At 51.5% G+C, this 132480-nt stretch overlaps 10 protein-coding genes and 1 non-coding gene across 28 annotated transcripts; 6 read left to right on the top strand and 5 right to left on the bottom strand.

Moving 5' to 3' along the window:
• Nucleotides 1-7363: 7363 nt before the first annotated feature.
• Nucleotides 7364-10436, bottom strand: Cend1 (cell cycle exit and neuronal differentiation 1). The gene is made up of 2 exons (XM_041666107.1): nucleotides 10281-10436; nucleotides 7364-8915 (listed from the first exon to the last, which is right to left on the bottom strand). The coding sequence occupies exon 2, from the start codon at nucleotides 8817-8819 to the stop codon at nucleotides 8370-8372; it is 450 nt and encodes a 149-aa protein (XP_041522041.1). The 5' UTR covers nucleotides 8820-8915; nucleotides 10281-10436; the 3' UTR covers nucleotides 7364-8369.
• A 333-nt stretch (nucleotides 10437-10769) lies between these two features.
• Slc25a22 (solute carrier family 25 member 22) lies at nucleotides 10770-18810 on the bottom strand. 8 transcript variants are annotated; one of them, XM_041666967.1, is made up of 11 exons: nucleotides 16380-16430; nucleotides 15654-15843; nucleotides 15211-15393; nucleotides 14957-15082; nucleotides 14647-14702; nucleotides 13676-13766; nucleotides 13048-13166; nucleotides 12766-12940; nucleotides 12529-12683; nucleotides 12364-12439; nucleotides 10770-12278 (listed from the first exon to the last, which is right to left on the bottom strand). In XM_041666967.1, exons 3-11 carry the CDS (start codon nucleotides 15228-15230, stop codon nucleotides 12125-12127), a joined length of 972 nt encoding a protein of 323 aa, XP_041522901.1. In that variant the 5' UTR covers nucleotides 15231-15393; nucleotides 15654-15843; nucleotides 16380-16430; the 3' UTR covers nucleotides 10770-12124. The 8 variants fall into 8 exon arrangements, with proteins under 8 accessions (XP_041522901.1, XP_041522902.1, XP_041522907.1 ...); XM_041666968.1 differs by lacking the exon at nucleotides 16380-16430 and adding an exon at nucleotides 15945-15980; XM_041666973.1 differs by lacking the exons at nucleotides 15654-15843; nucleotides 16380-16430 and adding an exon at nucleotides 18792-18810.
• Nucleotides 18811-19326: 516 nt separating this feature from the next.
• Pidd1 (p53-induced death domain protein 1) lies at nucleotides 19327-29469 on the bottom strand. Of its 3 annotated transcripts, none has more exons than XM_041666780.1 (16): nucleotides 29336-29469; nucleotides 24578-24963; nucleotides 23735-24151; nucleotides 23230-23439; nucleotides 23093-23147; nucleotides 22792-22993; nucleotides 22598-22723; nucleotides 22308-22487; nucleotides 22082-22229; nucleotides 21853-21988; nucleotides 21625-21775; nucleotides 21407-21530; nucleotides 21208-21326; nucleotides 20483-20596; nucleotides 20181-20380; nucleotides 19327-19953 (listed from the first exon to the last, which is right to left on the bottom strand). In XM_041666780.1, the coding sequence occupies exons 2-16, from the start codon at nucleotides 24885-24887 to the stop codon at nucleotides 19695-19697; spliced, it is 2751 nt and encodes a 916-aa protein (XP_041522714.1). In that variant the 5' UTR covers nucleotides 24888-24963; nucleotides 29336-29469; the 3' UTR covers nucleotides 19327-19694. The 3 variants fall into 3 exon arrangements, with proteins under 3 accessions (XP_041522714.1, XP_041522715.1, XP_041522713.1); XM_041666781.1 differs by lacking the exon at nucleotides 29336-29469 and adding an exon at nucleotides 25559-25708 and having other exon boundaries at nucleotides 21455-21530; XM_041666779.1 differs by lacking the exon at nucleotides 29336-29469 and adding an exon at nucleotides 25559-25706.
• A 2568-nt stretch (nucleotides 29470-32037) lies between these two features.
• On the top strand, nucleotides 32038-34996 carry Rplp2 (ribosomal protein lateral stalk subunit P2). Its single transcript, XM_041666918.1, has 5 exons — nucleotides 32038-32180; nucleotides 32379-32502; nucleotides 33335-33383; nucleotides 34645-34743; nucleotides 34878-34996. The coding sequence occupies exons 2-5, from the start codon at nucleotides 32380-32382 to the stop codon at nucleotides 34952-34954; spliced, it is 348 nt and encodes a 115-aa protein (XP_041522852.1). The 5' UTR covers nucleotides 32038-32180; nucleotide 32379; the 3' UTR covers nucleotides 34955-34996.
• LOC121458185 lies at nucleotides 33413-33544 on the top strand. Its single transcript, XR_005975823.1, has one exon. It is a non-coding gene; the product is annotated as a small nucleolar RNA SNORA52 (small nucleolar RNA).
• Nucleotides 34997-38883: 3887 nt separating the features above from the next.
• Nucleotides 38884-43788, top strand: Pnpla2 (patatin like phospholipase domain containing 2). The gene is made up of 9 exons (XM_041667120.1): nucleotides 38884-39155; nucleotides 40970-41202; nucleotides 41286-41351; nucleotides 41711-41920; nucleotides 42121-42181; nucleotides 42278-42445; nucleotides 42561-42693; nucleotides 42881-43003; nucleotides 43102-43788. The coding sequence occupies exons 1-9, from the start codon at nucleotides 38969-38971 to the stop codon at nucleotides 43379-43381; spliced, it is 1461 nt and encodes a 486-aa protein (XP_041523054.1). The 5' UTR covers nucleotides 38884-38968; the 3' UTR covers nucleotides 43382-43788.
• Nucleotides 43789-44250: 462 nt separating this feature from the next.
• Nucleotides 44251-50602, top strand: Cracr2b (calcium release activated channel regulator 2B). 5 transcript variants are annotated; one of them, XM_041666710.1, is made up of 12 exons: nucleotides 44255-44365; nucleotides 44777-44874; nucleotides 45517-45610; nucleotides 47575-47763; nucleotides 47841-47952; nucleotides 48312-48468; nucleotides 48889-49035; nucleotides 49145-49235; nucleotides 49471-49563; nucleotides 49729-49895; nucleotides 49974-50045; nucleotides 50238-50602. In XM_041666710.1, the coding sequence occupies exons 4-12, from the start codon at nucleotides 47602-47604 to the stop codon at nucleotides 50413-50415; spliced, it is 1179 nt and encodes a 392-aa protein (XP_041522644.1). In that variant the 5' UTR covers nucleotides 44255-44365; nucleotides 44777-44874; nucleotides 45517-45610; nucleotides 47575-47601; the 3' UTR covers nucleotides 50416-50602. The 5 variants fall into 5 exon arrangements, with proteins under 5 accessions (XP_041522645.1, XP_041522644.1, XP_041522643.1 ...); XM_041666711.1 differs by lacking the exons at nucleotides 44777-44874; nucleotides 45517-45610 and having other exon boundaries at nucleotides 44251-44365; XM_041666709.1 differs by lacking the exons at nucleotides 44255-44365; nucleotides 45517-45610 and having other exon boundaries at nucleotides 44692-44874.
• Nucleotides 50603-51368: 766 nt separating this feature from the next.
• Cd151 (CD151 molecule (Raph blood group)) lies at nucleotides 51369-55807 on the top strand. 3 transcript variants are annotated; one of them, XM_041666718.1, is made up of 9 exons: nucleotides 51369-51483; nucleotides 52430-52562; nucleotides 53349-53439; nucleotides 53562-53753; nucleotides 54073-54147; nucleotides 54374-54478; nucleotides 54564-54722; nucleotides 54851-54937; nucleotides 55024-55807. In XM_041666718.1, the coding sequence occupies exons 3-9, from the start codon at nucleotides 53356-53358 to the stop codon at nucleotides 55081-55083; spliced, it is 762 nt and encodes a 253-aa protein (XP_041522652.1). In that variant the 5' UTR covers nucleotides 51369-51483; nucleotides 52430-52562; nucleotides 53349-53355; the 3' UTR covers nucleotides 55084-55807. The 3 variants fall into 3 exon arrangements, with proteins under 3 accessions (XP_041522652.1, XP_041522653.1, XP_041522654.1); XM_041666719.1 differs by lacking the exon at nucleotides 51369-51483 and adding an exon at nucleotides 51520-51805; XM_041666720.1 differs by lacking the exon at nucleotides 51369-51483 and adding an exon at nucleotides 51903-52203.
• Nucleotides 55808-56644: 837 nt separating this feature from the next.
• Nucleotides 56645-59045, bottom strand: Polr2l (RNA polymerase II, I and III subunit L). The gene is made up of 2 exons (XM_041666721.1): nucleotides 58833-59045; nucleotides 56645-56912 (listed from the first exon to the last, which is right to left on the bottom strand). Exons 1-2 carry the CDS (start codon nucleotides 58925-58927, stop codon nucleotides 56804-56806), a joined length of 204 nt encoding a protein of 67 aa, XP_041522655.1. The 5' UTR covers nucleotides 58928-59045; the 3' UTR covers nucleotides 56645-56803.
• Nucleotides 59046-59088: 43 nt separating this feature from the next.
• On the top strand, nucleotides 59089-78850 carry Tspan4 (tetraspanin 4). 3 transcript variants are annotated; one of them, XM_041666717.1, is made up of 8 exons: nucleotides 59089-59300; nucleotides 68282-68361; nucleotides 75233-75424; nucleotides 76482-76556; nucleotides 77201-77302; nucleotides 77403-77534; nucleotides 77606-77689; nucleotides 78319-78850. In XM_041666717.1, the coding sequence occupies exons 2-8, from the start codon at nucleotides 68299-68301 to the stop codon at nucleotides 78385-78387; spliced, it is 717 nt and encodes a 238-aa protein (XP_041522651.1). In that variant the 5' UTR covers nucleotides 59089-59300; nucleotides 68282-68298; the 3' UTR covers nucleotides 78388-78850. The 3 variants fall into 3 exon arrangements, with proteins under 3 accessions (XP_041522651.1, XP_041522649.1, XP_041522648.1); XM_041666715.1 differs by lacking the exon at nucleotides 59089-59300 and adding an exon at nucleotides 60122-60206; XM_041666714.1 differs by lacking the exon at nucleotides 59089-59300 and having other exon boundaries at nucleotides 67916-68361.
• Nucleotides 78851-81473: 2623 nt separating this feature from the next.
• On the bottom strand, nucleotides 81474-120940 carry Chid1 (chitinase domain containing 1). The gene is made up of 13 exons (XM_041666708.1): nucleotides 120819-120940; nucleotides 112600-112753; nucleotides 110927-111076; nucleotides 109978-110110; nucleotides 108800-108844; nucleotides 107881-107987; nucleotides 106529-106590; nucleotides 102663-102755; nucleotides 96087-96188; nucleotides 94640-94795; nucleotides 82081-82161; nucleotides 81855-81897; nucleotides 81474-81651 (listed from the first exon to the last, which is right to left on the bottom strand). Exons 2-13 carry the CDS (start codon nucleotides 112708-112710, stop codon nucleotides 81553-81555), a joined length of 1182 nt encoding a protein of 393 aa, XP_041522642.1. The 5' UTR covers nucleotides 112711-112753; nucleotides 120819-120940; the 3' UTR covers nucleotides 81474-81552.
• Between the last annotated feature and the right edge of the window lie 11540 nt (nucleotides 120941-132480).

Below are 132480 nucleotides of genomic sequence, written 5' to 3'. Positions count from 1 at the left end.
ACAGGTTTCTTTGTAGCTTTTTTAAGAGCCTGTCCTGGAACTAGCTCTTGTAGACTAGGCTGGCCTCGAACTCACAGAAATCTGCCTGCCTCTGCCTCCCGGGTGCTGGAATTAAAGGCGTGCGCCACCACTGCCCAGCCCGCCTTTTACTTCTTTAGCTGACATATTGGGGATGCGTGGCCAAGCCTAACTTGTTAGGACTGTCACAGGCCAGACTTTGAACCAAACAAGTCCGGAACAATTAGTTTAGTAAGGCTGCTGACGCAAAACAGGACTTTCACTTCAAAGTGAGTAAGAAATGTTTATTCTGAACCAAATATGAGTGATCTTGGTCCAGGAACACCAGTCAGGTTGCCCTGAATGGGTTCCAGTGTAGAAGTGGTCATATGAAGTATAATTACCAAACGAAAAGTCATCAATCAGGACATTTGCCAGATATATTGGTTTGGGAGCATCAGGTAGTTAGGTCACTGAGAAATCTCTGCTGTAGATTTCAGATGCTGTCAGATAAGGTTCTTAGCTTTTGAGTTGGTAGAAGTTAGCGTTAGTACAGTCCAAAGGTTCTTCCTGATAGAAGGAAGTTAGGTCATGTGCAGAGATGGGCAATGAGTAACTACAAAGGGAACTAAAGAGGGCCCAAAATAATCCAGATCCAGAACACACACAGATGACCTCTGCACACAGATAACCATGAGGTTCTACTCATCCAGTAAACCTTGAAGAACCTTTTATTAGTGATTTTTATTTTATGTGCATTGGTGTTTTGTCCGTGTGAGGGTAGCGAATCCCCTAGAACTGGAGTTACAGACAGTTGTGAGCCACCGTGTGGGTGCTGGGAATTGAACCCTGGTCCTCTGGAAGAGCAGCCAGTGCTCTTAACCACTGAGCCCTGTCTTCAGCCCTGCCTTGTAGAATCTTTAATGTAGGTGTAGCTTTTTTTTTCCTGGAATCTTGAGTTTGCAGGTCTAAGCAAAGTCGGCCTTCCTTTCCTCCTGTCTCCCTTTCTCCTGCCTACGTCTACGGGAAGGCTGAGAGGCGATCCTGTTCAACTGAGGAGGCCGTCTGGGGTGTGGTTCCCTACATGAGCTGCACATGAGTGCTAGAGAGACCTCCAGTCTCCAGTGTCCTGCGGGAGCCCCATGCCTGTCAGTGGCTCAGGACAGGGACAGGAGAACTGCTTTGTGTTGCCACAGTGCTCAGAAGACACAAATATCGATGGCCAGAGCTCTCTCGGGCGGCACGAGCCTGACAGTGTAGAAACAGGTTCTCAGATGCTGCTTTCACTGAGCCTGTGAGATGGCTCAGTGGGCCAAGGCCCCCACGCCTGACACCCAGAGCTCTGTTCCAGGACTAACATGAAGGGAGAATGGACTCCCTTCCACAAGTTGTCCTTGGCCTCCATATGTTCATACATACACAAAATAGAAGTAATTTAAAAATTAAAAAAAAAACTTTTTAACTGCTGGGCGGTAGTGGCACACGCCTTTATTCCCAGCACTCGGGAGGCAGAGGCAGGTGGATCTCTGTGAGTTGGAGGCCAGCCTGGTCTACAGAGCAAGTTCTAAGGTAGGCTCCAAAAGTACACAGAGAAACCCTGTTCTCGGGAAAAACAAAAACAAAACAAAAAAAAAAACCTTTTTAATTCAAAAGCATCCCCTCCTTGGGCCCACAAGGTAACCATGATGATTAATTTTTATTGTCTTGATAGTTTTTTTTTTTTTTGAGACAGGGTTTCTCTGTGGCTTTGGAGCCTGTCCTGGAACTAGCTCTGTAGACCAGGCTGGTCTCGAACTCACAGAGATCTACCTGCCTCTGCCTCTTGATAGGTTTTAAAATCACCATGAAAACAAGCCTCTGGACATATGTAAGAGAGTTTCTAGAGGCTAGGAAAATGGCTCAGAGGTTAAGAGCACTAACTGCTCCTCCAGAGGTCCTGAGTTTAGTTTCCAGCAACCACATGGTGGCTCACAACCATCTGTAATAAGATCTGGTGCTCTCTTCTGGTGTGCACCAAGACAGGTCACTCATACCTAAGATAGATAGATAGATAGATAGATAGATAGATAGATAGATAGATAGATTTTTTTAAAAAAAATTGGGTTAACTTATGCGAGAAGATCCATGCTAAATGGGGGAACATATTTCCTAGGCTGCCCCCAACTCTGAGAGGGGCAAAGGGAGCTGAGCAGCAGCATTCATTGCTCTGCTTCTTGACCGGATGCAGTATGACCTGCGGCCTCACACTTCCTGCCTCTCCCGCCATGATGGACTGCACCCTTGAACTGTGTGCCAGAATAAACCCTGAAGTTACCTTTTCAGGTCTTTTGCCACAGCAGTGAGGAAAATCACTAACACAGTAAGCGGATGAAGACGAAAGCCTGGCATCTCTCTTCATCCCACTTTCACGTTGGGTCATCATGTCGATCACCAAGAGTATGTGTCTACCCTCTTGTCTTCAAGTCATGGGCCTAAACCTAGAATCTCAGAAGATCAAACCTCACAGGATAGAAACCCCAGCTCCAGGAGGACCAGGCTGCTCCAGTCGCGGAAGTGAGCACTCCTGAGAACAGCTCTGCCCCTCATGCACTCACTTATTTGAACCCCTTTGCAGGACCAGAGATGAGCCAGTGGCAGAGGGACTACCTCTAGACCAGAACTGCTTAGTTATGCACACATTTTGCTCCTTCCCCAGTTTTTTTTCTCTCTCTACGTAAACATAAAGCTTGTGTCAGTATCCCCAAAGGACTTGAGGGTCCCTGGGCCGCTTTATCGCCTCTTCTCCCCACCATGACTGACTGAATCTCCTCTGTTTTCATCATCAGTTACTACTTCAACGTCCAAGCAACTGAGCTGGCCCATTGGGGGATGTTTGAGCTGGAACTTTTGCCTCCAAACAGGAGTGACATCCTAGGGTCACCTCCAAAGCAGGGCTCCCTCCAGCAGTGTCCAGCCTGTTGGACTCTAGCGTCCAAACACCACCTAGAAGGAGTCGCCCCCAGAGACCATCTCACATACCACAGCCGATGTAAAAGCATGAGGATTTTATTAATTCTGTCATGACAGGGTCCCCCAGCATTTGGGAAGCCGAGGGACCTCGAATAGCTGGTTACAGTCTACTTTTAAAGGGGCCACAGAAGCAAGTGGGGTTGTTCTTTGACTATTCTGATTGGCTTATTTGGTTCCTGTCCTGGAACTAGCTCTTGTAGACCAGGCTGGCCTCGAACTCACAGAGATCTGCCTGCCTCTGCCTCCCGAGTGCTGGGATTAAAGGCGTGCGCCATCACAGCCCAGCCTTATCAGAACATTTCTGTTCCGTGGTTCTGTATGTGATTTAGCATACATAAGCATGTTTTTAAAAATGTACTGAATATTTTCTATACTTACATTTTTTGACTATGAAAGTTGTGGAAAAAAGTAATTTAAATAAACCCTGGGACTGCTGAGAGTTGTGGGCCTTTTCTTCCGCTTCTGGAAGGGTCCTTACTGTACTTGAGTTTAAGGTCCTGCGGAGGATTAGAGCCTGGCCTCTGGGACCTCTGCCTCCTGGTCAGGTGTGTGGTTTCCAGTGCTAGAAACTGAATCTCAAGCCTGGCTCATGGCAGCCAGTTACTCCAGTGCAAGTCTACATCTCAACCCTCACCTTTTTTGTGTTTTTGTTTTTTTGAGTCAGGGTTCTCTGTGTAGCCCTAGCTGTCCTGAACTCGTTCTGTAGACCAGGCTGGCCTCAAACTCACAGAAATCCACCTGCCTCTGACTTCCAAGTGCTGGGATTAAAGGTGTGCACCACAGCCCAGCCCAACCCTCATTTTCACAGGGATTTCACTAAGTTTCCCTTTTATAGTTCCTGCCTCCCTTGCACTTATTACCTTTCTGACTTGGCCTTCCTGGAGCTTGTGCCAGCAGGTCCAGCTTTGGCTGTTTTTGTTTTTGTTATTGTTATAAAATGCTCTCATGTTGTAGCCCAGGCTATCTAAAGCTCTCCACCCTCCGACCCTGCCTCCCGAAGGCTGAATTTACATCCATGTGCCTCCGTGCTTATCTTGCTCCCTAGTTCTAACGCCCCTCTGGAAGTGAAGAAAGAACCCCCAGAGCTGTAGTCACAGGTGGCAACTGCAAGCTTACACAGGCTGTACAAGCCGAGCAAAGGAGATGGGGTCACAAGTGGGTAGCAGGGGCCTGTCTGCTCTCTGAGGCTGGGGCCATCTTGGCTCCGCTGAAACAGAAACACCTTGAGAGCCCTGGCTGATCACCCACAGGGAGTCTAGGCACCTGCCCAAATGGATTAAGTGAGTATATGCTGAGATTGTTGGACTAGATAACGTGGCAGAGTCTCCAGAAGATTCCAGAAGGTAAAGGGACAGAGTGACGTGACGGACGGTTGGTAAACCTTTATGCACCAACTGAGAAACTATTTGCAATAAACAGCAGCATTGAAGGCTTAGAAGGCAAAATGAATAAGAAAGGAAGGGAGGGGGAGGATCTCAGTCGGACTAGAAAGTTCCTGAATTGGATCCCCAGAAACCACATCAAACAAACAAACAAACAAATAAGCCAGGCAGTGGTGGCACATGCCTTTAATCCCAGCGCCCAGGAGACAGAGATAGGCGATCTCTGTGAGCTCAAGGCCAGTCTGGTCCACAGAGCAAGTTCCAGGTCAGTCAATGCTGCTATACAGAGAAACCCTGTCTTGAAAAACCAAAATGAATGAATGAATAAATAAATAAATAAATTGAAATTTTAAGAAAATTTAATTGAAAGACAAACAAGGTAGATAAACAGTACCTAAGGTTTGGTACCCAAGTTGACCTCTGGTCCCCGCCTCCCATTTGTAAGACTGGTTTTAGCCAGGCATGGTGTTGCAAGCCGGTAATTTCAGTGCTGAGCCAGGAGGTATAGATTTGAGGTCATCCTGGGTTACATATTGAGATCCTGTATATAAAAACCAGGCACACAGGCTGGGGAGATGGTTCAGTGGTTAAAAGCACTTGCTTCTCTTGCAGAGGACTTGTCAGCACATACACAAACGGTCACTCACAACCGTTTGTAGCTGGAGTGCAGGGCGTCTGATGCGCTCTTGCCCTCCACAGGCACCATATATACGTCCAGTGCATATACATACACGCAGGCAAACATTCAATTGATTTTTTTTTTTTTGTTTTAAGGAAGGGTCTCTGTGTAGCCCTGGAATTCACTCTGTAGACCAGGTTGGTGTTGAACTCACAAAGATCAACCTTCCTCTATTTCCCAAGTGCTAGGATTAAAGGTATATGCAGCCATACCTGGCCTAAAAATTAACAACAGGCAAATAACAGCAGATAAACTCCCCCTTGGTGACAAGAAGTCCCACCGCCTTCCAGTAGCACACCAGCTGACAGCCATGCCTGTACTACAACAGTGCCTGTAAAGACCGTTCCAGGTCCAAACTAGGGATTTTCATTTCTGCCTTGTCTAAGGTGCCAGTATTTTCTTTTACTGAGATTTATTTTTTTATTTTATGCACATTGGCATTTTGCCTGCATGTGTATATGCCCTATGTATGTATGCTCAGTTCCCTGGGGCTGCAGTTACAGGTTGTAAGCTACCATTCAGGTACTGAGAATCAAACCCAGGTACTGAGAATCAAACCCAGGTCCTCTGAAGAGCAGTCAGTACTCTCACCTACTGACCATCTCACCAGCCCCCAATATTTTAATTAATTTTTACATGTGTGGGTGTTCTGCCTGTATTCACGTCTATGTATCATGTGTGTGCCTATGGCCTGTGGAGGTCAGAAGAGGCTATCAGATCCCTGGGAACCTGTTACAAATGATTGTTAGCCATCACACAACTGCTGGGAGTCAACCTCAGGTACCCTGGAAGAGCAGTTAATGCTCTCTACGACTGAGCCATCTCTCCAGCCCCAGGCACTAGCATTTTAAAAACAAATCTCAAGGTGTTTTAATAGAGAACCATAAAGGAGCGAGAGCATGAGAACACCACGTGGAAGAGCCAGCTCTCAGTGGCTCGCCACAGCGGAAATGCACGGTCACTGCTGCAGCCTCCCCGTGCAATACAATGCCTGGAAGTGCTCGTGTGCTTTAAGGTGCAAGGCAAAGGATGGACAGATGTGAGTACTGGATGAGGAAGTGAATGTCTAGGCAGGCAGTGCAGCCTTAGCCCCTCCAGTGCAGAGGAGTCAGAGGTGCCCCATGTATTCAGCATGTCCACAGCAGCCTGTCTTCAGGAAGCCCTGGCTCAGGCGGGTGTCGGCCTGGACTTGAAAGAGGCACTTTATAGTGACAGTGGTCAAAGAGAAACCAGGAAGAGTGGTCTGAGCAAGGACAAGTGGTCCGCTTGTGATGTCCTCACCCTGTCCGAGTTGTCCAGAGTTGAATGGAATGTGTTATGTGGGCAGAACTACTACTGAGGAGGGTGGGCACCAAGAAATTGGAAAGAAAAAACACAAACTCAAAGAAAGCCTCTGGGAGGGAGGGGTGGTCAGCAAGCTCCTGCATGCCAGCCTCAGTAGCCCCTAGCATGCGGGGGGGTGGGGAGGAACCAGGATGATGTATTCCAAAATGAGCCTTGCTCTTTGCAGCCCGCTACCCTACAGCCTCACAGCTGGAGCCATGAACAGTTCCCATGTGCTGAACACCAGGTCAGAATGGACTGAGAGCTGTGGGAGAGAAGTGACCAGAGGAGGAACCCTGCCTCCGCTCTGCATTTCATGGATGAAGGGGGCCCTCCTTGGTGACAGGCAGGATTTTTCCTTTTAGTTTTCCAAAACAGAGTTTCTCTTTGTAGCCTTGGCTGTCCTAGAACTCGCTCTGTAGACCAGGCTGGCATCTAACTCAGAGATTCACCTGCCTCAGCCTCCTAAGTGCTGGGATTAAAGGTGTGTGCCACCACCTCTTGCCTGGCAGGCAGTTTCTTTTTCTTTCTCTTTCTTTTTTTTTTTTTTTGTTTTGTTTTTCGAGACAGGGTTTCTCTGTGGCTTTGGAGCCTGTCATGAAACTAGCTCTGTAGACCAGGCTGGTCTCGAACTCACAGAGATCCGCCTGCCTCTGCCTCCCGAGTGCTGGGATTAAAGGCATGCGCCACCACCACCCGGCCTGGCAGGCAGTTTCTAACTGAGGAACGATTCCAGTGCACTGTGGGCAGCAGCCCAGGTTGAAGGGGGGTTGCATTGTGAAGTTTCTGGATGTCCATCTGGGTTCAGGCTCCCACAAAGACCTGGGAAAGGGGATGGAACTGTGGGTGCCCATAGCCCAGAAGGATCAGGGCATGAAGGAGGACCTAGGACTTCCTGGAAAGCCCATAGGATGAATCTGTGACCCACACAAACTCAAGTAGGAAGTCTCTGTCCCTCCCAGTCCCATGCAGGTGAGGACACCAGCCCAGCCTTTATATTGTAACAGTTTATTTCACACTCAGCCTCCACTAAGGTCCAAGGTCCCTACAGCCACTGGCCAGGTGAGGGCAATGTTTCCTTAGAGCCCACTGTAGCCTTCTGGAAACCTGCCCACTGTCACCACACCAAGGGGCAAGCTGGGGCCAGACGCACTATGAGGGGCTGCACAGCAGGTCTTCCTGCAGGCAGTGGGTGATTGTCACCCACTGGGCAGTTCTACTCTACCTGTGTTATTGCATTTATACGCTGTGAGACTCAAGGGGGTGTTGGGTGCAGGCAGGCAGGGTAGTCTTTTGGGGGGTATTGGGCTGGCACAACTGTAATGTAGACCCTCCATATTTCCTACCTCCACGTCAGGCTTTCAACCTCCCCCCCCCCAAAAAAAAAAAAACCAATTGCTGCTCTGGGCATGGAGTAAGGTGGTCCTAGCCTCAGGAGCTCTCCTGGGGCACATACTGAAAAAGGGAAGGGGGATCCCACCCCAAATTTAGCTGTTAAGCTTGGCGTTTTCACTCAGCTAGGACAGGGACAGTGGGTGGAGGTAGCTCTGCAGATTTGAATTCCCACCGCAGGTCGGTTCCCCTGCATCAGGCCCAGACAGACAGCCCCCAGACGCACAAAATAGAAGTGGGGAGAGTAAAACAGCTGTGCCCTTAATGTCCCCACAGGGCCAGTCTCCTCCACCACTTCTCTTTCAGTGCCCCACCCAGTGACTGTTCCTAGTCCAGGCTATCCCTGCTGCCCCATGCTAGTGCTTCCTGCAAACTGCAGAGCTGGGCTCTTGCCCCAGCACTTGGGAGAGAGTGTGCTGGGGTCAGTGGAGGTGGGTTCACTGTCGGTCTCTCTCCTGCTGCGTGGATGTATGTAGCATACATATACGTGTGTGTGTGTGTATAGATAAGTATCTAGGACCTTGCATGCACTATATATTCAGGTCTGTACAGAAAGTGGCTCTGTGCCTCCACCTGGACACCAGGCATCATTTTTTCCGGGCTAGGAAGACTACACCAAGAATTAGGGCCATGGTGGCCACAGCCACACCCCCAGCCACTAACAAAGGGGTCAAGTTCTCACAAGGCCAGGGACCTCGGGCTCCAGTGTTGGACTCATCCTCCTCTGCCCCATCCCCAGGACCCTTCGGCTCTGAGGTTGCGTCAGGACTGCTGGGGGCTGCAGGCACTGTGGGTGTTGGCTTCAGATTGCTGTGATTGTTGAGAAGAACAGGGTCTGCCTTGGCCGGTGTCTTCTTGGTAGTTGCTGGCCCAGGGGCTGCTGGTTGCTCCTGCTTCTCTGTTTGGGTGTCCTTCTTCACAGGCTTGGTCGAGGGGACTTTCCCATCAGCAGCTGGAGTGGCCTTGGCCTCAGCTGTGGCCTGAGGCATCTTGGTGTCTGGCTTGGGGCTGCTGGCTGACTTTCCTCGGGATTCCATGATGATTTGTGCTGGCAGCTGGCTTGGGGCTTGCGGGACTGGCAGGCACTGGATCACAATGTCTCAGGACAGCTCACCTCTGGGCATTATATGGGTCTGGAGGGAGATACAACAAGGTGGTAACAGGGACGAGGCACCTTCTGTATAGCTCTCCTGGCCCTGCCTCTGCCCCTGCCCCTTGGAGATACCCTTCTCAATCCCCTGGACTCTCCAGGGGCTCCAACCAAGGAGTATCCTGGAAACCCAGTCCTTCCTCTTCCTAGGCCTTGCCTCTGTTTGCTTCTGAGCATTCTTGGAGAAGCCCCTACAACTGCTGAAAAGTTGGGAAGGGGGAAGAACCAGAGGCCTCAGTTTCTTCACCTATAACCTAGCTTTGTTTCACATACACTGTCTACCCCACACTGTTGCAGACAAGGATCTAAGCCGGGAAACTGGAAGAGAGAGTATTTGCTCAGGGGAGGCAGGAAGGTGTCATGGTGAGCTCCGGCAGAGCTGAGTGCTGCGTGCTATCTCAGGAGCTTGTTGTGTTTCACAGAACGGGATGCTCTGGGGCCTTGGTCTCAGCCTGACCAGAGTCCGAGAGGAAGGGAAGGCCAGGGAAGGAGCCTAGAATCTGGGTTCTCAGATTCTGTCGGGGGGAGAGTGGATCCAGGTCACCAGGACTATCAGAACAAGAAAGGGATCAAACAGAGGCAGAAAAACCATTTGGGAATCTGCTAGCCTATGCTTCTGGTCAGCCATCTGCCCCACCCAGCTTAGATCTGGTGCTTTTTCCTCAGCACAGGCCTCCGCCTCATCCAGCTCAAGGGCAAGCATTCCTTGCTGTGCTACGGTAGCGCAGAGGGTCCCTGGCAGTAGCACAGAGTGGGGGTGACACAGAGTATGGTCCCCTCACCTTGATTCTCTGTGTCCTAGCTGGGGAGACTGGGGCCTGGCTACCCTGTCCCACAGGGGCTCCTGTCTGAAAGACTCAGGACCACCTGTCTCCCTCCATCCTGGGAGGAAAATTGGCCCATGTACAGGGAGGGGGAGTCACTGCGAGAAGCCAGATCTCAAGCTCCAAGTCCCCCTCCCCACCAGGCAAAATGAACACACCGAAGGTCATTTGAAGGTCACAGCATGCGGAGATGACCAGTGTAGAAACCCAGATGCTGCCCACCTCCCAAGAAACCCTGGCGTCCCCTCCATGCCACAGTACTGGAGAGACCTTAGCCTTTGGGCATCAAGTTGGCACAGGGCAGATCTGCCCCTGGTTATCTTTGACTTGCACTTACATCCCTTTCTTCCAATTGCTTCCTCGGCCTCCCCAGGGCTGCTGAGCCCGGGAGACCAAGGTACTCACGCCACAACCCCAGTGACCTTCAGGGCCAGAGCTCTACTGCTTGGCCACTAGATCCAGCGCCCCCATTCCCACCCTACTTCCCCTTCCCGGCCCGCTCTTGGAAGGGCCTGTCGCCTTACGTCTTCCTTCGGGCCTCCAGCTTCTCGCTGCGCACTCACTGCGCACTCGCTTCGCGGGTGGGACGACAGCGGGCGGCGGCTGCAGATACTGAGGAGTGCTCAGGAGTTTCCCACAATGCACCACTCTGAGCGCAGGACCCAAGGACCAGTGGCAAGGGGAGGGGCGGATAGCAGTGACAGCGGCTGCGTCAGCGGGGCCACGCCTGCCTGCTCCACCCTGGGAACCCGGGGGCGGGGTGGTAGGGTGTCCCTATGCCTAGCTCCATTTCTCACATCTAAGGAGATTGAACCGGAAGACTGGGCAAGGTTGCCTACCTGCACCCTATCTAGACTGTGCGGTAGGAAGGAGGCGGTTGGAACTGCAAGGGTGGTGGATCTACAAGGGTGAAGGCGTGGGCAATGCGGGTCTGCAGAGGAGAGAGCCCGGCTAACCGGCTAACCACTCATGCACTCACTGTCCCACCCACGCACAGACTCTGAAAGCAAGCATTTATTTAGAATATTTATTTATCTTTTACATGACAAGACACAAAAATTACAACTTCTTAAACTCTTCAAAAGAAAAAAATATAATTCTGTAAGCAGCAGCAGCAGCTTTCAAGGTACAGACATGATAAGGGGGGAGGCTCCCAGGAGCAACCGTGAAGGAGGGATGGCCCGGACTGGGGCCCCTGGTAGTGTCACTGGGAAGGGGCCTCCATGGAGGGGGTTGGGCTTGAGGGACACAGCACCAGCACTTCAGTCAATCACCAAACACAATCACATGGCCAGGGCAGGGGATGAGGACTGCTTTGATTCAGAACAGAGGATCCAGGGCTGGAAGGGTGTGGCTTCTCAAAAATGGACAGAGGCCCAGAGAGCTGCATGGCCCAGGCTTCACACTGGCCTTCGTGCTCCCCTTCCCCCACAAGCAATCTCTGTCCAGGAGTAGGGCTCTCCCAGAAGTTTCCAGGCTGGAGAACTAAACTACTGGACGGGTCAGCAGAAGACCTGAGGCACACACAGCACACAGCACACAGCACGGGGCGCCTGACTCCATCGGGAAAGGCAACTGTGCCCTTGAGGGCACATCCCCGTGCAGCCTGGCCAGCCAACTGCTAGGGGGTGGGGGGCAACCTGCCCCATCACAGGCACACAGAGACCTCAAGCAATCCAGGTCCCACATGGGGTGGGGGCCCAAAGGCTCACCAGGAAGAGTATGTGTGGGGTGCCTGGGATCAGGATTGAATGTGGCAGCACACCCAGCCTAGGAATCCTAGCTTAACACGAGGATAGAACTTACTCCTGTAAGGCTGGCTGGGGAGGCAGAGTGGGGTCCTGGTTGAGGCAGAAAGAGCAGCAGGGCAAACAGACTGATGGACGGAGGACAGGCAGAGCCACGTGGGCACAGCAAATTCAATAAATAACTTTGTGTGTGTGTGGGGGGGTCCCCTTCATAGACCAGGAGAGCCTCGGAGACCGGAGCCAGTGGACTACAGGGTAGGGTCTGCCTGCCCAGACCAGGCCTGGGGGCCCCAGCCCAGAGACCAGCTCTGTCTTAGGGGGTGTTCAGGCCAGGTAAGACTGGGTTAGGGTACAGGGATGGGACAGGACTGGCTCAACGGGACTGGCTTAAGGAATGTACAGATTTCTGCATTTTCTACATAAATAAAACCTTGATCCCAATTTTTTGTCCCTCAGGACCCCATGGGGGCCTATGTGTGCACCACCCATGTGGACCCTGCACCCTCCCCCTGCCTTCTTGTTTGACGGGGAGGACTGGGGAGAGACCAGTCCTCCTCAGGCTTGTGCTGGTCACCCTGTTCTGGCCCCAGCCCATAGGCTAGGGAGATGCAGCCACGGGCTCAGGCCTGGGGTTCTTGCAGCAGCCCCAGCAGGGACTCAGCAATGCCCAGGAAGTAGACCACCTGGGCGATGCCAAACAGCGGGGCGATGACCAGTGCCCGGCAGTAGGCACCTTTCAGGAAGGCTGAGGGGCCCTCATGTCTCCAGATCTTCCTGTAAAGGAGCAGAAGGTCAGAACTGATGCCCAGCCCAGCCCAGCCCAGCCCGGCCCTGCCCCAGCTCACGGGACGTGGCGCACCTGGCACAGTCCAGAAACCCCGAATAAGTGTCCTCATTGACGCCTCTCTCAAGTGACTGAAGTCGAGTCTTCACCACTACAAGGAACATATGAGTCATTAGGGGAACCTAACCTCCCCCCACCAACCCCCCACTGCCCAACTGGGGCCCAGATCCAAGCACTGACCATCACAGGGGTTGACAGCCACGGCAGCTGCGCTCCCAGCCACACAGCCTGCCAGGAAGGACACATAGAAAGGTGACTTCTCCTCAGAAGATGGGCGGCCCAGCTGGTTCAGGTTGGCAAACAGGGGGAAGTAGACAATGGAGAAGGGGACATCCCTGTGGGGAAGGAGGGAGGCGGTGATGCTGGTGCTAGGGACCATCCCGCAGCCCCCTTTCTCCCATATGCCCATCTTTCCACCTGAGCAGTGTGGCCCCCAGTCCCTTGTAGAGGCCAGCGATGCCGTGGTTCCGCAGCAGGTCACGGGTCAGCTGGGTGGCAGTGGGTCGAGGAGCAGCTGGAGCCTCTACAGAGGGCTGGGTACCTCCCTGGGCGGAGAGCTGAGCCTGAGCAGCCAGAATCTTCCTCTGAGCAGCTGGTGAGAAAGGATCTCTGGTCTCTTCCTCCTGGCTTGGGGAAGGGGCAGGGGACAGGGTCTAACTGTTGTCCCCACCCGGGTTCTGTCCCCTCCCTGCACCTTACCAATGCGGCCTGCATCTTGCAACTGGATCTTCAGCATCTCCATGGGGGTGGTCACAATCACCTGGCAGGTGCCAGCTCCGCAGCCTGCTAACATCTCCTTAGGCAGAGTCAGCTTCTGTCTGTAGGGAAGGGGCAGGGCTGTGAGCGAGGTGGTGAGAAACAGCTCCCTACTTGGGGCAGAGGTGTAAAGGGGGATGGGAGCTGTGGAGGTCCCATAGGAGCACAGCCTGGGCTTTAGACCCTTCAGCAATAGGCATCCAGCCCAGAGGACAGATGATCTCATATGCAAGGGCTCATAAAGAGAAATGGGGGGGGGGGGCGGAAGGGGCCAACCTTGTAGCCCCATACCCTAGTGATGGGATGGCTGCTTAGTGCCCCCAAATTCTAGCAGCAGACAGTGGCTGGGGGCCAACAGCCACTGACTCAGCAGCTGCTTTGTACCTCCTCACGTGGGAAGCAGGGAAGTGCCTGCCCTCACAAGGTCAGGGATGTTGAGCAAAGGGACTGAGATGGAAGAGCCTCTGGGGGTCTGATACCAGCTTAGGGGACTGCTGGGGCAGGGGTGGGATGAGCAACACACCCTTCCTTAGGACCTGGGCCCCAGCACCAGGGTGGCCGAGCCTCTCACCCATCCTTAGAGAGCTGATGTCTGAAGAAGTCGTTAGCCGCCAGCTTGATGGCCTTCTCGGGGGTGACCAGGGTCAGGTTCACTGCTGCTCCTGTGGGGGGTGACCAGGGTCAGGTTAACTGCTGCTCCTGTGTGTGTGGGGGGGTGACCAGGGTCAGGTTAACTGCTGCTCCTGTGGGGACACAGGCACGTCAGGTGGGGAGAGACTTGCTGGGTAGCTTGGGTTAGGGAGGCTTTGGGATAACACTTTGCTCCACACTGGCAAAGCCTGCCTGGCACTCCTTGGCTGCAGCCTCCTGCCCTCTCACCCACATATGGGCTTGTTTTGTGCCAGGCAGGCGGGAACCAGGCAGGATGGGGTGGCGCTGTGTCCTCCCTCCCCTCTTTTTGCCCTCCCCAGAATTCCACCTCCATCTGTCTCTGATTTTGGCAGAACAGACCTCTCCTTAAAGGCAGTGAGGAGCAGGCCCCCAGAGACTGCAGTGGGCCTCCTTCCTGGGTACAGGTGTTTCCACTGGTGGGAGCAAAGTGTGGGTTTAGGCTCAGGAAAGGCTGTGAATGGCCCAGAGCCGAGGGCTCAAGCATCTGGGCAAATCCACCCTCAGGGATTGTTTTCTAAGCTGCTTTGCATAAGCCCCCTGCCCTACTCTCTTTGTGGTCCTGCTCATCACATAAAGTAGTGGAGGAGATCTGAGCCACTGAGAGAGAGAAAAAGAAACACACCCTGTCCTGCTCTTAGAGTAGGAGATGGATAGGAGAGTATTCACATGAGGGTGGAGACCCACCACCCTGCAGAAGAAATCCCCTCAGACATCCAATTCCCCCAGCACTAAGGGTTGGCAGTGGTCCCCATCGCACCCAGATGCTACCAGCAACACATAACGTGTGTCCATACTTACAGACCAAGCCCAGGCATGCACCTCTGACCCTCCTCCCAGTTAGACCCGCCTGTCGCCCCTGCCAAGCCTCACCCCTGTACATGCCGAAGTAGCCCTCAGAGCGGATTGTCTTGATGAGGCAGTCAGACCTGTAGCCAAGAGGATGGCAATAAGCTGTGGCCAGCTGGACCCTGGCCCTGAGTCAGGCAAGGGCAGCCAACGCCTTCTCTGCCCAGTATGATCATCCAGGGCCCACAGAGAAGCCAAATACTCTGCCTGCCAGGGCTAGGCTCTCCCTCAGGCGCACCCTACCCTGTTGCCCCTCCATCAAACCCAGGGGTGTGGAAGCAGAGATCAGAGGTGGAAGCTGTGCCCTCGTCCCTCCTACGCTCTTCTCACTCACATGCTGGCATACATGCGTTGGCCATTCTGCTGGTTCTGCAGCCGTGTCTTAGCCAGGTCGATGGGGAACACGCAGGTGACCCCGATCAGCCCAGCGATGCCACCATTGATGAGCTTGGCCGGCAGGCTGTGTATGCAGGGTCAAGTGTCAGGACTACCATACTCAACCACAGGATGGGGGGATGGGGAGGTCATGCTGGGAAGGGGGTGAAAGCCAAGACCAAAGCCCAGGGTTGGGGGGGGGGTCCCTCTGACCTGATCTGCTTATCAGCCATTTACACCAAGTGAAGCAGGAGGCTGACTCAGACCAGACGGTGTGTTAAGTGGAGGCACTGGTGGGGAGGGGCTGCTGAGGACAATGAGGGTGGCTGGCGGTGGTGGCTGATGGTGGGGGAGGGGATGTCCTCACCTTCAGACCAATTTCAAGACTTCTGCCACCTGAAAGAAAGAAGGGACAGAATGAGTGACAGATGGTGGCTGATCAGAGAAAGTCGCCTCCCCACCCACCGACCATCTCACAAGGGCACGAAGCCCCTCACTCCCCAGACCCCGTGCTGCAGGCTGCAGTCATTAAGGCGCCCTGGGGATAAAGGGGGGAGATGCGGGAAGGAAGAAAGGGAGGCCACCCATCCCTGGGGCCACCTGGCTTTCCTTCAATGCCCTCCCCGTGGCGTCCTCCCAGGCAGCCAGGGACTCACGCTCAGGCGCTCACGCTCACGCACAGAAAGCAAGCTCCAGCTTTTAAAGGGCCAGGTGCCTTTTAGTGCAGTGGTACTCGGGACCCTGGACTTGAGCTGCAACAGCCAGCTCCCAACCTTGAGCAGAGGCAGCTAGCATCTGCCACTGTCAGCGGGATAGGGCAGTGGTGGTTCCTCCTTTGTGGAGCTCCTGGGCAGAGCAGACTCAGTTCCATAGCAGCTCACCCTGGGCCACAGAGCCCCTTCCCACAGAAAAGCAAGATTCTCACCCACCCCGAGCTGATTGCCCACCTTCCTGTCCACTTCCCAAGGGAAGTGTTTCACTCCCGACAGACGCAGCAATCTAGGGATAAGGACACGGGGAAGACAGGACAGAAATAAATGGTACGAGGAGGGAAGTAGAGGGATGTCTGTCTCCCAAGGCATCCGTGATTGGTACACCCCATTCCCTTAGGGTGGCAGAAAGGCCTCTCCTATCAGCTGCAAGGATGGGGATCCGGGAGCCAGCCTCTTTATCCCCTGAGGGACACAATCATCAAAGCTGAGCTGGGGTGGGTTCCAGGAGTCCTGAGTCCTGTGTATCTCCCTGAGCCCTCAGAGGTCGCCTGTCACACACAGGCCAGTACCCTCAGTGCTGCCACGAGGGCTTACATAGCTGTCTCACACTAAAGAGCCCCTGGACCCGTTGCCCACCTCTCCCCATACAAGCTGCCGGGTTCTGCTCACCCTGAGCGCACCCCAGAGTGCGCACAACTGCTGCTCCGCGGCTGTAGAGCTAGCGCGCTCGCTGAAGAGATAAAGAGGCCGGCCGGGGAGGGAGGAGTCGAAGGGCTACGGGGATTGGCCGTGGGGCGGGGCGGGGCGGACCTGGGGGGGGACTTTCTCTTTCACTTCGGGCTAGGTGATAATCTCCGCAGCTTTGGGAAAAGACAGGAGTAAGACAACTTCTGGGGGTCTGGGGCTGGGCCTAGCCTAAGAGTTAAGAAGGGACAAACTAATCATAAGAGCCTACCCACAAGGACCCCAGGCCCAGGCCACCACGTTTGCAGGCCACTCGGTAGGTTTCTGTCAGCAGCCTATGGGATGAGCACAGCTGTCTATAGCCCTGGAACCCCAGTGAATGAGACACCCTGTTCGGATCTGTCAACATGTGCCCTTGAGAAGTGGGTCAACACCCACTGTGCTGCGAGACCTGGGTGTACCCATCAGGGAACCTTAGGTTGGGGCACGAGAAGGTATACCTGTTCTCTGGGAAGGTCAAGGAAAGGATGCTTAACTTTCAAAGGCCACTGACAAGCACAGGCCCTGCTCACCTAGCAGGTCCAGAGGACACGGGGGCGGCACTCCAGGCGCCCTCTGCCCTCTGCCCCAGCTCTGCACACCAGGGGCCTCAGTGGAGGAGTACCTGTCCTTCCTAAGCCTGGTATGTGCCGAAGGACTGAACTCTGAACTGCAGTCTGATTACCACAGCAGCTCTCCCTGCTGCCCCTTCTCCAGAGGAAGTCCATCCTTCCCTATGCCTCTGCCCTCGAGAATAGTGAACCTGCTGTCCCTCAGCTGCTATTTCCCCTCACAGCTGGGATCTGGGCACCTGGCTGATGTGTGTGTGTGTCCTGGAAATCAGACTATCTGAAGCCAGTACGGAAGAGCCAGGCAGACACTGAGATCCCATGGACTGAGTCAGCCCTGCACCAGAACCAGAACTAAACAAAACAGGTTAACACCAGGGAGAACAGTTGCTGAGCAGAGAGTGAAGGGTTCCTGAAACAGCAGACAAGGGGAAACCCTCTGGGCTGTTGTCTCTCTCACCCAGCCCCAGGATTTTTGTTTTTTTGAGACAAGATTTTTCTGTGTAGCCCTGGCTGTCCTGAAACTCCCTCGGTAGACCAGGTTGGCCTTGAACTGGGTGCTGCCTCTACCTTGGGTGCTGGGATTAAAGGGCTTTTTATTGTGGACTCTCATTAGTTTGAGACAGCTGTCAGGGCTCCCTCAGCACCCTCTATGTTACCATAGAAACCTGATTGCCCAGTCTAGCCGCTGAGAATCCAGAGCTTTCTGCCTAGCTGTCCCAGCCTTCCCCAGTCAGGCCAACTGAGAAAGATCAGTTCAGCATACAGAGGCTAACAGCTTCTTCTGCATTTCCATGAATGAAGCTACCCATTTCCTGCCTAAAAGAAAAGCAGCCAGGCAGTGGTGGTGCTCACTTTTAAACCAAGCACTCGGGAGGCAGAGGCAGGCGGATCTCTGTGAGTTCAAAGCCAGCCTGGTCTACAGAGTTCCAGGACAGTCAAAGCCACATAGAGATCCCGACTGGGGGCGGGGAGGGGGAATAGAAAGAAAGAAAAGAAAAAGAAAAGTGACTGGGCTGGGGCTGAGCCCCGCCACCAGCGTGCCCCTCCTCCCAATCCAGCCCCCTCAGCCCTTCCTCTTAGGGAGGTTAGCTTCGCCATGCTAGCTAGAAGGGTCATAAAGAGGTCATCTACTGCGAGATACCCCAGCTATCCTACAAAGAAAAACCAAGGATGGGGGTACATCCTCTGCTCCAGGGCAGATCATATCCTTTACCCCACGGTCAGGGCTGAGCTGGCCTCGCTATCTCCATCCGGACGACGCGGATTCTAACTATGTACGTGCCCACGCACATCCCGCGGGTTCCCACGTGTGTGGGGCCCCCAGCCCCAGAGGAAAAAAAAAAGACTAAAAAAAACCAAAAGACAACCCAGGTCCAGCTCTGGGGCTTCCACACTGCTGGGACACGTGTGCGCGGGGAGCGCGCCCGGCAGCGCCGAGACCGAGCACGGCCTTCCACACCCGAGACAGCCGGTCGAGGTTACCGTTGGTCCAGGCTCTGCCGGAGACGCGGTGTCTGAACAGATGCCACCTCTCCCAGCCACCAATGCCACCCTTTTCCTCCCCGCAACCCAGCCAGATCTGGGTGGGCGCCACAGAAACTGGCCGGCTAGCACTCACCACACGGCCACCGCCGGAATCGCCTCCCCGCTGTGCCGCGCGCGGGGCCTGCACCTAAGCTGGGAGGCGCGTCTCTCGGAGGCGCGCCCGCTCCGCCCTAAACTCGCTGCTGTCGGCTCCCCCTCCCGGCCGGCGTGGCCACTGCCACCAGCCACAGCCTCAGGCTACCTTTGAGGGGGCTTTCTGGCGTATCCCGAGGCCCTCTTTGATCTTCCCACCTCAAACCGGGATAGAGACGAAGTACCGGGGGCAGGCAACGTGTGGTTGGGATGGCCCGGGGGAGGTTTGGTCCCAGAGCACCAAGATAGATGCTCCTTAGACACCGCCCACAGATACTGGTGGGCGGGGCTTATGCACCAGTCTGTTACAGATGACTTTGTATCCACACCTGCTGCAGGGTTACTATGTAGAATGGCTCCTCCCCATCCCTGAGGAAGAGACACAGGAGGACCTAGAAATGGCTCACTGGGTAATGGTGTTTGCAACTAAGCCTGGTGATGCCCGAATTCATTCCCAGGGAGCACTTGGAAGGGGAGAAACGGGAGAACAACCTCTGCAAAGCTTTTCTCTGCCACACACAATAAATAGGTTTTATTTTATGTATATGGATGTTTTGTCCGCATGCATGTCTGTACACCACATGCGTGCCTGGTGCTGTGGAGGCCAGAAGCCACCATGTAGGTACAACTTGAGTTACAGACTGTTATGAGCCACCATGTAGGTACTGGGAATTGAAACTGGGTCCCTCAGAAGAGCAGCCAGTGCTGTTAACTGCTGAGTCATCTCTCCAGGCCTTTTCTGCCCTCATCTTAACAGGAGGACTAGGCTTCCGATCACTTAGGCACCCCTCCCTCTATCCTATAAGTAATCAATCTCAGAGGTACACGGGGAGCTGGAGGCTAGCTTGGGCTAGACAGTAAGACCTATCTCAACTTGTAAATATACCAAGCTTTTAAAGCCATGAGGAGTTTCTGTATGCTGGGGCACTGTGCCACACAGGTGAGGTAGAAGGATAGGGGAGGGCTCTGCCCCACTGGTCAAGGAAAGTCAAGGGCCAGCTTAAGTCTGAGCCTAGACCTGGGCAGACTCTGGGATCTGTGAAGCTGAGGTGCCAGGCAGAGGCGAGTCCTCAGGGGCCAGTCCTGTGCGCCTGATGCTGTCCTGATACTTGTGACGGCCGAGCTCCAAGATGGCACGCACCTCTTCAGCCACATCCTGCCGGTCACTCTGCTCCAGGGCCTGCACCAAGTGTCCCACAGCCCCAGGCTGTCCAGCCTGGCGCTCAGCCCAGGAGAAGAGCATGTGGCGGATCTGCCCATCCAGGTCGTCCCTGGGGGGGAAAAGAGCGGTGATGAAGGCATTCTGCCCAGGACCATATACCACATACAAAGGCTCAATGTTTCAAAAAGGAGTTTCTTGCTCCATGGGCTGATGACCAGACCCTCCGTATCCAGGCTGGTGTTTGCTCCGCCTCCATCTTTGAACGCTTTCAGCTACTGTGTGTGTGTGTGTGTGTGTGTGTGTGGGTTGTGAAGTTGATGGGCGTCAGAAGCTCACCTGAACTCATGCCGGATACGCTGTAGCTCACGGTAGGGCATACCTAGGTGCAGGGCCACGGTTGGCCAGTCAGGACCTAGGCGTGAGGCCACACTCAACAAGTTGCTCTGAGTCAGGAAACCAGTTTCTGCATCACCCAGGTTCAGAGGCATCAGGGAGAAGTCTGTCCCCTGCCCACTTCCCTGGGGCCCCCGGAGTCTCTGTCAGGAGGCAAGGATACAGTAAGTTTGAACCCATCCTCTTGTCTTTGCTCACCCAGGGACTCTGTTTCCTCCTGTCAGCTCACGCCTCTCCAGTCTCACCGGCAGCTTGATGGGCAAGGTGGCCATCCACAGTGCATCTGTGCCCTTCCTCTGCCGGGCAGCCTCGGCTTCCTGAGGCACCTCCACGGGAAGTGAACCCCGATAAAAGGACACCTGGGGAAGGATCAGGTGGGTGCTGAGGAATATCCCTTTACGCTGTATGAATATATGTTGCTGTGATTGGTTTAATAAAGAAGCTGACTGGCCAATAGCTGGAAAGAAAGAGACTGGGCAGGGGAACCAGACTGAGAATGCTGGGAAGAAGGGCAGAACCGGGGCTTTGTCAGTCAAATGCAGAGGGAGCAGAAGATGAATGTGCCATGCTAATACAGGTACCACCAAGTGGCAGAGCATAAATAAGGAATATGGGTTAGCTTAAAAAGAGCTAAGCCGGGCGGTGGTGGCACATGCCTTTAATCCCAGCACTTGGGAGGCAGAGGCAGGCGGATCTCTGTGAGTTCGAAACCAGCCTGGTCTACAAGAGCTAGTTCCAGGACAGGCTCCAAAACCACAGAGAAACCCTGTCTCGAAAAACCAAAAAAAAAAAAAATTGTAAGAGCTAGTTAGTAATAAGTCTGAGCTTTGGCCGGGCATTTGTAATTCATACTAAGCCTCTGAGTGATTATTTGGGAGTGGCTGCATGATAGGAAAACTCTGTCTACAGATGGGCTTCAGAACTGTAGCCTTAGTCCAGGTACCTTGGGGGTCCTGACACATCAGCCCACCTGGCCTCGGACAGCCTGAGCTTCCCGGTCCAAGGCTGTGGTGATGTACACCTCCTTTACATTCTTCAGGTGTGAATAGAAAACAAAGCAGATTCTGCCATCCACGCAGTCTGGACGGTCTGTGGAGGGAGGTGGGTGTGAATTCAGTAGGGGGGGGTCAAGGGATCACACCCCAGCGCCCCCTGGAGAAGAGACCTACCAGCATCTACATCAATGCCCCGCTCAAAGGCTGCAAAGAACTTCTCACCCTCAAACATCTCCACGGTGTCAGAGGGTTCAGGGCCACGGTATCGATCCATCAGCCGACACAGGGTGGCATCGACCTGTGGAGCACCCACAGGGATTAGAGGTCAAAACTCTGTAGCCACCCTAGCCTTCAGGTCACACCCCCCCCCCACCGCCTTCCTGCTGCCCCACCTTGTTGCGGGGTAGGCACTGCAGCAGGACCTGCTCAGGGTCCCGGCGCCTCTGCAGTGCAATGAGGTTCACGCGGTGCAGCCGCAGCCGTTCCCAGGCCTTCCGTGCCAGGCCCCCTACACAGGTTTTGGTGGTATACCAGAGCCAGTACCTGGAAGTGCTGGAGTTGAGGTGTGGCCATACCCATGAAGGGCAGAAGGGATGCTGAGGAAGCTAGGGGACACTGACCAGGAGAAGTGTGTGACCTGGAAGCGTGCGTACAGGTGGGTGAGTTCCAGCGCCACCTGAGTGGTGATGTCATCCCAGGTGGCTATCGAGGGTGTTCGGTAGAGCAGGTGTAGGTGGGAACGGTCCAGACTGAACCCTGGACAGGAAATAGCAAACGGCTGAAGCCCTCTCTAAATGTAGCTCCCACTTCTAAGCACCCAGCTCTGGTCCTGAAGCAAGCAAGCCTCACCTGTAACACCAGGAGGCAAGGGCAACTGCACAGTGACTGGCTGTAGGAAGCTGGGGGGCCCGCTCTGTGAGAGGCACAGCAAGGGGCTCACTGATGCCTCTGACTCTTCCAGGAGGTTTCTCAGCTCTAGACCAGCCATATGCACTACCTGGACAGAGAACCATGAGTGTCTTCCTGTATGCTGAGGCACCCCCTGCCACCCTTGGCACTGGCCTGACCACTATACCTGCATGGAGACTTGGCGAGGCTCTTCTGTGGCCCCAGAAGGAAAGGTGACTTTGACCCCAGGATGACCCGAGGAGCACAAAAGTGCTCCCTCTGGTGGCAACAGGCAAGTGTTGGATACTGGGCGTAAAACGACAAGAAACCAGGAGAAGTGGGGCACCTGGCATCGAGCCCAGAGCCTCTGGAACACATGGGAGGAAAGGGTCAGGGCAGAGACGATGGGCAAGGGTGGGTGGTGTCAGGGCAGGCTGCTCCTGTCCCCTCACTCCCAAGGGCCTAGGCAGCTGTCACCTTGGGTGCCTCTTCCTCCAGGTGGGTCTCTAGGTCAGTCCAGCTGTCGTCACTCCGCGTCCTTACAACTACCTCACGGCAGCGTTGGACTCGTGGGGGGACGAACAGCAGCCATAAGCTCACATCCTGTCAGGCAATGGTGGTGTGTGAGAGAAGGCCAGCCTACACCTGCCCCCTACCCATCCTTGACACACCTGCTGGAAAGCCACCCCATGGGGCTGCAACTCCAGAACACCACTTAGCAAGAAGTCATGAGGTCCCAGGGAGACCAGGTGAGGCTCCGGCAGCCACAGTCGATAGTGGATGGTGATGGGCGTGGTGGTGGCTCCTGCTGGGAACTGTAGGCGGACACCACAGGCCAGGGTCACAGAACAGCCATGGGGAGTCACAAGGAAGCTGAGTGAGGAAAGAGATATGAGGGCAGACAGACAAGGTGCCCCATGTGTCCAGGGAGACAGGGTAGACAGATGTCTCAAGCCACCTTCCCACTGATACCTGTCCAAATCCGAGGTTAGGAAGAGCCTGGGCATTTCCGGAATCTGGGATATGTCTGCACAAGGGGCAGGCTTGTGGTTACAATGATGACATGCCTTTGTCCTCTTATAGCCTGACCATGCCCATGCCAAGCCTACCTGGGGGACTTGGGGGTGCTGGAGAGGCCTCACCCAGAGGGTTCCCCTGCACGCGCACAAAGGGGGCGTCTAGGAGCTCAGCAGGCAGGTCCCGGAGCTGGTTGTCCCTTAGGTCAAGCCGAGTGATCAGTGGCAGGTGGGCCAGGCCAGTGGGCACTGAGGTCAGGAGGTTGCTGTGCAGAACAAGGAGCCGCAGGGACCGTAGCCCCGCTGCAGGCAAGTGCTGGTTTAGGGTTGGCTCTGGGCACCTTGACAAGATACTCACACTAAAGGCTTCAGGCTCTATCGTGTGGTGGGACAAAGATGGATATGAACTACGAGGAGCCAAGGAGGCAGAAGCAAAGTCAAGGGGCCACCTGGGAGCAGTGAGGGTTCACATGCCAAGGCAATCCCAAGACTTTAGGGTTGCAGGGGCCCTCAGGGCAGTGGAGGTATGGGCACTGGCTGTGGGGGAGGGGCACATTGTATTAGCTGGTGAAACGAAGCTGGTACCATGGTTACTCACCAAGGGAGGCTGGGAGATTCTGCAGTCGGTTGGAGGCCAGATTGAGCTCACTGAGGTTGCTCAGGTTTCCAATCTCAGAGGGTATGGTGTCTAGAAGATTCTCAGAGAGATCAAGACGCTGAAGTGCAGACAGGGACCCCAGGGTTGCGGGTAGCTTTTCTAGGCAGTTGTGCCTCACAGAGAGGAAGGTGAGGGCAGGCAGGGCCCCCAGGACCTCGGGCAGCTCCGAGAGACGGTTGTGAGAAAGCAGCAGTGCATCCAAGCTGCGTAGCTCCAGGATGCAGGGCGGCAGCGTCTCCAGTCTGTTGAAGCTCAGGTCCAGGTGGGCCAAGCAGCAGGCCAAGTCACTCAGGCCAGCAGGCAGAGTGGTCAGGGTACCACGGAGGCAGGCACCCAGGGCGCCCCGGCTCTGGCCGCCTGGAAGTGGAGGAGAGAGCTGTGGCCCTCAGAGTTGGAGTCTTAGTTCAGCCCTGACTGCCAGAAGAAGTAGTAGGGAGGAAGAAGCTTCCCTGTGAAGCCGGCCATTGGGATAGAGAAAAACAGAAAAGCAGACAGAGAAGACCACCAGTGCCTATCAGATGACAGCATCACCCGACAACAACTGGCATCTGCAGAGACCCAACTGGGCACCTTCAGGGTCCTCGCTGGCAAGACAGAGCCCAGCCAGCCGCACTGTGGGGAGGAAGGTGATAGGGCTGAGGACAGAGAAAGCAAGCCGTGGGGTAGGTGTTCACACCTAGGTGCAGGGAGAAGAGAGATCTGGAGCTAGGGTTGGGACAAGATGGCCTTTGTGGACCAAGAAGCAGAGGCAAAGCAGGACAGGGTCAGAATAAGGGTACTCACCTTTGAGGACCAGGGAGCGAAGGTGCAACAGACTCCACGGAACCTGGGCTAGGGTGTCATCTAGCAGTCGAGGGTCCTCGTGGGTACTGAGTCGCAAGAACTCCACCTGCAGCAGCTCTGGGGGCTGCTGGGAACACAGGTACTGCAGCCGATGGCAGCCCCCCGGGTGCACGTCTAAGTTCAGCTGGTTCCCAACCAGGAGAAAAGGTGCCCCGGGCCTGGATTCCACAGCCTCCACAGCGGATCTTGCAGCATCCTCTGCAGCAGCTGCAGTTTCCTCCGGCTCCAGCCCCTCCAACACTGCAGCCATCACCCATGGAAGGTCCTCGGGGACCAGACATGTCCCAGCTTGCCAAGCAAGCCTGCTCAGGCAAGGCCGAGGAAAGCTGCAGAAGCAGGGGGAGAAGTGAGCTTTAGAGGACCAGTTCCTCCTTCCGATCAGAGTAACAATAACTCAGTCTGGAAGAGGGAGCTCTTGAAACCACTGGTCCAAGAATTCAGGGCCTGAGGGATACAGAGTGGTCACTGCAGCCCAAGGACCTACGTCTGTGCTGTTAATGAGAACTAGATCCTCCTGTCCCAAGGGCCACCCGGGAGGGAGACTTTGTGAACAGTCAGGGGAGCTCTGCTAGATCAAGGACAAGGGTAATCTGGCCACGTGACCCAGACCCCACCTACAGGGCTATTGAAATAAGGGCCCACCCCTAACCTTTACACTCGTCAGTTTGGGGAGGACCCAGGACCCTCTTCCACTACAGGCGTCGCTGTGCAATAAAGGGTCAGCAAACAGTGCAAAAGGGAGCCAAGAAAACTTTGAGTTTCCAGGGCTTGAATCTCACATCACGGCCCCGTGGAGAAGCTCTCGCGCCACAAAACCCAATTCACACCTCCGTCATATGGGAAATGTATAGAGGGGCTCCGTTGGCGTGGAGTCGCTTTGGTCCCGCCTCTGCAGCAAACTTCCCACCACCCACTGAATACCTGCAGCGACGATCCCCGCGCCAGTATAGGCGCGCTCCACGCCGGCTTCCCGCCGGCGCGCTTCCGGGCGGGCGCTCGGGCTCCGCCCTTCCCCATTAGCCACTAGGGGCTCCTGGGACGCTGACTCCCACCTCCTGTTTGGTTGCCGGCCCTGGAGAGGCAGGCGTCGCGCATGGAAACTGACATTTTCAGCCCTCCACAACCCCAGACCTGCTGTGGCACTGCATAGTCTGGGCACCAAGTGCATTCTGAGGCAGAAATTTCGGGTAGAACTTTAGGGTATTGTCGCACTCCTTGTTAGAAGCTCAAACTATGAATGCCCAATGTGCAGCTAGCACCAAGGGCTTCCTGTGGGAACCCTGTAGGACAGCAGTTCTCGACTTGTGAGTCGCAAACCCTTCGCCAAACCTTTCTTCAAAAATATTTACATTTGGGGGCTGGAGAGATGGCTCAGAGGTTAAGAGCATTGCCTGCTCTTCCAAAGGTCCTGAGTTCAATTCCCAGCAACCACATGGTGGCTCACAACCATCTGTAATGAGGTCTGGTGCCCTCTCCTGGCCTGCAGGCATACACACAGACAGAATATTGTATACATAATAAATAAATAAATAAATAAATATTAAAAAAATATTTACATTTGATTTATAACACTAGTAAGAGTACAATTATGAAGTAGCAATAAAAATAATTTTATGGTTAGGGGGTCACTTAAAACGTGAACTGTATTAAAGGGTGGCGGCATTAGGAAGGTTGAGAACTACCGAGTCTAGGGCCTCCTTCCCAGGCTCTGCAGTGAACTCTAGGCTATTGGACCTTGGATGTCCTCGCTGAACATCAGGACCAGCTGCGCTGAGAATGAGCTTCCTGGCTATGCCTCTTTGAATCCTGTGGATCTCACAATAAAAAACAAAAACATAAAAAAAAACAAAAAAAGTTGCCCAAGTCCTTTAACTGGTGAATAGCAAAGTTAACACTCCACATCCTTTTTTTAAAAAAAAAAAATATTTATTTATTTATTATGTATACAAAATTCGGTCTGTGTGTATGCCTGCAGGCCAGAAGAGGGCACCAGAACCCGTTACAGATGGTTGTGAGCTACCAAGTGGTTGCTGGGAATTGAACTCAGGACCTTTGGAAGAGCAGGCAATGCTCTTAACCTCTGAGCCATCTCCCCAGCCCTGTTGTTTTGTTTTTTGAGACAGAGTTTCTCTGTGTAACAGCCCCAGAATTTGCTCTGTAGACCAAGCTGGCCTCAAACTCACAGTTTGCTTTCTTTTTTTATTTTTTCTTTTCTTTTTTTTATATTTATTTATTTATTTATTATGTATACAATATTCTGTCTGTGTGTATGCTTGCAGGCCAGAAGAGGGCACCAGACCCCATTAAAGATGGTTGTGAGCCACCATGTGGTTCCTGGGAATTGAACTCAGGACCATTGGAAGAGAAGATAATGCTCTTAACCTCTGAGCCATCTCTCCAGCGCAGCACTCCACACTCTCAACAGATCTGGTGAACTGGAAATGAACAAGAGGACCATCAGTCAACAGTCTATGCCTCTATGCAACGGGCAAGCCCCCCGTGGCCTCTGGGCTTCCATTCTTCCTAGTACCTGTCTCTTTTTCACTGTTTTGACAAAGCTGCCAGAAAGATCCTTACAAAAACCAGTCCCACTGTACAATACAAGAACTTCTGGGGGGCTGGAGAGATGGCTCAGAGGTTAAGAGCATTGCCTGCTCTTCCAAAGGTCCTGAGTTCAATTCCCGGCAACCACATGGTGGCTCACAACCATCTGTAATGGGGTCTGGTGCCCTCTTCTGGCCTTCAGGCATACACACAGACAGAATATTGTATACATAATAAACAAATAAATATAAAATATAAAAAAAAGAACTTTCGGAGGCATCACAATCTCTGACTTCAAACTCTACTACAGAGCTACAGTACTGAAAACAGCCTGGTATTGGCATAAGAACAGACAGGAGGACCAATGGAACTGAATAGAAAACCCAGATATCAATCCACAAATCTTTGAACACCTGATTTTTGACAAAGAAGCAAAAAAATATCAAATGAAAAAAAGAAAGCATATTTAACAAGTGGTGCTGGCATAACTGGATATCAACATGTAGAAGAATGAAAATAGACCCATATCTATCATCATGCACAAAACTCAAATCCAAATGGATCAAAGACCTCAACATAAACCCAGCCACACTGAACCTTATAGAAGAGAAAGTGGGAAGTACACTTGAACGTATTGGCACAGGGAACCACTTCCTAAATATAACTCCAGCAGCACAGACACTGAGAAAAACAATTAATAAACAGGACCTCCTGAAACTGAAAAGCTTCTATAAAGCAAAGGACACGGTCAACAAGACAAAACAACAGCCTACAGTGTGGGAAAAGATCTTCACTAATCCCACATCAGACAGAGGTCTGATCTCCAAAATGTACAAAGAACTCAAGAAATTGGATACCATACGTGGCGCACGCCTTTAATCCCAGCACTCGGGAGGCAGAGGCAGGTGGATCTCTGTGAGTTCGAGGCCAGCCTGGTCTACAAGAGCTAGTTCCAGGACAGGAACCAAAAAGCTACAGAGAAACCCTGTCTCGAAAATTCAAAAAAAAATTGGATACCAAAAGAATACAAAATCGAATAAAAAAAATGGAATACAGACCTAAACAGAGAACTCTCAACAGAGGAATCTAAAATGGCTGAAAGACACTTAAGGAAATGTTCAACATCCTTAGTCATCAGAGAAATGCAAATCAAAACAACTCTGAGATTCCATCTTCCACCTGAAAGAATGGCCAAGATCAAAAACACTGATGACAACTTATGCTGGAGAGATTGTGGGGAAAAGGGAACACTTCTGCATTGCTGGTGGGAGTGCAAGCTGGTACAGCCCCTTTGGATGTCAGTGTGGCGATTTCTCAGAAAATTAGGAAACAACCTTCCTCAAGACCCAGTAATACCACTTTTGGGTATATATCCAAAAGATGCTCATGTGCTCAGCTATGTTCATAGCAGCTTTGTTTGTCATAGCCAGAACGTGGAAACAATCTAAATGCCCCTCGACTGAAGAACGGATAAGGAAAATGAGGTACATTTACACAATGGAGTACTACACAGCAGAAAAAAATAACGACATCTTGAATTTTGCATGAAAATGGATGGAGCTAGAAAATATTATTTTGAATGAGGTAACCCAGACACAGAAAGACAATTATCACATGTACTCACTCATAGGTGGTTTTTAACATAAAACAAAGAAAACCAGCCTACAAACCACAATCCCAGAGAACTTAGACAACAATGTGGATACTAACAGAGACTTACATAGGTCTAATCTCCATGAGAAGTAGAAAGTAGAAAAAGACAATATCTCCTGAGTAAATTGGGAGCATGGGGACTTTGGGGGGTGAGGTTGAAGAGGGGAGAGGAGAGGCAGGGAGCGGAGCAGAGAAAAATGTAGAGCTTAATTAAAATCAATTTTAAAAAAAAGAAAAAACCAAACCAGTCCCAGCTGGGCGGTGGTGGCGCACACCTTTAGTTCCAACACTCGGAAGGCAGAGGCAGGCAGATCTCTTGTGAGTACGAGACCAGCCTGGTCTACAAAGCAAGTTCCAGGACAGCCAGGACTATTACATAGAGAAACCCTATCTCAAGAAAACAAAAATAAATAAATAAATAAATGGATTGATTAATTAATTAATTAAAAACCAGTCCCGAAGCTTAGTATAATTGTGCTCACCTGCAAGCCCAGGACCTACCTGAGATGGGAGGATTGTCATCTTAGGCTGTACAGCAAGACCTGTCTCAAAAGCAATAATTGTACAACTGTTATATAACTTTATACTACTGAGCTTGGTAAGCTGGTACATGGAATATAAGGTGTAAAAGTGTTCTTCACCATAGAGCAATCTCACCAGCCCTGTTATGTATTAGAGTTGTGTTTTTGTTTTTTGTTTTTTTAAAAGTCACAGCATAGGGCTAGAGAGATGGCTCAGAGGTTAAGAGCACTGACTGCTCTTCCAGAGGGCCTACCTTAAATTTCCAGCAACCACATGGTGGCTCACAACCATCTGTAATGAAATCTGGTGCCCTCTTCTGGCCAGCAAGCATACAGACAGACAGAGCACTGTATACAAAATAAGTAAATAAATAAATCTTAAAAAAAAAATCACAACATAAAAAAAAAATCATGTCAGGTATGGTGTGCATGTGTTTAATCCCAGCGCTCTGAAAGTAGAAGCAAGTGGATCTCTGTGAGTTCCAGGCAAGCCAGAGTTTCATGAGTCACTGTCTCAAATAAAATAAAATAAAATAAAATAAAAGAGAAGTCTGGAGAAAGGGCTCAGCATCCTCATTAGGCATCTTTAAGGTTGCCTTTTTTTTTTTTTTTGAGACAGGGTTTCTCTGTACCTTTGGAGCCTGTCCTGGAACTAGCTCTTGTAGACCAGGCTGGCCCCAAACTTACAGAGATCCACCTGACTCTGCCTCCCGAGTGCTGGGATTAAAGGCATGCGCCACCACTGCCCAGCTCATATCAGGCATCTTACTACTGCCTGTATGTCCAGTTCCAGGGGAACTGTTGCTAAATTCTGGCTTCTGAAGGCACTGCACACATGTGGTACACATACAAACAAGCAGACATATACACATTCCCATTAAAAGAAAAATCAACCAGGGCTAGAGTGATTGGCTCCGTGTTTAAGAGCACTGGTGGTTCTTTCAGAGGACCTGAGTCACGTGGTGGCTCAGGACTGTCTTTAATGGGATCTGATGCCTTCTCTCATGCAGACATGGAGGAAGACAGCACTCATCCATAAATAATTCTTCCAACAGCAACACCTAGTCTGGACTCATTCTAGTAATGTGAGGCACTACACACAAAGTAAGGTGACACTGTCCTGGAGGTTGTCCCCCACAGTTGGCTTCTGCCAGCATGACCTATTTCAGGCCAACTTGTACTGTAGTCTTGGCAGGGTTAGAGAAGGCTTCTCATTTCTCAGCTCAAAGTTACTACTTGTGAAGATTTACTGGTCTTGTAAGACAAAGACTTTTTTTTTTTTTTTTTTTTTTGGTTTTTCAAGACAGGGTTTCTCTTGCAGCTTTGGAGCCTGTCCTGGTACTAGTTCTTTTAGACCAGGCTGGTCTCAAACTCACAGAGATCCACCTGCCTCTGCCTCAGGAGTGCTGGGATTAAAGGCGTGCGCCACCACTGCCCAGCTAAAACAAAGACTTTTTTCTTTCTTTTTTTTCTGCATTTATTTATGCATTCATGTCTGTGGGTTGGAGGACAATTTGTGGGAATACCTAACTTCTTTCCACCACGTGAATCCTGGGATGGAGCTCAGATTGTCATGCTTGGTCGCATGTACCTTTTACACGCTACACTATCTTGGGAAGATAGGGGCAAAATAAGCCTGCTAACTCAGGCTTCATCATTACTCAAGGGCATGGGTACCTGTTCCAACAGCATTGAAGCACTGGTCTCTAGTGCCAGACTCTTCTGGCCTAGCCGGGAAGAAAGGTAGGCTCTCAGAGGCGAATGTAGAGACACGCTTTTGGTTTTTCTAAACAGGGTTTCTCAGTGTAACCCTCACTCTCCTGGAACTCGCTCTGTAGACCAAGCTGACTTCAAAATCAGAGATCTTCCGCCTCTGCATCACAAATGCTGGGATTAAAGGCGTGCGCCACCATCGCCCGCAGAGGCACCCTATGCTGGGATTAAAGGCACCCCCCCTTTTTTTTTTCCGAGACAGTCTTTGTCCCGGCTGTCCTGGAGCTCAGTGATCCACCTGCCTCTGCCTCCCGAGGGCTGAGATTAAAGATGTGCTCCACTATGGCCCGCACACTAGGGTAGAAGAGGCAGACGGATCTCTGTGAGTTCGAGGCCAGCCTAGTTTACATAGAGATGCCCAGAATAGTCAGAATTATATGGAGAAACCCTGTCTGGGGAAAAAAAAAAGGTGTCACCAGATATGGCTGCAGACACTAACCCCCCAGACAGATAGCCCACCACCCCCGGGCCAGCTGAACATGGGATCCATTATCCCTGTCAGACTTCGGACCTCTGGTGCCTAAGGCCAGAGGACGATTCGCACACAACCATAATTTGAACCTCCGGCCCCACATCTAGCCCACGTGCAACAAGAGAAGGCCAAATGGGGGCGCACTTCCGGTGGCAAGCTCCACCTGGCAATGATGCATCATGGGACTTGCAGTTCACTCGGGTGGGACCTCAGCACTGCATGTTGGGAGTTGTAGCGCCGCGTGGCATGTTGGGAATGCGAGGCGTTAAAGGGGTTTGAAAACTCTTGGAGGTCCTTCCTCCGTGCCCTCATGGGTCTCGGGGGACTCTCGCCCACATTACTTGAGCACCTGGCCCCCGAACAACCTGCTGTCCTTGCTGGGGTGAACACCTGACTTCAGTCAGGGCGATGGCTTCCTTCCGGTTGCCCATTTCGTCACTGGGAGGCGCCCCCGTGCGGCGCCGTGCGCGTCCCGGGGGCTTCTGGGTAGCGGTTTACCCCCGCCCACTGCGTCAGCGTCTTCCTTTCGCCGCCTGACGCCGCCGAGGTCGCACGCGTGAGGCCGGTCCGCAGCAGCCGAGTGAGTAGACTTGCCTGTCGGGCTGCCAGCTGGGGTTCAGACTGAAGGGTGGGTGGCGGCGGGGATTCTAGAGGTGCGCCGCCTCCCATGGTTGGAAGTTTCGGGCCGCACGTGGCCTCACGTGTTGCCTAAAATGGAGGGGTAAGCAGTAGGCCTCTTGGTAACACCGCCGCTGTTTCCTCTCTCTGTCCCGTTCAGCATGCGCTACGTCGCCTCTTACTTGCTTGCCGCCCTTGGGGGCAACTCCTCTCCTAGCGCCAAAGACATTAAGAAGATACTAGACAGCGTGGGCATCGAGGCGGACGATGACCGGCTCAACAAGGTAGCTGACTGCTTTGCTTCCCTTTGGTCCGGGTACAAATGTCGGCCCGTGGCGGCCCTTACCGTATTAGATCAGGGTCTTAACTAAAATGTGAATGGCTTGTTGGAAATGGAGGGAGGGAGGAGGCCTAAGCCGGACTTAGTGGTGGTTTCTTTTTAAATACCCTTTTTTAAGGATCTTGTTCAGGCCAAGAAATGAGTGCAAGACAAAAGCCTGGTCATCATGCTTTTGTGGAAGTTTAGTACGACTTAATTTGTGTAGTTCTAATAATTTTGAGACAAGGTCTTACTGTGTAGTTCTAATCAGGAACTCGCTCCGTAGACCAAGTAACTTTATTAAGTGTTCTTATTAATTACGGTGTGCAGTAGGTGATACACATGAGTGGTTGCTTCAGAGGCCAGGGGTATCTAGATTTCTCTGGAGCTGAGATTAATGCTGTCTGACAGATGGAAGTGTGGGGCATGACTTGGGAAGGGTAGCCACCCAAGCTACAGTGTGAAATCCTGTCTGGAAAGAAAAAACAAAACAGTAGTACATGGAGTTATCAATAGAGCTACTCTTTGCCCCTAAAATGTTCTAGAAAAGTATTTTACACTCTTTAGGCTGCAGGGATGGAACCCAAACTCCCGTCATGAGCCTTTGAATGCTAGCATTTGAAACTTAACCACTGCCAGCATTATTGTTCAGAGGATTCAGTCCTGTGGCTCTTGGCCAGCTACTGTGACAATGGTGTGGGTCTAGAACCTTCAGAACACTTGGCCCCTATGTTGCACCACCAATTGTGGCTAGGGATGTGTTGATACTGACCACTAGGTGTGGTTGTCTACCACAGGTCATCAGTGAGCTGAATGGAAAAAACATTGAGGATGTCATTGCCCAGGGTGAGTTCATTTATATGCATATATGTTTGTGGTCCATCCTAATCCCTGCTGATCAGTCAGTGATCTGCCAGGCTTCGCTTGTGGACCAGAGCATCCTAGAAGCCCTGCCAGAGTTAAGCGAGGCCTTTTTAGGCTTGTGCCAGTGGCACTTCTGAACACATTCAGGAGCTGGCAGTGGGAGCACTCTTTTACTCCTTCCAGGATGTCAAAAGCTTTTTCTGTGGGCAGGGGCTGGGGACCCTAAACATTGGTACAGGTGTATAGGCTTGCCTCTGCTGGGATTAAAGGCATGCACCACCACCGCCTGGCCAGTCTTTAATTTTTTTTTTTCTTTTGGTTTTTCGAGACAGGGTTTCTCTGTAGCTTTGGAGCCTGTCCTGGAACTAGCTCTGTAGACCAGGCTGGCCTCGAACTCACAGAAATCTGCCCGCCTCTGCCTCCCGAGTACTGGGATTAAAGGCATGCGCCACCATCGCCCGGCTCAGTCTTTAAATTTTTTAAGCTCTGAGTAGCCCTGCTGTCCTGGGACTCCTTGTGTAGGCCAGGCTCAGATCCACCTGACTACGGGTTTATAATGTATCACTGTCTGTGAAATTTGTTCTTATGTTAATTGGTGAGGATGTCAGATCCCCTGAAACCAGAGTTTCATGAACTGCCATGTAAGTGCCATGAATTAAACCTGGGTCCTCCAGAAGAGCAGTAAGTGCTCTTGAGTCCTGGGCCATCTCTCATTCCTAGCTTGTTTGTTTAAAGGTTTGTTTTGTTTGTATAAGAGGAGCCTGGTCTTTTTTTGTTTGTTTGTTTGTTTTTGTTTTTCTCGAGACTGTTTATCTATAGCTTTTGTAGCCTGTCCTAGAACTAGCTCTTGTAGACCTAAACCAGGCTGGCCTCAAACTCAAAGAGATCCACCTGCCTCTCTTGTACTGGGATTAAAAGCTTTCCCTGCCACTGCCTGCCGACTTTTTTTTTTAATACAAAGTTTCTTTATATAGTTGCGGCTGATCTTGAACTTAAGATTTTGTTGTGGTTAAAGCCATGCACTCACTATACCTGGGTGGTTTGTCTTTTTTTTAATACTTCATTTAACTTTATGTTTCTTGGTATGAAGCTGTCAGATTCCCTGAAGCTGGAGTTTGAGACAGTTGTAGGCTGCCATGTGGGTGCCTTGGTTGGTCTCTATGTGGAAGAGCTTCCTTGGCTGGACCCCTGTTCTGTTCTCATGTGTTTTTTTTTGTTTTTGTTTTTTTTTCTGTTTATGTAGGTGTTGGGAAACTTGCCAGTGTGCCTGCTGGTGGAGCTGTGGCTGTTTCTGCTGCCCCTGGCTCTGCAGCTCCTGCTGCTGGTTCTGCCCCAGCTGCAGGTAAGTAGAAGTCTGATGGGTGAGTGGTGATAAAAAGGGATTGGTACATAAGACTTGGTGTTGGGTATGGCTCCCAGGGCAGGGCAGCCTGAATGACTTCTTGGAGCAGTGCTTACTTTGGTGTTCCTCTACAGCAGAGGAGAAGAAAGAAGAGAAGAAGGAGGAGTCCGAAGAGTCGGATGATGACATGGGATTTGGCTTGTTTGATTAAATCTGTGCTCCCCTGCAAATAAAACCTTTTTATGTATCTTGAGTGGCCTTTACGTGTATTGTCAACATGTGTCATCCATGCTGTGTCCTTAAGCCAATCTCCACCCAGAGAGCTGGGTAGGGAGGAACTGGACCTCCTATGTGTCCTTTACTTATCTTAGCAGGGCCATTACTTGGAAGAATTGTCAAGCCCTGTGAGAGAATAGATAAAGATTTTACTTAACTCAAGCTTGAAGGGTGAAAATGATCTAGTTTCCTTGTAAGGATTGTGGTGTGAGATAGATGGCTTCCGTCATTAAGCTTTTCATTGTGTTCTAGCTAATGACCCATCCTCTACATTGGTCATATGTGGAAATGTGGGTGAAGGGTTTTGTGCTGGCTGTAAACTTAATCCTGGGGTGGGCAGAGTCTGTCTCACAGGCTACTCTGGAATGTGAAGCCCAGGCCTTTTTAACTCCCTCCACAAACTGATCAACAAGGGGTCGCTAGGTCTGCCTTTTAGGAGACATTTGAGTGTCAGAGGGGCTGGAGGCAGTCGCTCTGGTCCCAGGCTGTGGTGACACAGGCCTTTAATCCCAGCACTTGGGATGCCGAGGCAGGTGGATCTCTGAGGCCAGTCTGGTCTACAAGAGCTAGTTTCTGGACCACTAGGGCTGTTAGAGAAACCCTGTCTTGAAAAACAAAAATAGGGACTGCATGAAGCCGGGAAAGACAGTGGGTATAGAAAAGATCAGAAGCCATAGCTTCATAACTGGAGTGAGCTAGCTACAAGGGAGCAGGTAAAGCTATGTCTAGGGACAGGAGGGTCTATACCCTGAAGAAAGGAGCCTGTCCTCATAAGGCTGCTAGTGGGAGTTACCCGGTTTCAGCATTCTGAGAAAGGCCAACCATGTTCTTGGCACCAGCATCTCCCAGGGGCCTGAAAGCATGTGTACTCAAACAGCCTGATGCACTGTGAAAATAAGAGCAGAGGTCCTACTGAGCTGGGGAGGCACTGTCCCTTGGGCCTGTTACTGGAAAAAATTGTAGGGAGGATCTTAAATCTTATGACCACCATGGTAGTAAGCCCTAGGCTTGCTGGCTCTAAGGACTTGTTCCTGTAGTGTATCATGCCTCTAAACTGCATACCATATTTCCACCTTGAGAGCATTTGTTCTCAAATTCACTTATGTGGCCCAGGCAGTATGGGACAGATTTGCCTCGAGTGAAGGATCTTTAAAAGTCAAGTGAGCCAGGTGGTGGTGGTGGTGCATGCCTTTAATCCCAGTGGAGTTCAAGTTGAGGCTGGCCAGGGTGGTTACACAGAGAAACCCTGTCTCAAAAATTTGGGCCAGGGGTAGTATAGTGGCAGAGTACTTGCCTAACACCTAGGACCCCCTGGGTTTAAACCCCAGAATTAAAGGCATTTCCCCCACCACCGCCCTGCTAAAAGCACTGTTCCCAGTATCCACATTGGGTGGTCTGGTCAATCACAACTGTAGTTCAAAGGGATCTGACTTCTCCAGACTCTGGGCACCTGAACTCAGGTGCACCTACCCCTTCTACATAAGCATAATTGAAAAAGTAAACCATAAGCTATGTGTCGAGGTCCACTTGAGAGGTAGAAATGAGTATATCTGAGTTCCAAGAAAGCCAGGGCTGCAAACACTCAAAAACAAAATAAGGGGTTGGCGATATGGCTCAGCGATTAGGAGCACTGGCTACTTTCCCAGAAGACCAGGGTTCAGTTCCCAGCACCCACATGACAGCTCATAACTGTCTTTAACTCAAGTTCCAGGGGATCTCATACCTTTACACCAATGTATCTATCTTAAAAAAAAAAAAAAATTCAGGTGGTGGCAGCACACGACTCAAATCCTAGCACTCAGGAAGCAGAGGCAGGCGGATCTCTGTGAGTTCAAGGCAGCCTGGTCTACAAGAGCTAGAGCTGTTATACAGAGAAACCCTGTCTCGAAAAAAACCCAAGCCAGGCGGTGGCGCACGCCTTTAATCCCAGCACTCGGGAGGCAGAGACAGGCGGATCTCTGTGAGTTCGAGGCCAGCCTGGTCTACAGGAGCTAGTGCCAGAACAGGCTCCAAAGCTACAGAGAAACCCTGCCTCGAAAAACAAACAAAAAACAACCAAAAGTTCTATTACATTTTCCCTGGACTCTGTTTATCTGATTGTTTGCCAAAGCTCTACTCAGTAATCCCAGGATACCTTACTCACTTTGACTCCAGTGTGCTGGGGCACTGTTGACCTCACCTTGTTAGCCTGTTCCTATACCCATGCCTGAGCTGAATTGTGCTGAGTGTGAAATGGCTCCATCACAACCAGGATGAACAGAGAAATGTCTCCTGTGCCCTTGCAGCCACACAGCTCTCCATTCCAGATGCTGGGATCCCTTCTCTGCCTTCACTTCTTTCCCTCCATCTACCACCATGTCTCCTGGCTTCATGCCCTGGAGACCACCAGAGGGATTTTTAAAGCCAGCCCTGGCACCCATTCACCCAGCCTTCACTCTGCTGGTGCACATTTCCTTCTCTTGATGGCTGACATCCAGGGGTTTTCAACATTATTGACCAGACCACCTGCCAAAGAACTGTACTCCCTTTTCTGGGAAAACCTCACAAAGTGACTAATAAACTCAACTGCCTCAATCCCATCCTCCTCGTGACATGTGTAGGATCCCTTTGAGTGTTTACTCCCTACACACTTCCTTCTCCAGCTGCAAGCCTGTATGGTGTACCTTTTAAAGGCTCTAATCCCAGCACTTGAGAGGCAGAGGCAAGTGCAAGACTTCAAGGACTGAAGTCCATAGATAAGGAAAAAAGTGTATCAGCACTCCTTTAGCTTATATCTAAAATCAGTTTATTTCTAGATTAAACAGCTTCAAAATCCCTCGAAGTTGCACACATGGCTACTGCTCAGGCAGGTAGGCACATTACTATGGCTGGTGCTTGGCTCTTGAGTGCCTGCCTCTCATTTGTATGCTTAATAAACTAACTTCATTCCTACTGGTTTTGGAATTCTTTGTGGTTCATGTCAAGGACCTGGGTCACCTGAGTAAGAGTCACTGTGGCTCAGAGATCTTCTGGCTGAGTTGTTGGTAACTCATTTGTACTACTGCTGTTGTGACAGGCCTAAAGTTGAGTTTCTGGGAGTGAGAATTTCTGGGCACAAAGACACTGTCACCCATCGCCCCAACCTGGGCCTGCTCCTTGTAGGGCTGTTCCTGGGTCTAAGCTAGCCAGCCTGTCCCACAGCTGAGGGAACAATGCGGGGGAAAAAGGGCGGGAGGATGACAATATCCAGGAGTTCACCGCCTCCTGGGACAACTAGTTAGGGTGAGGTCTTAGTCTGAGAACAGGTAGACCTCATAAATTAGGAGCCAGGATCATCAGATAGCTATAGGCCCAGGAGCCAGGGTATCGAGGGACCCCCTTAGGGTGAGTGGGACTTGTCTGTGGCAGCGTTTGTTTGCTGGGCCAGTGCCAGTCTGCTGTTGGGCCCATGGGTTTTGGGAGCTGAAGTCTGAATGGCTCAGGTTTTCGGGTCCAAGGGGGTTCTACCTCTGCGTTTTCACCCAGGTCCCAGTACTTTTGTGTCTGCGTGGGTGTCCCTGGAGAAGGGGGAGGCTCCTGTTCACAAACCAGAGCTCTTCTTAGCTCCAGTACCCAGGTCTGTATGGAACTCTCACCTCTCTACTTACTCAGGCCATACCAAGGCCAGCGGCTGCCCACGCTGTGGGGTCGAAGGAAGGAGGCCAAGGAGTTAGGAGGCCCTCCGGATCACTCAGCCGGCTTGGCCCAGCAGGTGTCGTGGAGAGGCGGGGCCTCGGGGGCGCGGCCGTTCCCGGCGCGATCCAGTTGGGTCGCGCGCCCAGGTCCTGCCCCCTGCCGACCGGGCTCCGCCCTCGTCCCGCACTAAAACACCTCCTCCTCTGCCTGCCGGCACAGCGTCTCCGCCTCCGCCGGCGGGGACCCCAAGCTACCGCGACTGCGGGACCCACAGCCCGCTGGACACTGAGCCACGATGTTCCCGAGGGAGACCAAGTGGAATATCTCGTTCGCTGGCTGCGGCTTCCTCGGCGTCTACCACATTGGCGTGGCCTCCTGCCTCCGAGAGCACGCGCCCTTCCTGGTGGCCAACGCCACGCACATCTACGGCGCCTCGGCAGGGGCGCTCACCGCCACGGCGCTGGTCACTGGGGCCTGCCTGGGTGAGCCGAGTTGCGCGGAAGTTGAGCAGGGTGTGGTGGGTACCGCGCGGGCCCGGGTGGATGCTCTAGCGTCCCACGCCCAACCCGCGTAGGGAAGCTGATCCAGCAGCTAGCACAGTAGGCGCGGTGGAGGGGGCGTCTCTGCTCGTATCCCGGAACTACTACCGAAGGTCCAATTTTGAGTCCTGGTCGGGGCGGGTTCTGTTTTGTTTTGTTCAGAGTGTCTAGGGTTTGGGGTGGGGGCATGGCTCTATCCTGGCTGGTGGCATTCCCTCTGGTGCCCGCGTAACCCACCTCTAGGGGCACAAAAGTTGGTGACAGGCAGGTGCTGCCAGACTGTGTTATTGGAAAGAGAAAGTAAATAGTGGGCGGGACCGGCAGAGAGAGAGAGAGAGAGAGAGAGAGAGAGAGAGAGAGAGAGAGGAGGGGCATACTTTACCCGAACAGGCTGCCAGCGGTCACTGCGTCCTGAGCCTCTGCTGCTGCAAAGTGCTGTGCTTCTGGGGCCTAGTACAAGGAAGGGTACCTGGAATGGGCATCTGGACACTGTGGTATAGTCCCTAAAGGGACCCCTGAAGGCAGAGTCCAGCTGGAGTCAGGGCTGGGCATAAGTGCTTCCACTGTCCATGGTGTAATGACAGCCTGACTCCCCAGCTGTGGCCAGCTGACCCACTTGGGGGGGGGTGGCCATACTTCTGTGCTCTGACCTGTTTCAAGAGTACAGAAATGGAAAGGGGGGGCTGGGTCTCCAGCTACTGCCATGGTACTTCCGGCTACCACGTGGGTTGTTGTTTACAGCACACAACGTTCTTCCTCCTTAAGAGTCCTGGGAACTGCTGCCCATCCCCCCATCCCATAGGTCAGCCAAGGTGACCAGGGAGTCCAGCTCAGCTGGGGCCTCTCTAGGGTTCTCTGCTGTCTCTCTCCCATCACCTTTGCCCTAAGGAGGGAAAAGGAGAAGTTCCTGGTACCTTGGGAGTTCACCCTGTGATCTTGCCCACTGGCTCTCATGGAGGCCCTCAGAAGAGTGGGTATAGTGGCTAGTTGGTTTCAGACATACACCAAGACTCCACCTGAGTTGGAAATGAATTAGGGATACCAGTCTCACAGAACTACTTACTATCAGTACGTCTCACAGGTGATCCTGAGCAGTAGAACCATGACACTGTGGCAGGTGGCAGCTGTGAGCCCTTGGTCTGTGTATATTCCATGCCTGCTGTGAGGGAGTCTTAGAGGAGGCCATAGATGGCCAGGGAAAAACACTATACTCTCCTGTCCCTGGTGACTCTTCTTCTGGGTGGGCCAGCACCCATGGGCTCCTAAGAGTGTTAGAGTGCTTGCTATTGGCTGAAGTGAGACCATCGTATCCTCCCAAGAGGTAGGATCCCCATTTTAGCTTGATATTCTCGAGGTTGTGCCTCCTGGGCTGAACTGGGCTTTGTGGAACTGCCCACCCACCCGTATCTGGTCAAGTAGGTGAAGGTTGAAGCAGGTCAGAGTTGACCCTATGTCCCCCACTCTCTGGGCCACGTGCCATACCATGTTAGGCACAGTGACTCATGGGGACAGACAGTTGGGAAATACCAGGCATAGGGCAGGTTCCAATCCCAGCTTGCCATCCCCAGGGTGGTGGCCTGCCTCTTTCCACTTAGGTGGCAAAGTCCCAACTGTGAGCCAGTCCCCAGTGTGGACATGGGCGTCTTAAGGATCAACAGACTGTCACACATCTGAGTACCTCCTGGGTGTGGAGTCCTGGGGGAAGCATGATCACTAAACTGGGAGAGTTATCACTAATCCTGGTCCTGCTGTCCCAGGTGAAGCAGGTGCCAACATTATTGAGGTGTCCAAGGAGGCCCGGAAGCGATTTCTGGGCCCTTTGCACCCTTCCTTCAACCTGGTGAAGACCATCCGTGGCTGTCTACTGAAGACCCTGCCTGCTGATTGCCATGAACGTGCCAGTGGACGCCTGGGCATCTCCCTGACTCGGGTTTCAGATGGAGAGAATGTCATCATATCCCACTTTAGCTCCAAAGATGAGCTTATCCAGGTAGGCCCTGAAGAAATGGTGCTGGGGGGGTATGGGATTAACTCAAGGCCGGTACTACTACTGCCCTGGATCTTGTCCTTCAGGCCAATGTCTGCAGCACTTTTATCCCTGTATACTGTGGCCTCATCCCTCCTACCCTCCAAGGAGTGGTAAGTATGTATCCCTGCTTAGCCCTGCCCTGGAATGACAAGCATCATCTACTGTCTAGGCCGTAGGATAAAGGGGTGGAGGAGAAAGGCCAGCAGGGCACCTCGCTCCTCTCCAGTCCCTCACTGCCTACTGCCTGTTGCCTCACTTCCCATGACTCAAGATGCAGGGCAGCCCTGGGGAGATGCACACTTCCTGTGGCTGGTGCCCATTTCAGTTCCATCTGTTTGCCCGTTTGCTGAGTCCCCAGGGGCCAGTGCCTAGTGGGCAAAAGGCTCAAATGGAATAGCTACCAGATAGAGCTTCCAGAACACCCAGCGGGCCCCTAACCATGTGGCTATGAATGTGTGTTCTTGCAAAGCGCTATGTGGATGGCGGCATTTCGGACAACTTGCCACTCTATGAGCTGAAGAACACCATTACAGTGTCCCCGTTCTCAGGAGAGAGTGACATCTGCCCACAGGACAGCTCGACCAATATCCATGAGCTTCGCGTCACCAACACCAGCATCCAGTTCAACCTGCGCAATCTCTACCGCCTCTCAAAGGCTCTCTTCCCACCCGAGCCCATGGTGAGCCAGCACAGCTAGTCCTGACTGCGCTGGGGAGAGAGCTGCTGGCAACTTCTCAGCGCTGGGACAGCGCTGGGACTCGTGTATGCTTTTCTAAGCCAGGCCAGGTTGTCCGCGGAAGCAGCTGTTTCAGGGACTTACCTGTTACAGCAGGACGTAACTGCGCCGGGTCTGGACTGATGTATCCATTCCTCTCACAGGTCCTCCGGGAGATGTGCAAGCAGGGCTACAGAGACGGACTTCGATTCCTTAGGAGGAATGGTGTGTGGGCAGCTCTGGGTTGGGAGAAGCTGGCTCTGCAATGCCCCCTGCTGACCATAAACTCTGATGGCATCTGTCACCCCATTCCCAACCCAGGCCTGTTGAACCAGCCCAACCCCTTGCTGGCGCTGCCCCCAGTTGTCCCCCAGGAAAAGGATGCAGAGGAAGCTGCTGTGTCTGAGGAGAGAACTAGGGAGGAGGACAAATTGCAGCACCATGGACAGGATCGAATTCTAGAGCACCTGCCTGCCAGACTCAATGAGGGTGTGCCATGGGGAGGGAGGTCGGGGGGAAGGAACAGGGTCCTTTTGGAGAAGCTTGGCCAGGAGGTCTGGGAGGCTTCCACTGCCCTAACTGGCTACCGCCTTCCTACCTGCAGCCCTTCTGGAGGCCTGTGTGGAGCCTAAGGACCTGATGACCACCCTCTCCAACATGCTGCCAGTGCGCCTGGCCACTGCCATGATGGTGCCCTATACTCTGCCACTGGAGAGTGCAGTGTCCTTCACCATCCGGTGAGGGTGGGAAGGGGAGTCTGAGGAGAACACATCAACATATCATACATCGGAGATGGAAGTCTAGATCACCCCTGAGCCATAAGCTGCTTGGGAGATGTGGGGAGGGTAGATGTCAGTATCTGGCGGGTGACCATCAGAGCCTAAACTGCCGTTTCTGAGGTCATACTTGGTGCTGCCTTGCTAGCTTGTTGGAGTGGCTGCCCGATGTTCCTGAGGATATCCGGTGGATGAAAGAGCAGACAGGCAGCATCTGCCAGTACCTGGTGATGAGGGCCAAGAGGAAACTGGGTGACCACCTACCTTCCAGGTGAGCTGCCACGGCTGCCTATCCACCCGGAGCCTGGGGCCTGGGCCCTCGGACCCTCACTAAAGTCTTCCTTTCCTCCATGCCTCCCCCCCTTGTAGGCTGTCTGAGCAGGTGGAGCTGCGTCGAGCCCAGTCTCTGCCCTCTGTGCCACTGTCTTGCGCCACCTACAGCGAGGTATTGCCCAACTGGGTACGAAACAACCTCTCACTGGGGGACGCGCTGGCCAAGTGGGAGGAATGCCAGCGTCAGCTGCTGCTGGGTCTCTTCTGCACCAATGTGGCCTTCCCTCCGGATGCCTTGCGAATGCGCACACCGGCCAGCCCTGCCTCCACAGACCCAGCCACCCCACAGCATCCACCTGGCCTCCCACCTTGCTGAGAACCATCATTCCCAGTTTCCTCTGCTACCAGCCAAGCTCCGAGTCGCCCTGCCCCACTTTGAGGAGCTCTGGGGTAGACCAAGCCCCTGTCCCTTAGCTCTCTCCCTTACATGTTGTGGAATGAGGACATAGGACCCTGCACAGCTGCAAAAGGGGGGGTTGATGTAAAACATTTTACCAGCCACTCACCGTGCTGCTCCCGGCGGGGAGGGCTGAGGTGCATCCTCTCTGGGAGCCCACAGAGCCCTTCCCTCTCCCCTGCCCACCACCTTCTCAGTGCAGGGTCAGTCTTGAGAACTCCACAGCTGCTGCTGCTGCTCCCCGTTCTTCAAGTTTCCTTGCAGAGTGTGTCAAGAATTATTTATTTTTGCCAAAGTAGATATAATAAAAACCACAGCTCAGCTTCCGCCGTCCTCCCCTCACATGTTACTCTGGCCTCTGACCGAGGTCGGCGGACAGAGCCGTCTCTCCTATGACCAGTGTCTCAATAGCTAACTGCTGGGCCTCGCAGAGATGCTTTGAGACCCGGCAGCTGGCGACCCTCTCCTAGGGTTAGCCCTCTGGCAAGGACTCATGGATGCAGCTCTGCTTGCCCAGAGGCCTCCTGACTGTCTTCTTGGGCAGTGCATCAAGTGCCAGCTGATATGTTTAGGACTGAGAACCTCAGTATAATAAAAACTAAAATGTTGGGTTGGAATAACTCAGTGGTCGAGCCCTTGTCCAGCAGGCACCAGGCCGATTCCATCTCAAGCACTAGGGGGAAGATGTTTACAAAAGGTGTCACCCGCACATCCGCTCCACGCGGTGACACAGTGAGGGTGTGGATCAGGGCTGACTTCAGGGCTGGGTCCCTGTGAAGGGTGAAGCTTGTGGACCTGAGGCCTGGGGACCAGGGAAGCTCAGTCCCGGGCCCAGACTGGGCGCCTTGCTCAGAACTTGGTGCTTGGCTCTTCTTTCTCGGTTGTCACACTCCTCATTGCCAGGTGCGTGTGTGCATGTGCCTTTTTTGTCCTGTGACCATACCTGTTTCCTCCCATAACCTTGGGAGTGGTCTGGAGTACCGAGGCAAGGTAGTAAGGTCCTAACTCAAGGGAGCAGCTCACCTTGGTTTCCTGAAAGTATCCCCTGCTGGGATGTGTGTGGTGGTGTGCAGTCTCCGAGGAAGGAGAACTGGGAGGGGTGTGTTTAGCTATCAATCTGCGGGACTTGGCTTAGTCCTCCCTGCTCAGCACCCGTTTGGCCCCTCCCAAAAGGTGCACAGAGACTGCGGTTGCAGCCCCTAGCCAACAATAACGGTTGGTCTGGTTATGGGACCTGGGACAGCAGGACTGGGCGAGCCGGCCAGGCAGGTCCCTGGCCTAGGTGCCAGGGGCCGCCCCTCCTCTTGTCTCCAGGTCCTGTCCTATAGGGCCAGCCTGTTGTGGTTCTACTTGAGAAGCACAGGGCCCCCCAGCGCCTCCGCAGCCTGTGACACCCAGGTCAGCTTTTTCAGGTCAGTTTAGGGGCTTGATGGGGGGGGGCATACCCTTGGAAGTGGATGGATTTCCTCCGAAGTAGAACTTTGGCACCATCTCCTAGAGTTCTCCTAGGCCTAGGAGGACCCTGATCAGGACTGTGCCCCAAAAGGAGCACTGGGGGCAGACTGCTGAGGTGGCCTCACTGTGGCCTCACACTTCATTCACACGGGAGTGCCGCTAACGCTCATGTCTTTCGCTAGCATTCAAACTTAGAAGACTCCAAGCTGAAAAAGTATAGAGACGAAAAGTCTAGTCTCCCCAGCCCTAGATACGGCCACTGAAAGTATTTGGTCTATTTCCTGCTCGGCATTTTCCTACACACACTTCTTGGCACCCTAAGTCTGGATATTCCGGGCGGAGTGGGGGCTGGTATCTGCACCTCCGCGGCCTTGATCCTGTCCTGGAAGGGTCTTGGGGTGGGGGTGAGGAACACGACGTCAACATTGCTGCTCCCTGTGGCTCTCCCGGGAGAGTTAGCCACCCTGAGTCGGGCCATCAAGATAGGAGAGGCGGGACAAAGCAACAGCAGCGCTCCGGTGGATTCACCCGGACGTACTATCACGGGGTCTCCCCGCCTGTAAGGCCGCAAGGTCGCTGTGGGTCCGGGCCCCTCGCAGGCTGTCGGGGTCCGGGCAGAGGCGGGGCGCGCCGTGCGTTGCGTTTCCGGGAGGAGCGGCCAGTCTGCGGCAGGTGCGGCGGTGCGGCTCGCAGGTAGGTATTGGTTCGCAGGTCCCGCGGCTGGGGTCCCAGCACCGCAACTGCCGGGCTTCCCTAACCCCAACCCTGGGATCCCGGCCCCGGTGGTCGCACCTTCGGGCTGTTGTGTGGAGTGGCGACCGCACGCGTCTCTCTGGGACGGCTGTGTTCCCGAGGTACACCACAGCTAGCCTAGACGTCTGTGGATGAGATTTGCCTGTGGGCCCACCCGTTGCCTTTCCTCTGGACTCCCCGGAGCATGGCTGCAGCTCAGCTTCCGGCTGGGATGGACCTCCGGTCCTGTAAAGCCCTGGAGCCGTTGCTGACCGTGTCTGGTTGAAGAGAGAGTAGCCGTCAAAGGGCAATGATTCCAGGTTGTCCTTTCCTGCTGCTTCCTCGTGTTTGCTAATTGGATTATCATCCCTCTCCTCCTGGAATATGGGTAGGGGGACTGAGAAGTGAGATAACCGGTTTGAGTTGGTGTCACTGGGCTGTAGCTTTGGGAAACCTGAGGTTAGGGCACTGTGGGACACACAGGTTGTCCTGCTTAGAGGTGGGATGTTCATTCCAGGAGGTGAGAGGGAGGCTCCCAGGGAAGAGAAAAGGATCTGAGGCTGTCTTAAACCAAGATGTGGGGGTGTTTCTTACAAAAGCTGTCCAGTGCCTGGGGCTGGGACCTTGCACCTGCACCCTTAAGGCCTCATTGGCAGGTGGGAGTGGCTGATGGAGTTTACTCTCTGCTTGCCAGCTGTCAGAAGGCCAGGGTATCACAGGCTCCGGCCTGAGGCTAAGGACTTGGTCAGGAGTGATTCAGCCCTCTTCCTTAGGTAGCCCCAGCTTGGGCTTTCCCAAGGCCAGGATGTGGCCGATCTTCACCGTCTGGCCCTCTGTCACTGCAAAATCTCTCTCCGGGCTGCCAAGAGCTGGCCACCTGTTTCTACAACTCCACCCTCTCACTTTTCTCCTCTTCCTCCTTTTTTGATTCTTAGAGACAAGGCTTCTTTGTGTAACAGTCCTGGCTGTCCTGAAATTCACTTGGTAGATCAGGCTGGCCTCGAGCTCACAGAGATCTGTCTTCGTCTGCCTCCTGAGTGCTGGGGCTACAGGCTTATGCCATTATGCCTGGTTTCTCGTCCCCCCCCCTCTCTTTCTTTCTTTCTTTTTTTTTGAGATAGGATCACACTACATAGCTTTGGCTGTCTTGGAACTGCTGTATAGAGCAACCTGGCCGTGAACTCTATCTAACTTTGCCTCCAGAGTGCTGGGATTAAGAGTGTGTGCTGACCGGACAATGGTGGCGCACTCCTTTAATCCCAGCACTCGGGAGGCAGAGGCAGGCGGATCTCTGTGAGTTCGAGACCAGCCTGGTCTACAGAGCTAGTTCCAGGACAGGCTCCAAAGCCACAGAGAAACCCTGTCTCGAAAAACCAAAAAAAAAGAGTGTGTGCTGCCCGGCGGTGGTGGCACGCAATTTTAATCCCGGCACTTGGGAGGCAGAGGCGGGTGGATCTCTCTGAGTTCAAGTTCAGCCTGGTCTACAGAGTGAGTTCCTGGACATGCTCCAAAGCTACACAGAGACACCCTGTCTCAGAAAATAAAATAAAATAATAAAATAAAAGTGTATGCCACCTCAGGACAGCCAGGACCATCACACAGACAAACCCTGTCTCCTAAACCAAAAACAAACAAAGTATATGCCACCATAGCAGACACCCTCACTTTCTTAAACCAGCTCTGTCCTGGGAGCCTTTTTCCCAAATCTCGACTTCCTGAGATGGCTGGTCCTGGGCAGCAACTCTGGTACCAAGTCTGTCTGCTTCAGCCCATCCCAGTGACACAGAGCACCCCGTCACAACGCTTTGCCTTCTGTTCATTTTCCTACCTGGAGCAGGCAGGTCCCAAGCCCTCGCTCTGTCTGTACCCTCTGCCACACCTTCATCCCCCCTCCCATGTCTTCTAACTTTCCCTTGGCTTCACAGCACCCACTAGAGCCAAGATTTGCTCCTATGGCCAGCCCTGGGCAGCCTGCGCCTGGGGAGGGCCAGCAGGAAGAGGAGACAGAGGGAGTCTCAGCAGGGCATCGTGCGGAAGTGCTGCGGCAGGCCCAGGAGCTCTTTCTGCTGTGTGACAAGGATGCTAAGGGCTTCATCACTAGGCGGGACTTACAGGTGAGCTACAGCTCCCAGAGGCTGCCAGGCCCAAGGCCGACCTTGGCTGCTCACCTTGGTCTTTCTTGCCTGGCTAGGGCCTACAGAGTGATCTGCCCCTTACGCCTGAGCAGTTGGAGGCTGTGTTTGAAAGTCTGGACCAGGCCCACACTGGCTTCCTCACAGCCCGGGAGTTCTGCCTAGGCCTGGGTGAGCAGGTCCCAGCCACCTGGAGACCTTACTGAGGCCCCTGTGAGACTCTACCCAGCCTGTGTCTTTCACAACTCCCCAAGCATTCCTGTCTACAGTCACCTTGTGAGCTGCAACACCCCCAGCTACTCTGTTGCGCATTATGGTCTGCCCTCCCCCAATCTCTTCTCTGCCAACCCAGGTGGGGCGGGGGAGCTGGCTGTCATTTCCCATTCCCAGGCCAATAGAACCAGAACAAGGAAGAAAAACAGGAAACTGGGCCTTGAGAGAGGGCAGGATGTGTTGTGTGTGACGGGGGAGTTGGGGAGGTCCTGGGTGTTAACCCACAGTCCTGGTCATCTTTCCCCCCATGTCTGCAGGGAAGTTTGTGGGGGTAGAGTGGGCCCAAAGTGGGTCCTTGAGGACGCCTGAGGAAACCTTTGAGTCAAGCACAGGGGGCTCTCTGGAAGAGGACGACGATGTTGAGACATTCTGCACTTCTTTAGAGAAGCTGGGAGTGGCCCGGGTTCTGGGCGAGTGAGTTGACGATGGGCCCACTCCCTTTTCTCGCTTGTTCCTTCTCAGCAAGTTCTGTCCACCTTGCCTGCCTCTCTGTTGCCACGGAACCCCTAGGCCGGGCTAGTTTATCTTTTGTTAGTTGTGGCTGTCTGGGAGAGTGGCCTGGCGTGATTTTCCTCAGGATTTGCATTTCAGGAGGCTATAGCCCTGCAGGGCAGGGCGCCACCAGACACCTAGTAACCCACTGGCATAGCTCTCGGTACACAAGCCACCTTGCAGACTAGGCAGGCATGAAGGCACACTCCATAGGGATGAGCCGTGCGCGGCCGAAGTGCTGCCAGTTCTGGGCCGCTGGGTTCTCCCAGGGGGTTCACCGTCCGCAAAGGGGACACTCTCCCCCTGCACCTGCCAGCTCCAGTCTCCGTTCTCGCCCTCTAGGCAATGGGCGGTGAGGACACTCTGGGTCGGGCTGCAGCGCGAGCGACCGGAGCTCCTGGGCTCCCTGGAGGAAGTTCTGATGCGCGCGTCGGCCTGCCTGGAGGCGGCGGCCCGGGAGCGCGACGGTTTGGAGCAGGCGCTGCGGCGGTGAGGGCTGGCCTGGCGAGGTTTGGGGGGGGGGGAGTGTCTCACGAGGGGACAGAGACGAAGCTGGCAAATGATCTGAGCATGCCTGTGATATCCCGGTTCCTCGAAGGCGGGAGAGTGAGCACGAGAGAGAGGTGCGCGGACTCTACGAAGAGCTGGAGCAGCAGCTGGGGGAGCAGCGACACCGCGGCCAGAGCCAGGTGGGCCCGCGTATGCCACGCCCAGCCTCGCTGGCTTCTCTGGCTCCGCCTTCCCCGAACTGGTCCCTCCTCGAAGGACTCACCTCCCGGGAGTCCAAGCTGCCCCAAGTCCTGGGAACTCTGCCTCCGCAAGTACCCCCTCCCGCGCTCTCCACCCCTTCGCTCCCCACCCTTGCCTCTCTGCCTGCCTCCTCTGAGCCGGGTGCAGAGGCTCTAGTGCGGCTGTACATCCCAGAAACTAGCCCGGGAGGAACAGAGGGGCCACCTGGAATTGGAGCTGCAGACCCGCGAGCAGGAGCTGGAGCGCGCAGGCCTGCGGCAGCGGGAGGTACGCCCTAGTCAGTTCACGCCTGCATCCTCGCACAGACTCAACTTCTTTGGGGGTTCCTTGTGCCTCCGGGTCCTCGGCTAAGGAGCCTCAGGGGCAAAGGGTCAGTTTGGAATTGTGGGTGGGGGGAGCGTGGATCTCCAGCAGCCTCCCACCATTCCCCAGCTGGAACAGCAGCTTCAGGCTCGGACTGCGGAGCAGCTAGAGGCACAGGCCCAGCACACCCAGCTGCGTAGGGCCTATGAGGCCGTGCGGGCACAGCTGGATCAGGCGCAAGAGCAGCTCAGCCGACTGGAGGGCGAAGCGCAGGGTCGTCAGGAGCAAACCCAAAGGTGCCATGAGGTGCCTGTGGTGAGGGTAGAGGGTCCATTCCCCCACCTCGCATCTGGATCACCACCTTCTACCCACAGAGATGTGGTTGCTGTCTCCAGGAACATGCAGAAGGAGAAACTCAGCCTCCTAAGGCAGCTGGAGCTGCTGAGGTGGGTCAGACCTACCTGGGCTGTGTGGAGAAGTGGTTTCAAGTTCTCACATATTCTTGCCTCCTACCCATCTTGCTGGAAGTCTTTATGTCTGCCCTATAGCCTCTGGACTCAGGGGGACCAAACCTACCTTCCCCACCCGCTGCCTCCTCTAGGTCTTAACCCCCTCAGTCTCAAACTCTTCTTCTCTAGGGAGCTAAACCTGCGGCTTCGGGATGAGAGAGATGCCTGTGAGACTAAGCTGCTGGGCAGCAGTCACAGGAAGGCTCTAGCTATTGCCCACAAGCCTGGGCCCACCTACTGCTGCTGCTGCTGTGGCTGGGCTCGGCCCCCCAGAAGAGGTTCTGGCCATCTTCCTAGTGCACGATGACCAGCCCCAAATGACTCACTGGGACTTTCTTATGACCAGCCGGTTATGTGTGGTGGTTGTCTGCTAAGTATGTGGCCGGAAGGCATCACCTGCCTGAAGGAGCTACCCTCTGAGTGGTCAAGGCCTTCCGTCTCCATCCTGTCTTCATCTCTGTTTAGCGGACCAATAAAGGCCACTGACCACTGTGCGCTTCTTGCCTTTTGTGTGTCTGGAAAGCACAGCACATTTGTGGTTCATGCTTGGCGTCCGTTGCACAAGGGAGACATGGAGAGATTCACAGGTTCATACTAACCTGCCATTCCCGTGGCTGTGGGTTCCTGTGTGCTTGTGTATGTTCTGTGAGTCTGGTCCCTTCCTCACCATCCTTCTCCGCTGAAGCTCCAAGGACTCAGGTTTCAACAAGCGTCCACTCCCATGCCGGTCCTTAATGTGGAAAGGGAGTCTTGCCCCTCACTTCCATGGTCAGTTACTCTGGTCCAGGCCCCTACTCCCTCATCCTCTGGCACTGTTCCTAGACAGGCCATATGCCCTCCTGACTTGGTACTTCTTGCAGGGCCCTCACATGTCCGTGGGTTTCCCGGCTCTCATCACCACACTGTACCTGGAGCTTCCCCTCTGGCATTTCCTCAGCCGCTAGAACCTGCAGCCTCAGAGTGGTTCCCTGGCTTTGACTGGAGGAGAATTTGGTCTTGGTCTCAGTTCTGGGCAATGGTGGTCTAGGTGCCACCTTCTCCACCTCTCCACTCCCCATCCGGGTTCTGCCTCCCGCCTAGCTCTTCTGTCTCTGAATGAGTAGGGGGTCTTGGTGACCACCGGCGCCCTCAAGTCAACTTTCCGGCCGCACAGACGGGGCAGGTTCCAGGTCTCGCCGTGCTGTGAGGTCTCCCGCGCGCCTTTGCACCAAACCGGTTGGGACTTGCCCAATCCAGGCCGGCCGTAGGCGGGGCTGCGCCCGGAGCGGGGTGGCTCGCGGGGCGTGTCCTCGCAGGCCCCGGGCTGAGCATTCTGAGCACTCCGAGCGAACACTCCTATAGCCGCCGCCGGGGCTGATACTCCAAAGTGTGGTTGGTGAGTGCTCCACGGAGCCAGGTCGTAGGGTGTGGGGATCAGCGTCCCGAGTGCCTCGCGCACCGATGTCTGTAGTCCTCACCGCTGGCCTCGGGGACGCCCAGGAGGCAGCTCCAGTAGGAAGCGCTGCAGGCTCCTTTCCGGAAGATCGACGCCGGGCGGGAGAGTAGAAGCGGAGGGGGAAGGGAGAGGGCCTCCAGGCTTCTTGGACAGGCCTGGCGGTCCCTTTCATGAAGAAACCCAGAGAGTCAAAATCGGAGCACCCGATTCATTGTCCCTGGACACCGGTTCCCTCCCCCTGAGACCGCAGATCCGCCCATTGGTATGGGGGGTGGGAGTGGGGAAACGGGGAGGGGCGGTAGTGACTTCATTTCGGTGACGCGGGGATTCCTCGCCTAGCCGCCTTCAGTCCCTCGGTGAGGCGGGTGCCAAGTGCCATGGAGGGCACAGAAGTCCAGGGGCTGAGTGTAGGGCGGTTGTGTCCAGGCCCAAGAGCTATTTCTGGCTGATCGCGTCTCCCACGCCGGCCCTTTCTCAGGAAATTAACATTCAGTCCGCTGACTGTGCCTTAGGTTGCTGGGTGTGTTCAGAAGCAGCACCCCAGAGATTCTGAGCTTTTAGAGACTGCCCCCGGGGCATGTATTGTGGTCGGGCCTCTGTTTGTGTCATGCCCTTCCTTCAGTGAGATGGCGTGTATTTGGGTCCCATTTCCAAATGAAGGTCTGTAATTTCTCCCATCCCCAGTGGTAGACAGTTGATCCCCCGCCCCCTCCAGTCTGCAGTCGTTGCTGTTTGGTGGGGGAGGGACAGTGGTGGATGGATCTGGAGGGTGGAGCACCTGGAGAAGGCATTCGGTTCCTCCCTAGATCAGGCTGGCCAGCAATATCCTCTGCCCCACCCTGGTCCAGAAGAAAATAGTAGGCCTGACTGTTTTGCCTGCTTCCAGATCAGGTGGCGCTGGAACTCCTTCTGACCACTGCATCAGCCGCCAGAGGAGGAGTGGCACGATCCCACCTGCCAGGTGAAGGGCAGACCACTGACTTTTGACCTCTACCAGTTGTTCTTTCTGACTTACACAGGTGAGTGCTGAGTGCTTGGGCAGAGCCTGCAGGTGGCAGGGGAAAAGTCCTGCATAGTGGCATAGTGCCTGTCTAGAAACCTGGCCTGGGGTTGGGGTGTTCAGCTGAGGTCTGTCTGTACTGCATATGGTCCCCAGGGCAGACACTGTTATGTCTAGGGCAGGATGTGCCTAGGGGACCTTTTGGGGAATGGCACATCCACTTCTATGGAACTGAGGGCCCCCTCCTACTGTCTGGAGGGGAGCTGACTGTGCAGGCTCCACCTACCGGCACCTCTATTGTCCCTGCCCTGGCTGAGAGTAGAGAGGTTGCTCCTTGAGCCCTCACGGTCTACCTGAGGTCGGTGTGCACTCTGCTTCTCTGCCACATCTGGGGTATTAGTGCTAAGCAACCAGCCTGATGTGGGGCTCCGGGAATGCTGTGGGGGTGGCAGTCTACAGGAATGCATCCCGTCCCGTCGTGTCGTCCCGTGCCCCTTCCCCCCCGCCCCCCCCCCCCCCCCCCCGTTGCCAGCAGGAACGAGTCACCAGATCTTTGAGGGTCTTCCATGACAATTCAGTATGGGTGTCTGGCTGTGAGGAGGAGTGTTAGACCTGACCAGTTGTCCAGGAAGTGACTCATACGTTTCCTGGGAAGGCTCCTCTCAAGGCAGATTGCTGGCTGAGCTCCCAACTCTGGAAGTATCTGGGGGATGGCTGCATCCCCTCCTGTCCCATTGGTTTGGAGCTTTCTCTTCCTAATTGGAGGCCTGGTACTTCCGGCCATCTGACCTCCACATTTCTGCAGGCCCAGCATGGGTGAATTCAACGAGAAGAAGGCGACATGCGGCACGGTCTGCCTCAAGTATCTGCTGTTTACCTACAACTGCTGCTTCTGGGTGAGATGCACTGTATTCTTCCTGCATCCCTGTTCTTCCTCCTCCTGGAGTCTTGGCGTAGGGCCTTGGTCCCAGCTGCCAGACCCAGGCCAAATGTGGTGACCCATACACATTTCCTACAGCTGGCCGGCCTGGCTGTCATGGCAGTGGGCGTTTGGACACTGGCCCTCAAGAGCGACTACATTAGTCTGCTGGCTTCAAACACCTACCTAGCCACAGCCTACATCTTAGTGGTGGCCGGTGTTGTTGTCATGGTGACTGGAGTCCTGGGCTGCTGTGCCACTTTCAAGGAGCGACGGAACCTGTTACGCTTGGTCAGCAGGGCCTGGTGGCACATGGTGGGAGTGGTGGGACTGGGGATGTCTGGCATGGGTTTCGCAGGGGCCCATGGTACTGGTTCTAGGACTTGATTCTGGTTAAGTATGTTACTGCAGGCTGTCCCCGTTGAACTCACTGGGGCATCCCCTAGCTGGACCAGCTGAGGGCATACACCAGGTCCAGAGAAGTATCAGAATCCAGGTGGCCCCAGCCTGTAGCTAATTGGATTCCTCCTGCTTGGTCTCTTGGGTTGGGACTTGCTTTGTGGTGCTCTGGCACTATGGAACCCCAATTTACTGGGTCCCTGCTTCCTAGTACTTCATCTTGCTCCTCATCATCTTCCTGCTGGAGATCATTGCTGGCATCCTGGCCTATGTCTATTACCAGCAGGTAAGGGCCTGCACTGGCCATAGGGTATATCCAAAACAGGTGTGCACATGGGCACGCGGGTCCCAAGGCTGACTTAGCACTTATGGGGAGGCAGGTAGGCATAGGGTGTAGAGGGTCACTCATTCCAGGCTGGCCTTGCGCTTGCCCGCCTGGTGACTCCTCTAGTTCTGTCAGTCCCGCTGGGGGCGGGGGGAGGTCCTGACTTCAGCTTTGATCCTACCCACAGCTGAACACAGAGCTCAAGGAGAATCTGAAGGACACCATGATCAAGAAATACCAACAGCCAGGCCACGAGGGTGTGACCAATGCTGTAGACAAGCTGCAGCAGGAGGTGGGTCTCCCCCATAACTCTCCAGTTTCCCAGCATGGTGCCATGTTCTGGTAGGATGCAGGACTCAGCCACATGTCCCTTGTAGTTCCACTGTTGTGGCAGCAACAATTCTGAAGACTGGCAAAACAGTGAGTGGAGCCACTCTGTGAAGGCGGAACGCCGTGCGGTTCCTGATAGCTGCTGTAAGACTATGGTACCCAAATGTGGTAAGCGGGACCACGCCTCCAACATCTATAAAGTAGAGGTAGGTGGGCGCTCAGCAAGGGACTAGACTGACGTGGGTGGCTGGTCTGGCTACATCTTAGGGTAGCCTGGCCCAAAGGGCTGTATGTGGGAGCCAGCAAGGTCCACTACCGCTCTCTCCCCCGCTAGGGTGGCTGTATCAGTAAGCTGGAGACCTTTATCCAGGAGCACCTGCGCGTCATCGGGGCTGTGGGCATCGGCATTGCCTGTGTGCAGGTAAGGAAACACAGGGGTGAAGAGGTAGGAACGCTGGGGTGGCTGGTGGTCCGCAGCCCTGTTCACACCAGCCTGGCCCTCTGCAGGTCTTTGGCATGCTCTTCACCTGCTGCTTGTACAGAAGCCTCAAGCTGGAGCACTACTGACCACGGTGCCAGGCAGGCTGCCAGCCTCGCACTATGAAGCTGGAGCACTACTGACCACGGTGCCAGGCAGGCTGCCAGCCTCGCACTATGTCCTACCCCACTACGAAGTACTACTGAGTTAGACCGCTGACTGCCAGAGAGGTAGCTGTCCTCATGCCATCACTGTGGCCCCTGGTGACCCCACCTTAGGGGTGGCTTCAAGTGCCTTTCACTGCATACCAAAGTCCCAAGGCTTGAGGCCGTGTACTTGCCCCAGCGTAAGAGGGGCAGGTATGCCAGTGTTGGGCTAGGCCTCGCTGGTAGAATAGGTTTTAGATTATTTGACAAAAGTGCCTCTTGCTCACAGGCTACTTTCCTGCGGGTACCTGTGATTTACAGTAAGTTTGGGGAGAGCTTGGGTATACCACCTGCATGGTGGGTAGAAGCGGATGGGAAGGGACTTTTCTGGGTGAGCTAAACCAATGGGGCAAGTTGAAGGGAACTCCATCCAACCCCACTGTATATGCCCTGTCCTCTCCACCCAGGCCTCTCTTGCTCCTAACAGCTTGGCCCTGGCTTTTCCCCACTTCTGAGAACATCATGCAAATGCCCCATGTTCCTGTACACTGTCTCCTTTTGGAACATCTCTGCACGGGGCATGGCTGTTTTTCATCCACTGCTGTATCCCACATGCCCACACATGCTCCTGCTATGTAACAGGTGCTCAATAAAATGTGTAACAGTCGAGTCAGCTTGCTGACGGGACGAGACAAGGATGGGGAAGCCCAGTGGCAGGGGCGGTTAGGCTGACCTCTGCTAGCTGGAGACGCCAGCTCACTGTGGCCTGGATTGAGCCAGGTAAAGGACTGCCCATACGTAACAGCATGGGAATGTACTCTAAGAGCCGATTCCTGTGCTGTTCTGTACCAGCCAGAGAAGCAGGGTCCTAGCGGACCTCTGGAGTCCAGCCCAAGGCAAAACTTCTCCTCTTTAAAAATTAGTGTGCATGTGCGTGTATGCCCCACCCACCTAATCCCAGCGCTCAAGAGAGTTGCTGTGAGTTTCAGACCAGCCAAGGCTACATAGTGAGACCCTACCTCAAACAAACAAAACCCAAAACAACAAAATTTCAGAGGGATCAATGTGCTAAAAAGAATTCAGAGCAGCTCATATGTCTGTAACTTGAGGCCTCTGTGGGTACACAAGTAGTACAAAGACAAACAGACAAAACACCAAATAAAAAGAATCCCCATAGCACGGTGGTAGAACATATGGGCAGGCCTCTAAGCACTCACCATTCCAAAGGCATAATCATCCCAGGCATGGGCCCTGCCTTGTGGAGGATGGTGTGGCCTTATCTCCCTGCCCACCCTGAACACTGGAAGGAAAAGGAGAGGCCCTAGAGGCTACCTAGAGGATCAAAAGGTCAAGGCCTAGTCTTTGTTTTGACATCCTGGTAGTGGTCTGGGACAAGAGAAACAAGCAAGGGATTCCCCACAAGACTGGACTCCCAAGTCAGGAGAGGGGAAGGAGACCAGTCCAGGTAACCTCAAAGACAGCACAGACACGATGTTGACAGTCGTACAAGTTAGACAGACCTGCTGGTGGGTCTGCAAAGATCTTTATTGACCCCTTCAAGGGTGAGGGGACCTAGCCACAGGGCCACGGCCAGGCACCTCAGTTTGAATTCAGCATCACAGACTGCCCACGGCCAGGAGAGGAGGAGGGTGAGCTCCGGCAGTCACTTCTCTAGCGGAGCATAGTTTAGCAGTTTTTCAATCAGGTCCACGTGTGCTAGCAGCATGCGGCGGCAGCAGTAGCGCTTCAAGCCCAGAGCGTCCAGGGCATCCCTGTAAGGAGAGAGGAGTGAGGCTGGATGTGGTCCCTACAGCCCGCGTAGGTCTGTGGCCACCTCCAACTTGCCTCTGTGCACTACTATGGACAGGGGTTACCAGACATATCTACATAAATGGGGACCAAACCCTGACAGCAGACCATAGGGAGAGGGCCTAGGCATTTCTGAAATAAGCACCCGGATGCTTAGGGGAGGCTGGTGAGTCCCTTTGCTTACATAAAAATACACTTGATTCCCCAGGTTACACCTATCCCATATATATGCCCACAGGCCTTCTGCCCATACTTGCTTCTTAAGTTTCATTTTATGTGTCATGGGTGTTTTGCCATGTATGCCTGGTGCCTGCCGAAGCCCAATGGAGTTATAGACATTTGTGAGCCACCACGAGGATTCTAGGAATTGAATTTGGGTCCTCAAGAACAGCTAGTGCTCTTAACAGCAGAGCCATCTCTCTTCTGCTTCTGGCTCTTTTATCCAGGGCTGGGGTAGCTTTATGGGCTTCTAAAATTATTTGGGGGAATCTTAGGAGGCTAATACCCCCTTGTCATGGAGCTGAATTCCAGGCCCCACGGGTGGACGCTGAGCGAACAATGTGACTGGCTGTTGTCTCCCTCCTTGGCCTGTACCCCACATCCAGGAGAGTTCGCAAACCAGCTAGGTTCAATTTCTCTGGCACCCAGTCAGCTTGAGAAGTTCCTGCCCAGGTAAAGAGGGTCTCAGCTACTCACCCACAATGCTCATTATAGCTGCCCATTCAGCCCCATTGACTTATGGCTTGTGAGAGGGAACCCCTTGGTGTTGCCGTGGTGGCCAGAGGTCTGACTACTACGGGAAACAGTCATGGTAGTGACTGCAGGGGGAAGGGACAGCATGAGCAGATGCCCACCAAGGCTGGAATACCAGAGTTTGTCTTGCATTTTAAAAAATTATATTATTATTACTATTTTGGTTTTTCGAGACAAGGTTTCTGTGTTAACAGCCCTGGCTGTCCCAGAATTCACTCTGTAGACCAGGCTGACCTCGAACTCCAAGATCTGCCTGCCTCTGCCTCCCAGGTGCTGGGATTAAAGGCGTGTGCCACCACCGACTGGCGGCTTTGTCCTGCGTTTGTTTTCTTTCTTTTCTCTCTCTCTCTCTCTCTCTCTCTCTCTCTTTCTTTTGGGTTTTGTTTTTCGAGACAGGGTTTCTCTGTGGTTTTGGAGCCTGTCCTGGAACTAGTTCTTGTAGACCAGGCTGGTCTTGAACTCACAGAGATCCGCCTGCCTCTGCCTCCCGAGTGCTGGGATTAAAGGCGTGCGCCACCACCGCCCGGCTTGTCCTGCATTTTAAAGGGTCCCAGGGGTTCTAAGTACGTAGAAGCAGGCCTGAAAGCAGACAGGTCGGGGAGTAGGTGGACAGGGAAGAGGCCTGAGTGCTCTGTTGTGGATAAAGAGGTGCCTGTCACCCATGGGAAGGATGCTCAGAAGTTTACAGGACAGCAGTTTGAATCCACCTTCCCAACTTCAGAGAGGCTGGGCGTGGTAGCTTACGCCTTTAATTGCAGGAGACAGGAGATCTCTGGGAGTTCAAGACCAGCCTGATTTACAAACAGTGTTCCAGGCCAGTCAGGGCTACACAGTGAGACCCTGCCTCGAGAAAAACTAAAGGAAGACTCATTCTTCCGGGAATACATCACAGGACCGGGCTGGAGGATAACCAGGGTTTGAAATTCCCAACGCAGAGTTCCCTACTCTCGCTGCCGCAGACCCTCCTCCTCATCCGACCCCTCAATCCCTGGCTTGCTTCTGCAGACTGGATTCCAGTCAATTCTCTACCCCAAAGTTTCATCTATCCCTGGCCCAGGATATCTTAGTCTTATCTCCGGGTCCGCCGCAGAACTCTCACCCCGACCTCCCCCGCAGGCCCGCCACCTCACCCCTCGGTGTACTCGGCCTGCAGCAGACCCAGGTAGGCTTCCCATTTGTTGCCGACGATCTTCCCGCAGGTGAAGCAGCGCACGGGGATGATCATGGCTGCGTCTGGCGCGCAGGCTGCCGGCAGCGGTATTTCAAGGCCCGCCCAGGCGCGTCCACAGCGCGGGGCCCGGTGCGCCCGAGCTCCGCCCCGCGCGATCCTGAGCCCCGCCCCGCATCTCCCCAACCCTGCCGCGGCCCCGCCCCCACTCCCGCGATGACCCTGCGGCGGCAGCGTTCTCTACTCAAGCCCACCCGGGGCTCCTAGAGCCTGCGTGTCGCGGCAGCATCCCGGTAGCCCCCTCCCGCCGTGGTGGTACATCCCGGCGCTACGGTGTCCGAGCGAGGCCGAAAGGACCGCGGCCCCGGCGGTTCGCGTTTCTCGTGTCTGCTTGACTGACAGCTGCTTCGCGGAGCTGCGGCGCGCGCAGGTACGGCGGGTCCGCGGGCTGGGGTCCCGTCGGCCTGAACGCATCCAGACTCGAGCTAAGAAAAGGCAACAAGTGGTGGTGGCGCGGCTAGGACGCGGACTGCTGAGAGTGCACGGCCAAGGCGGTCTTCCCGCCTCCTGGCGGACTCCGAGGGGTCTCGGTCTGGAGCCCTTACCCGAGGTGCCCAGCCAGAGTCCGAGCCGTGGAGCTTGGGGCGTCCCCTCCCTTCCGCCGCTACAGAACCGTCGGCCGTACGGTGCCCCGGGTCCCGACGGTGTCCTCCCGCGCTCAGCAGTCCACTTCTTCCCTGAGAAGGGAATAGAAAAGGCTTTTCCCGCGGAGAGGATCAGGGTGGTGGTCCGGGAAGGCGTCGTGTAGGAGGCACCCAATGAGCAGGCTTTCTAACTTCTTTCTCCCGGGAAACTTGGCTCTGACGTGGAGGTTGCCCGGGGGACCGCTAGGGGCCACAGGTCTGCCTCACCTGGAGTTGACCAAAGTAAGGACTTAAGGGAATGGACGCAGTGAGAAGCTGGAAAGGTCCGTGGAGCTTGGGAACTTTGGGGTCTCGTTAGAGTGACACCTCTAGTTCCCCCGAGGGAACAAAAGCTGTGCTCTCCTTCATTGCAGGGGAGGTCAAGAAGGGTCTCCTGGGTCTTGAGTGTAGCTGGTCAGAGCCACTGCCCAACTTGGTGGCTATGCTTCCACTGTCACCCTGGACAGTCCCTCTAGCAACGTTTGACGTTTGACATCCCCCATGAAGCCACGTGCAGAGCCACGAGCTAGGCGACTTCCCGGTCCGGTCCAGTCCCCTCCCCCAACATCCTGCCCTGGCCAGAGGGGCAGTGGGGGCCAGTGAGTCACGGGATCAGGCTCAGGATCAGAACTGAAGACTGCCCGCTGCCAGAGGTGAGGGTGGCAGGGGAGTGGGTTAGGAGATGGTCTGTAGGGTGGGCCCTAAGGATGGGGTGGAGGCCAAAGACTTCTTGAAGGAGGGGCCCAGTTCGGTCCTGCCCCTGGAAGACTTGTTTACTTAGGGAGAGTTGGAGAGGGAAGCCTGTGCCAAGCTGACATTCCTAGAATTCCTCGTGTGTGTGTGTGTGTGTGTGTGTGTGTGTGTGTGTGTGTGTGTGTGAAGCCCACTAGCTTCCAGTGCCTGTTGTGGGTGGTGGCATTCTCTCCTTCCCTAGTTCCCGCTCCAGCTCCCTGGATTCCCAGAAATGACCCAGGCTAGAGAACTCCAGGCTGTTGCTTTATCTGCCCAGCCTTTTGCTTATTACCCCTGAGGGGTGTGTGTGTGTGTGGGGGGGGGGGTGACAGTAAGGGGTGGGGGATGCTGTGGGTGGCGTCTCTCCAGAGCCCTGGCCAGGATCCCAGGCTCAGCTTCTACCGCTACCTTTTCCTGAGCGTTGTGGAGTTCCCATCTGATACTGTGCTGGGAGACAGATGGGGGTCACTTGTACCTGCCAGCTGGGCTAGCGTTCACCAATACAAACCGCCTGACTGGTCTTTGGACTGGCAGTAGCTGCGTGAGAATGGGTGCTTGCTTCTGTAGCGGGAGAGGGCACCTCGAGCGAGATGTGCTCGCTCACACGCAGTTTCTAACCCATCTGCCACAGTTCCTGCCAGAGGAGGGGTCACTTCAGGGCAGGGGACAAGGAGGAAACCCATGATTGAAGTTTTGGCTGCCCAGCCCCTCCCACCCTGGGTGTTGCCCTGCAAATGGCCAGCCAAAAGAGGGTGCTCAGCCAAAAGAGGGTGCCGTACTGTGTGGTCTGAAGCACGGGGCTGGCTTCTAGCTGCCTTTACTGCCTGGACCTAGATCACAACCTCAGTTTCTCCATTTGTGAAGTTCTGGTGGGACCAGAAGCACGCACGAGGAGGGTCTCAGTTCCTCCACGTAAGGCTGACCATGAACTGGGGGAAGTGGGCAGAAGGGACTTCTCCTCAGGAACTAGTGTCTTCTGGCTTGCTCTTGTCCGTCACCCTTAGGGTATGGTGTGTGAGCACACACCTTCTTATACCTCACTCCCAGGCCATAGCTGCGGCACACACACTAAATGTGTCCTCTACAAGCTGTCTAAATAGCTCTCGGAGCCTGTAGCTTGAAACTGAAGTGACCAACCTAAGATTCTTTTGGGCTGTCGAGGCTGGGGTACTTGGGACCCACACCTGAGCCATCTCAATGCTTGGTGGTCCCTAGCATTTGGGGGCAGGTATGCTTTGTCGCATCATAAGCATCCTCTGGGTTTCAATTAGGTCCCTTCTATTTCCACTGCCACAGGAGCTCTAACAGAGAAATACCTGAGGGGGTAGGGCAGAAAGTTCAGAAACGGTGCTGTTTGTGGTGGCCAGAGAGCCCAGGGAGGAAGACTGAACCCTTTTGCTGGCGGCACCAGAGAGATCTGCACCCCCAGCCCTGGCTCTGTCCCTGAAGAGGTGGGAGGCTCGAGGTGTCCAGGAGCTCTAGTTAGGCTGTGTGTGGCCCTCAGTCCTTGCTTCTTGGTGGGAGTTGTCAGCCTGCTGGACCAGGAATTCTTGGTGCTCCTGCCCAGGGTGGGGGTCTAGGGCAGGCACGGAGGCCCTGCAGGGACTGAAGCCACGGCAGGAAGGCAGACACCACAGCCTGTTTGGATTGGCACAACTCTCCCTGCCTCATCAAAGAAGCTATAGAGCCTCTCAGCCTAGGGCAGGGAAGGGAGTGGGGGGTGGCGGGGGCGAGCACGCCGCTCTGCTCTCCCTCCTGAGCTAGCTGGGCTTGGAGGGGTTGGTTACTTGGGGGCCTAAACAAGCTGCTGAGCCACTTCATGCCTTTACCCTCCTGAGAGGTCAAAGGTGGTTTGCTTTGCTTGCTGGCAACTACTGGCCCCAGGCAGCTATGGTCAAACTTTGTCCAGAATTTGGGCAGGTCTCTTTCTGAGTGGGAACCTGGTCTGGTTATGTGGGTGTCTATGGTTTCCTTGGCCTATCCCAGGCTTCCCATCTGCACCCACTCATGACTGAGAATGGCCTTAGCTGGGAGCCTTGCTGGCAGGTGGCCCCTATGTCCAGATCACTGTGGTTGGGCGTTGGGCTAGGGTGTTGAGAAAGGCACCCCCTCCTGGTTCAGATGGGGTGGCCTTGCTTTGGCCCTTCTGCTGTTATTGATCAGCCTGCACACCACGCCCTGAGAATTTTATACTTGGCAGTAGAAATGGACCTCATGTGACTGTCCTGAAGTCTGCTAGACTTCATGAACCCTGCTCATGTGGGTTTTATAGACAGGGCCTTCTAAACAGGAGAGTGGCACATGGTTCAGAGGACAGTGTGCAAATGCTGGGCTCAGTGCAGAAACCAAAATGGCTCTCCTTTGTCCCGAGAACGTTTGGCACCTCTTGGGGAGCCCTTCTTATCCCCTTTGGCTGTGCTAGTTACTTTCTTCTCTCTCTTCCTCTTTCTTCTCTTTTGGTTTCTCGAGACAGCGTTTCTCTATGTAGCCCTGGTTGTCCTGGAACTCATTCTGTAGACTATGCTGGCCTCAAACTCACAAAGGTCTGCCTGCCTCTGCCTCCTGAGTGCTGGGAGAGAGAGACCAAGGAGGAATGACGCTTATTGACTTGCTCTTCATGGCTCACTTAGCTTGCTGTTTTCTTTGTTTGTTTTTGTTTTGTTTTTTTTAATACTTATTTACTTATTATGTATACAATATTCTGTCTCTACTTATGCCTGCAGGGCAGAAGAGGGCACCAGACCCCATCATAGATGGTTGTGAGCCACCACGTGGTTGCTGGGAATTGAACTCAGGACCTTTGGAAGAGCAGGCAATGCTCTTAACCTCTGAGCCATCACTTTGAGACAGAGTTTCTCTGTGTAACAGCCCCAGAATTTGCTCTGTAGACCAAGCTGGCCTCAAACTCACAGTTTGCTTTCTTATACACCCCAGAACCATCTGCTTAGGGTAACACCACCCACAAGGGGACTGGGTCCTTTCACCTTCATTATTAATCAAGAAAATGCCCTACAGAAGATTTTATGTATATAGGTGTGTGTCTGCATGTATACCTGTATACCACATGAGTGCCTGGTGCCCACGGGGCCAGAAGAGGGCATCAGATCCTCTGGAATTGGAGTTATAGAGGATTGTAAGCTGTTATGAGGGTGTTCGGAATTGAACCTAGGTTCTCAATTAAGAGCTAGTATTTTGTTTTGTTTTGTTTGAGACAGGGTTTCTCTGTGTAACTAACAGCACTGGCTGTCCTGGAACTAGCTCTTTTTTTTTTAATTGATATTTATTGAGCTCTACATTTTTTCTCTGCTCCCCTCCCTGCCTCTCCCCTCCCCTCTTCAATCCTTCCCCAAGGTCCCCATGCTCCCAATTTACTCAGGAGATCTTGTCTTTTTTTACTTTCTACTTCCATGTAGATTATATCTATGTAAGTCTCTCTTAGTGTCCTCATTGTTGTCTAAGTTCTCTGGGATTGTGGTTTGTAGGCTGGCTTTCTTTGCTTTATGTTTAAAAACCACCTATGGGTAAGTAATGTGATAATTGTCTTTCTGTGTCTGGGTTACCTCACTCAAAATAATGTTTTCTAGCTCCATCCATTTTCATGCAAAATTCAAAATGTCATTATTTTTTCTGCTGTGTAGTACTCCATTGTGTAAATGTATCTTTTTTTTTTTTTTTGAGACAGGGTTTCTCTGTAGCTTAGGAGCCTGTCCTGGATCTAGCTCTTGTAGACTAGGCTGGTCTCGAACTCACAGAGATCCGCCTGCCTCTGCCTCCTGTGCCACCACCGCCCGGCTGTACCATATTTTCCTTATCCATTCTTTGGTCAAGGGGCATTTAGGTTGTTTCCAGGTTCTGGCTACGACAAACAAAGCTGCTATGAACATAGCTGAGCACGTGTCCTTGTGACATGATTGAGCATCCTTTGGATATATACCCAAAAGTGGTATTACTGGGTCTTGAGGAAGGTTGTTTTCTAATTTTCTGAGAAATTGCCACACTGACATCCAAAGCGGTTGTACCAGCTTACAGTCCCACCGGCAATGCAGAAGTGTTTCCTTTACCCCACAACCTCTCCAGCATAAGTTGTCATTAGTGTTTTTAATCTTGGCCATTCTTTCAGGTGGAAGATGGAATCTCAGAGTTGTTTTGATTTGCATTTCTCTGATGACTAAGGATGTTGAACATTTCCTTAAGTGTCTTTCAGTCATTTTAGATTCCTCTGTTGAGAGTTCTCTGTTTAGGTCTGTATTCTATTTTTTTTATTGGATTTTGTATTCTTTTGGTGTCCAATTTCTTGAGTTCTTTGTATATTTTGGAGATCAGACCTCTGTCTGATGTGGGGTTAGTGAAGATCTTTTCCCATTCTGTAGGCTGTTGTTTTGTCTTGTTGACCGTGTCCTTTGCTTTACAGAAGCTTTTCAGTTTCAGGAGGTCCTGTTTATTAATTGTTTGTCTCAGTGTCTGTGCTGCTGGGGTTCTATTTAGGAAGTGGTTCCCTGTACCAGTGCGTTCAAGTATACTTCCCACTTTCTCTTTTATAAGGTTCAGTGTGGCTGGGTTTATGTTGAGGTCTTTGATCCATTTGGACTTGAGTTTTGTGCATGGTGATAGATATGGGTCTATTTTCATTCTTCTACATGTTGATATCCAGTTATGCCAGCACCACTTGTTAAATGTGCTTTCTTTTTTCCATTTGATATTTTTTGCTTCTTTATCAAAGATCAGGTGTTTGAAGATGTGTGGATTGATATCCAGGTCTTCTATTTGGTTCCATTGGTCCTGTCTGTTCTTATGCCAATACCAGGCTGTTTTCAGTACTGTAGCTCTGTAGTAGAGCTTGAAGTCAGGGATTGTGATACCTCCAGAAGTTCTTTTATTGTACAGGATTGTTTTGGCTCTCCTGGTTTTTTTTTTTTGTTTTTTGTTTTGCTTTTCCATATGAAGTTGAGTACCGTTCTTTAGAGGTCTTTGAGGAATTTTGCTGGGATTTTGCTGGGCATTGCGTTGAATCTTTCTGGAACTAGCTCTTGAAGACCAGGCTGGCCTTGAACTCACAGAGATTTGCCAGCCTCTGCCTCCCAAGTGTTGGGATTAAAGGCACATGCTGCCACCGTCCAGCTTTTTTAGTTTTGAAATAAGTAAGGTCTCTCTATGTATCCCTAGCTGTCCTGGAGCTTGCTGTGTAGACCAGATTGGCCTTGAATTTACTAAAATACCTCTGCCTCTGCCTCCTGAGTGTTGGGATTAAAGGCATGAGCCACCATACCCAGTTTAAAGGCCAATCTGATGGAGGCGTTTTCTCTGTAGAGGTTCCCACTTCTCAGGTAACTTTAGCTTGTGTCAAGTTGACAAAAAACTAATCAGCACAGCTACCCCTGGGGGATGAAAACTGGGGTCCAGGATGGCTGCACCTGGATTCTCTTGCTTATATCCTTCTGACTGCAGTTCTGCCTCCTGCTCTCCTCACGGCCCTAGCTGATGCTCCCGTGGTGTACCATGGGGAATTGCAACGCCAGCCCCAGATCCAGGGGATAAAGATGACCAAGTAGACAGTCAGCTTATTTATAGACTGCTGGAGCTCAGCTGTATTTCTGACCCAGGGCTTCAGGCTCTCTTCCAGAGGAGTGGTCTGGTCACTAATCCCATTTGGGTGATGTCAGGATGGATGATGGTTTGGTCAGAGGTGGGGGGTATAGCTTTTTCTGGTCAGTTTTGGATCTTTCCTGGCCCCTGTGGCTCCACCACTCTCCACTGGTGTCTAGATACGTGTGTGTGTGTGTGTGTGTGTGTGTGTATGTGTGTGTATGTGCATGGCCTCTTACATGTATAATATACCATTATATAGCACCCCCCCCCCCAATCCCGACTGGTGTGTATCTGACTGAATCAAGAAGCCAAGGGAAGAGGGCCAGGGGCCAGGGGCCACAAGGGTTTTTAGGAGTCACCAGCTGCCTCCTGCTCTCTAGGCAGAGCCTGCAGGCTGTGTGGTCTCTGGTGGTCTGTGGGTGTGGTCCCACACAGCTCTGTCCCTTTCCTGGGGTTCAGACACCAAAGAAAACTTAAGAGGAATTGAAAGGTAGAGGGCTGAGGTAAACCCCAGGTTGAGCAGGCACTTCCAGGCACACATCCGGCATTCTGGGGGCTCCCCTGGACTCACACATCCCAAGAACTGGGACCCTGAGCATGCAGCCTTGCGGGCCGGGGTTGCAGTTCCCCATTGTGGCCTCTCGGGGGCAGCAGTAGGCTGGTGCAGTGAGCCTAAGTGCTGGGCTGGGAGCTGCAGACCTTACTTAGGCACCTGGGGTTTCCACTAAGACGCAGCCCCCTTTTTTTTTTTAAATTTATTTATTTATTATGTATACAACATTCTGCCTCTACCCGCATGCCAGAGGAGGGCGCCATATGTCAGTACAGATGGTTGTGAGCCACCATGTGGTTGCTGGGAATTGAACTCAGGACCTCTGGAAGAGCAGCCAGTGCTCTTAACCTCTGAGCCATCTCTCCAGCCCAAGACGCAGCCCCTTTAAGAGCTGCCCATGGACATCCTTTGTTTTTCTCTTTTCCTCATTCTTCCCGTTCCCTCTTCTTTTTCCTCACTCAGAGACCTTCAGCAAAAAGGTTTCCTTGTTCTGCTTTCCCTCCTGTCCTCTGGGCTGCAGATGAGATGGGGAACCTTGGCCCCATGTTTAGTACCTGGCCCACACTTTGGGGCTCTTATGATCTGCATCCTTTGGTTGGGTTGAAGCTCAGAGATTGGAGGATGGGACCTAGCAAGGGGCCATCATCTCTCCATCTTTGATGGGCTAGTGTGTATCTGGGCACACCTGCAAGGGGCAATGGTGCCAGTTACCATGTGCTTGTCTGCCTGGGATGGTGTTAATTAGTCATGGGCTGATTCTCCCTGAGCGGGTCAGAGTGAGACGCCAGGTCCCTGGTTATGCAGTTATAGAACGGCACTAGTGGGACTCTCAGAATGGCACATGGTTCCGATGGAATCTGGCTTTGCTCCCACTACCCCTTGGAGAATGGGCTGGACCAGAGGCTGAGCTGATTCAGTGAGCACTCTGGGCCAGCAGGGGGCCGTCTGGGGTTCTTTGGCGTCTCTCCTCTGCTACTTTGGTTCTTGAATTCTCTTTTTAAGTTAGGAAATCTCACGGACACCGCACCCTCCCAGGCACCACGGGCTCCCTAAGGCGCTTGAAAGCTAGGGCCGCCCAATTGCCACCAACAGCAATTGGGTCACCTCTTGATTTGCTCGGGGCTTTGCAAATCCTTCTTATGGTTGAAGAACTGCTGCAGAATGGGCGGCGGGCCTGTTGGGGGTGGTCTGGGGTGTAGGTTCGGGGCCGAGAACTGCTGCGATCTCATTCCCGGCCCAGCCTCCTCAAACGCTCCCCCTGTCCTTCAGCTGCATCTTCCTCGGAGACCCCGGGAGGGTGACAAGGAGGCGGGAGCTCGGGGTCGCTGCGATTGGCCGGTGGGGCGGGGTCCTCGAGGGGCGGGGCCGCGCTGGATTGGCCGGGTGCGCTCGGGGCGCAGCGGGCCGGCCCGCAGGTGTCTGGCCGAGGGGTGGGAGCCAAGCTGCGCGCCCGCTGCTACCGCGGACCCGGGAGGGGTGGGAGCCCGCCGGTGTGGTGCGGATGGGGTGTCCGGGGGCAGCGGGCGCGGATCGCTGACAACGGCCGCAGCCAGTGAGCCTGGCGGCGGGGGCCTAGGCTCCCCAGCGCGATGCGCCGTTCCAGCACTGATGAGTCCACATACCGGCGCAGCCCTTCTCCGGAGAGCAAGGAGCCGGGCTTCGCGCGCGGCGGCCCCTTTAGGCGCTGCAGCAGCTTGTACGGGCGCGCGGGCGCCGGGGACGCCGGGGATGCGGGAGGCGGCTTCTTCGGCCTGCACACGAACCCCGGCCCCAAGGCGGCCCAGGCGCGCTATACGACTCCCAAGGGCAACAAGTATGTGGTCTTCTACCTAGACCTCTCCTTCATCTTCCTTCTAGAGCTGAAGCGCTGCAGCATGGCGCGCGGCTGCCTCCAGGGCGTCAAGTACCTCATGTTCGCCTTCAACCTACTCTTCTGGGTGAGTGCGGGGGGTCTGAATGACCGGGGTTCGCTGCTTTACCAGTGGCTGCCAGAAGCCCTTTCCTCTCTTCTCCTCTGCTGTGGAGACAGGGTGTGTGCGCACGTGCTCACAGGACCGGCTGGTAACCAGCCTTGCCTCTCCTGGACTCCAGGCGTAGAACTGATCACCGCTTCTGTGCCACTGAGCCATGGGTGCCTTCCTCAGCCTCCTCCCGGTCTTTCCTCTTTAGCCTATGTCCTTCCCTCGCCCCTTTCACACACTGCCCCTCTGGGAGATTGACCCACCAGGTCCTGGTCCCCAACTGGTCCCCCTGGATCCAGAAGATCAAGGGTATGTGTACTGCCCGACCGATTAGGGTCTAGGAACGTATCACAGACACTGGCCACGGACTCTTCACGGACATGGGTGACATCTGGCTCCCTGCCACCTCAGCAGAGACTCCAACTTTTGCTGGGGTATGCTGAGGTTGCTCAGACACTGGGTAACGTTCAGTTGGGGCTTGCATTATGGTAGAGCAGGAGATGACCCCCTCCAGTCTGGATAAAGGACAGTTTGCACACCCTCACCCCCTACTCCACAGTAAGTGTCACAGCTGATTACCACCTGGTATTGGGGCTTGGCTGAGCCTGGAGCCTGAGCGGAGGATGCTGGATTTGATTAGAGGTGACCCTTTATTGCCTGGGCATAGCCTGGTGCTTCACTTACAAGCTAGGAAGCTTGGAGAATGGTACCCAAGGTCATTCCATATTCTACCTTGGTTCCTGAGCCAACTTTCTGAGAGTGGGTGTGACTGAGGTTGAGGGGTGTGGTTGGGAGCGAGGGAGTGTGGGAGTGGGAGGATAGGGGGCATCACTGGGATCTCCACTTGCTGCTCATTTGCATGCAGTCCAGTTCAAGTCAAACGTGCAGAAACCTAGGTCCACCTTCCTGACCTCCCTTTTTTTATGGAGCTGGGATTTGCTGGGACTCTGGGCTGCCTATGGGCAATAGTCCAGGGAGGTTGCTGCCCCACCTATCCCATCTTCCCCCAGCCCCATCAAGAGGTTTCTGCCAGAGGCTCCTAAGGGATGGGCCAGGTCTAGGAGTACTCACGTAGCAGGTGGTATGAGCAGTAGGTGTGGGGTGAAGCTGTAAGCAGCCTGTATAAAGGCAATGCTTCTGTTTGAGGGACTTCAGTGGGCACCAGGGTATCTCTGACACTGTGACAATGGGGAGGGGGTGACTGTAGGCAACAGTATGACAGGTGGACAAGGCTCAAGAACTGCAGATGACAAAGTGACAAGTGGATGGGTGTAGCACTGTGACCAGACCTGACAGCTGTAGGTCACTATGATGGCAGTAGGCAGCGGAGGTGCAGAAGGAGGGTTAGGAAGCAAGAGTGTTGGGCTGGGTAACAGTGGGGTAGTGTTGGTTTGGGGAGGCTGAGGCTGCTACTGAGCAGGCACATTCCACTGACCAGGGGATAACATCCTCTATCAGCGAAAGAAACGATCAGAACCCTTCCCGGCACAATTCCTGTGCTGAGAAACCCAGTTCCCTCCTCTTACCCACATGTACCTTCAGCCTTGCAGACAGGCGTGCATGCCTCAGCACCATCATGGCTTTTCCCTCCAGCTTGCTTCCCAGTGAGGGGTTAGAGACAACCACGCGAAGGTGCTGTGAACAGCATGGCTTTGCCTAGACATACCTGTGCTGGGCTTGGCAGAGTCCATCTGGGCTAGCAAGTGTGAGAGTCCGTCCATCTGGCCTGGTCAGTATGATGTCAGTCCACATTGTCCCTGGTATCTGTGAACTCAATCCCCCTCCTGCTGGTAACAGGCTGTGGGTGGGAGGGCCAGGGCACCCCCTACCTGAGCCCCTGATGACTCTTGCAAGAGAGGCTTTGACTCCCACTTGCCACCTAAAATGTATGACCAGCAGACAGGACCCCAGCCTTTGCTATGTGTCCCGCCTCAGTTTCCCAACAGAGTTAACCAGGCAACTAGGGTCAGAGCTGCACTGACTCCTAGACCTATGTGGGGACCTGAGACGCCCATTCTCTCCTTCAGCAGATAGGCTCTCGCTGGGCAGTGATGCTCAACTCTACTGAGCACTTGGCTAACCTGCATTTGAGGTGCGCACAGGGCAAGGACTAGTTGGTTGGGGGTTGGGGGTGCCTCGGGAAGTAGGCTGAGCACATGGCCCTTGAACACAGTTGAGTGGGTAGGTGGTGTTGGGTGCTGGCAAGCAGCCCCTGGGACCCCCATCTCAAGCCTCTGAGGCTGCACTGTAAGCTGGGCTTCTGCCAGCGAAGCTCTTCCTGTAATGGAAGTTGAGGTCCCCGGGGATCGGAGGGAGTCAGTAAAGCCTGGTTCTTCCTGTCTCCTTTCTCCTTTGCCCTCTCCTCCCCTGCCCTGGGCTCAGGGACCCATCCACTTTCCTGGGCAGCTACTGTGGTGTAAGGACTAGTCTGAATGGGGCTGAGCTCCTCAGCAAGGCCAGGGCGTTTCCATGGCTCTTTTGTATCCAGGTGCCAGAGACGCTGCTGGCCAGGCCTTGGTTATGTGGTTGGCTCCTCCCATAATGCACTGACCAGTCGGAGACCCTTCCTGTACTGCTTCCAGGCAGGTGACCCTCCCCAGTCCTTAGTCTAGCACAAGGAACAGCTGCCCCCTGCATGGTATGGTCAGTGTCTGTTTGGGCAGACAAGATGGAGGTTAGAGTCATGCCTGTTACCCAGACACTCTGTGACCCAAGAAGATCCTGTATTTGTTTGTTTGCTTTTTTGAGACGGGGTTTCTCTGTGTAACAGCCCCAGCTATCCTGGAACTAGCTCTTGTACACCAGGCTGGCCTCGCATTCACTGAGATCCGCCTGCCTCTGTCTCCCGAGTGCTGGGATTAAAGGCGTGTGCCACCACTGCCTGGCGAAAATCCTGTATTCTTGGCATTTCAGATTCTCCATCTTGATCATGCAAAGTGACCCAAAGGTGTGTGGATCAGGGTCCCCCAGCTCCCACCCAGGTGGCCTGTAATGACCTGAGCTGGAGGAGGCATAGGAGTCAAGCTCCACTTTCCTTTCCTTAAGGGAGGGTACTGGAGCCCCACCCTGGCCCTGCTCTGCCTGGGCTGTCAGCATTACAGCCTCAGTACCTGCCTTATGCAGTCCCCAAGGAAGGTCCGGCCAGGCACAGGGATCTGCCCCCACACTGGCAGCAAGTTGCAGGGCACATGCCTTGCTAGGCCCTTGGTCGTCTCTTGCCATGATGAGCTGAGGTGGTAACTGATGAACAGTGGTCCTGGTGTTGGCCGCTGGCACTTTTAGTCTGGTGGGTGAGGGGACCAGGGCTGGGACCAGGGACTGGGGGACCTCTCTGCTTCCTGTAACAGCCTATATTTGTGATGGGGGTGGCAGGGAACTGCCCATACAGAAAGTCACAGACTAGTCTGTGCTTTGGGATGTTGGTGGCTCCAGCAATGTCCTGAGTTGGAAGAAACAAAGTTATGTTTTTAAAGTATTTTGAGACAGTCTGTCTCACTTAGCCCAATCTTTCCTTACTTATGATGACACTGAACTCCTGACCTTGCTGCTTCTACCTTTAAAGTGCCAGGAATACTGGCGTGTGCTACTACACATGGTTTATGTGGTGCTGGGTGTCTAACCCAGTGTACACTTGGCAAACACTCTACTAACTCAGGTATGTCCCCAGGCGTGCATTCAATTTTAAGTGCACAAACTCACCCCACTGGGATAACCAATGTCCTAGCCAAGATGGGGAAGGTTCCTGCCAGTCTGCAGGAGAGGGGCTTTTGGACATAGCCTTGGTTTATACAGGGGGCCCAGCCCTTCCACCTCCACCAAAGATGTGGCTAGCTGCCCGGCCATCTGCCACATTGAGTTGTATGGCTGGAGGGGTGGTGGGCAGAGACTTGTTAGCACTCGCCTCTGTGGATCTGGACAGGCACATTTGGTGGGCACCCAGTGCCATGTGGCACTCAGCCTGAAGCTGATCCGAGGGGCTGGAGGCAAAGGTAACTGCTGTGCAAAGGTTTGGGTGGTACCTGGGTAACAGCTCATTACACCTCTCGGACTGCCACAGGCATCATAGAGTGCCTAGCAGGTGGCCAAGATAGGCTGTGCTTGGGATGCAGGACCATGGTGGCAGGAGTCCTGCCCCTGGGTGTTGCTCCCAGCTACTATCCCTTCAGGACCCTAGCTTCTCTAGATTGCTGTGGGGAGTGGGCTTTGCCTCCCACCAGGGATCCTCTATAGTCTGGTGGTACAGCTGCAGAGGAGTGAGCCAGCAATAGGAGGTGGTCTGCCTTAGAAGTGGGGCTCAGGAAACTGGGGAACATTGTAGATTCAGGGTAGGGGTTTTAGCTCCATCCCCAGTTTTGATTCAGGAGAGACCTTGCTCCAGGCCCCCAGGGCTCAGCCCTAAGTCCTGCTTTTCTCATCTTCTGAGAGTCTCACAGGCCCTTTTTCTTTTGATCTTTGAAGCTGTAATTTTCCTGCCAAAATGTTTTAGAATCTGCGTGCACTAAAACATTTTTAAATTACAGGTACAGTACTCTTAGCACACGCACGTTTTCAGTAGTGCACCCTTGCATGTGGCATTGGCTCGGGCTGTGAAAGGGGTGGCCCATGAAATGGTGGTGGCTCTGCGTGTGCTGCTCATTGTGACAAGGCATGTGACACCTCTGGGTGGCAGTGAGGGGCATCTGGGCTGCTGTTTGTCTTTTTCTCAGCGAGGGTGACAGGCTATGTAGTAGTTAATGGAGATTTTTCCTGCTGTCTCTGGGTGGAGGGAAGCATGTCTCACCGTGTCAGTGAAGGAGAATGGTTCTCTTCTGGGTGTGGGGTTCGGGGTTCTTCCCATTCCACTCTTGGAGATTGCCCCGTCCTGGCCTCCTGGAATGGGGTATTTCCCCCACCCCAGTGGTGCCAGCTGCTTTGCACAGCGGTGTCCTTCCTATGCCCTTCTCGGTCCCGTGGGGCAGGGGCACTCCAACAGCTCACTTTCCTGCTGACTCGAGCCGTCTGCTGTCTTTGGAAGGCAGAGGCGGATGGTGCAGACTGCTTGGGTCTTAATGACACTTGTCTTTTACCAGCATCTCCCCTCCCCCCTGCTCAAGGACCTGCCGTCTTGAGTGCTCAGCCTCATGAAGGGTCATGGCTCCTCTGGGGCAGTGTTATGCTTGAGGTCAGCCCTATGGGTTGGTGTCTCTTGAGGCCTCTTGCTACTTTTGACTTGCAGCTCTTCTAGGGCAGGTACAATGTAGAGTGAGCGTGGGGTGTCCTGCTCTTACAGCTTCATAGCCTTGGTAATTCTGATCCAGTCCAAGGTAGCAGGTAGGGTATTAACTTCTGCTTAGCAGTGTAGGGCCCTGGAGGTCCTTCCATAACCTGTGAGACACATTACTGGGTCCTGGAAGACTTAGTGATGCTTGGGACCTTATGAAGGTTATGGGACAAACCCGTGGAGACAGGAGAGACCTTGTTTGCTATGGCCCTGGAGAAGCCTTCCAGATCTCTCAGCTTTGTGTGTTTGTGGAATGATATTGTGCCTTGTGGTTGGGTGATTGATTCAGTGACTATCACATGGCAAGATCTCCATTAGGGACACTTCTCACATGTTGAATGGGGATGCCTGGCCCATCCAGTTGCTTTACTTGATCAACACCATAGACAACACCACCTCTCAACCACTGGCAGTCCTGCAGAGGTCCCAACCATAAAGGAGGCATCTCTGTAGACTGGCTGTGAGGAGATGTCACCCAAGGCATATGTACCCTTCCTCCCCCGAGGCAGGTTTCTTGATCCTTCTCCTGGATGCAGAGCTTCCCATATGGCCAGCTTTCCCAGGTCCCTTTGCTTCCTGCTGACTCCATAGTAGTGTCTCCAGGAGCTACCTGGAACTGAGAACCTTGGGTCAGAGCCCACATCATGGGCTCCTGTGCCATGCCCTGTCCAGTTCTTTGTTGGGCTGCGAGGCCTTTTCCCAGAGCCCATCAGCTGGTGGTCCATCCCTAGCCTCTAGGAATACATCTTCTCTCCTCTCCAAATGACACAGAGTCCAAGGCCTCAGGTGTGGTGGAGCTGTAGCTCCCCTACCACCATGGCAGCCCCATATCCTGAGACAGACTAGATGTCCCTGTCACCATGCCATGATGAGCCCTCTGTAGTCAGCCACCATATGCCTTTCTTCCCTGCTTTCTCTTATTTGGATTTTTATAAAAATGAGTGATAAGAGTCCGGTGGGTGGAATGCACCTTTAATCCCAGCACTTGGGAGGTAGAAGCAAGTGGATCTCTGAGTTCCAGGACAGCTAGGATTGCACAGAGAGATCCCGTGTCAAAATAAAAATGAAAAAAACTGATGAAGCTCCGGGAGGCTCGGAGAGGGGTGGATGTCTGGGCAGTAGCGGGTGTTCTGGTGAGGCCCTCCGGTTGGTACAGAGAGCTACTGCAGTTTGATTATGAGCGGGAAGTGTGCCGAGCCAGGGTTATGAGTAGCCCAGGACAAGGGGGCCACATGGCTGGGTGGGCCGCTCAACTGCCATGGCCTCTATAGGGTGTAGGGAAGGAAGGTTGCAGGATCAAAGGGCCCAAGGAGATTCAGTCCCTTCTGGCCAGACACTGGGTCGGTGGATGCATCATGCAGGGAATCTGAAGGCACAGTCTCACTGGGGCTGAATGAGGAGGTGTACTCTGTCACAGGCCACTGTCATTGCGGGGAAGAGAAGGGACTTGAGGCGTGGTGCCCTGCCACAGGAATTAAGATGTTTCCAGTGGTTCCCAGGCTGGCAATGTTGGCCTGAGCTTGTGGGTGGAGCCCTGCCAGTCACCTCACCCCTTTTCTCTCTCTTTCTGTATTGCCGCGGTCCTAGCTGGGTGGCTGTGGTGTCCTGGGCGTTGGCATCTGGTTGGCTGCCACACAGGGAAACTTTGCCACCCTATCATCCTCATTCCCATCCTTGTCGGCTGCCAATCTGCTCATCGTCACTGGTACCTTCGTCATGGCCATCGGCTTCGTGGGCTGCATTGGGGCCCTCAAGGAGAACAAGTGCCTACTGCTCACTGTGAGTGTGTTGGGCCCCTTTGTGGCTCTCGGTGCCATCAGCTTCACTTCAGGGGCCTGTCCAGTACCAGAGGGGTTGCTCAAGAGAATACATTATAGCTGGGGTCGGGGGCTGAGGCAGGACAATCATGAGGTCCAGGCTAGTCTGGGGTCCAGAGCAAGACCCTGTCTTAAATAAAATTTAAAGGGGGAGGGCACTAGTCTAGAAGAATGCTTGCATGATATGCATGAGGTTTGAGTCCCAGCACCACACATAGAAAAAGCATACCACAGCTTGGAGAGACAAGGCATAGACCCAAGAACTTAGGCGTGCCCACATGTGGCCTTTACTGGACTGTTCTGAGACTCATCCTTGTGGTGACCCCAACTTGCCCCTGGCCCTACCCTCTGTGGAATCTCACAGCACCATTTGGCCTTGGCAATATATTTATGGCAAGGAAGCTATTTCCTCCTCCACAGTTTATAAAGTTAATCACAGGTAATTAGGAAAGGGCTCCTAGAGGCTCTTACAATTAATGTTCCTGACAGGCCTCGAGCGGCAGGACAGTGGACTGAAGCTCTATGTCAAGAGGCTTTGAATGGTTCCTTTCCTCTACCTGGGGAGGGTTTTGCTCAGGGCCTCCGTCTCTTGTAAGACAATCTATTCCCTCTCCCGCCCCTAAAGGGGGTACTGCAGAATGTTTACAGGCTGCTGATAGGTGATGCTTGGGATCTCTTTTAATTTTTTTGGTTTTTTGAGACAGGGTTTCTCTGTGTTACAGCCCTAGCTGTCCTGAAACTAGCTCCTGTAGACCAGGCTGGGCTCGAACTCACAGAGATCCACCTGCTTCTGCCTCCCAAGTGCTGGGATTAAAGGCGTGTGCCGCCGCTGGGAATGGAGCCCAGCAGTAGAGTACTTGCCTAACATATCCTGGGAAGGGGAGCGTGTAGAGGGAGACCCAAACAGAGGTGTCAGGCCAGGAGCCCGGGAAACAGGGACATATACCCACATGGGGATGTTTAGATCATGCATGGGGCTCTCCAGGAGCAGGATGTGACTAAGGACATCCTCTCTACAGTTCTTTGTGCTGCTGCTGCTGGTGTTCCTGCTGGAAGCCACCATTGCTGTGCTCTTCTTTGCCTACAGTGACAAGGTATGTTGCTGCGAATAGACTGCACACGGGGTGCTGGGAGTCAGTGTAGACATAGTACCCAGGGATCTGTCTGTGGCTCTGGTTGTATGGGTGGCACAACAGCACTATTAGCTCCTCTTGTGAGTGCAGGCTGCTAAGTGTACACTGTTCCAGCCACCCCAACCTGCAACTGCAGCTTACGTGTGCCATGTGTTGTTTCCCTTACCTATCTGTTTAATGGGTTTACTGAAAATCTGGGATCTTGAGTTATAGCTAGCACTATGTTCCAAGCTCCTGTGTCCCTGACTTTCTGTAAAGGACTGCAGGAAGCTCCATGTACAGGCTGGGAGTTGCCTTCTTCAGTGCCCTAGCTCCTTTACTGAAGACCTAGGAATGATGCCCATCCCCTCAGCGGTAGAACAGACATGCCTGCTTATACTAGCAAGTAGACTGTAGTCTTCCCTTAGCCAACAAGAGGAAGCCTACAGAGATGAGAAGACAAAGGCCTGCACTAGGGTCCTTGCAGTTCTGGGAGGACAAGAACCTGGGTGTGATCAGGTGGTAGGGTAGTGGGTAGTCCCAGGAAACAGGCAAGGGAGGGGCATGTGGTATTGCTGAGGGATGGTGTCTGTCGTGGAGGGTATTCACTGGTGGCCTGTTAACAGATCGACAGTTATGCCCAGGAAGACCTGAAGAAGGGCCTGCATCTGTATGGCACACAGGGCAACGTGGGCCTCACCAACGCCTGGAGCATCATCCAGACTGATGTGAGGCTTGGGCAGCCTTCTTGGTATGGCGGGACAGGCTAGTGGGGGTGGGTGTTGTGGCTGCCTCCCCACCAGCCCTTTGCTTTCCTCCTGCTCCTAGTTCCGTTGCTGTGGAGTCTCCAATTACACTGATTGGTTTGAGGTATACAACGCCACTCGTGTGCCTGACTCCTGCTGTCTGGAGTTCAGTGACAGCTGTGGGTTACACGCACCTGGTACCTGGTGGAAATCGGTAAGGGCTTTTGCCTCTTTTGGGTGGCTGCAGAGGTGGGGTTTCCCCAGCTGATCCTGGCTCTTCTGCAGCCCTGTTATGAGACAGTGAAGGCCTGGCTCCAGGAGAACCTGCTGGCTGTGGGCATCTTTGGACTGTGCACGGCGCTGGTGCAGGTGAGCAGGGCAGGGCAGGGCCTGGGAATCTTGACCAGGGAGAACAATGGCAGAGGATTTACCCTCAGGAGCCTGTGACCTGGGCAGGGAGGTAACAGTGCAGACTGTAAGAAGCCGGTGCCTCGGAGGAAGTTTCACTAGGGGAGCTGACCTTTAGTTTCTCAAGGACTAAGTGCTGCTCAGTGCTCCCTGCCTGTGCAGAGTCTGCTGTCACCTAGTGGGTCAACACAGCCAGGCAGCCATACTGGTTGGGAGTGACAGGACTTCCCAATGCAGAATGAGGGTAGCACTTGAGACCCTACTGCTTCCAAGGCCCTGTTCTCCTGGGTTCATAGCCATCCATAGAAGTGCTGAGAGTTGGCAGTGTGATACTCCAGGCTAAGTGGGACAGACTTACAGGGCAGCCAAAATTCATCTGGCAAACAGATACCAGTTGGCTCCAGCTAGAACAAGTGGTACAGTAAGGGAGATGGCCTGGCTCAGGCCAGGTTGGAAAGGAGTGTGACCTAAAGTGCAAACCACAACTTACCCTGGGGATGAGTTGCAGGAGTGGGGTCATACCAGGCTACCCCAGGAAGCCCAGGCCCTTCTGCCTATGGGCAAAGGCCTGTGACCTCTTGTCTCCACAGATCCTGGGCCTCACTTTCGCCATGACCATGTACTGCCAGGTGGTAAAGGCGGACACCTACTGCGCATAGGTCTCAGAGCCTCTGCTTCTCTGCCAAAGGACCCCGCCCATGGGGAGATGTCCAAACCCGCTTCCCATGCAGGACTCGGTGCTCTGCTGAACGCAGGGGGAAGAGCTTGAGGCCAAAGCACCCAGGATCCACCCCTGCACCCAACGGGGCCTCTGCTTGGGTGGCTGCAGTCACCAGATTATAGTGTTGGTGCCAAGCATGGCACCCAGGGCTAAGAGCCCAGGGAACTTTGACTTTTTATATCCATATATCTTCCAGTATTCGCACAGGATAGGGTCCCCAGCCTTGCATGGATGCCAGGTTGGGGGCAGGCCCAGTCTGCTCAAGGCCCACGATGGTCCTGGTGCTCCAGGCAGGGCCAGGTTCCATTGATTCACATTCCATGATGGTGGCGCGGGACCAGGTGCATCTTAATAAAGTATGAGCAGCCCCTGTGTCTAGCTGGACACACAAAAATTGTACAGCCATAGCCTCCAACTGAGGAAGTTCTTTCATTAGCCAAGGGTCAGCAGAGTTGGGAGCACTGCTGACCCATTGCGGGTTGGGGGAAGAGATGGCCTCTGTCCATTCCTGTCTCTCCTGGGATATCACAGACACTCTTGTATCTCTGTCCTAGGAACTCTGCCCTTGGATTGTGCAGACGGACTGCAAACAGCACCTCTAGGTGACACAAGCCCTTGCCAGAGTTAAAGCATCAAAGTTGTGTCTTCTTAACCAGGGGGTAAAGAAGAACCCTAGGTGAGGGCCTCTAGCTGTAGGGCTAGTACCCTGGGTGTTTAGGTGACCTTCTCCTAGGGCCCTCAGGAGCTGTGAGGCACCTGACTCCCAGTCCCTACATCCTGCTGTCTGAGAGGCCTACTCTGCCACACAGTTCTCATTAGTGGTCATCCTTGTGACTCCCACACCTGAGAGTGACATGCACTGGAGAGAATCTCACCAGCTATATCTGTGGGGTTGCTGCTACACTTCCCATTCTCTGGCTCTGGGCTGAATCCTTGCTTCCCACTGTCCTCTCTCTAGTAGAAGCCATAGGACCTGAAGAATCTCAGAATTACTATGGAGTCAGCTGCTCCAGACAAGCTGCTAAATTAGCAAAAGGCCCTTTTACTTATAGGTTGCTAAACAGGGGAAGCTGCATTCAGAATACATGGTGTGCTGACTCTGCTCAAAGCCTTGGCCCTCTTGAGCTTCCCTCAGGTCCCAGGATGTCCTTCCCATCCCCTCCTCCTTCCCATCCCCAAGCTGAGCAGCTCTCAGAGATGGCTCATGGTCACCAGACCACCATAGCCACTAACAGCCCACAGTGCTTTACCCTTACTGATTGAATTTCTATCCACTAGTCGGTCAGTTCTTGAACAGCACCTCTGTACACCCCAACTTTGCTGACCCAAACCCAGAACCTGAATTTACTGCTTAGGGGGGTTGCCCCTGGATGGCTCTGGGGTCAATCTCCAGCACCAATGAGGAAAAAGAAACCGAGAAGCGAACTGGGCTGCCCACTTTTCTGTAGCCCTAGAGAACTCACCTAAGTTCCCATCTACTCCTATCATTTGATATCATCACCCCATTCCAGTCAGGACCCTTGCCTGTGGCACTCTGACCTCTACTGCCTTGTCCCTATACCACCTTGGTCACTCCATCTGCTCACAGCAGGCTGTGCCCCAGCCAGCCTGCTGTTGTTACTTCTCCAGTACTCTGCCCGCAACCAGGTAAGCTCCATGCCACTCACTTTGTTTTTGTAGACTAGGGTGGTCTCAAACTCACAGAGATCCGCCTGCATCTGCTTCCCGACTACTGGGATTAAAGGTGTGTGCCACCATGCCCGGCTGTCACTCACTCCTTATATTCAGATATTCCCATCTACTAAACCCTCAGAGTCAAGTCTGGAGAGACCCAGGGCCAGCCAGTCCCAACTCCTACCACTCCTGTAACACAACATAGCACATGAGCACACTGACGACCACTTCTTATAGAACGGGAGGCCAAGATGCCTCTGTCCCCTCACGCTGACCTTGTCCTGGTCTGGCTATGTCTCTTTCTCAGAGCCGGGGGTGGGGTGGGAGTAAGGGCAGCCCCCAAGGACTCTGTAATTATCAGCTAGCAGAGTCTGTCCACCTTATGATCCCCTGATCCAGCACCCCAAGTTCTCAGCCCTGGCTACACTGACCTGAGTGGCCAGGATCCACTTCTAGTCCGGCAGAATATAGTCAGTAGGTAGCCCAACTGATGGCTAGGTAGGACTTTACCCACTCCAAAACAACACCAAGAGGCACAGAGTTGGGCCTAGGCCTGTTGCCTCAGTGTCTTCTTCATTCCTAACCCTCAGGATCCTGAGCTACATATCAGAAATTCACGGGGCAGAGTTCTGGTCAGCGTTTCTGGCCTCCATGACTTGGGCCTTGGCTAGTGGATTAGAAGGCTTCCCCCAAGGGCCTGTAGGACCAGGGATCTGTATGAAGACCATACCCAGCAGGGATGGGAAGGGGCACGGACACAAGTGATGGACAAAGGAACTTGGAATGAAGAGGTGAAGCGATAAGGGTCAGCTACTCTTCACCTGTTGGTGCCTCAGGATTCTTAGATGTTTCCCCAGCACTGGCTCAGTTCACTAGACCCCTCTGGTCCCACTCAGCCCACAAGTCCTACTGCTGCCCCCTAGGCATGCCCTATCCCTGTGCCATCTGGTAGATTATGGGTTATGGGCCAGTTTCCAATATGGCCCCACAACCTGGTCACACCAAGCTCAGTAGGGATACATACCGGTCTGTGGCAGGCAGGTAACTGTAGTGTGAGGGCAGGGCCCTCTGCACTGCCCTTTTCAGGTTTTAGGGTGTGTTAGGAACGGCTGTTTTTGCCAGGACTAGAAGAGTCTGATTGTTTATATCTTCTAAACCCACATCCAACACAGGCCTTGCAAAGCACCCAGGAGGCCCCAGTCCTGAGCCAGACTGTCACCGGGGGATGGGAACTGTTTTCAGCTGGTCCACAGGAAGCAGCGATGAGTAGTGAGTAGGAGGAGCCCCAATTCTTAGCCCAGGCCAAGAATCACTCACGTGGGCCCTGCTGAGGAGAGATGTCTCACGGAAAACAGAGAAGAGGCCTATATTTCACCAGTCACTTCATGGCTTAGAAAAGTCCATAGTCTCTTGGGTGTTGCTGTCCAGCCTACAGCAGGTCATAGAAGTAATCCAGGCCTTGGCCCAGCTCCCAGATGGAGACTCCGACGCCCAGCTCCCTGGCTAGCTCCAGCCGCACCTGCAGAGACTGTGGGCAGACAGAGGTGTAGGCACCTGCTCCACCCACTTTCTCACTAGCCCCACAATGTACCCAGAATCATTCTCAACAAGACCACAGGACAGACTTCCAAAGCAGATGGCAAGTCCTGGTACCATTAATGTCATCTGGCCAAAACTGTCACCCCCCCCACCAGAGCATTATGGTTGACAGCCAAAGCACATGACACATACCTTCAGAGTTGGGTAGAACACAACATGCCTCCCGCCGCGATTCCTGCAGGAGAAATGGGAACATGTACCCTGCCTTCTGGCTAGGCCAGAGGGCTACAGTCTCCTACCACCAGGGTTAAGGTCACCAGTCCTGGCCCCTTAATGTTTCCCATCCCCCACTGTTCCCTCATCAATGTCCTCCCCACAAGGCTTCCTGTCTACAAATGGCTCGCCACAAGTCACTCACTTCTTGTACTCAAAGAAGTGTTCCGCAGCCTGGTTGTCCCATACCAGTCGGGGCCTGTGGTCCTTCAGCGTCTGTATGTACCTGGAGAGATCGGGTTATGGGTGTGAGAGCTGGTCATATACCCTCGCCCGTCCCTAAACCCCAGCTTCTATGTGGCTGTCATAGAAAGGGTCAGGGACACACTGTCCCTAAAGGTCCACAGAGAGTCAACAGCACTCAGCTTTATTTTCAGCCAGTAAGCTCGGGTGGTCAGACCTCAAGGTCCCACTGCACACAAGTCCTGCACCACAAAACAGCAGTGTTTTGTGAGCCCAGATAACAAGTTACCCAGTGTCTGGATTTCAACTGCTCCACTGGTGTGAGCTAAGGATTAAAGGACAGGGCTTTCTCCTGGGCAGTGGGCAGAAACATTGGCTTTTACAGGCTAAGTCTCCCAGGCTTTCATTTCCCGGGGTTGTGGGGGTGGGGACTGCTTCATTTCCACAGCTGAAATTGTGCGGCCACTCCTGCTGAAAGGTGTGTTCTCAACTGCTAGGGTCAGGAGGACCAATGCAAGGAGGACCCAGGGCACATAGTCCATCCATCACATGCTGTACATTTGAGACCAGAGCAGCATCCCTACCAGCTATAGGCCTTGGCCACAAGATTGTTAATAGATGGCCTTGGAGATTCTCCTCTGTCTACATCTGGGAGTTCTCCCTGGTCCAGCAGGCACAATCAAGGAGGAGCATGGTCACAGTGTACATGTCTGCTGTAGCCTGAGGTGGGAGGGCTATTAGCCTGCGTTCTGACAGAGCACAGTGGGCAGCAGAGGCTCTAGCACGCTGGTCTGTGAGGCATGGAAGCCTCTAGTATGTGGGGGTTAGGGGAATAAGAGTAGCAGAGGAGCTGCCTTCTAGATCTGAGCTATGGTTGTCTTAGGCTCCTGACAAAAGCAGGCTACTGTGCTGGTTAGGGTAGTGCCCCAACAGCACCAAGGTATCTCGGAGACTTGAACAGCTGTCATCCAGCTGTGCTCCAGAGGCTGTCCCAGGAGAATTGCCTTGGCTTCATGCCACATGGAATGGGAGCTACTGTGCAGGTATTAGGGTCTCCTAGACACCAAATAAGACACAGGGACCAAGGCGAGTAAGGAATAAATAGCTCTAACTAAACAGCCTGGCTCACAGCTACCTCAACCCAAGCTGAACTCTTTTTTTTTGGGAGGGGGGGTTTCGAGACAGGGTTTCTCTGTGGTTTTGGAACCTGTTCTGGAACTAGCTCTTGTAGACCAGGCTGGTCTCGAACTCACAGAGATCCGCCTGCCTCTGCCTCCCGAGTGCTGGGATTAAAGGCGTGCGCCACCACCGCCCGGCAACTCTTGTAGTGAGCTTGTGGTCACAGTTCCACCTCCCCAGGCTTGGGAAAACACTGTTGTCCTCTCTGCTCCTGAGACAACACCCCAACTCTGATATGAACTTGTCCCTCAGTGGCATGCAGACTGCAGCAAATGAAGGCAGAGGCAGTACTGGGAAAGGTGAGTCAGTAGCCACCCCTCAGGGAACAGATGCCTCAGGGAACCCCTCAGGGAACATTGAGGGACCCTCTTCATGTCCATGGCAGCAACCTGATAACCTGAGTAGCTGCAGTCTTCCCTACACAGCATAGCAAGAACCACTTTGTACTATGGTTCTGTGGGCACTTAGTTTTGGAGACAGTCTCATTATGTAGTCCAGGCTGGACTCAAGCTCACAATCTACCTGCTGAATGCTAAGATCACAGGCCTGTGCTTCCATGCAGGCTTTGTGGATACATTCTGCTTAGCTTGTTCTCTATGCCTTTCTGGTCTTCACTGGTCCCTCCTAAAAACTTAATAAAGGCAGGTGCTTATTCAGGAGGGATATCACTCAGGAAATATTAAGGGGTTTGTGGAGATCAGCTCCCTGAAGAGGACCAAATACTACTTGGCCACCTGACTCAAATGCCAATGAAGGTACTAACATAGTTTGTGGCTTTCCACCCAAGCTAAGCTGAGATATTCTCTAGAAGAGCCAGAGATGTGCAGAGCTTGTAGCAGAGGTCATAGGGCTGGGGGTCTTAGGGCCTATGGCCACATACACTGCAACTCCTGCTTTTGTGGTCACCATCACAAGACCTGCAGCCTCCTGAATCTCAGTCAGTATACTTTAGAGAACTGGGTCCTTCCTTCTCAGCTAGTGTATGTGTGTATGCTCGGCCCTATAGGAGATGTGATCAGAACAGAAGGACCCTTCAGCATGAACCCCAGGAACTGCTTCTCTAAGCAGGCTCTGAGGACAAAGATTTCAGAGTCAGGTGAAGGTGTAAGAAGTGTGACTGCTCTGGGAACCAGGTGTAGCTGCCAATTTGTCAAGGACAGAAGCAATAGCCAAGGGTCTCCTGTGCATGCCTCCTTTCTAGGCCACCCATGATAACCTTGTAACAGAAGTCAGTCTACAGATGTCTGCAGGATGGACAGAGATGCTGGGGGTGGGTGCAGGACAGACACTCAGAATTATACGCCAATTCCCAAGCACAGCAGAAACGAAGACCTGTAGGGCTTATGCAACTCCATCTGGGGGCCAGGTTTGTAGGCACAACAGCAAGGATCACACACACCTCTCTGAACTCAGACAGAAGCAAGGATGAGAGGAAACATGCCGTGAGAAGAGAGATACAGAAAAGGTAAACAGGATGGCATGGAGCTGGTCATGGGCACCACTTGAAGTCTACAGGATGGTACAGTAAATATTGAAGACGGAAGAAGCTAGAATGCCTGTAGTCAGGAAGACTACAACCTGAGCCTAGAGGTTGGGACCAGCTCAGAGACACAACAGCCACTTCAAGGAAGGAGAATTAAGGACTAGGCATTTCAATAAGCTAAGAAAAGCCTCAACTACATAGTGAATGATTCCATTTTCATGTAACACAACAGGCAAATCTTCAGAGACATGATCCAGGGTAGAGGTCAACAGGAACTGAGGCAATTGAGGCATGACTAGTAAGGGGTAAAAGGCTTCTTTGGGGGATAATAAAATGTCCTGGAATTGGAGAGAGTTATACACTTTTATGAATATATTATCTGCACACTCTGAAATGGGGGTATGATATATGACACAAGGCCTCAGATGAAAGGGTCAGCATGCTGATGGAAGCATGTGTGAAAATCTACCCAGGCACTTCCCAGAGGAGCTCAGAGCACAGGGACACAGGATGTTTCTAGTAAAAAGGTTCTCAGGTCTTCCCGGCCCAGCGCCTAATGAGTGCACTGTGATTAGTGGACAGGGCCAGAGGACAAGACTGCTCAGAGACCGGGAAGGAGCTCCCAGTCTCAGATCCAATCGACAGTGGGACCCTCAGTCTCCATGGTGGGCCTAGAGTGATAACTCAGAACAAGGTTCAGCCATATACAACTCACACTGTGACACTGGTCCTTTCTGGTTCCATCTGTACATGGATCTCTGATAGCTCCATGAACTGACTACAGTTAGACACACTGCCAGGTCAGTACCAACAAAAGCTATGTTGGGGCAGGCTAGAGAGATGGTTTAGCAGTTAAGAGCACTTACTGTGTTGTGGGACAATGGTCTTGTACCCTGTCACTTATATTGTATTGCTTTAATAAAACGCCTTGGCCAGTAGCCAGGCAGGAATTATAGGCGGGGTGATGAGAACAGTAGAATTCTGGGAAGAGGAAAGGCTGAGTCTGTAGTTGTCACTCAGACTAAGAGGAAGCAAGATGAGAATGCCTCACTGATAAAAGGTACCAAGCCACATGGCTAACACAGATAAGAATTATGGGTTAATGTAAGTTATAAGAGTTAATAAGAAGTCTGAGCTAATAGGCCAACCAGTTTATGATTAATGTAAACCTCTGTGTGTCTTCTTTGGGACTGAACAGCTGTGGGACTGGGCGGGACAGAAACCTCTGTCAACATTACTGCTCTTGCAGAGGACCCAACATTGGTTCCTGGTACCCACATAACTGTCCAGAATTCTGGTTACAGTTTTGGATTTCTTTTCTTATGTCTGTAAACATTAGATATGAACACAGTACACATACATACATGCAGACAGAACACTCATATACATATGGATAAATAAACAGGGCCTGGAGAGATGGCTGGGCAGTTATGAGCACTGGCTGTTTTTCCAGAGGACCAGGGTTCAAATCCTAGTACCCACATGGCAACTCACAACTGTCTGTAACTTCAGTTACAGGAGATCCAGTACTCTCTTCTGGCCTCCGTGGGCACCAGGAATGCATGTGGTGCCCAGGCATACATGCATACATACACCCACACACATAAAGTAATTAAAAAAAAGAAATATATATGTGTGTGTGTGTGTGTAAATCTTTGTTTTGTTTTTTCAAGATGGGTTTCTCTGTGTAGCCTTGGCTGTCTGGAACTAGCTCTGTAGACTAGACTAGCTTCAAACTCACAGGGATCTACCTGCCGACTACCCTGCTTTTACTTATAATTTATTAATTTTTATTTTTTATTTTATGTTTATTGGTGTTTTGCCTGCATGTATGTCCATGTAAGGGTGTCAGAGCCCAGACAGTTGTGAGCTGCCATGTGGGTGCTGGGAATTGAACCAGGGTCCTCTGGAAGAACAGTGAATACTCTTAACCCAAAAGTAAATTTTTTAAAGCTAGGATGTAGTCACCCCTACTGGACAGAAGGTATGCATTTCCACCCCACTGACCTACCCAGGGCCCAGCCCTACAGGCTCAGTCCAGAAGGGAGACCCATCATTTCCCTAGGGTATCTCTCATATGGCACCTGAGCTGAGGGCCAACTGCAGAAGGGCCTTGAGCAAGGTCAGTGTCATGGGCTGACCATGCAGAGCTGGCAGGTGACAAAAAACCTTTTTTTTTTTTTTTTGGATCTGCTCAAGAGGTCTCCTAAAAACCAGGATTGTCAAACAGAAAATGAAACCACATTATTTACAGGAAAATGAATGCAACCAGAGATAATCATTTTAGTGAATTAAGTCACTCTCAGAGAAGTATTATGTTTTCTCTTATTTGTGATCCCTAAATTTTATGTAGCTATATAAAATCACACACACACAAACACAAAAGCTGAAGTCCAACTGTCTAGGGGGTAGGAGAGACTAAAAACAGGCAGAAGGGGAGAGGAAAGGAGGATAAGGACAAGAAGCGGAAAACGCTCAACATACAATATATACATTTAAGAAAACTTTTAAAAATTCACTTAAAAAAAAAACAGGGACTGGAAAGCAGGCAGTGGTGGCACACTCCTTTAATCCCAGTACTCAGGATATGGAGGCAAATGGATCTCTGAGTTTGAAGCCAATGTGGTCTACAGAGTGAGTTTCAGGGCAGCCAGAGCTACACAGAGAAACCCTGTCTCAAAAAACAGAAACAAACACCGGGCAGTGGTGGCGCACGCCTTTAATCCCAGCACGGAGGCAGAGGCAGGCGGATCTCTGTGAGTTCGAGACCAGCCTGGTCTACAAGAGCTAGTTCCAGGACAGGAACCAAAAGCTACGGAGAAACCCTGTCTCGAAAAATCCAAAAAAACAAACAAACAAACAAAAAAAAAAACAGAAACAAACAAACAAAAAACAGAGGCTGGAATGGTGGCTAGCAATTAAGAACCCAAATTCAGTTTCCAATACCCACACACCCATCTCTAACCACAGCTCCAGGGACATCTGATAACCTCTGACCCTTGTATTCATATACACACCCCCCACCACAATGTACATAATCAAAAATAAAAACAAATTAAAAATTAATTTAAGGGGTTGGAGAGATGGCTCAGTGGTTAAGAGCACTGTTGTTCTAGAGGACCTGGTTTCAATTCCAGCACCCACATAGCAGCTTTCAACTGTCTGTAATTCCAGGAATTGACACTCTCACACAGACATGCTGGTAAAACATCTATGCAAATAAAATAAAAAATAAATAAATAAAATTAATTTCAGAAACAATCAGGGCCAGGAGGCAGTGGCACACGTCTTTAATCCCAGCACTCGGGAGGCAGAGGTAGGTGGTTCTCTGTGAGTTTGAGGCCAACCTGTCTACAAAAGCAAGTTCCAGCACAGTCAGTACTGTTACACAGAGAAACCCTGTCTCGAACCTCCACCCTCCTAAAAAGAATAAAAACAGGGCCAGTGAGAAGGCTCATGGGTAAAGGTACTTGCCACCAAGCCAGATGACCCTGGTTTGATCCCCAGAACCTATACAGTGAAAGGAGAGAACCAACTTTTGCATGTTGTTCTCTGACCTCCATACAAGTGCTATGGCATATGTGTGCTTTCCCATCCCCAAAATAATTTCATAAATACAACAAAAAGCCGGGCTGTAATAAGCGGGTTTGGTCAGAATGCTCTGGACACATTGATATGCAAAAGTAAGTTGGGGCTGAGCAAGGAGGAACTCAGAGAGGTGGCCCAGGATCTCTCTTGGGTCGTCTAGTGTGAGAGATGCATATGCAGGGTGGGTAGGAATGGGGACCATGCCGCCAGGCCTCATCTTCACCTGGCTTCTAGCATTGCCACAGTTAGGTCTTCTCACCACAGGACATAAAGTTATCAGATATGCTGACAATGGAACTCGCCTTGGCGTCACAGGGTAGAGATAATCATTAGCACCAAGGCTGGCTCTCCATTTGATAGGCTGCCTGGACCATGATGGCTTCCAAATGTATCACAGGAGAATTACAGCATCACCATGTTAGGAGCATCCACAGTCCATGCTGGGAGGAGCCCACACACTTCCTGGCCAGCTGGCCTTGATTCATCACGGTCAGTAAACTACGGCTCATCACTAGGATGATTCTATGGCCTGGAGGCAGGGTGGAGCCAGGGGGACACAGTCCACGAGAGTTCAGCTTACATGGGATAGAAGGGAGAAAAAAGCTGTCCAGTAAGTCAGTGTATGTGCAGTGGCTGTAATGCTTAACCAGCTTACTTAATGCTGAGTTAGCCAAGTGAGGGGACAAGGATAGGAATCCTAAACCTCAGTTTCTGCTACTGTGAGGGGTGCCATAACTCTAGAGACAAGCAAAGAGCAGGCCATCCCAGAGCTTCCTTAGGAGCCCTGGTCATACAGAAAAGGGACACTACTCTGTAGATCCCACCATCGGGCACAGACGTCTGCTTGGCTGGTAGAGACAAACATACCACAGTCACTGGCTTGAGAGAGGTGACTAATCACTCCATCTCAGAGCCTTGGCTCCATCTACAGCTGAGCAGATGGTAGGAGGCTGAACCATATCTCCCTTGGAGAGGACTAGGGCTCTGTGATGGAGGCTAAGGTAGGCTGGCAGATCGTCCTGAGACCCTGGTTGGATTCTCACAGAAAGAGCAACTGAATCCCAAAGAACTGAAGAAGCTCACCTGCATCTCGCCCAGTCATTATCTGCCCTAATGGGGGCATCAGTAGAGGTAATCCAGGTGACAGACAGAAAGGGCAACATCCTGCTAAGCTGTGTTCTTGAGGAGCAGCTAGACCCTAGTCAGTCTGTCCCCAACACCTTCCCACAGAATCTGGGCCTAGATGCTGTTCCTGGCCTGGGGGCCTAGGGGATTGCAGCTGGACATTGTCAGCAGGGGACAGGTCTGTTTGATTCATGGCCACCTTGCTTATCTGGATTCAGCTCCACCACAGGGGTTGGGCCACAACAGGGAAGAGACTGTGATCTATGGCCCCAAGATCCCCTGTGCCATCAATCTGAAAGAAATTCTGCTTTGGGAAGAAAAGTCAACGAAAACCCTTGTAGAGGCCTTGTCTACGACAGGCCCCTTGACCACACACACAAATCTAAGAGAATTTGGTGGGTGAGCAGCAGCCAGGGTTGAGCCCTAGACAGAAGGAAGAATGAGGTTGACACTCAGTGTCAAAGGGTTGCTGCCACAGGAAGGGCACTGGTGAGACTCTCCCCTTCCCAGCACCCACATCTCTTGGGAGGAGATGGCAGCTGATGGCAGAGCCACCCCCAAACCTTCCCTGTGACAGCAAAACCTTGAGTCAGACATTCATGGCTTCATAGGTTTAAAGGTCTCACACTTCAAGGCGAATCTCTACTGGCTTCTCAGCAGATATACATTCCCCTCTGGGGCTTCTCATGTCTGTGGATACAAGAACTGCTGACTAGCCTGATCTACTACCTGTCTTGGCAGAGGAACTCATGTCTGAGGTCTAACCTTGGTCAGTGAAAGCCACTTAAAGCCAGGGTGCCTACACAGCCTGGGGATTTCAAGGGGAAGGAACCCTTCACCCCAGCACTGGTTGTCAGATAATGCTTAGAATTTGGGAGAACAAACTAAATAGAAAATAAGATCTGGGAACTGGAGCTAGCTCAAACATGAGGACTGTCCTTAGACGTAAGTTAGCCTGAGCTACAGAGTAAGTTCTGGGCCAGCCTGGGCTACAGTGCATGATTATCTCCAAAACAAAAGGAAACAAGAACAAGGAGAATGAGATAAGGAAGAGAACACATAGTTTCTGTGACAGCAGGGACACAGAAGAGTCACAGTACTGGATTCATCCTGTCTTGCCATCTTGCCTTGCACAAATCCCAGTAGAAGAGACACAAGAACGAGAGTTTCTTCACTCTGGAACAACATGGCCTGGAGGGACCCTGTGAACAATGTCACTGGGCATAAGTACACAAGTGTGTATGGACAGCAGTTTGCTTTACCCAAGGCACAGGTCCAACTGCAGTTGACAATGACATCAGTAAGAAACAAAGTTGGTGCCAACAGCAGGTGAGGGCAGAGGGTGAGCAAAGGCTTTGAGCTGAAAGCACAGCATTTCCGGAAATAAGGATGAGTAACCCCAGTTCAGGCACTGGAAGAAGAAGGCCCACAGGGCACCCCCAAATAGGAAGCCTATCTCACCTTGTGCTCCTAAAAGCTGAATTCTGAGTCAAGAGTGGACACCACACAGCCAAGGCACGACCATGGGGTGTAAACGGACAGGTTCTAAGGGGTGCTATAAGGAGTAAGCATAGGAAGCTTGTCTGCAGTAAGGGGTCAGATGTCACTGGGGGTGAGGTGACATCAGGAAGGGTATTCTGTGGATTTGAAAGCCTGGCAACAACTGAGTTCCCACTCAGGGAACATCAGCAGTCCTCAGCCAGAGATCTCCCAAGAAAAGGATCTAGCAGACACCAAGCACAAAACTATCTGCAGGCAGCAGGGCCTGTGGGACATTCTTGCTGTGTCCTCCTAGGTCTCTCTCCCTGCAGGTCAGCCCCATAGGCCAGAACCAAGGTGAGGGACACATGTTTCCTGCTAAGTACCCTTGAGGCAGAAGTTAGCTGTGCAGGGTCAGTGCTCTGGCTGGTTCTGTAGCCATGAGGATCCCTGTGTAAGTCTGGCTTGTTATTTATCCCAGCTTTGGGGGAAGTGGCCCTGCTGAGTGGGTATCTATACTGCAGCCCTGACAAGGTGAGGCTGGGCAGGCAGCATCTTCCTGCACAAGCAGGCTGGCAAAAGCAATCAGCTGGCCAGGCCTAGCTCAGGGGAACCATTTTCTTTGCCTAATTGTTTCCCTTGGGAAGGCCCATGTCCAGGTTGGAGCATACATGCCTTCATCCTGCCTCACAGGAGCCATTAGCGAGATGAGGAATGAGAGGTAGTACCTTCCTTCCCCAGCTGAGCAAATCCTGGTAGGTCAGGAGGCCAAGAACAATGTGTGTAGATATGTGTGCTCCCAAGTGGAGCAGTAGTCGTCACCTGTGTGGCAACTCATGTCTAGTTCCTGTCACACACATCTTCAGGCACAGGACATAGCTGTGACAGGCTGAAAAACAGCAGGTGGCTAGCCACCAAGGCCTGCCACCCTGTCTGTCCCATGTGCAAGGCCCTTCTCAGACAGCAACCCTGCCCTACCTTGTCTGCTGTTAGACCTCGGCTCATGACACAACAAGGCCAGGAATACTCAAGTCTGTGATGAACCGCTGTTGCCGGGAACACTTGTGTGGATATAGAGAAGCACAGACGTGTAGGGAAGACAGAACTCCCACCCATGGCTTTGAAGCACTGCTCACCCTAATGCCCCACCATGGAGAGACCAATGGAAGAGTGGTTGGATGAGAGACCGTCTTAGTTTTGATGAGTGTACTTCCACAAAATACAGACAACCAGGGGCCGCAGAGAAGTGTTCCAACTTTTCCACTCCCTGCAAACTCAGTCAAAGGCCAACCAAGTCACCTCTGTCTTTGTCCTGGAGCTAGGATGGAGAAAAACCTTGGAGCAGAGACTGAATAGAGTATCAGCACTCAGCACAAGGCAGTGCCCTTGGTGATTGATGTGCACTGCACCCTCCACAGAAACCGCCAGGAAAGCTGTAACCAGGGGGCAATGACAACCAAATCTGTTTCTGGACAGCATTCTCCATGAAAATCACTAGGAAAGTGGGTAGTTTATTTATTATTTTTTTTAACTTTTAAATTTTATTTTTGGTTTCTTGGGACAGGGTTTCTCTGTGTAGCTTTGGAGCCTGTCCTGGAACTAGCTCTTGTAGACCAGGCTGGCCTCGAATTTACAGAGATCTGCCTGCCTCTGCCTCTGAATGCTGGGATTAAAAGTGTGAGCCACCCAGTGCCTGGCTGAAAGTGGTTAGTTTAAATGGCTTATTTTTGTTTGAAATAGGGTCTAAGTACTTAACCCTGGCTGGCCTGGAACTTGCTACATAGATCAGACTGTCCCAAAACTCACAGAAATCTACCTGTCTCAGCCTTCCAAGTACTGGAATTAAAGGTATGCACCATCATGGCTAGTTAGGTTTTGAAGCAACTAGCTGAACCCCGAACAAAGGCCCCAGATTTGTAAGAATGCTAAAATAGCTATCATTCAGTAGTAAAATTCAGCACATCAGACACCTCAGAGGGGGCTACACAACAGTCTCCACCCCTTCACCCTCCCATTGAGAGAGAAGTCACCAGTGGAGGCCAATTCTGACACAGAAGTCAGAATTCTCAGAAGGTAGCTGGGTAATGGTGGCGCACGCCTTTAATCCCAGCACTCGGGAGGCAGAGGCAGGCGGATCTCTGTGAATTTGAGGCCAGCCTGGTCTACAAGAGCTAGTTCCAGGACAGGACAGGCTCCAAAGCTACAGAGAAACAGTCTTAAAAAAAAAAAAAAGAATTCTCAGAAGGTGACCTTAAGCATTATCACAAATGAATCCACAGAGATGTAAAATAAAAACTAGAAGCTGGGCAGTGGTGGCGCATGCCTTTAATCCCAGCAGTCAGGAGGCAGACGCAAATGGATCTCTGTAAATTCAGGGTCAACCTGATCTACAAGAGCTAGTTCCAGGAGAGGTTCCAAAGCTACAGAGAAACCCTGTCTCGAAAAAACCAAAACCAAACCAAACCAAGCCAAAAAGAAGTAGAAAACTCATAGATGTGAGACAAAAACTGGGGTAGAGTTAATAGCAGAGGGAATGGCAAAAGAAGCCAGCTTCAGAGGCTGGAGCAAGATGGCTCAGAGGTTAAGAGCACTGGCTGTTCCCCCAGAGGTCCTGAGTTCAGTAACCACAAGGTGGCTCACAACTACCTGTAATGAGAACTGGTGCCCTCTTCTGATCTGCAGGCAGAACACAGTATCATACATACTAAATAAATATTTAAAAAAAAAATCAGCTTCAGAGACAGCAATAGAAAGCAACCAAAATTAAAATAAAGCCATTAGAAGTCTAACACACCTCGGGAGCCAAGGGGCAAGCTAATCAGGCCAGCATGTACCACACACACTCTTGTCTGAGGGAGCAGAGAGGGAGGAAAAGTGGAGGAAATTAAATGCTTTCCAAATCTGGTAAAAAGCTTGAGTGTGGCAGGGCGGTGCTGGTGCACACCTTTAATCCCAGCACTCAGGAGGCATAGACAAGTGAATCTCTTTAGTTTAAGGCCAGCCTGGTCTACAAATCAAGTTCCAGGGTAGCCAAGGCTAGACAGAAAAATCCTGTCTCGAAAAAGAATAAAAAGTGTGAGTACACAGTCCATGGAGAGCTCGACAAACACTGAGCACAGGTGACACAGATGGAGCTGACCAGACTGCTGAGACCCAACAGCTAGTACTGAAGCTTGGAGGCAGTGGGGAGATGAGCACACAGGAAAAGCACAGGGAGAAAGTGGGAGCAATCTTTTAAAACACAGATGCTTGGGCTCACATTATTAGAACCACAGAGCCAAGATGTTGGAAGAGATCCTAATTGGAGGAAATGATGGGACCAGAAAGAAGCTAGTCTTGGCCATGAACACATGACACAGGCGCAGCCCAGACGAACCACGCACAAAGCCACGTCACATCCAACCCTGTTCCCAATGGCAGGACAACTGCACCACAAATGCAGACCTTGACGATAACACCAACACTGTGGGGAGGCTGCTAGCCCTCACAGGCCTGGGGTGTGTCCAACAGAGAACTGAGGCTTTCTGTTCAACCCATATCTCAGACCCCACAGTCTGCAAAGCCCAAAGGAACCTACCCCTAACCTTCTCCCTTTTCCCAGGGATTGAAACCCACACGTCTACGACTAACCACACCTGGAATGTGACCCGGAGGGCCCTGGGCTCACCTGGCCCCAATGACAGGCTCACGGGCATCTTTGGAGGCTGCATAATCCATGCCGTAGAAGTTCAGCCCCAGGAGGATCTTGCTTCGCCACTGTGACTTGGGGTCTAGGACTTGGACACAGGCTCGAATCCATGACAATGGAGCATTAGGGCCAGGCCTGCGAGTTAAAGGGAGAATGGGGCCACTCTTAGCAGCCAGCAGAGAGGCCTGCGTCTGCCTAGAGTCTGGTCCTCTAGGTTATCCACTTGAACCCATTTCCTTCTGTGTTATAGCAAATGCCTCTCAAGAATGGGGATGCCTCTAACCACAGCATTTAAGAGGCAGAAGCAGGCAATCTCTGTGAACTCAAGGCCAGCCTAGTCTACATGGTGAGCTCCAGGACAGCCAGCGCTACACAGAGAAACCCTGTCTTTAAAAAACAAAACAGGGGGCTGGAGAGATGGCTCAGTGGTTAAGAGCACTGCCTGCTCTTTCAAAGGTCCTGAGTTCAATTCCCAGCAACCACATGGTGGCTCACAACCATCTGTAATGAGGTCTGGTGCCCTCTTCTGGCTTGCAGACATACACACAGACAGAATATTGTATACATAATAAATAAATAAGTATTTAAAAAAAATAAAAATAAAAAACAAAACAGCCGGGCGGTGGTGGCGCACGCCTTTAATCCCAGCACTCGGGAGGCGGAGGCAGGCGGATCTCTGAGAGTTCGAGGCCAGCCTGGTCTACAAGAGCTAGTTCCAGGACAGGCACCAAGGCTACAGAAAAAAATAAGGCTCGAAATAAATAAATAAATAAATAAATAAATAAATAACAAAACAAAAAAACAGGGCTGGAGAGATAGCAGAGAATCTGAGTTCAGCTTCCAGCACCCACATCCAGCTCCAGGGGATCTGACACCTCTGGCCTCCTTGAGAACCCACACACATGCTTATACTCTCCCCCCCCACACATATGTATAATTAAAAATAACAAAATAAATCTTAGAAAAATGAGACTCTGGACACGTTACAATTTTTTTAAACCATAAACATATCATTGAAGTACCACAGGCAAAGTGGCCCCACTACTTTTTGATGGGACCCACAGGGGCCTTGAATGGGACAGATTACTAATGTAACCTCCCCATCCCCAGAGCAGTAGGAACAGGTCTGGAATACTGGGCAAGGAAGGGTCAGTAGACATACAGCTGGGGCCAAGGCCCAAGGAAAACAGAAACAGCAGACATACTACGCCTATGTTACTGGTAACGAAGCACCTCCTAGGGAGAGACCACCCAAAGAATCACCTCTCCTGAGAATGAGGCCTAACACCATCTGCTTCCATCTGGCAGCATTCAGGTGCAGAGAAAGTGACTGTCCATCTATGCAGAGCCACAGAGCCCATAGGCAGATGTCTGCGTCTTCCTGAAGACTCCCTGTACCTACAGCATCCTACCAGCGCATACTCACTGTTGTGATGTGGAGTAGTCGTATGTCATGAGGCTGAAGCCATCTAGTACAGGGGCCAGTTTTTCAAACTCCTTTTGTGTAAACATACCCAGCTGGTCGGTCCTGTGACAAGACAAGCATATCTACCTCGGGTTACTATGTGTGGCCTTCCCTAGTCAGAGTCAGATCAAACATGCTGTCTGGGATTCCAGCCTTCTCTTCCCTCTACGAGGACCTTCAGCTACTTTCCCTCAGGAATGGGGGCAAAATGCTATCTGGCCGGGGCCATCTATACTCCAGGTGCTAGGATAAGGGCTGAAGTCAAACAGAGATATCCCTATTTCCTTGCCCCTAGAAAGTTCTGAGGGAAAAAGAGGCAAGAGCTGCACAACATATCTGGGACTCAGCCCTGTGCCAGAACCAATCCACAGTGGGAACATATGGGACAGCACAGACTCATGGAGGTCTCTGTTGCCCAGACATGGATAAGCAATTTCCCCATGCCCCCAGGCCTGGACCTCTGCAAACACATTATCTTAGCCCTGTAGTACAACAGTTGCTCTTACTTCTGCTCCCAATCAAATGGGGCCCAAACATTCAATCCAGAAACATAAGGGCTCTGTAATGACTGGAATGAGAGGGCTCCTTCCTATATTTGAGTATTTCGTCATCAGTTATTTGAACTGTTCAGAAAAGTTAGGAGGTGTGGTCTTGCTGGAGGAGGTGTGTCACTGAGAGGGGAACTTTGAGGTTTCAAAAGCCTGCCCCTCCCCCCCCCCCACAGTTCAGGTTCAGGATGTAAAGACCTCAGCTACTGTTCCAGTGCCATACCTATCAGCTTCCTGCCATGATGATTATAGACTAGCCTAAAACTGTAAGCAAGTCACCAATTAAATACTTTCTTTTACGAGAGTTGCCTTGGTCATGCTCTCTTCAGAGCAATAGAATAGTAACTAAGACAGACTTCAGCATGAAAAAAGCTTGCCTACTCCTATGTGGGACCCTCATCCAAGAACCCACCAATGTTTCCAGGCTCCTAGTATGTCAGGCTCTGCTGTTTCTAGATCTGAGTGGCTGTAGCTGGAGGCTGGTGGAGGAGCAGCCTTCCCTAGTCCTATCTTGTGACAAGGATCAGCAGTATGGCTGGAGGAAGGCTCAAAGCAGAGTAGCTACACCTGGCAAAGTCCCACCAAGGATCTGTAGCCTCACTGAAAGCTGGGAAAGAACTGAAGTCTTACAGCAGTCCCACCAGTCCCCATGAAGAAAAGCAGGCCTCTATCAATGGGAAGATATATCTGCATAGACATTTATTCCCTATACAAGGAGGGGACACGGATCCAGTCTGAGGCAACAAGAACCTCTTCCCTTGCTAAATCACACTGGTCAGGCTGCAAGTATACTCGGACCCCAGGTCAGAAGCTCAGAAGGAACTGTAGACAAGGACTAGTCAAACATCTACAAGATAACAGCCCTGCCCACTGTCTGGGCTCCTGAGACCTAGAATGGTACCCGCTACTGGTTGTGCTTCTTGGAGCACCTGACCTACTAAGTCAGACCTCACCCAGAGGCGAAGGCCAGGCCAGAGGGCACTCTGCTCGTTCAAGGTAGATTACAAAGGTCTGATCACCACATGCTTCTGCCCAGGCACAGCTGGTTCCAGTGCAGTATTGTTTGCTGTCATCTGACCTTTGGGTTCACTGTCTCTAGGCACAGACCCCAGTGGTCACCTTTAGCTTCTCCAGGCAGGGCTGCCACAGCATCTGCCCTCATTGTGTCACTGGGACACTCACTGAGCAGGACAGGAATGGATGAGAAGACAAGGATGGCTGAGAGCAGGGGCATGAGGAGCACCTGGAGAACAGGGGTGGGTCAGAGGTTCTGACACCAAAGGAGAGGCAAACCCAGCTGCAAGGCGAGATAGAACACAGGGGACAGGAGTGGGTGGGGATGCTGCAAAGACCATGGGACCCTGTGGGGACTATTTTCCTGGGACACACATTATTCCCAGAGGTCCACTCATAAAACCCTACTCCATAGGCTGGGGCAACAAGGACCACCCACATGTCAGAATGGCCATGTTCTTAAGTAGTCATGACAAGACAAAGACAAACAGGAACACAGCCAACACTGACCTGAAATGGAGCAACCCCCAGGGTGGTGGCCATCAACAGGAAAGAAGAGATGCCACTAGGCTTCTTCCTACTGTCCCTCTCCCACCCTTCTAGCTATGTCGTTGGGTGCTCTCTAGGAATGCGTCACCCCCTTCCGCCTTTGAGGAAGAAAGGCTATGCAGAGGCTGTTACTAGAGCCATCTCTCCCCAGCCTGTCCTGTTCCTGCCCCAGAACCCTGGGAAGCCTGGCCACTGAGCTGTTTCTCTTTGATCCACAGCACCAGGACAAAAGGGGGACATACATGTTTGGGAGACATAAGAATAGCCTGTCAAGAAGCCACACACAGCATGACTTCCAATAAACAGAAAATTACTACTCTTGCTTAAAACCTCATATTCTGAATTAATTTCTAAGGGAGTAAAACAATGTAACAAAACACATCACTGTCAGCCCTATGCAGGGGATAGCAAAGGAGGAAGGAATTCAGCCCTAGCAGAGAGACACTTTTAAGTGCCCACCAAGGACTTAAGATGGGGGTCATACCCAGGCTACCCTTTCTTTCCAGTGATGAGTGCCTCTCTTCTCCAGAGAGCAGGACTGTAATGACACTGAGCTAGGCCTCTCCAGCCATGTGGTCCTTTATCCAGACACCCTGCAGCTAGGAAAAAAGCCCAAATGGTGCTGGGGCACATGGAGCTGGGGCACATGGTGCAGCTGCAGCCTGCAGAAGTTACTCATGATAAGTTAGCTGTGGGGGACACACCTTTCATCTCTGCATTTGGGAGGTAGAGGCAGGTGGATATCTGTAAGATTAAGGTCAGTCTGGTCTACAGAGCTAGTTCTAGGACAGCCAGGACTACACAAAGAAACCCTGTCTCAAAAAATCAAAAAAATAAGTTACTCATGAGCATTGCGAGAGTTAGGCATGCAGCTATGAACCCACTGGCCTCACTCATTACCACCTGCAACCTCAGGGGAGACAGGGCTGCCAACTCTTAATCATTCCCCAAAGCCACTTTATCTTAGCAATACGGCACCCTTTCCTACTCTGGAGAGCCCAATATACAAACCTTTGTCCGCTGTCCCTCAGCCCACAGGTTGTGCCTCCTTCCTTCAGTGGCCCATTAATACCATCTATAGTTGGCAGCTCTACGTTGGAGTTACACAGACTTAAGGACAACCCCTCCTGGAGCTGTCCCACAGCTTTCCTCTGAAACCTCCTGCCCTTGTCCCTGTTACCCTAGCCACCTCTGACTCCTGTCTCTCCATGCCCCTGGGTGGTGAATCAACTCCCTGTCCAACTTCTAGGACAACTGAATGGGTATTTAGCGCAGGTTTACCCTACAGTCACCAGTCCCTGTTGCCCATCTTGCCTGGCCTTGTTGTTCCTATGGTTTCTGTAATCAACCTAAAAGGCCCCAGTAGGTAAAGAAGCCAAGGAAATGTTGGTGATTGACCGGGCATTTACCTTGCCATACCCCTCACCACCACTCTGGACAGTATGTTATTGGTCCCTGAGAAACCCAAAAAGTTAGCTAGAAGCAGACTTGATATTTCCTATGTCCCAAGGATGGTGTGTTGCTGGCCCCTGCAGGTTTGAGGATCTAATTAAACTAGGTCTTTAAGGCTGCCACTCTGCCCTGGTTTTTATATTGCCAAAAGCACCCAGATGACCTGTTGCGGGAGGTCCTCCCACTCCTCCAGCCTATAGCTGCTGAGATACCAGCCCATTGAGGCGTGGTCTCTCTCCCTTTAAAAAAGCGGCCACTTCCCTCTCCTCTCTCTCTTCACTTCCTGCTCCGCTGGTGACTAGACTCCCTTCCTGGTTGCGTAGAGGGCTGTTGCCTGGGACAGTGATCTGTAAGTTTTTTTCCCCTTTAAATAAATACCACCCTATTAATCATAATTCCAAACTGGTGTGGCATTGTTTGTGACTTACACCTTCAATGACCTTGGAAGAAATGTTCAAGGTCAGCATGGCTAAAGAGCTACCCAATTCTAGGGCAAGTTCCATTACTCTTCAGTGCTGTGGTAGCACAGCTGGAGGCCAGCCCTAGCAGCTCTGACCTAACCTGCCTCTGGTGACAAAGGATATAAGTGAATTTTCATTTGATGTCGAGAAGCAATTCTCTGCCCCCGCCCCCCATCAGAGCTGTGTTTTAGCCTTTGTGAGATGAATTATAACATGACTGTGTCCTGCTGAAGATGCAGGGCACAGCTGCTGACTGGGCTCCCTTGCAGAGGTGGCTCTCTAGCAAGGGGTGGGGGAGGACACAAAAGCACTCCCATGCCCTGGAGTAGTACCAGCAGAGCCTCCACCGAAACGGAGGGTTCTAATATCCCACTACACTCAAGGCAGAAGGGTTGATCCCCAAACCCACAGGGCCTCAATCAGTCCAGGGCCCTGCTTCCCCTCAAATTCTTACCACCTCTTGGTCCTTCCAGCTGCTACAGATGTCTCCCTCCCTCTGGGAGCCCTCCCAGAATCCCTCTCCCCATGGCTACATGGGGAGAACTATGTGCCTCAGTCACTGCAAAGTGAGTGGTGGAGACGGCCTCGGCTTCCAGGACAGGACCCACTTCCAACAAAGGACTGGGAGCTTGGGTGAAGATGCTTGAGCTGAGAGATCCTCCTCAAAATCTGGCACCCTAACCCTGACCAGAGCCTCACCAACTGCCCAGGCTGCTGAGCTATCCACTCCAAGTTTCCACCCAGTTATGGCACCCCAGCCAACATTACACCAGTTCTAGGCAAGCTCAAGGATCAGGGCGTCAGACAGTCTAAGTGCTCCACACAAAGATGTAGCCTGGAGAATAACTCAGGCTGTAGTCCCTGGACAAACCCGACTTGGGTTCCTCTCACAGGCAAGGATAGGACCACTGAGCTACAGGTGCAGACCTGACCTGGGATCCACCAAGGCAGAGATGGATTCCTCCTCACTTAGCATCTCGTGGTCAGCTCAGCTTGTCTACATGGTGAGTTCCAGGCTAGCCAGGGCTACACAGTGAGATGTTGTCTCAAAATTTTAGGAAGTGATGAGTTAATGTAGCACCTGCACCATGCTTAGGCAGCTGACAAGGATGCCAACTGCTGGAGACCTATCCCGTCCGTGTCACCTAACGCTACAAGTGCTCACTCCTGGGCACAGTGGTAGACAGCCCTCATGCTTTTCACTTCCCGGGTTCCTACCTAGAGGCACCAGAGCCCACTCTACTCTGGATCAGCACTTCTGGGACAAGCCTGAAACCAATGTGGAGAGACTGCAGCTATGCTCAACTGTCCCCCTCCTAATGGGCTGAGAGCCAAGAGAGGTTTAGGGAGAAAAGTCAGACAAGAGGCAAAAACCCAGGCCATACAAAGGGCCTTGGCACTCGCAAGGTTGGGATGGGGAAACCACCCTGGGCTGGTGGGTCTGCTTGAGTAGTATCATCTGTAGTAATGGGAGGCACTAGGTGACACAGGGTATGTTTCCAGCAACTAATGTCTGTATCAGCTGCCAAAGCATCTTGCAGATGCTACATTAACTCAAGTCTTTTTTTAGACATCTCATTGTGTAGACCAGGCTGGCCTCTGAACTCTCAGAGCTCTGCCTGCTTCCAACTCCTAAGTGCTTGGAATAAAGGGACCTGCCAACATACAAGGCACAAGTCATTTCTTTTATAAGCAGTATCCATCAGCCTGCCAATGATAGAACACAGGCCCTGGAGGCATATCCAACCACATCCAGCTACTGTTATTTCAGACAGCTGAAGGCCCAAAGAGAAAAGGATGTTTTCTTTCAATGTGTAGGTCAGGGAGCTCAGCTTCCATCTCAGGGGTTAAGGGCCAAATAGATAGGGCTGCCCCAGAAGCTAGTGGATACCACAAAGATTCCCAGGACTCCCACGCAATAGTTCTACCCCTTTTCCCTGTCCCATTCATTCCTGCTTCAGCCTGCCGTGCCCAAGGTCTACCCCCAGGTAATTCTGAGTCTCCTATTTCCCAGTCTTGTTATTTTTAGGCCAAACACTGGTGACTTCTCTGAGATGTTCTAGGCAGGGTGGACATGGGAATCCAGTTGCCTTGGCTCCACTCTTAATACCCAGGTCACTACATCTTGTCCCAAAGGTTCCAAAGGAGCTGTCTCACAGGGCTGGGAACAAAGGCCCACCCAGGTCCATTCAGTAGCCCCAGCTATAGTGTACTATGTTATAAGCATAGCAAGTACTGACAGCCTAAGCACTGAACTTAGTGTCTTGGAGTCCCAGAGACAGATAATGAATCTAAACACGTAGATTCTCATATTGATGAATTTCTCAATAGTATACCTATATTGAGGGACAAAACAGGTGAGAAATACAAGTTGGCTTTTCCCACCCCACAACCCAAGCAGAAGGTAATTAGCATCTAGAGATTTTTTTTTTTTTTTTTTTTTTTGGAGAGGGGAGCTCATGCTGATGAGAGGTGGACCCTTGATCAACTGTTTTCCACTAGAGTACACTTACCCGGGGGTGACAGCAGGTGGGATGACCAGAATGACCAACAGCCTGGCCTGGTGCAGCGCCTCAGCCAAGTGAGTAAGCATGTGGATGAGGCCTCTGCAAGAACCGAGAATTAAGATTAGCCCAGAGTATTGTGGGGCTCCCTGGCACCCACTGCTTCAAGAACTTAGCCTTAGGCTCTATCGAAGAACTCCAAGTCCCTTCACAGGGTTTCCCATACCACCCTTCAGTGGGAACCCCTGAAGGAAACTGACAAAAAGGAGACCATACTCCAGTTGAGCTAACCTTTCCTCATACTTGGGTATCACAAGAGAAGGGGTGTTTGGGGGTCACTTAAGGGCTAGAACACTGACCCAGAGGAATCCTAGTTACCTTCAGGCTGAGAAACAGCACAAAATACTTTGAGCAACATACCAGGTAGGGGCCCTGGGAAGGAAGATGGGGTAGGACACTTGGATTAGATACAGAAAAGCAGGAGGCAAGAGATGGAGGAATCAGATGAGAAGGTGGGAGGCAGCTGGTGGTGGACCTCAAGGACAAATGTCAGCTTCTCTCCATGCATGTTCTGGGAGCCCACTCCTTACGCCTCTAATGGACTGCCCGTGACATGCTCGATACCAGCTGCTTCCCTCAAGGTGGCCATCTTACAGGAGTTGGGCCCAATGTAACTCAGGAGGTTCTACTGTTCCTATGTGAAGGAGGTCTTCCCTCCCTCTTGTACAGCTGCACCCTCAGGAACAGCTCCAATAGCATACAGGTTGACAAATTCTACACTTGCAGGGTCAAAGCTGAGTGCCCTACTGGCCATGAGACCTGCCCCTAGTACATCTCTGCAACCAGTCTGGAGTCCTCTCTGTGGCCAACTACTGGACAGCAATGGCTTCAGTCTCTCTGATGTGGCCCAAACTGAGCTGTAAGTTCTCAACGTATCAGTGATTCTACTGTGACAAATCTAGCCACAAGGGACTAAGGGCACTCAAGTTCCAGCTGTCTGTTTTTCTTTGGTCTGCAAACTTTGCAGGTTGCAGGTGACAATAAAAGTACGACACAGAGTTTTGGGGCAGCACATCCTCACATTTCCTGCGCACCACTTATGCAGGTGGGCAAGGAGAATGCTGTCCATGCTGTCAGAAACCCAGGAATATGGGAAGCCAACCCCACCAAAGAGACCCTTCTGCCTAACTGTAGGACAAACAGCAGGATGATCTTTTTCAAGGACATCCAAGACCTAAGGACTAAGAGGGGCTAAGACTGCTCCAGGGGTTTGCAGAAGACAAGTATGAGCCTACCTCATTCCTCTCAAGGGCCCACAATACAGCCACTCTGGATGCAGGGACTCCACAGAGTTCTAGTGGGCCTTGAAGTAGTAGTGTCCCCATAAAAGACTCAGTCAACAGATCCTGGGGGCAGCCTGGCTCTGAGCCTGTGCCTACTAGTAGCGAATGCATGTGATCAGAAGCCACTGAGCCCAGCTTTTGGGCTGGTACACTGGGATGAGACCAGTTGAGGGGCACAGAAAATAGGCACTCGGTTAGCAGTTTCTCTCCAACCTTACCAAGGGACCAGCATCTTCCAGAGACAAGGTTACCACAGAGCTGACAAACCCAAAAATCTACTGCTGCCGTCAATAGCCATCACTTCCCCTGCCACTGTTGCCATCCACATTTTGGGGGAGATTACTACTATAAGACCCGTGGTGGTTACCGAGATGAGCCCTGTAAATGGAATTAATTCCTGATTAGGGCTGGCTAACGTCAGACTGCTGCCCATAACATTACCTACTTCAGGGGCAAACAAACTGGTACTTCACGGGGATTGGGGGTTTGGTTCCTTCCCTGAAGAGTCTTAGGTGGGGAATGTAAGCAGAACAGGAACCTAGCAGGACCTGCTCTCATAGGTACCTGAAATCTGAAATTAGGTCCCCTGAAGGGCCTCTAGCCACTCCTGCCATGTCTGCAGCATCTGCCTAAGAACAGATGACTGTGACAGATGGCAATCTGAAGGAAAGACCCCAGAAATGAGTCACACAGTTCCCTGACACATCTATGCTCTGGGAAAGCTGGGCTGTCTCCTGAGACAAAGAGTCATGGGCCCTACCATCACCTTGGATGAAGGGCAGGCACATATGTACCAAACAGGCTGACTTAGCTCTTCAAATCCGAACCAGATGCGTGTCATAGTGAGAGGCAGGAAATGGCAGTCAGAGCAGTAGTGCCCCTAACCATTCCCACGGTGTCTTACCACAGCCATGTCCATCCTGGGACAGTGTCCAAAGGAATCACAAACCAGATGGCTTTTGCTGCTCAGGACCCTGGCCACTACCTATGCCTCAGCCCCATGACTGCCCTGCAAACAGCCGTCCACTGTTCTGAGCACAAAGGCCCAGGCAGGCTGCTTCTACCTCCACCCCTCCTACTGTGGATGCTGAGACTCCCACCCCTAGACCTCCCTATCTGATATTAATGATCTATTGGGAGCCCAGACACAGTGCAGCTGTGACTTGCTGCCTACTTAATGTGCTGAAACACAAATGAATTATCGCTAGTCTCTGATTAATAGATCTGTAGTCACCAGAATTAAAAGAAGGGATGGCTGGCAGCAGAGTCAGCACTGGTGGGGCTCTATGCCCAGCAAAGACACAAAGCTGGGCCTGGAGATGTCACATGGCTGAGAGTCTGGGGCACCTAACCCTCAGGCCAGAACTGGGGTCCTTCAGGGGCACTGCAGGCAGAAAGATCCCCACAAACTCAGGAACACATTTCTCCTGTGGTGTTCCCTGGTTGGGGTCTTTCATCAAGGGCAAGGCCCAGGCACACCTAGCTTTAGGAATACCTTCCTCCGGGCTCTCAGAATGGAGGGCCTGGACATCCCTTCATCAAATGTCCTTTTCATCCCCGCCCCTACAGTGCTTCATCTAAACCAGGACTTCCCTTGCAGACCACAGGAGAGTAGTGTGGGGATGCTGCCTCCAAGTGGGCAGAGTTGAGACTACAGTCTTCTGTATACAGCAAACCTTCTAAGAGTAATACAAGGGGAGGGAGCCCAGAACCTTGTGAGACAGTAAAGGACAAGCTGTGGCTTAGGAAGCATAAGTGGACTCCCTTACACAGAAGAGAAGTGGAGCTGACTCCTCTACTGCCCAAACACCTGGGCTCTGCAGGTACAGGCTGCACAAATCTCTACTGAGGGTGTGCCCGGACAGCACCAGCCCTGAACAGGGCAAATGTTCTTATGTCATCTTCTATAGGGCAGAACTCCCAACTTGGCAGAGCTAGAAAAGGTATCTGTTTCAGGTTAGGCAAAGAGCCCGAGCTAAGGATCGAGGAGGGGCCTTTCCTCAGTGCTATGGTCAGTCTCCAGCTGTGCTAGAGCTGCGGGCACTTTCCATGATCCCCTCCTTTCCTGGTCTCACTGGCAAAGTGAGTTTCAGATGCGTTGTCTGCTGGCCGGTACTATGGGAGCAAGGAGATGTGAGGACTTCTATAGCCTCCTCCCAGCAGACAACTCCCAAGTGCTTGATATTCTTTTCCCAGTTGACACCGACCATCACACCCCAGGTCTTGGCCACACTCAATCAGTTTCTTTTCAATGTTCCTGGGAGTCTCCTTTGTGCTCAGTGATGAAATTTCTACTTGGGTTCAAGCTGGACATCTGTAGAACAGACCTGGCCACCCTTCTCTCACTGAGTCCTCTTGGGTGATGGTCCCCCATTTCCTTTAACCATTCAGGAGGGGCCTCCACCTTTTGCAGGGTCTCATCCCCAACCCAGAGCCCAGAAGCTGAGGAAGGAAGGCCCTCCCAGGCCTATTCCCTCTCCCTTGGTCTTCCCTCAGGCTCCTCCAAACATAGGGGACCACATTCCCACTCACACATGCTTCTGGCTCAGCAACTGGCTCCAGACCTCCACCACAAAACCATCAAAATGCTGATTCTGAAAGAAACAGGCAGGTGAGGAGAAATGGGAATCTAGGAGAATTAAGGGAAGACAGGAAGAAGTCACTGGCTCTGCCACCTGGCAAAGTAGCTCAATCACTTACTCACAAGGCAAGACCTAAGTCTGCACTACACATTCATTAATTCCTCTGAAGTAAGCAGCATGGGGAGGAGGTACACATGGCAGCCAGAAGGGCAAAGGTGCTCAGTTGCCCACACTTCTCCACCCTTGCTGTAGCCCAGGCATACTGATGGCCAGGAGGGATGGGCCCACCCCCCACCCCAGGGAGAGTTATGGGGTTTTAGCCAAAGGAAGCTTTCTGGGCCTAGAGACAAAAACTATCCTACCTTTGAGACTCCCACAGCTATGAGCAAGAGGGGGTATAGTCTGAGTGGGGCTTATGCTATTCACCCTGGATGAAACAGGTTGCAAAGAAGACATCCATGAAAAAAGTCAGGCAAGAGGAGCCAGGTCATACCACCTGTAATCTCAGTCCTGGAGGTAGAGGCTGGTGGATCAGAAGTTCAAAGCCAGCCTCAGCTCTACATAGTGAATTCAAAGGTCAGTCTGGGCTATGTGAGATACTGTCCCAAAAAACTTAAATTAAAAAAGGCCACTAAGATTATTTAGCAGGTAAGGATGCTTTCTGTCAGGACTGAAAACCTGAGTTTGATGTCTGGAATTCATGAGGTGGGAAAGAATAACTCAGCAAGTTGTCTCTCTGCCTTCTACAAATAAGTGTGTCATTACATGTACACACAAAAATAAATAACTATGTCTTTCTTTCTTTCTTTCTTTTTTTTTTTTTTAAAGAGGCACTGGGCATGGTGGCGCAGGTCTTTAATCCCACCACTTGGGAAGCAGAAGCAAGTGGATCTCTGTAAGTTTGAGGTCAGCCTGTTTACAGAGGGAGTTCCAGGCTAGCTAGGGCTATTACACAGAGAAACCCTGTCAAAAAACCAAAAAGCCAGACAGTAGCAGTGCACATCTTTAATCCCAGCAGTCGGGAGACAGAGACAGGTAGATCTCTGTGAGTTCAAGGCCAGCCGGGTGTACAGAGAGAGTTACAGAACAGACTGCAAAGCTACAGGGAAACTCTGTCTTGAAAAACCAAAAAAAGAAAAAAAAAAAAGAGGAGCCAGGTGTGGGCCCTTTCAGTCAGAGAGGGAAGCAAATGAGTAGGAGAGTGGGGGGTGGGAGGTACTGTCTGTTGGAGAAGTGGGGCCTGGTGGCTGGGTTCCAAGCTTTACGGGAGCTTACAGGTCCTGAGGAGTGCACAGGTCTCACCTTTGCCACCTGTACCACAGTCTTGCCGAGTTCTTCTATTTCATCCTCACTGTCTAAGACATTCTGGAAATCATCGTAAGTCCAGTCTTCAAAGAGAAGCCGGGGCACTGGTAGCAGGAGAGAACACACAGAAAGATTGTGGCTATGAAACACTGAATTACCTTCTGCTACTTGTATGCAAAAAGGTACCCCCTTGGCTCCCAGACCAGTGACAAGCAGGGAGGCTATCCAAGGCAACTATGGATCTATACAGTACAGATATCCTATACACACACAGCCTAGCAGGAGGAGGAGGGGGACAAGGAGATGCTAACATATCAAATACTCCTAGGGCTCCACCTTTTAGGAAATTGACTGGGCCAGACCCCAGTTCATTTAGATCCTAGCTGCTGCTACTCTGTCTACCTCAATCAGACCTGGTAGCTTCCACTCCTGCACCACAGGAGGGGAATGCCAGGCCCCTTCCTGTCATTGCTTCTGAGTCTCCAGTAGTTTCCCCTAAGCCTGAGTCCCACAGGCTTCCTCTCCTGTCCTCAGGTTCGTGCTGTTCTTTGGAAAAATTTTCCTCCCCATACCAGCTGTGAGCTTCAGAGGCATAGGAAAGGTTGGGACAAAGTCACCCTCAGGCAGGCCCAGCCTAGGGTCTGGCTCCAGGAAACTCAGTAACGCTTGCTGGACAGGAAGAAAGAAGGAAGAAAGAACTATGCAGGAAAATCACCAGCCAAAGAAGGAGGTGCTTATTGGTGATCAAGCTTAGCTGACTGCTCAGAGCATTCAGGGGAGAGATTTACCCTCAAGTGGCATAGCCTAGATGGGATGGAATGTAAAAGGACCCTAGGTCGACCCTCGGAAGGTTGTGTCATCTACATAGTATGGCTGAGGCTGCTCTCCTGACCATGCCCAGGCCTGCCGGACTCACCTATGCGCAGGCCTTTGGCATGCTTCTTGACAGCTCGCATCCACCCTGTTAGAAATGAAAGGGACAGTCTGTATACAGCATATGTCCAGTCCAAAGATCCAGACCATTGCCCACTCCTGTCCCAGCCCAGAGGCAGCCTTACAGTTACTCCTATCCTCTATCTCCTCTACACCACTCCTGCCCCCAGTCCCTTCCTCCCATCATCTTTCCCAGGTCTTCATAGCATCGGAGAAAGCCACTCTTGGTCTCAGAACTCCAAAACCAGCTATTCCTCTCCTATCAATTCCGTGGTTCAGCTGTGTGGACCAGGCCCCTCAAGAGCAGGTGTCAGCAGTGAGCTGTCCTTCTCTAGCCTATGCTCCTCTTTGGACACCAAAGGCAGAGCACTAAGGAAGAGACTGACAAGGGGGAGCCAATCACTTCACTGCTCAGCTGTACAACTTGCCTTCCTTACGCTCATATGCAGCCCTGACATTCATGAGAAGGAACAACAGCTCCTGGGTCTAGATTCAGAAAGGAAAGGAAAGGGCATAAATTCCCAGTGCTCTTCAGTCTGTCATCTACTGGACAGTCGCTCACCTCCTATAGCTGACCACACAGAGGACCTTACAGTGGTGACCACCTCAGGGACTATCTTTACCTGGCAGACCATGCCTCACACTGTGGGCCCAGCCATGTGGTGTGAGACGGCAAACTACATGTCCCTCCACTCACACCCACGTACATACCTAGTCACACTTGACATCTCTCATGGTCACACTCCTACAATCACATCCAGAGTCATACCCACATAGGCCTTGAATTTATAATTCTCCTGCTTCAACTTCCTGAGTAGCAGGGATTACAGGCCTATAACAGCAGAGTCACAATCAGCATATTCACACTAATACTCACTAGTCATGATACCTAGCTGGGTGTGGTAGCACTTGGGAGGAAGAGATCCCAAGAGCACTGGGAGGTGGATCTTTGTGATTTCAAGGCTAGCCAGGGCTACATAGTGAGACTCTGTCTCAAAAACAAAACAAAACAAGTACATAACCAGAGTCACATACTCTCAGACACACACAAACACATCCACACCCACACATAGTACACTTTTATACTCACACAGACACATGTGCACACTATCATACTCTTCTTAGCCCTCAGGGCACACAGATAAAAAGAAGTGGAAAAACCTTGGTCCACATCATGGAGGCCTGTGATTTCAAACATCTCACGACCACGTCTCTTCAGCTGTAGCCAGACTGGTGAGATCTGTGTGAACTTGCTCCCAAAGACTTTGGCAACATCATAGCCATGGCTGTTCCACTGGTAGAGGAAAGAGAGGGGAGAGAAAGAACAATGTTACCATGCTGCTGTCACTTGATGCTCTGGACATGTCCAGGGCAGCCGTCAGTGGTGTGGGAGAGCCTTCTGTCTATGTATTGCTTTTATTGGTTAATGAATAAAGAAACTGCGTTAGCCTGTAGTAAGGCAGAACTTAGCTAGGCAGGGAAAACTAAACTGAATGCTGGGAGAAAGAAGGCGGAGTCAGGAGAAGACATGTAGCCCAACTGGAGACAGACACTGGAACTTTACCTGGTAAGCCACAGCCCCATGGTGATACACAGATTAATGGAGATGGGTTAATTTAAGATATGAGTTAGCCAGAAATACACTTAAGCTACTGGCCAAACAGTATTGCATATAATATGGGTACTGTGTGATTACTTCAGGGCTGAGCAGCCGGAAACAAACAAGTGGCCTCCTACTACACATCATTATCAACAGTGCAGGACTTGAGCTACCATCAGTTCCCTGCCTGGGCTTCCTTTTCTCCCTTTACAAAACTCCTGGGATTGTAACCCACTGCCTGGGATCTAGGCTGATGTCCCTTCACTGGGGCTCTACAAGCCCCCACTTCGACTAGACAGCCCTAGAGTCCTCTCTACACTCAGGAGGAATTGCTGGGGGGAGAGGGGATCACCTGAAGCCACAGGGAGCAAGCCCAAAGAAAACCATGGTACCCTCCCCTCTGACATCTCTATGCTAGCATCTCTCCTACAGTCTGACAGGAGCAGCAGCCAGGGAGAAAACACCAGCCAGGAGGACAGCCCGGTTTGGCACCACAAAACTCTGACTTACCGGAGTGACATAGCCTAGGACCTCTCCAGCAAAGTTTCTCTCCCGAGCCCTTGCTGAGCAGTAGCTACGATGTTCAAGAACCACATCCTCAGCTTTGATGTCCGTCACCACCAGACCCCGATCTTGGACAGGTTTATCTGAAAACTGAGTCTGAAACAAAAGGGAAAGAAGAAAGCTGTCTGATATCTATTCTCTCCATGAAATGTGGCATTAGAAGCAGCAGGAGCAGCAGCAAGTCTGTTCTTTCTGTTCGGCTGCAGACCATGTCTCTGGATTAACATGGCACTGCTCATCTAAAGACCTTATAGGTAGAGGACTAAGGCCACAGTAGATGATTAATTTAGAAGGGCTCTAGCACTCAGTGAGCAAAGCAGCATTTGCCAGGGGCTATTCAACCCTTAATCTGAGCTGGAGATCTGGCAGGAGGCTACCGTGGCTCCTTCTACATATGAAGATTGACATTTACTCAAGACCACTGGGCATCTAGGCACCATAGGTCTATACACTGAGGATGTGTCAAACATATGCTATCCCACTGGCCAAGCCCTACCTGCATCTCCCAACCGGGATGCTAATATGCCTGCCTCTACCCCACCGCTGTTCCTAGAAGTCTTCCATCAGGTTCTCAGCTGGCCAGTTCTGTCCACACTTTGGGGGCCCATTGTAGCCTTCCCTGATTTCCCAGTGTTTGACTCCCTGGTCTTCCTGTGACAGACAGAGTTTCTATTGCTGTGATGAAACACCACGAATTGAGAAAATTGGGGAGGAAAGGACTTTATTGGTTTACATTTCTGTATCACTGTTCATCCCTGAATGAAGTCAGAACAGGAACTCAAATAGGGCAGGAACCTGAAGGTAGGAGGCAGGAACTGATGCAAAGGCCATGAATGGGTGCTGCTAACTGGGTTGCTCATCATGGCTTGTGTGTAGGCTGCTTTCTTATAGAACCCAGGACCACCGACCAGGGATGGTACCACCTACAATAGGCTGGACCTTCCCCCATCAATCACTAATTAAGAAAATGCCTTGCAGGCTTGCTTACAATCCAATCTTATGGAGGCAATCTGTTAATTGAGGTTCCCTCCTCTTGGATGACTTTAGCTTGTATCAAGTTCACATAAAACCATCCAGCACAGATAGAGATGCCCAGTGTATGGGTTCTCTGCCCCAAAGTACAGAGCATCTATCAGTTCAGGCCTGGGTCATAGGTATGGTCCTGTGTCAGCAGCCTGGTCAGCAGCATGGGAACTACTGGGGCTAAGGAGTGATCTGGATGGGGGACCGTGTTTGGGTTTGCAATCCCTAGAAATGTCCCAAAAGAACAGCACAAGGGTCATGACAGAAACACAGTTTGGAAAAGTAAAGATGAGAGAATTCAACAACCATGGAATAGTGACATCAGACAGAGGATGGAAAATGTCACAGCATACAGAGTCTGAGTAAGGAGGATGGATAATGATACCAAAGGGCCTGTTGCTTCCAGTTCCAGAGGCTGGAAACTCACAGCCTCAGCGAGAATCATTCCCAGAGTCACGTAGGCTGCCTACTGGCACAGTACTAGCTTGTCAGAAAGCTGTGTAGGAGCCAGGAGCCAAGACACTCCTGGTTCACAAAGGTCCCAGCCAGGTAGACAGGCTAGCTCTTAGCCACTGTGTTCACCTCAAGTTCCCTACCTTTTCCAGCAGCATCTTTGAGGCAGCTTTTTTGGCATCTGACTTTGACAGGGTGGTGTGAACGGAGCCACAGGCCAGAGCAAGCCAGAGGACATGAAGAAGTGGCCACATGGTGGGCGTGTCACAGAAGGAACCAATTTCTAGGTCCAGGGGGCTGCAGAAAGAAAGGAGTACATGAAGGCAGATGACCAGAACAGAAATACAGCATGAACAGACAAGTGTACTTATACTAATGGGGCTTACGTCCTCAGGGCCCTTAGGTCAGCCCTTCCTACTAAAGTTAAGCCTCTAGAATTTCTAGATTTCCCTGCCCAGATCACCAGGTCCCCTCAGACAATTGCAAGCTGTCCAAAGATGTCTTCCCAACACAAACCAGCCAGCCAACTAGGAAAACTGACTCCCACATTCCCCACAAATCTAAAGAGACTTCAGCAGCAATGAGGCTGAAGTATGAAATAATGAAGTCATAGAAGGTGCTAGAACAAACTATGGACAACTACTTATGTAATCCCAGGGCAGAGAAGCAGTTTTCAAGTATATCAATAAGGAGAAAGAATACAAAAGAAAGTATCACCAGAGTTCAGTATTTAAAAATGTGTAACTTTCAGGGCTGGAGAAATGGCTCAGCAGTTAAGAGCACTGACTTCTTATCCAGAGGACCCAGATTCACTTCTTAGCACTCACACGGCAGCTCACAATTGTCTGTAACTCTAGTTCCAGGGGATCTAACACCCTTACACAGACATACATGCAGGCAAAACCACCAATGCACATGAAATAAAAATAAAGTTTTTAAAATGTGTAACTTTCAAAGCTGGGCACTGTGTCAAGTGCCTATAGTTTCAGCTACTGGGGAGGCTGAAACAAAAAGCTTGCTTGAGCCCAAGGAGATTATGGCTCGCTTGGGCAACACAGCAAGACCCTGCCTTAAATTTTTAAAAAAGATAAGTAAAACTTTCACTTATAAAGTAAAAAGCAGCTGGGCGGTTGGTGGCACACGCCTTTAATCCCAGCACTTGAGGAGGCAGAGGCAGGCGGATCTCTGTGAGTTCGAGACCAGCCTGGTCTACAAGAGCTAGTTCCAGGACAGGCTCCAAAGCTACAGAGAAACCCTGTCTCAAAAAAAAAAAAAAACCCACCTTATTTGGGACACATTTGACAAATTTCTACCCATAACTATCCATAATATTAAAAAAAAATTTTTTTTTTGGTTTTTCCAGACAGGGTTTCTCTGTGTAGTAACCCTGATTGGCTTGGAACTCACTCTGTAGACCAGGCTGGCTTTGAACTAGAGATCTACCCGCCTCTGCCTTCTGAGTGCTGGGATCAAACACCAGCCAAGGAAATAAAAATAAATTTTTATTTTATAAATAAAAAAGCCTGGTGTGGTAGCATGTGCCTGTAACCCAGAACTTAAGAGAGGTAGAGGCAGCAGGATCAAGAGTTCCAAGGTCAGAAATGGATGTAGAGGCCAGTCTGTTACATGAAACTCTGTCTCAAAAATAAACAAGCAAACAAATGGACCAAAAAGACATTTCAGTAAACAACGTCCCACTATAAATACAAGAAGAGGTTTCAAATATAGAGATACTTAAAAGCCCGGGAATAAAGAAACAAAACACAGATGAAACATAAGATGGCGTCTCCACTCAGTATGTGAAGGGTTACAAAGAATGCTTCCTGGGAAAACAACTCACTCTTGGGCTCAGCGGGAATTTCGCTGGGAAAGGCCTTTGAATGACAATGTGGCCATAAATATTACACTCTCCACCACACACTTCCTTCCTTTTACAAGTTCCACTTCAAAGAACTTGTCCATCTGTCGCCCCCCCCACCCCCCGCCCCGTTCTCCCTCCCACCCCGCACAGGAATCAAGCTTAGGGACCCAGAACCTCTGATACTGGAACTCAAACGAGCATGACGGTGCCTATGATGGTGATCAATGCAAAAACACCACAAACTGCATTCATGCAGCACAGCCTGTTGTCACTTGCTTGAGGTAGGATCTTATTAGGAACATCCCAGCTGGTCTCCAACTCAAGATCCTCCTGCTTCAGCCTCCCAGTGACAGGACGACAGGCATACACACACCGTCATCCGAACCCAGCTGTCTTGTTTTTATGTGCATAGTGCGCACATAAAGTACATAAGGAGCAAAAGTAGAAGCTGATAGGGATCTACGGGCCGTTTCCTTTCACCTCTACCTTCTGCTCCGAATTTTCATTAGTTGTACAATTCACTTTTAGGTTCTAGGAGATTCTGGATAAACATGGACCATCTGGGCTGTCAATCCTTCGTGGGACTTCAAGACAAGGTGTGCAGAAGTGTATCAATCTAATTGTATGTTTCTGGCAACACACAGTTTACTAGACCAAGCCAAAGAGCTCACATAACCGCAGGAGGGTTCTGTGGAGACTGACCCAGCTCAATAGATGAGCATACAGTTTTCCTCTGTGGTCAAGAGCACCTAAAGATGCCAGAATCCTAGGCTGAAAGGCTCCAGAAAAGGCAGCCAGACGGAGTATGAGCCATTAACAGTACCTTAGACGCAGGTCCACTCCAATGCCTGCCCACCCATTCCCAGGACCTCCTGGGCTGGCTGCTTGTTTCCCTTCTACTTCCCGTTGCTGTCACTTCCCTGAGACTGCTCCTGGGGTGACCTGTGGAAAGCTAAGATTGTGGCCGTAAGCCTCGAGGACACCAACCAACACACCTGTGTGGACCTATGACTAACAAGTGGTCTTTGAGTAAGGCAAACCAGGAAGATTCCATTAACTACAAAACCAGCAGAAAATCTAGACCTCAGGCGCTGAGGACTTAGGAAAAAAACTGGAGAGTATATAAAATAATACTGGATGCTTGAAGCCTCCAGCAAAGGCAGTTTGCTCTAAAAACTGGCTGTTTAGGGGGGTAAGATCTATGATTCTCTCACCCTGGTCTCCCATCCCACCAGTTTTTCCTCCATGACAAAATGAGAATTAAGAGGAGATAATTCTGTATCTCACGTTACCCAGCTTGCCAACCTGTCTTCACAATTGTGAAGCTTCAACTCCGAGGTTCGTAGCCCCAGGGAATGGGAAAACCTGACCACAATATAGGCTTGGGACCAGTGGCCCAGAAAAACATACAGCTTGCTTGGCCAGTTTGAGCCTGTGACTACCCTAGTTCCCAAGGATGTCTTTAGCCTCTGCACCTACATAAGCAAGGCTTCTCTCCCCTGGGTGAAGAACTGGGTCACAGAAGGAAAGTAATAAGAAACCAGGGGTAAGTAGTCCAGGACTGAGTGTACATCCAGGTTCCCTGTGATCTTGAGTCTCTACTAATATCTGTTACCTAGACCTGCAGCTGAGCCTCTGTTCACCTCGTCAAAAGGCCCTTGGCCTACAAGCTCCTTATCCCCTGGCCTGAGACCTTATACCTACAGGAAGAAAGGGTGAAAAAAGCCTAGCCTGGGGGCCCAGGCCTAGAACCCCACTACTTGGGACTTGAAGTACAAGGATCTAAAGTTTAAGACCTGTCTGTACTACAGACTTCTAAGCCGGTTTAGATCACTCATCAAGACCCTTTCTCTAAATAAGGAGGAAAGGCTGGGAATGTAGCTCGGTAATTTGGCACTTTTCTAGAACACACAAGGCCTTGCATTCAACTCCAAATGCCCACTTGCCAAAAAATAAGGGAGATGGGATGCGCTGAAGAGATGGCTCAACAACTCAAAGGATGCTCTGTGCCTGCAGAAGACCTGAGGTAGATTCCCAGTATTCACAGCAGATGCTCACCACCACCTGTAACCCCAGCTCCAGGGGATCTGACACCCCTCTCTGATTTCTGTAAAACATCTGCATTCACATGCTCACACAGACACAAACATCTATGTGTACTTAAAAAAAACAAACAACTTTTTAAGGGATGGAGAGATGGCTCTGTGGTTAAGGGCACCAGCTGCCCTTTCAAAGAACCTGAGTTCAATTCTCAGCATCCACATGGTGGCTTACAACCATGTATAACGAGATCTGGTGCCCTCTTCTGGTACGCAAGCATACATACCAGCAGAACACTGTACACATAATAAATAAATCTTAAAATTTCTTTTTTAAGGCAGGGGTCTATCTGGACACAAGGAAAAAGAAAATAGGTCCATTAGCTTGTGTCTGGCAGCAAGGCAGAACCAGAATCAACACAATACTACCACCATGTACTTACTGCTCATAAACATCAGTCTCCAACTTTCTAGACCACCAGGGTGTGGATGGGTGAGGCATGTGAAGGGCGCCCAAGCTACTGCACCTTCCGTGGCTCCCAATGCCCAATTATCATCTCTCATCATCATTAGGGCAAACTCTCCATCATGATCTTCATATAGCAGACTCCTAGGGTCTTACAGTATTCTCACATCAAAATGTGTTTTGTCCTCCAGCATTAATGACCATCCTTTGGGCAAAATATTCTGCATGCTTGAGTTTTGGCCCCTGCTTTATACCAAGCTAACAATGGAGAGCATGCTACAGGCCCAGAAACTCTTGGGCTACAGATCGCATAGCACTGGAAGGACTGTCTTAGTGAGGCCGACAGTTACAGCAGAAGCTTTCAAATCTTCCTCAAGGGGACTTGAAGCAAGATATGTCAGGTGCTTCCTACAAAGAAATGCATTAATGTGTGCAAACTGTGTATTTATGTGTTGCGTGTGTGCAGAGTTAAAGCTAGTCAGAGTCGACTTCAGTTCTCTGTTAAGAACTAGCTTTCAGGGGCTGGAGAGATGGCTCAGCAGTTAGGAGTGCTGGTTGCTTTTCCAGAGGACCTGGGCTTGATTCCCAGCATCTACAAGTCAGCTCACAGCTGCCCAACTCCAGTCTCAGGGGATCTAATGACCTCTTCGGGCACTACAAACACTCGGAGCACAGACAAACATGCAGAACTCACACACACACACACAAATGAAGTTGGTGAGAACACTACAAGTGGGGTAGGCTGGAGAGATGGCTCAGCAGTTAAGAGCATTGGCTACTTTTCCAGAGGATCCGGGTTCAATTCCCAGCACCCACATGGCAGCTCACAACTGTGTGTAACTCCAGTTCCAGGGGCTCTGACATCCTTCAGACAGACAGACATACCAGCAAAAACACTAATACACATAAAATAAAAATAAATAAACCACTTTTTAAAAGTAAAAAAGGAAAGAACTAGCTTTAGACTGGGCATAGTGGGTCAATCTGAGATGCCAGCACTAGGAAGATGGCAGCAGAAAGATTAAGAGTATAAGGTCTTAAAAAACAAATGAGTACAAGGTCAGGCTGTTGAGTTTAAGGCCAGGCTGGGCTAAGAGATCCTGTATCAAAACAACAATAATAACAAAAAGATGGCCTTTGGCCCTCAGACTGATCTCCTGCTTTGGTATTGAAAGACTTTTGAGGGATGCTGACTGATGTGCCTGACTAACTGTTAGCTACCACCACCTATTAGTGTTTTAGTGCCAGGAATCAAATCCATGGCTCCACACATACTAAGCAAACACTGGGCCACACTTTCATCCCTCTGAGTTCTTTAATAGATTCACTGCTCTTATAGCAAACATGACAGTCATCCTACATTCTTACTTTTGAGGACACATTTAGGAGCAAACTGTTCATATGAAACGGTAGGTGAGTGCATGGTTGGAAATGAAGGTGACATAAGAAACAGGATGATCACAACCCCAGGTGACATTTATTGACCATATGTTGCATGCCAAACCTGGTGAGTTACCCACAAGTTCTCTCCACAGCTCAGGACCCAGGTATCAGTGTTATTCCCATTCACAGACGAGGAAAGCAATGCAGGGGGCAGCCCATTAAGCCTTGGGGCTATGGCTACCACACCATGACCATGTGCACAAGGCAATGCAAACATGACCGCTAAAAGATGGCTCAAGTTCCAGCTCCGTCAAGAGCACACTGTCTCTTGGACCCATGGGCGCCAGTCTAGAGGCCCGTGGAAAGTCCTTTGGAAATGTTCCAGGATAGTCTTCAAGGTTTGAGGGTGTGCTGAGGGTAAGACGCGGCCTCATGCACCCAGCAAACCTGAAGGAACCCACACAACTTGCTGTATACCCTCCTACCTCAGGCTGGGCTTGCCACACTGAGCTCATGCCTCCACTATGGCCCCACTAACTTGTTTGCACACTTGTGACTCCACAAGTTATGTACACTAACTCACACAACTGACAACCTCTGACCCTTGCTTCTCCACACGCAGCCATACCGACACATGTTCACACTCATTACTGCCGAAGTGCACACACACACTTCCTGCCACTTCTCCTCCTACCCCACCCCCCTTTTTTCCGAGACAAGGTCTCATAATGTAGCCTGCTGTCCTGAACTCACTGTGTAGACCGGGCTGGCTTAGAACTCACAGAGACCCATTTGCCTGCCTTTGCCTCCCACGTGCTAGGATTAAAGTCCTGTGCCATTGCTTCCGGCTCTCTCCTGTCTATATAGTGACTTGTGATCTCACAGTCTCATATTACTGTTTGCTCGAAAGCGCCCTCACGTTAACACGCTTGCCCTGGCACTCCTACACAAGGACAAGGTCACATTCTCTTCCGGACTTTCTCTCATCCTGGCACTTACTCTTTCACCCTTGTTCCCACTAACACAGTTGCTCCTGTCCTCACACTCATTCTCGCCCTGGCAAATCCATTCATCTTCACACCTGTTCTCACCTCACACATACACATTCGGGTGCTAAACAGCCGCTCACCCTCATTATCAGCTCACTTTACACACTGACACACTTGTTTCTCACTGTCACATCTGCTCATCCTCACACTAGCTCACACTCACCCTCACACCTGCTCATCCTCACACTAGCTCACACTCACCCTCATACCTGCTCATCCTCACACTAGCTCACACTCACCCTCATACCTGCTCATCCTCACACTAGCTCACTCACCCTCACACCTGCTCCTTCTCACACTAGCTCACTCACCCTCACACCTGCTCCTTCTCACACTAGCTCACACTCGCCCTCACATCTGCTCATCCTCACACTAGCTCACACTCACCCTCACACCTGCTCATCCTCACACTAGCTCACACTCACCCTCACACCTGCTCATTCTCACACTAGCTCACACTCACCCTCACACCTGCTCATCCTCACACTAGCTCACTCACCCTCACACCTGCTCATTCTCACACTAGCTCACTCACCCTCACACCTGCTCCTTCTCACACTAGCTCACACTCGCCCTCACATCTGCTCATCCTCACACTAGCTCACACCTGCTCATCCTCACACTAGCTCACACTCACCCTCACACCTGCTCATCCTCACACTAGCTCACACTCACCCTCACACCTGCTCCTTCTCACACTAGCTCACTCACCCTCACACCTGCTCCTTCTCACACTAGCTCACACTCGCCCTCACATCTGCTCCTTCTCACACTAGCTCACACTCACCCTCACACTTGCTCATCCTCACACTAGCTCACACTCACCCTCACACCTGCTCATCCTCACACTAGCTCACACTCACCCTCACACCTGCTCATCCTCACACTAGCTCACACTCACCCTCATACCTGCTCATCCTCACACTAGCTCACTCACCCTCACACCTGCTCATTCTCACACTAGCTCACCCTCACACCTGCTCATTCTCACACTAGTTCACACTCGCCCTCACACCTGCTCATTCTCACACTAGTTCACACTCGCCCTCACACCTGCTCATTCTCACACTAGCTCACACTCGCCCTCACACCTGCTCATCCTCACACTAGCTCACTCACCCTCACACCTGCTCCTTCTCACACTAGCTCACACTCGCCCTCACACCTGCTCCTTCTCACACTAGCTCACACTCGCCCTCACACCTGCTCATTCTCACACTAGCTCACACTCGCCCTCACACCTGCTCATTCTCACACTAGCTCACACTCGCCCTCACATCTGCTCATTCTCACACTAGCTCACACTCACATCTGTTTATCCTCCTCACACCGCTCATTCTCACACTGACACATCGTTCTCACCCTCACACCGCTCATTCTCAAACACTCCCTCACCCTCACACTCGCAGCTCTCTCAGACGCTCTCATCCACGCGCTCTCCTTCCCGCTCACACTCTGCCCGTTCTGTCCGGAGAGAGCCTCGCTGCCCGGCGTTCCCGCATCGTGACACGGAAGCAGAGGCAGTCAACGAAGGAGCAGGCGTCGTCGCCGCTGCCGGGCTCACCTTCATGTCAGAAGACCGGCCAGACCCATCAAGCACGGCCGGAAGACGATTCATCGGGCCGGAAGTCCCGCCCACAGGCCACCGCGCGCTATCGCTGCGCCACGCCAGCTTCCTATATGCCGTGCGCACGGCACGCAGGGATCAGGCGGGGCCGAGATGGCTGGAGGGCGGGGTTATAGGTGGAGCCTCGTAGAAGCCGGCTGGCGGAGAAGGGCGGAGAAGGGCGGAGGGTGGGCCGGGACACGGCAATTGGGTGGGGACAGTGCCGCGAGCGCGGACTGGGTACTACGTGACCGTGGATCTGTTTCCGCTTGTGCAGCCAGTCTCCTACTTGCTCAGGGCCTGGCCTGCAGTAGAATCGTGCAGTCAGATCCCGAGATCCTCGCGGAGCTCCTGCTGCTGTTGCTGAGCGTCGCCGGCTGCGGGGCTGCTGGCTGTCTGGCTTAGTGCCCGCGCTGAAGTCCACATTTGAGACCATCGGGGCGTCCAGCCTGAGAGTCTTGGGAACCTATCCCTGCCAAGCCTGGGTAGCACTGGCGCCTACGCAAGTGGTCAATTCCATGGTCTCCCAGGTGTGTCAGGACCGACCCTGTTTCATGCACTCTGTGCGCTAGGCCTTCCTTCCTTGGCCCTCTCTCTGCATTACCCCTGCTGCTACATTTCTGTCACCATCTACAGATCTGCAGTGCCCACTGCACGGTCTCCAGCAGGGACACTGCGTCAGGAGATGTAACATCCTTTCACGGATGGCCTCGCACAGCGAACATTCTGCCTGTCTGAATCCCAGCGCTGTCCCTGTCTTCGTTTTGGTCTTGCAAATTGTAGGAGCCAGAACCCAGGGAGGCAGACAATTCTCCCTCCACCCCCATTTCAGCCTTACCAAGGGGAAGGCCAGACAATTCTACGAGTGGGTTGAATGCACACGTGACTAGCATTTTTTTATTTTTTCATCAAGCTGACTGGTCCCCACCCCCATCCCTCGCTGTTCCCAGCAGTTTCCTGCAGAAAACCACATTTGGCCTGTACACACCCAGTTAAACCCTCCGCCCCGCTCCCCCAGGGCCTGTTGCGAATTCATAGTGTGGCTGTTTCCCCATTCCTGCTGCTGCAGAGGTTTCTCACTGAGCTGAGCTTGGTGTTCTTCCTTCCTAATCACGTTTCCTCCTTTCTCTTCCCCATATTCTCTGCCAGCGGGGCCGGGCCTGTGTGCTAAGGCATGTTGTGCATCATCATCTGCTTTCCTGGCATCCAGCTCAGCACCCTGCTGCCCAGAATGGTGACTTCAAGTGCGGCAGAGCTACATTGGATGTCCTGAGAATTGTGCGGTCCTAGAAATACTAATGAGCCCAACGCTCTTTTTTTTTTTTTTTATTGGTTTGTTTGTTTTTCGAGGCAGGGTTTCTCTGTGTAGCCCTGGCTGTCGTGGAACTAACACCAGACTGGCGTCAAACTCGTGGAGATTTGCCTGCCTCTGCCTCCTCAGTGCTGGGATTAAAGATGTGCATCACCACTGCCCGACTGAGACCAACATTGTCTTAAGCCAGCAAAGACATTTTGGCCACCGATCCATTTGAGGTCAGAGGTCTCCGAGCTAAAAAACTTGCAAAATCCACTAAGGATTCAGTTCTTGATCTGTGTTGGTAAGAACAGAAAGCAAAGAGCCCAAGACCAGCCCCTCTGCAGGGCTCCATTGGATAGATGCTCAGGAGCCTGTTGAGAAGCTAGCACACACAAAAAAGCTCCCCACCCCTTCCACCCCCAACCCCACCACACAGCTGGACCAAGGTGCAAGATCCCTGGTGTGTGTGTGTGAACACTGGCTTTTCCCCCTCCGTGTTGGGATTGAACCCAGGGCCAAACACCTACTAAGTAAGCGCTCAATCACTGAGCTACATCCCCAGCCCCAACTTGATTTCAAGTAGCTACCCACCTTTTAGTCACACAGAAAATACAAAAAGGTGGATAGAAAAGTCTAAGAGAATCAGAACCAAAGCATCAGCACTGCCGTCATAATGAATCCATCCATTTTTAATGTTTCTGGAATATTTAAGGTAACTTCAGATTTACTACATTTACTTTTCTATTTGGAAAAGATGCCTTCCATTTACATTTATTTATTTGGTGTGTGTGTGTCCGCACACGTGTGTGTGCGTGCACAGCATGCAACAGCAGGAGGTGTGAGGAGGTCAAAGGACTTTTGGGAACTGACTCCTTCCCCCATGTGGTTTCTGGGGATCAAGCTCAGGTTGGCAGGTTTCTAATCAAGTGCCTTTACCCTAAAGCAGCTCCTTGGCCCAAGGAATTAACTTTTTTTAAAAAATTCAAGTTCTTGAGATTCCTGAGCTCTTGTTGTTCATTTAAACAAAGTACAAAAAAAAAAACCAAGAAAAAATAAATGTTTATTTTTGAAATTTAGACCAGATATGGTGTTCCATGCCTTTGTAATATCAGCACTTAGGAAGCAGATACAGGAGGAGAGCCACAAGTACAAGGCAAGCCTGGGTTATATATCAATATATACATACATAAATATTCATATTAAAATGTTGAAATTTTTGTTTATATTTTTAACTGTGTTTGAAGTGGAACAAAGTATGATGCAAAGGCATCTAAACAGTGACTGTAAAAAGGCAGGCACAGTGGCTCATAACTGAAATCTGATATCTATTGAGTTCAAAGGCAGCCTGGGCTAAATGAAAAACCCCTAAATCCTAATTATTTAACTTTAGTGTCAATCTGAGTATAACTCCCCTGGCCAGAGCACTAAGGTGGACCTCAGTCAGTTTCTTGACCTTTGCTACCACAGCAAGGTTGGAATGTCCCAGCCAAGGTTCATGCTCCACCTCTGAGCTGTGGGCCCCCGGCTGGTGTTTGGAGACTCTTTAGCTTGTACCACCATCTGCAGTTGGCACTGGAAAGTAGACAGGAGCAGGGCAGTTACTGTCCATCCAGTGCCAATGAAATCCTTGCTTTTGTTCTAGGAACACACTCATGCACACGGTCAGCTAAGGATCTTCAGCCCAAGGCGATTTTATAGGGACAACCTAAGACGTGTCCCTGAGTTACTGCAAGCAGCCCAGCATGTGATCATCACCTCAACAATGCTCCTAGGTGGGGTGAAGGTAGAGTCTTGAAGGCAGCTCTCTGCCAGGCCTCATTTGCCAAGTCAGCACCAGCAAGGCGCTGCCTGACAGTAAAGACCCATGTCTGTATGCTGTTTTAACCAAAGCTTTGGCCTGGGTCGTCTGGAGTTGTCCGTTTCATGCCACTCCTCAATTAGAGACACCTGAGTGCAAAGGGTACAAGTCCAGAAGGTTGGATGCATCCCAGCAGTCCCTGCTGTAGATCCCTCCCCCATTGTGGATAGAGACATCCTCTCTCAGTGCTGGAATAAGCAATTCCAGGAAAGAAGGAAAGAGGAAGTTTCTGGAAAGAGCTCCCGGACCAGCACAGCAAGTTGTTTGTGTTCCACAAGGCTGGCCTGGCTGACCTTGGCCATGATGATTGCTGTGTATAGGTGTCTGGTCAGCAGCTGGGCAAACATCTGTGATGGCATGTGGCCCTATAGCTACAGCATTTGAGCTTTTCAAAACCCTGGTGCCTCAAGGTGTCTGCAGGGGATTTTTTTTTTATGCTTTTTAGTATTCTGAAACTAATCTAAAACCCCAAACTAAAGGGAAGTGACTGGGTAGGTGGCAATTGGATGATTATGTTGAATGGTGCCCCCTCCTCAAAGCACTGTGCAAGTCCTAACTTCTACTACTTTTCAATGTGACCTTATTTATCAATAATAACTATGCACATATAATTAAATTAAGAATCTTAGATTAAGGATTAGGGTAGATACTAAATCCAGTGATGTGAGGAGAGGGTGTCCTTAAGAGGATGAGAAAGCGTTTTGAGACAGACTCAGGTAGGAAAGCCATGAGAGGGTGAGGACATAAGGGAGTAACTCAGCTCCGAAGCCAGGAATGCCCACAGCTACCTGCAGCTGCCTCAAGGTTTCCAGAAGAACCCTGTACGTATGCTACCTTTATTTTGGACTTCTGGCTTCTAGAACTGTGAAAAAATAAACTCCTGTTTTTGTAAGCATCCTATCTTAGTTACTTTTTGGTTGCTGTGATAAAACACCATGACCAACACAAATTATAAAGTGCTTGTTTAATTTGGATTACAATTTCAGAGGGTTAGCGTCTATAATAGCAGAGTGAAGGAACAGCCGAGAGCCCACACATCTTGATCCCTACCAGTGAGGCAGAGAGTGAGCAGTGGGACTCATATAAGGTTTCTGAAACCTCAAAGGCCTTCCCCAGTGACATACCTCCTCCAACAAGACCACACCTTCTAATCCTTCCCAACTACTTCTATGTAGTCAGACTTTCCTTGGGCCACTAACTCACAAATAATGACACTGAGACTTATTATTAATTATGAAAGCTTGACCTTTAGCTTAGGCTTGTCCCACTGGCCCTTATAACTTAAATTAACTTGTTTCTATTAATCTACATTCTGTTATGTGGCTTTTTTACCTCTCCTTAATTCTGTATGTCCTACTCCCTCCATATTTTATTGGCATCTCCACCTCTCTTCTTCCCAGAATCCTCTCTCTCCCCAGAAGTCCCACCTATTCTCTCCTGCCTAGCTATTGGCCATCCAGCTCTTTATTGAACCCAATCAGAAGACACCTTAGGCAGAGACACATCTTTACAATGTACAAAAAGATTATCCCACAACAGTTCTACCAAGGGGGACCAAGTATTCAAGCGTGTATGCCTAAGAGGAAAATTCTCATTCAAACTGCCACAGCCCACATCCTGTCCCCATATTCTTTCATAGTCTCAATACCATTTCAATGTCCCAAATCCAAGTCTCTTTTGACATAGAAAGAAATCTCTTAATTGTAACTCTATGTAAACCAAAATGTAAATTATGTACTTCCAACCTAGAATGGTACAGACTATACATTACTATTCTAAAAGGAAGAAACTGAGGCCTAATGAGGAAATTCTGGACCTAAGTAAGACTGAACATAGCAAGGCAAACTCTATTACTGTAACTGTAGCTCCATGTTCAATGTCAAAGGCTTGGATAGCTCTGCCTTTCTAGCTTTGGTCTGTGCAAGATATATCTCTCTTTCCAGCTGGTTCTACTCCCTGTGTGCTGCTCTAACTGCAGATTTTCTACGGCTCTGGCAACTTCTAACACACTGGATTTACAACACAATCTAGGATTTACTTTCAGAGCTTCACACAATGGCCTTTTAGGTCCTCCATGTAGGCCTACCCTGCCATCCACCTGGCCTCAGTGGCTCTCCTTAACTCTGAAGGGGGATTCCACAACCCCTTTACTCATGTATCCTTCAACTCTGAAGCCTGAACCACTTAGAAGACACTGTCAAGTTTGATGACCACCTTGGAGTGAACTCTGGACCCCTTGAATCACATTTGCAACAACTTTGATTTGTTTTTGATTTGTAGGGACATAAATGTATGTCTTTTTCCTTTCTCAAGTTGCAGGACTATCTGGGTGGGGTGTTGCCCTGAGAACACCACTCCCTTTACTCCATTATGGGTCAGGCCACTCTTTGATCTCTTAATCTTTTTCATCACAAACCTTGGTTTCAACATTAAATTTCCTGGTGCTATTTTTCCTCTTCAGATTATACATTTTGTATTCCTTTTTACCCCACTTGCTCTTTTTCATGGTAGAACTAGATAAGGAGGATTACTAGTAACTATACAACAGAGTCAATAACACTACATTGTTTCAAAATCTCCTCCAAAGAAATTATTTTCTAATTTAGCTTCAGAAAAATTATTATAACAATGGGAAAAGGCAGCTGCATTTTGGGTCAAAATATCACAAGAATTTCTCTTGATCCATTGCTAATACTGTTCTCTGAAACCTCTCCAGCTGGGCCTCCATAGTTTATATGAGCTCTCAGCACTGTTGTCTTTCAAGCCTAATAGGATAGCCCAGTAAGATCTACTAATAAAAGCTAGGTGGTGGGTGGTGCATGCCTTTAATCCCAGCACCTGGGAGACAGAGGCAGGCAGATCTCTGTGAGTTCCAGGACAGCCTGGTCTACAGAATGAGTTCCAGGACAGCCAAAGATACACAGAGAAATTCTGCCTCAAAAAGCCAAAAATTAAAAATAAAAATATAAAAGAAAGAGAGTTTAAAATAAAGCCAGATAAAGATCGAAAATACACAGAGAGTCTGGATACTGTATATTATTGTGTTGTATTTGAATTGTATGATTGCTCAGGAAGGAGCAACAGCTGTTAAAAGACACTTGATTATAAATGCTGCTGAATTAATCTAACATATGTATCTTGAAAATGCCTTGACTTCAAAATTTAAGTCAAAAAGTATGTTACTTTGGAGAAGCGGTTTTACTTTTGTTTCCACAGGAAATGAGAGGCTATGGATTCATTCTGGGCTAAGAAAAATAAGGTTTGATCAAGGAAGACCCCCTGAGAAATCTCTGATAGGAACAGATGGCCCAGTTGTCTGAGTTCTATATCCAGAACAGCCTCAAGACTGCTGGCTGAGATAATTAAGCCTCACAGAATATTCCAGCCAGGACTTGACCATAATTCTAAATTTTCTTTAGGCCCCCATAAGATTATCAGCACTCCCAATCAAGAGGAAGTAGCCTGGAAAAACTATGCCCACATTCTCCCAAAATGGATTATCTGTCTTTGTTTAGAGTGTTGGTTACAAGATGTTATGGATAATGGTCTGGACAAAAAGCTAAACAAAGAATATTAGAGTCAAAGTTCTTTTTTTTTTTAAGAAGGGAGAGAAGTGTTTTGGGACAATGGTCTTTTATCCTGTCACTTGTATTATTTTTTAATAATACACTGCTTGGCCAGTAGCCAGGCAGGAAGTAGAGGTGGGGCGACCGGGGAGGAAATAGAGGTGAGGCAACAAGAAAAGGAGAATTCGAGGAAGAGGAAAGCTCAGTCTGTAGTCATCACCCAGACAGAGAGGAAGCAAGATGATAATGCCTCACTGATGAAAGGTACCAAGCCACATGGCTAATACAGACAAGAGTAATGGGTTAAGATGTAGGATGTAAGAATTAGTTAATAAGAAGCCTGAGTTATTAAGTCAACCAGTTTATAATTAATGTAGACCTCTCTGTGTTTATTTGGGACTTAACTGCTGTGGTAGTGGGTGGGACAGAAACTTCTATCAACAGAAACCCTGTCTCGCCGGGCAGTGGTGGCGCACGCCTTTAATCCCAGCACTTGGGAGGCAGAGGCAGGCGGATCTCTGTGAGTTCGAGACCAGCCTGGTCTACAAGAGCTAGTTCCAGGACAGGAACCAAAACCACAGAGAAACCCTGTCTCGAAAAAATCAAAAAAAAAAAAAAAAAAAAGAAACCCTGTCTCACCCCCGCCAACCACCAAAAATGGATCTGCATACAAAGCATTGCAGTGGTGGTGCACACCTTTAATCTCAGCATTCAGGAGGCAGAGGCAGTTGGATCTCTGAGTTCGAAGTCAGCCTGATGTACAGAGTGAGTTCCAAGACAGCCAGGGCTATATAGAGAAGCCCTGTATTGAAAAAACAAACAATGATCTTACAGTATTCAGCTGCTTTTCTAATACAAAGTCCAAAAGTCTTCCAAATTCATCAAAAAAAACATCAAAAAACAAAACAAACAGCAACAACAGCAAACCCACAGGGTCATGTCTGTCACAGCAATACCCACTCCTAGTACCAACCTCTGTCTAGCTACTTTTCTACTGTTGTGATAAAATACCATGACAAAGCAGTTTATAGAAGAAAATTTTTGATTTGGCTTACAGTTTCAGAGGGTGAGAGTCGATGATGGTGGAGTAAAGGAACAGCCATGAGTTTATGTCGTGGCTCACAGTCACAAGGCAGAGAAAGAAAGCATTGGGAATCCACAAGTCTTTCTTTCCTTCTTCCCTCCCTTCCTTTCTTTTTTTTTCTTTTCCTCTTTCTTTCTTTTTTTTTTTTTACATTTTTTTTGGTTTACTTATTTATTATGTATACAATGTTCTGCCTGTGTGCATACCTGCACCCCAGAAGAGGGCACCAGATCTCATTACAGATGGCTGTGAGCCACCATGTGGTTGCTGGGAATTGAACTCAGGACCTCTGGAAGAACAGTCAGTGTTCTTAACCGCTGAGCCATCTCTCCAGCCCCCTTCCTCTTTCTTTTTTCTTTTTTTTTTTTTGTTCTGTTTTGTTTTGTGTTTTTGAGACAGGGTTTTTCAGTGTAGCTTTGGCTATCCTGGAATTCACTGTGTAGACCAGAGCTGGCCTCAAACTCACAGAGATCCTCCCACTTCTACCTCCCAAATGCTGGGATTAAAGGCGTGTGCCATCATTGCTTGGTCCCACAACTCTTTTTAAACTTCAAAGCTCACTCCCAGTGACACACTTCCTTCAATAATGCCACACCTCTTAATCCTTCCCAAAGGGTTCCATCAGCTGGGGACCAAGCACTCAAACATATAAACCTATGGGGCATTCTCATTCAAACCACTACATATCCAATTGGATGACAGTATCTCAACAGTTTCAAGAAAATCATTCAGTGGTGTCGAGTGGTCCAAAGCACTATTCCCAGTGTCCTGGGTTTCCGTTGTTGTTATGATTGCAATTTTTTAAATGTGTAAATTTGACACAAGCTAGAGTTATCTGAGAAGGAACCACAATTAAGAAAATACCTCTGGCCTCTAGGGCATTTTCTTAATTAGTGACTGATGTGGGAGGGTCCAGCCCATTGTGGGTGATGCCACTTCTGCCCTGGGCAGGTGGTTCTGGGGTTTATAAGAAAGCAGACTGAGCAAGCCATGGGGAGCAAGCCAATAAGCAGCATTCTTCCATGTCCTTTGCTTCAGTATTTGCCTCCAGGTTCCTGCTTTGAGTTCCTGCTCTGACATCCTTCCATGATTACCTACAAATTGTAAAATGAAATATACCCTTTACTCCCTTTGGACATGGTGTTTTTTATCACAGCAATAGAAAGAAACCCCAACTCTGGGGTCTCTCTGTCTTGTCTCATTTTGTCTGTCTCATCTCTGTCTCTGTCATGTCTCAGTATCTCTGTTTCTGTCTGTCTGTCTCTCTCTCTTTCAACAAAGTGGGAGTCCATTAAGAAAAGGTCTTGCTGGGTGGTGGCGGTGCACGGCTTTAATCCCAGCACTTGGGAGGCAGAGGCAGGTGGATCTCTGTGAGTTTGAGGCCAGCCTGGTCTACAGAGTGAGTTCCAGGACAGGTTCCAAAGCTACTGAGAAACGTTGCCTTGAAAACAAACAAACAGACATGCAAGGAAAAAGAAAGGTCTTAATCATGCTCACATACACCCAGCACTTTGGAGGTAGAGACAGAAGGATCAGGAGTTCAAGTTCAGTCTACCCCAGACAGGAGATTACCATAAATTTGAGGTCAGCCTGAGCTACATAGTGAGTTCTAGGGAAATCTGGGATACAAAAGAAGACCTTGTTTCAAAAACCCAACCAACATGGGGCTGAAGGTCTGGCTCAGTGGTCAAGACAAGTGATTGCCCACTCTTCCAGAGTACTCAGGGATCCGCTGTTCTCTTCGACCTCCAAGGGCACTGCATGCACATGGTGCATAGACATACATGCAGACAAAACACACACACATAAATAAAAATAAATAATATATTTTATTAAAAGTGAAAGAGATTGGATTAGATGATTTTATAGGTAAGGGCACTTGTTGCTAACTCTAAGGACCCTTGTTTATTTTTTTATTTTTTTAAAAATATTTATTTATTTATTATGTATACAATATTCTGTCTGTATGTATGTCTGCAGGCCAGAAGAGGACACCAGACCTCATTACAGATGGTTGTGAGCCACCATGTGGTTGCCGGGAATTGAACTCAGGACCTCTGGGAAGAGCAGGCAGTGCTCTAAACCACTGAGCCATCTCTCCAGCCCAAGAACCCTTATTTAATCCCCAACAGCACATGGTAGAAGGAGAGACTCCTGAAAGTCGTCCACTGACCTCCACACATGTGTTGTGGCATCCCCACCCCCACACAAATATGTTCAACACAGGGAATAATGAATTAGTTAATTAAATGTTAAAAACAAACAAGTAAACTTTAAAACACCAGGTTTCCAGGGCTAGGAGAGAGGATAGGAATGCAAACCATGTCTGCAAATGTGCACACACCACCTCTATTATGGCCTGAATTGTCCCTTTTACAATTCATGTGGTGAAGTCCCAACTTAGTACTTCAAAATGAATAGACAGGCTTAGGGCAGGTGTGATTATTTCAGATGAAGTCACGAGGGAAGATGGCTCCTAATCATATATGGTAGAATTTAGATTTATTTATTTTTATGTAGGTGAGTACTTTCCTAAGTGTATGTATGTGTTTCACATGCATGCTTGACTTGGTACCTGTGGAGGCCAGAAGAGGGTGTCAGATCTTATGGAACTGACGTTGGAGGTGTGAGTTGCTATGTTTGGTTTGCCAGTATTTTATTGAGTATTTTTGCATCAACGTTCATGAGTGAGATTGGTCTGTAATTATCTTTTTTTGTTTGTCTTTTCCTCCATTTCTTTGAGGGAATTTTTCATTTTCTCTTTAAGGGCCTCAAACATTCTCCTAAAGTTATTTTTTAGGTCATTTTCTTCTACTTCATCTATATTTGGGTGTTCAAGTCTTGCTGTTTGTAGGGTCACTAGTTTTTATTGGTGTCGTGTTGCTCTTTGTGGGGTTGAGTCTGTTCTTATTTGTCTACCCATCTTTTCCTATGAGTGGTGTAGTTGGGGATATGTCTCTGGTGATCAATTTTCCAAGTGCCAATGAATCCAAGGCTCAGATCGTTGCTCATTGTGGGGCAAACAGGACCACAATTCTAGTCACCCTTCAGGTCACTGACATTCCTGGAGGTCACTCAGCACTCTTAGGGGTTGCTCTGCAATCCCTGAGGTCGTTTGTGCCTGCTCCTACAGAGGTTGCTTGCTTGGGACTGCTCCCACTGAGGTTGCTACCTTGGGCCTGCTCTGGCAGAGGTTGCAGCCTCAGGCTTGCTCCCTTGGAGGTCACTGATTTGCACCAGATTCCCCAGAGGTCTCTGGCTGGGACCTTCTACGTCAGCGATGGAGGAGCAAGTTCTTGATCTTGGAATTTTAATGGTGTAAAAGAACTCCAGGACTGCCGGGCGGTGGTGGCGCACGCCTTTAATCCCAGCACTCGGGAGGCAGAGGCAGGCGGATCTCTGTGAGTTCGAGACCAGCCTGGTCTACAAGAGCTAGTTCCAGGACAGGCTCCAAAACCACAGAGAAACCCTGTCTCGAAAAACCAAAAAAAAAAAAAAAAAAAAAAGAACTCCAGGACTGTGTGAGAGCCAGTGCTTGCTATATCCAATCTAGCCCTACTGTGGTGCTGGTTATGGAAGGTGCAAGAAATTAACATTATCCTTCATGTTCTGTTATCACCTGGCAATGTCTAGATGCAGAGTAGGCTGGGGAATATAGTCTTTATTCTGGGTGGCCACAGGTCCATTTAGGGTTTGGCTCAGGAGTTCGCTGAGTGTAAAAGGAGGAATCAGCTGTAATCTCCACTATTGGCATGCAAGTCTCCCCACCACTAGCTACTTCCTGCTCAGCAGGTCCTCTTTGTGTAATAGCTGTG

This window comes from Microtus oregoni, unplaced genomic scaffold (genome assembly GCF_018167655.1).
Source record: "Microtus oregoni isolate MIOR12 unplaced genomic scaffold, Mior012 000016F_ref0000370, whole genome shotgun sequence".
Classification (NCBI taxonomy): domain Eukaryota; kingdom Metazoa; phylum Chordata; class Mammalia; order Rodentia; family Cricetidae; genus Microtus; species Microtus oregoni.
This window is presented reverse-complemented; position numbering and strand designations above follow the sequence as displayed.

Coding starts and splice junctions, on each gene's coding strand:
- Slc25a22 (XM_041666973.1), bottom strand. CDS start 15,230: ATGGCTGATAAGCAGATCAG. Junction 15,083..15,210: donor ATGGCTGATAAGCAGATCAG/GTCAGAGGGACC, acceptor CTGCATACACAG/CCTGCCGGCCAAGCTCATCA. Junction 12,684..12,765: donor CTGGGGGCCACACTGCTCAG/GTGGAAAGATGG, acceptor CCTTCCCCACAG/GGATGTCCCCTTCTCCATTG.
- Polr2l (XM_041666721.1), bottom strand. CDS start 58,927: ATGATCATCCCCGTGCGCTGCTTCACCTGCGGGAAGATCGTCGGCAAC. Junction 56,913..58,832: donor CAGGCCGAGTACACCGAGGG/GTGAGGTGGCGG, acceptor CTCTCCTTACAG/GGATGCCCTGGACGCTCTGG.
- Pnpla2 (XM_041667120.1), top strand. CDS start 38,969: ATGTTCCCGAGGGAGACCAAGTGGAATATCTCGTTCGCTGGCTGCGGC. Junction 42,446..42,560: donor GCCTGCCAGACTCAATGAGG/GTGTGCCATGGG, acceptor TCCTACCTGCAG/CCCTTCTGGAGGCCTGTGTG. Junction 43,004..43,101: donor GGTGACCACCTACCTTCCAG/GTGAGCTGCCAC, acceptor CCCCCCTTGTAG/GCTGTCTGAGCAGGTGGAGC.
- Cend1 (XM_041666107.1), bottom strand. CDS start 8,819: ATGGAATCCCGAGGAAAGTCAGCCAGCAGCCCCAAGCCAGACACCAAG.
- Cracr2b (XM_041666711.1), top strand. CDS start 47,602: ATGGCCAGCCCTGGGCAGCCTGCGCCTGGGGAGGGCCAGCAGGAAGAG. Junction 49,896..49,973: donor CGTCAGGAGCAAACCCAAAG/GTGCCATGAGGT, acceptor TTCTACCCACAG/AGATGTGGTTGCTGTCTCCA. Junction 50,046..50,237: donor AGGCAGCTGGAGCTGCTGAG/GTGGGTCAGACC, acceptor CTTCTTCTCTAG/GGAGCTAAACCTGCGGCTTC.
- Rplp2 (XM_041666918.1), top strand. CDS start 32,380: ATGCGCTACGTCGCCTCTTACTTGCTTGCCGCCCTTGGGGGCAACTCC. Junction 32,503..33,334: donor ACGATGACCGGCTCAACAAG/GTAGCTGACTGC, acceptor TGTCTACCACAG/GTCATCAGTGAGCTGAATGG. Junction 34,744..34,877: donor TGGTTCTGCCCCAGCTGCAG/GTAAGTAGAAGT, acceptor GTTCCTCTACAG/CAGAGGAGAAGAAAGAAGAG.
- Cd151 (XM_041666718.1), top strand. CDS start 53,356: ATGGGTGAATTCAACGAGAAGAAGGCGACATGCGGCACGGTCTGCCTC. Junction 53,440..53,561: donor CCTACAACTGCTGCTTCTGG/GTGAGATGCACT, acceptor CATTTCCTACAG/CTGGCCGGCCTGGCTGTCAT. Junction 54,938..55,023: donor TCGGCATTGCCTGTGTGCAG/GTAAGGAAACAC, acceptor GGCCCTCTGCAG/GTCTTTGGCATGCTCTTCAC.
- Tspan4 (XM_041666714.1), top strand. CDS start 68,014: ATGCGCCGTTCCAGCACTGATGAGTCCACATACCGGCGCAGCCCTTCT. Junction 76,557..77,200: donor TCTTTGCCTACAGTGACAAG/GTATGTTGCTGC, acceptor GCCTGTTAACAG/ATCGACAGTTATGCCCAGGA. Junction 77,690..78,318: donor TGTGCACGGCGCTGGTGCAG/GTGAGCAGGGCA, acceptor TTGTCTCCACAG/ATCCTGGGCCTCACTTTCGC.
- Pidd1 (XM_041666780.1), bottom strand. CDS start 24,887: ATGGCTGCAGTGTTGGAGGGGCTGGAGCCGGAGGAAACTGCAGCTGCT. Junction 22,230..22,307: donor CTCGCCAAGTCTCCATGCAG/GTATAGTGGTCA, acceptor TTCTCTGTCCAG/GTAGTGCATATGGCTGGTCT. Junction 21,776..21,852: donor CAGGTCACACACTTCTCCTG/GTCAGTGTCCCC, acceptor CAGCACTTCCAG/GTACTGGCTCTGGTATACCA.
- Chid1 (XM_041666708.1), bottom strand. CDS start 112,710: ATGTGGCCACTTCTTCATGTCCTCTGGCTTGCTCTGGCCTGTGGCTCC. Junction 108,845..109,977: donor CCTCCATGATGTGGACCAAG/GTTTTTCCACTT, acceptor CATTTCTAACAG/GGTGGATGCGAGCTGTCAAG. Junction 94,796..96,086: donor GACTACTCCACATCACAACA/GTGAGTATGCGC, acceptor TTTAACTCGCAG/GCCTGGCCCTAATGCTCCAT.